Genomic DNA, 138,693 nt, shown 5'->3' with positions numbered 1-138,693 from the left:
TTCAGAAGGTGCATAAAGAGAGCTCTGTTCTTAGCCAGCTGAAGGAGGACGATGGCTCGGTGATGTCGTCTTGGCCTGACATTTTGAGGATCAGCAGATCTGTACGACGCGAAGCCCATGGACGGCACGGCCTCCGACTCGTTCCTGTCGTCTATCACGGAGGTCTTAGACGACGGCACGAGGGAGTGGCTGGACCGGCCGATATCCCTGGATGAGCTGACCACAGCCCTCAAGTCCTTGGAGAGGAATAAGACTCCTGGGAGCAACGGTTTACCGGTCGAGCTGTATTCCGCTCTGTGGGGCCTGGTCGGCCAGGACCTGCTGGAGGTGTACGATAGTGCACTTCGGGCAGGGGAAATGTGCAAGTCCATGAGGAAGGGCATCATCACCCTCATTTACAAGAGGAAGGGGGAGAGGGAAGAAATTAAGAATTAGCGTCCCATTTCACTATTGAACGTGGACTACAAAATCCTGGCCAAGGTCATAGCCAACCGGGTCAGGTCTGTCTTGGAGTCAGTGATTCACCCTGACCAAACCTTTGCAGTGCCGGGCAGGAAGGTCTCTGACAGCCTCGCGCTCATCAGGGATACAATCGCCTACGTGCAGGGCAGGAGGGTGGATACCTGCCTCGTCAGCCTGGACCAGGAGAAGGCCTTCGACAGGGTCTCTCACGCTTATATGAGGGACGTCGTCTCCAAATTGGGGTTCGGGGAGGGCATCCGCAATTGGATCCGGCTGCTCTACACCAACATCGTTAGCGCAGTCTCGATCAATGGGTGGGAATCGGACAGTTTTTCCGTCAGATCTGGAGTCAGGCAGGGCTGCCCGCTCTCTCCTGCCTTGTTCACGTGCTGTGTGGAGCCCTTCGCCGCATCCATCAGGAAGGACGTGAGCCTGAAGGGCGTGACTATCCCAGGCAGCGGAGGCCTTCAGGTCAAGACCTCCCTGTACATGGACGACGTCGCCATCTTCTGCACCGATCGTCGGTTGGTGAGTAGGCTGTTGGACTTCTGCGGCCAGTTTGAACCGGCCTCGGATGCCAAAGTCAATAGGGGTAAGAGCGAGGCCATTTTCTTCGGGAACTGGGACAACTGCTCCTTCATCCCCTTCACCATCAGGACAGGCTACCTGAAGGTGATGGGTGTTTGGTTCGGTGGAGCTGGGGCATGCACTAAGGCTTGGGAGGAGCGTATCACCAAACTGAAGCAGAAGCTGGGCAGGTGGACACTCCAGTCCCTCTCCATTGCGGGTAAGAAGCTGGTTGTCAGGTGCGAGGGGCTTTCGGTACTGTTGTATGTGGTGCAGGCCTGGCCTATTCCCTGGACCTGCGCCGCTGCGGTCACCTGGGCCATCTTCCACTTCATTTGGGGGTCGAGGATGGACCAGGTCCGCAGGGACACCATGTACAAAGGCCTGGAAAATGGGGGAAAGGTCGTACCGAACGCCACCCTCGCCCTGATGGCTACCTTTGTGTGCGGCTGCATCAAGCTGTCCGTAGATCCTCAGTACGCAAACACCAAGTGTCACTACTTACTGAGGTTCTACCTGTCCCCGGTGTTGCGAAGGATGAGCCTGGCCTTGTTGCCGCGGAACGCTCCGGGTAATTGGACCGTCCCGTACCAACTGTCCTTTGTGGAGAAATTTTTGAAGGGAAACACCTTTTGACCACAAGGCCGTCAGTCAGTGGTCAGCACGTAGTATCCTCGAGACCCTTCAGGAAAAGGAGAGGGTGGATCCCGTTGTGTGGTTCCCCACGCAGACTGCCAAAGTCATTTGGCAGAATGCCTCATCGCCAGAACTTTCAAAAAAGCACAAGGACATTGCTTGGCTGGTGGTGAGAGGGGCTCTGCCAGTGAGATCCTTTGTGCATGCCCGGAATCTCTGCGCCACCACATGCTGCCCTCAAGGCAGCTGCGGGGGGGGTACGAGACTGTCTATCACCTCCTTCTGGAGTGTGCCTATGCACAGGAGGTCTGGAGGGGGATGCAGTGGTATTTGTCGAGGTTCATCCCGAGCAGCTCCGTGACACGGGACTCCATGCTCTACGGGCTGTTTCCGGGGACTCACACTGAGACCAACATCAACTGCGCCTGGAGGACCATTCAATGCGGTGAAAAACTCTCTTTGGTCTGCCCGCAACTTGCTGGCCTGCCAGCTCAAAGAACTGACCCCGACTGAGTGTTGCAGACTGGCGCACCCCAAGGTCCAGGACTACGTGCTGAGGGACGCGCTAGAGCTTGGGGCAGCCACTGCCAAGGTGCGGTGGGGAAAGACCACCGTATGAAGCCCCACATCCAGAATAGAAAAAAGGGCCCTATCTGGTAACTGGGCCCAGCTGGCGCCTTCCCCAACTGGTCAGAGAGCCAACTGGGACTGTGCGGGGAGACGACTGCCGGGGTATTTTCTTTGCTTTGATTTTTTTCTTCTTTGTTTTTTTTTCCTTTAGTTGGTGTACATACCCCCTGGGTAACCCAGAGCGGCTTGCATGACTGGGTAGGTGTATAAATGTTTTAGTTTTTGTCCATTCTATGAATAAAGTATATTTTTTCAAATAAAAAAAAGTGACAAAACGTCTGAAAGCGAACCTTCCAGCCCAGCAAGCAAACTTACATCCAGAACCTCAACCTGAGCTACGAATTTTCTCAAAACTCGCTCGGTCATTTTTTTTGGTAAATGACTCACCTCCAGTTTTTGCAATACCATGTCCACCACTCGCAAGGCACGAGTGTCTACAAATGGCACATTCCTTCAGCGAATTTACAAAAAAATCCTGAGAATGTTGTCTTGTTGGACTTCCACTTCCTACAAAAGCATAACAAAAGATTGCTAGATGGCTTCAATCTAAAATTGAAATTGTATGTAGGGTGAGTCACTAATGTTCAAAGTTTTTTTTTGGCTTGAAAAATATTTATCAAAGCTGACATAGTTGTGGCCAGCACAATCATCAAATCTTAGCAGACTGCATTGTGAAGGTGGTTCTGGCAGCATGACCATGACATAGGCCAGAGGACATGTTGTTCTTGTTTTGAGAGCCTAGGCTGCTGATGAGTTCATAAGGTCACTCACTCAGAGGAACATTAAAGGCTAAGCTGTGCTTTCTGTTCAATTCCTGTGACTTTTCAGGCCTCATCACCCATGCATTAGGCAGAAATGCTAAAGGCAAACCAAGTGAGGTTAAAAAAAATTGAGTAGCTTGTGATATTTTGCTGCTCCACTTCTAAATGAGGGAGCATTAATCCCTGCAATGTAGCCGTGTGTAACAAACAGACATATCCAATATCAAATGACTGCGCTCGAAGTTAAAGCTCAGGCATGAATGACATTTCGGAAAGGTAACAGAACAAGTAACACTGTGGAAACAAACCCCAATGTAAATTTGTAATACTCATTCAGTGAACAGAGACCAGTGGTTATCAATCCCTTTTTGTGATTAAGGAATCCTACAAATGTATTGCAAAATTCTGTGATAGTCCAACCCTCTCTAACTCCATCATAAAACAACACGAAAACAAATTAAAACACTACTGAATATATTTTTAAAAATAGATTCCATGGGACATGGATGTTATTAGTTAGGCCAGCATTCAAGTCAGATGACCCAATAATACAGGAAGTCCGGATATGACCTCTGCAAAGCCATCAGGGAGGCCAAAAGGCAGTGCTGGGCCAAGTTAGAGGCCCAAATCTAACAAACAAACCCCCACTGCCTATGGCAAGATCTAAACAACATTATGGGATACAAAATGAAGCTGTGTAAGATAGCAGATAAAGGTACATCCCTCCCTGATGCACTCAATGCTTTCTATGCTCTGTTTGAGCAGAATGCTAGCGGCGTGGTGACACCTGCCCCCTCTGTCACTGCTGCAGACTTCAGATTGGTCTCTCCCTGGGAGTCAACTCAAGGAAAGCAACAGGCCCAGATGGCTTCCCCAGCTGAGCACTCAGATCCTTTCCATAACCAACTGGCAGAGGTATTCGCCAACATCTTCCACCTGTCCCTCCTACAAGCCGAAGCTCCCACCTGCTTCAAGAAGACCACCATCATCCCCGTACCTAAGAAAACACATGCAACGTGCCTTAATGGCTACTGCCCAGTGACTCTGACTTCAATAATTATGCTTTGAGAAGCTGGTCATGGCCCACATCAATGCCAGTCTCCCAGCCTGTCTCGATCCCTTACAATTTGCTGATATAACAGGTCAAATGCCATACAGCTGATGCCATATCCCTAGCCCTGCACTCATCTTTGGTACATCTGGACAACAAAGACAACTATGTCAAGCTCTTGCTCTTTGACTACAGCTCTTCCTTCAACATCATTATCCCCTCCAGACTGATCTCAAAATTCAGTGTCCTTGGTCTTAGCTCTTCCCTCTGCAACTGGATCCCCAGCTTTCTCACCCACAGACTGCAATCAGTGAGGATAGGTAGCTGCACCTCCTCCTCAATAACAGTCAACATTGGAGTCTCCCACAGATGTGTCCTCAGCCCCCTACAGCACTCCCTTTACATCTGCGACTGTGTTGCCAAATTCCAAATGAACACCATCTACAAGTTTGCTGATGTCACCACTGTAGAGGGACGGATATCTAACAAACTACGGAAGAGAGATAGACGGCTTGGTGATGTGGTGCAATGAGAACAACCTCTCTCTCAATGTTGGCAAAACTAAAGAACTGATCATTGACTTCAGAAAGAAAGGAGGAGAACATGCACACTGCCCCCTCCTTCCACCTCCAGTCTACAACAATGGAACTGAGCTGGAGAGGATGGAGGGCATCAAGTTCCTTGGAGTGATGACAACCAACAACCTGTCCTGGGCTTCTCAGGTAGATGCGACAATCAAGAATGCACAACAAAGCCTCTTCTTCCTCAGACGGCTCAGAAAATTTGGCATGTCCATACTGTCTGGGTGCATAACTGCCTGGTATAGCAACTAATCTGCCCAGGAGTGTGAGAAACTACAGAAGGTGGTGTGCACAGCCTAAACCATCACAGAAGACAACTTTCCATCCATGGGCTCTATTTACATGGCTGTCTGTTGCAGAAAGGCTGCCAACATCATCAAAGACCCAACGAACCCTGGTAAAGATCTCCTTCAACCTCTTTGGTCAGGTAGGAAATACAGAAGCTGGAAGACAGGCACAAGCAGGTTGAGGAACAGCTTCTTCCTGGCCATTATTAGACTGATGGACTCTCGAGCCTCAGTTAATGCAGATCTTGCTAATGTTGATCTCATCTAGTGGACACCTTGTGCAATGTAACTTGTATGCCTCTGTCTAAGTCTTCCTGATCTGTACATCCTTTGCTTACTATGATCTGCCTGTACTGCTCATAAACATTGCTGAGGGTCTAGAGTCAAACATAGGCCAGATTAGATAAGGACAGCAGATTCCTTCCCTAAAAGGCATTCATAAACCTGATGCATTTTTACAACAATTGGCTACAGTTTTATGGTCCTCTTTGGACTCTTAATTCCAGATATTTTAATGGAATTCAAATTCCACCATCTGCTATGTTAGGATTCAAATCTGGGCTCCCAGAACATTCCTTGGGACTGTGGGTAATAGTCCTGCAGTAATACCACAAGGCCATCAACTTCCCTTTATTATGTTCCTTTAGCTATAAGAATTATCTTGAAAAATTGAAAGATTTGATACATCTGCAAGGAGCAGTTATTGTTCTCACTGTAATTTAGCAGAAAAGACCAGCAGTAGTCAAAGGTAATGTTGAGTGTCAAAAACATCATCAAGTGTCTCATTTATTAGTACCATCCTGAGCATTCCTTCCCTGTTGCCTCTTGTAAAGTCTGGTATTAATGTCTACAGAGATAAATTGAACACCATCTAAAAATAAGCCCCTTTGTGATGTGGAGAAGCTTAATTAATTAGTGCTCAGCAACTGTCTTGTATTTTAAACATATTTCTCTGTATATTTGAGCAATCTGTGTGATCTATCAGAGCCACATTTATGTACTGTGTAGAAATCATTCCTTAAATACATATAGTGTTGTACACTCACTTAATGATCATGTTCATCAGCTGTAAAATATTTTTGCTTCTATGTGCCCACTAAGGTATTTTGAAACAAACTTAATTTTGTTGCATAATTGAAGCTTAATGAATATTTGGATATTGCCCTGTTAACCTTCCTGTTTTCTGACTGACTGTAATTGAACTTCCTGAAAATTGCTTATGTTTACATTGGAAAAATGAGTAAGCATGCAGAAATAGTTAAGTCGCAAGAACATCTCACAACGTTTTATTTCTCACTGATACATGGCAGAATTGACCTTAAGCACTGTTTTCAACTTTTCATAATTGCTAATTGAGATTCGTGAGCAACTTTGTTACAGTGCTGGATACCCAGAAAGATATATTGTGTTGTTAAAATGTAACAAGAACAGTAATGCCTCTCTGTCTTCTGGCAAACAGCTCGTCAAACAGATAGAACAACCTACAGCAATGAGATGAGTTTGGTGCAAATGTTTGTCTGATGTGATTTAAGATTTACTGCCTACAACAGCGAGCACTTGTAAACTTTAGTATTGAAAGGAATGGAGATTTGACAAAGGATGAAAAGCACCTTTCCTCAGATTATTGGAGGCATTGTGTTGTGAGGATGTGACAAATCTATAGCGGAAATTTTCCAACTCATGCTGTAATGGCATGCTCAATCTCTGAATTCACCCTTAATCCTCCAGTGGAGCTAATTCAAACCCTCAGGTCATGTAACGGGAGATATACTTTTCTTCACGTGCTGGCTGTGTCTCAAAATACAATTCCACAATCCTCAGGAGCACTATAAGAAAACAGAATGCTCAGCGTGTTAATATTCATTTCATTGATGGTGGATTCTAATGTTACACCGGTGTGAGGTACTACATTGGAAAATGAGCATATAACCTGGCTGACACTTGATTTGTGTTGACATCGAGGTCCCACACCCCTTACAAAGCACCAGCCAACAGCAGACCATGCTGGAAAATGCAAAGGAAATGAAATACTTGGAGCTCCCTCAAAGACAAAAAAAAGTGATTGGAATTATCCAACTTACTTTAAGAACCTGTCTGTCTCATATTACTATTTGGGTAAGTGCCAGGAACCACTTGCTTTCTCTCTTTATTATAAACAATATGATCATGGCCTGGAACTCAAAAATGTTAGTCCCAGGATAAATCCCTTGATAATTACCTCCAGGAAATGAAATGACGAAATTGAATGGTCAACAATAAACAAAAATTCCTAAATATGTCAGACAATTTTCCCAGTGTTCTCAAACCGAGAGTATTTGGTACTTGGTGTTATCAAATGGTATACAATCACTGAATAATCTTATGTCTGGAGACAACTTTTATTGGTAATTTTAACCAATGTATCATACTGTCATTTATAGCTGTGTACATCACTCAATTATTTCAAAGCTGTTTAGATGACCTGTTGAAATCACACCTCTGTACATACATACATGCAGAGGTGTGATTTCAACAGGTCATCTGAACAGCTTTAAAATAATTAAGCGATTTGCTCAGCTATAAATGAGAGCAAGATACATTGGTTATAATTACCAATAAACGTTTTCTCCAGAGGTAAGATTATTCAGTGGTGCATACCAGTTTACAACACCATGTACCAAATACTCTCAGTTTGATATCACTGAGCAATTTTTCTGAATAATTTATTCAGTTAATTGGCTGTGGTTGATTTTATTCAATTTTTATATGTTTGATATAAATATACTTTCTTTCCAGTTTAATATTATTTTCTGTAGGTAATAAAAGGTAGTTTATTTTATATATAAGATGTTATTGAAATGTCATTTTATTTTTAGGCTTAATGTTATTAGGGCCATATATAAGGTACAGAGTGAGATGACTAGAAGATTTAGAAAAGTTATTACCCAGCACATTCAGCCAGAGAGATGGTTGACTGCCAGGGAAGGTAAGAATGTTGCTCAAAAGTCTCTGGAGGCTATTCTTCTATGAAACAGATATTCAGTTTTTGGAACAGTTGAAGGGAATAGTCTCCCTGAGAAAAACAGAAGGGCCGGTCAGTTATTGGACACTTGGAATGATTCTTATGGCAGGCAGTGTTTGACAAGGTTTAATCGAATTGTTGATATCGGGGACTCTCCTGTCTGGACCATAGACAGGCAATTCTGTGGCAGTGAGTGTAAAGTTAGGATGGTTTGTTGCTTTCCTGGTGCAAGGGTTAAGGACATTTCTAAATGTTTCAAACATATTGTCAAAGGTGAGATTGAGAAGCCAGAAACTATTGTAAACATTGGTAGGAATGATATTTGTAAGGAAAAGATTAAAGCAGTACAGAGTGAATTTAAGAGTTTAGGTAGATTTTTTAAAAACCTTAAAAGTAATAATTTTGGTTTACTCTCAATGCCAAACTCAAACATGGGAAGGAACAAAAGGTTAAAGGAGATAATTAAATGGTTGAAGAGCTGGTGTATTGTTCAAGGATTCAGGTTTTTGGATAATTGGAATGTCTTTTGGGATTGAAAAGACCTGTTCAAAAAATTTGGGTCTAACCTAAACTGGAAAGGTACCAATGTCTTTGCAGGGAGATTTGCTCATTCTATTATGAGAGACTTTATACTGATAGAGAAGGCGAGTGGTAGGATTCTAAGCAGCAGTGTAAGTGGAAGGATTGATATGGGGAGGTGATGGCCCAATGTCATTATCACTGGGCTGCTAATCAAGACACCTAGATTATGTTCTAGAAACCTGGGTTTGAATCCTGCCATGGTAGATGGTAGCATGTGAATTCAGTAAATTCCTGGAATTATAACCATGAATCCATTGTCGATCAGGAAAAACCCATCTGGTTCACTAATGTCTTTTAGGGAAGGAAACTGCCATCCTTACCTGGTCAGGCCTATATGTGACTCCAGACCCACAGCAATATGGTTGACTGTGAACTGGGCAATAGGGATGGGCAATAAATGCTATCTAGCCAGAAACACCCTCATCCTGTGAATGAATAAAAAAACGATGGGGGTAGGTTCCGAATGTGGGAGAGCATGTCAATTAAAAAAGAAAGACAAGAGAGGTTCAGAGTATGTAGAACTCTGAAGAACTAAATTGCATTTATTTCAATACAAGGGGTCTTACAGGTAAGGCTGATGTTCTCAGGGCACGTTCAAAAACATGCGATTGGGATGTCATTGCTATTACAGAAACTTAGCTGAGAGATGGACAAGACTGGTACATCAACTTTCCCAATTTTAGATGCTATAGGAAGGATTGAAAAAGAGGCAGAAAGGAGGGAGAGGTGTGACATTTTTGATTAAGGAGTACATTACTGCTCTAACTGGGGAAGATATTTCTGAAAAATCGCCCAGTGAAAATGTATGGGTCAAAATTACAAATAAGAAAGGAAAGATCACAGAGCAAGTGGTGGAGGGTGGTACAATTACAACATTTAAAAGGCATCTGGATGGGTACGTGAATAGAAAGGGTTTAGAGGGATATGGACCAAATGCTGACAAAGGGACTAGATTAATTTAGGATATCTGTTCAGCATGGACAAGTTAAACTGAAGGGACTGTTTCCATGCTGTACAATTCAATGGCTTTATGACCCTATGACATCAGTCCAAATATTCATTGGCAATGCCATGCACGCATTTTTAATTGATTCATGTGAAGTGGGCATCACTGGCTAGGCCAGCAGCTATTGTCCAGTTCTAGCTGCCTTTGTGTAAGGGTGATGAGCTTCCTTCTTGAACTGCTGCAGTCTGCTTGCTGTAGGTAGACACACAACATAGTTAGTAATGGAGCTCCAGTATTTTGCCCCAATGACACTAAAAGAATGACGTTATATATCAAGATAATCAGGATGGTGAGTGGCTTGGAGGGAAATTTACAGGTGGTGTTATCACTGTATGTGTACTGCCCATGTCCCTCTAGATTGTAGTAGTTGTGAGTTTGGAAGGACATGTCTCAGGAGGCTTGCTAAATATCTGCAGTGCACTTACAGATAGTACATACTGCTGCTACTGAACGTCAGCAGTGGAGGGAATGAATGTCTGTGGGTGAGGTGCTTATCAAACAGACTACTTTTTCATAGATGATGTCAAGCTTCTTGAGTGTTCTTGGAGCTGCACCCATTCAGGCAAGTGGGGAGAATTCCATCGCACTCCTGATTTGCGCCCTGTAGATTGTGGACAGGATCTGTGGAGTCAGGAGGTGAGTTATTCGCTACAGGATTTCCAGTCTTTGATCTATTCTTGTGGCTGAATTACTTATGTGGCTAGGTAAGTTCAGTTTCTGGTCAATGATAACCCCCCAGAATGTTGATAGCGGGGGATTCAGTGATGGTAACACTGTGGAATGTCAAAGTACAGTGTCAGTTTCACTCTTGTTGGAGATAGTTATTCCCTGGCACATGTGCACTGTGAACATCAAAATTGGATTCAGGAATGCCTTGACCTCTGAGTGCAGCACTGTTGTGCTGGGCACAATGTTTAGCCTTGCATCAAGAATAATACTTTCAATTCTGAGTCAGAATTATGGTTTAAGTTCTTCTCTAGGGATCTGAACACACTAACCTAGAATAACACTTCAGTGAAAGCGAGGGAAGGCTGCAATGCTGAATGCACTATTTTTCAGATGGAGTATTGAACTGAAGTTCTGTCAGCCCCTCAGGTAGACATAAAAATGTATATTAAATTGAATAGAGTTTACGATTTCCTCCAATATTCTGACAAATATTTATCCCTCAAACAAAGTCGCTAAACCATATTTTCTGATTACTCGCATCATTGCTGTTTGTGGGGTCTTGCCATGCACGAAGTGACTGCTATACATCCTTCCATTACAGGAATCATATTTCAAATGTACTGAAATTGGCACTGAAACACATTTGAATATTTTGAGGTTATGAATATTGCTTAAGATGGCAGCGGAAAACATTGTTAACTTGAACAGTGAACAATCTAGGCACCTAGGTTTTATTTAGCTAAGTGTAACAACATGGCACATCCGATCATTCTTCTGACTTTATAGACAAACCCAGTCTAACTACTTTCATGTATCCCAGCCTATGGATTTCACACTGTCTCTTCCTGTCAGACGTTCAGCTGACACAGCTGCTAGCATTTCTTGAATTATTCCTTTAATAGTTACGATTACAGCAACAACCCCATCATTAAAACTGAGAAAATTATACAAGAATACTGATTCAATGCAACCTTATTATTAGCCACACTTAAGCACAAGCCAGCTGCGTAAACTAAGTTGCTACAATTGTCACCATGACAGCCAATTACTTGTGAAGATAAAACGGATTGGTTCTGTTGTGTTCTATAAGCTGGCTGCCCTCCTTCTATTTTCACTTATTTCTTTTGCAATGTTCTTCTTCTTTCTCCACTTTATTCTTGCCACACAGCAGCAGAACATGCTAGCTTTCCACTAATTTTTCAAGTATGAACCACAACTATGAGTTGAACACACAAGAACCGAGGTTTCTTGCCGGGGTGAGGTGCTGAAATGATGCTTCCAAAAGCCAGAATGGGGGTGGGTCACTGTTTAAAGATGAAGGTCTCCTATTGAAAATTGAGATGATTGGGGGAATTTCCTTTCTTTTGGAGAATCATGACTGAAATTCTCTTCCACCGACGGCGTTTTAATAGTGTCGATAAACTGAATCTTCAGAAAACCACTGCTGGCACCATTTTGTATGAGAAAGCTGGAGTCTTGGCCACCATAAGGTGGATTTGCTTCTACCATGATCTCTTTAGGTTGGCATCTAGTTGGCCTCTTTTGTCCAGTGTAGAAAATGAAAATCACTAGATGGTCAAATGAGATGAGATTACTGTATTGTCAGGTAAATGTTACGTCGATGTAATAAACATTATTACAAAGACTGCGAGGAGACCAAGTTTTGAGGTCTGTGTCCCTCAAAATCCAGGGTTGTTTCCTTATCCCCACCCAATTCTTGATGCTCATTTGGGTGGAACTTAATGCAGTCTTCAGTGTTAACCCTTGCAAAACCATTGCCTTGAACTGCAGATAACACTGGAGGGTGGACCACTGAATATGTTACCATAGAATTACACAGACCATTGAATCTATTAAGGTGGAGTGACAAAGATCTTTGATTGACAGGGTAATCAATGGTTATGGGCACAGGCAAGAGAGTGACAGAAAGGCCACAATTAGCCATAATGTTATTGAATGACAAAGCAAAATTCATGGGCTCCTACTCCTTTCTATTTCTCATGTGTGCTGTTTAACCTTTGAGAATTGAGCCCAATCGGTCCTCATCTCAATTCAAGTTTTTGATCAGACTCATGTATTGGAGCAGCAGAGGATCTCTGTCTAATTTATTTCCCTGGTCTATTGTTGTATCCAGCTGTTGTCATTGGAGCCATCAGCTATCTCAGCGAAAGCAGGAGGTTGGAATATTCCCAATGTTTATTCAGCAATCTGTGAACTTCTTTAAACTTAAGTTATCTATGATCATTTTGTCACGACACAGGGACTAACTTAGTTCATGTGAGATTAGCTCAGTATCTCCACTGCAAGAATCTGTTTATTTTCAAACAGATACTATGGAGAAAGTAACTCTCTTTGTCCATCATGCTATATATAAAATGGAAGCAGTAAGTTAACAAACCTGCAAAGTTCTTTCTCTTTGAGCTCTTAGTTTTCTGATGGGTCACTCGCTTCCAAGATGCCCAACAGCAACTTTGCCCTGTTTTAACCCTTGTCCCCTGAACTTTGCACTCTGCCCTTCCTTGCCATTAAGTACTTGCCCTCCCACTAGCCCCACAGCTGGTGATGGAGGAGCACTGGTGAATGCAATTAAAATCTTGAGAACAAACACATTCCACCCACTTCTGCAAAGGAGGTTGCACAGCGGAAAACGACTTGAGTGATGTACACAAAGGAAAATAAACAAGGAAGAGAAATGTAAATTACACACTTGGAAAGAAATTGTTAGCTTATTAATTAATCCTATTTCCTGTCCCATGGCTTCGGATTGTTCTGTATGGAATTCTTATTTGCATGGGAAGATTTTTTTTCAGACAGCCAAGCCATTTTGTAATTATTGTTAATTTTCTACAGTTGCCAGTTCAATGAGGTTACATTCCATGCAGCGTGCAGAACCTGACACTGCAATTTTAAACTTCATTTTGTGAAATTCTAGCTATTTCCTGGTGTGCTTATTTCACAAAAGCCTGCGAAGATGGCTAAATACAATGTACATATGTACATGGTTGGAAAATAGGAATGGATAACATTAATTCTGTGAATCAGTGACCATAATATGCTTCTATTATTCAAAATATTCCCCTAATGTTGCTACGAGAAAACTCCCTCATTCAGTCTGCTTGCTCATTTCAAAGGCTCACTGTATACAAATTTCTTAATGCTTTGTTTTTGTCGGCGATGGTTTGCCTTTGCCTTTCTCTATGAGACAATACGTACTTTTGCAAAGAGATGTGATATACGCACAGCATGTTTGGCCCATTGCTCCTTGTGCTGGTTTTTTGCAACAACTACACAGTTAGCCCCAGTCTTTCCCCATAGCCATGAAACTGTTCTTTTCAAGTATGTATCACTTTCCCTTTAGGAAGTTAGTACTGAATCTTCTCCCTTGTATGTCTTCAAGCATAATGGATACCCGTCTTTTGCTTCTTTGATTCTCCAAGTCACTGTGATATGAACAGGAACTGTTTGTATCCCAGGATGGCTCTATTCATATCCAGTAGCGGAGAAAATTTTGGATTATCTGAGGGATAAATTCCAGAATGCATCCTTAGAAAATGCACCATTATCTGCATGCCCTGCTTATGTGATTGGATGCACTCTGAAAATAGCCCCTCAATCTTGGATTGAACTGCAGCATTGTCAGTATCTGTGAATCCAGCCAAACCTAATCTGTGCCTTTCAAATAAAAGCAAAAGTGTTGGAAATCTGAAATCAAAACACAAAATACTGGAGAAACTCAGCAGGTTGGCACCAACTGTGGAGAGAGAAGCAGAGTTAACATTCCAATGTGGCCTTCTTCACAGCTCTTCCAAAGAGATTCCAGATACAAAATGTTAACTTTGTTTCTCTCTCCATGGATGTTGCCAGACCTGCTAAGTTTCTCTAACACTTCCTGTTTTTATTTCTAACCTGTGCCATGCCTACAGACCAGAAAATGTACCAAAATGTTATTCTTGCTGCATATGGCAAAGATGGTTTGTTCTGCATTGGATCAGCTGCATTTTTCATTGAGTACAAAGAATAGAGTCTCTTTCATTCAAAGTAACTATTTGGGTGGCTGTCTTACAAAACCTAGTAAATCTTGAAAAGTTATATTGTTTTAAATACAGCCAACAGCTCATTGCAGATGTTGGACAGTGTTCTGGCATACTTGACCCAGGTCAAGATTTCCTTCCTTTTTATTCCTCAGTTCAGTTGCTCTTATTAATATACTTATAGGAGGAGGAAAGAAATGCTTGCAAACTTATTTAGTGCTTTGTCAATTCGCTCAGAGAAGTCCCTGCAATGCTACTCACAAAATTAATTACTGTGATGTTCAGCCATTGCTATTGTCCAGCGTTATCCAGACTTAAATGGCAAACTAATATGGACCATTGAAAGCCTGTTGGTCATATTTGACATTACAGAAATGACCGAATTGCCAGTGAGAGCTATTGGCTTTTAATTGGATGGAATGCCAGCTTGTGTTTTATATAGACTTCAGAATATTCTATTTTTCAGATTATTATGTGACAGTGTATGCTTGAAATTTCAATTTCTAATTATCACCATCATGAAATACCAATAACAGGTGAGAGAATTGTAATGCATGATTACCTGCACCCTTGGTTTTAAAATATGTAGGCATCATGCCTTCCTGGTTCCTGTTCATTAATATGATTTCAGTGCACCGTCAATGCTAACTGCATTTTTCACATCATTAATGGGTCCGAAATCGTATCCTGCTAGCACTTCTGAATTAAATCTAGCTTTCATTGTGTAAACAGGAGAAGCATGTGCTGTACTCAGAGTTGGGCAGGAGGTAAATCTGACCTGGAAAATGATGAGGAATGGCATAAAACAGAAGAGATCCAAGATATCCTGATGCTGCACTTCAGCTCTTGGTAGACAAGGAATGAGGTCCAGTGTCATCAGGGGGCCACAAGCCCCTGTATATGGATGTGAGTTTGCTCGCTGAGCTTGAAGGTTCGTTTTCAGACGTTTCATCACCTTTTGTTTATTTGAAAAAAATATACTTCATTCATAGAATGTACAAAAATAAATATTTACACACCTACCCAGTCATGCAACCCACTCCGGGTTACCCAGGGGGTACATACACCAACTAAAGGCAATAAACAAAGAAGAAACAAAAAACAAAGCAAAGAAAATACCCTGGCAGTTGTCACCCCGCACAGTCCCCGTTGGCTCCCTGACCAGTTGGGAAAGGCGCCAGCTGGGCCCAGTTCCAGATAGGGTTCTTTTTTCTATTCTGGACGAGGGGTTTCATGTGGTGGTCTTTCCCCACCGCGCCTTGGCGGCGGCTGCCCCAAGATTTAGCGCTTCCCTCAGCACGTAGTCCTGGACCTTGGAGTGTGCCAGTCTGCAACATTCGGTCGGGGTCAGTTCTTTCAGCTGGCAGACCAGCAAGTTGCGGGCAGACCAAAGAGTGTCTTTCACCGCACTGATGGTCCTCCAGGCGCAGTTGATGTTGGTCTCTGTGTGCGTCCTGGGAAACAGCCCGTAGAGCACAGAGTCCCGCGTCACGGAGCTGCTCGGGACAAACCTAAACAAATACCACTGCATCTCCCTCCAGACCTCCTGCGCACAGGCACACTCCAGAAGGAGGTGATCGACAGTCTCGTTCCCCCCCGCAGCCGCCTCGAGGGCAGCGTGCGGTGGCGCAGAGATTCCGGGCATACATAAAGGATCTCACTGGCAGAGCCCCTCTCACCGCCAGCCAAGCGATGTCCTTGTGCTTGTTTGAAAGTTCTGGCAATGAGGCATTCTGCCAAACAACTTTGGCAGTCTGCGTGGGGAACCACACGACGGGATCCACCCTCTCCTTTTCCCGAAGGGTCTCGAGGATACTACGTGCTAACCACTGCCTGACGGCCTTGTGGTCAAAGGTGTTTCCTTTCAAAAATTTCTCCACGAAGGACAGGTGGTACGGGACGGTCCAATTACTCGGAGCATTCCGCGGCAACAAGGCCAGGCCCATCCTTCGCAACACCGGGGACAGGTAGAACCTCAGTAAGTAGTGACACTTGGTGTTTGCGTACTGAGGATCTACGCACAGCTTGATGCAGCCGCACACAAAGGTAGCCGTCAGGGCGAGGGTGGCATTCGGTACGCCCTTTCCCCCATTTTTCAGGTCTTTGTACATGGTGTCCCTGCGGACCTGGTCCATCCTTGACCCCCAAATGAAGTGGAAGATGGAGCGTGTGACCGCAGCGGCACAGCTCCTCCCAAGTCTTAGTGCACGCCCCAGCTCCACCGAACCAAACACCCAGCACTTTCAGGTAGTCTGTCCTGACGGTGAAGGGGATGAAGGAGCGGTCAACTCAGTTCCTGAAGAACATGGCCTCGCTCTTACCACTATTGACTTTGGCCCCCGAGGCCAGTTCAAACTGGCCGCAGAAGTCCAACAGCCTACTCACCGACTGAGATCGGTGCAGAAGACGGCGACATCGTCCATGTACAGGGAGGTCTTGACCTGAAGGCCTCCGCTGCCTGGGATGGTCACGCCCTTCAGGCTCACGTCCTTCCTGATGGATGCAGCGAAGGGCTCCACACAGCACACGAACAAGGCAGGAGAGAGCAGGCAGCCCTGCCTGACTCCAGATCTGACGGGAAAACTGTCCGATTCCCACCCGTTGATCGAGACTGCGCTAACGATGTTGGTGTAGAGCAGCCGGATCCAATTGCGGATGCCCTCCCCGAACCCCAATTTGGAGAGGACGTCCCTCATGTAAGCATGAGAGACCCTGTCGAAGGCCTTCTCTTGGTCCAGGCTGACGAGGCAGGTATCCACCCGCCTGTCCTGCACGTAGGCGATCGTAGTCCTGATGAGTGCGAGGCTGTCAGCGATCCTCCTGCCCGGCACAGCACAGGTTTGGTCAGGTTGAATCGCCGACTCCAGGACAGACCTGACCCAGTTGGCTATGACCTTGGCCAGGACTTTGTAGTCCACGTTCAATAGTGAAATGGGACGCCAATTCTTAATTTCTTCCCTCTCCCCCTTCCTCTTGTAAATGAGGGTGATGATGCCCTTCCTCATGGAATTGCACATTTCACCTGCCCGAAGCGCACTATCGTATACCTCTAGCAGGTCCTGGCCGACCAAGTCCCACAGAGCGGAATACAGCTCGACCAGTAAGCCGTCGCTCCCAGGAGTCTTATTCCTCTCCAAGGACTTGAGGGCTGTGGTCAGCTCATCCAGGGATATCGGCCGGTCCAGCCACTCCCTCGTGCCGTCGTCTAAGACCTCCGTGATAGTTGACAGGAATGACTCGGAGGCCGTGCTGTCCATGGGCTTCGTGTCGTACAGTCCGGCATAGAAGGATCTGCTGATCCTCAAAATGTCGGGCCGAGACGACGTCACCGAGCCGTCGTCCTCCTTCAGCCGGCTAAGCACAGAGCTCTCTTTGTGCACCTTCTGAAAGAAGAAACGCGAGCACGTCTCGTCCTGCTCCACGGAGCGGACCCTGGACCGGAAGATGATCCTGGAGGCCTCTGCGGCGAAGATCGAGGCTTGCTGACCCCTCACCTCGCGGAGGTCCTCCGTGACATCGACCCCCATCAACTGCAGAAGGAACAGGTTCTGCACCCTTTCCTGGAGTGGCGACAGCTTTCCCCGCCTCTCTCTCACCTTCCGAACACCCTTGTGGACAAAGAACCTCTTGATGTTCTCCTTCACCGTCTCCCACCAGTCGCCCGGAGACTCAAAGAGGGGTTTCACGGTTCTCCAACCAGCGTACTCCCTCTTAAGCTCGTCGACGTTCTCTGGGGTCAACAGAGTCGTGTTGAGCTTCCACGTCCCCTTGCCAGCCGGCTGGTCGTCCTGTAAGTGACAGTCGGCGAGCAGGAAGCAATGGTCAGAGAAGAACACCAGCTCGACGCCGGTGGACCTGACCGAGAATGCCCGTGACACAAACAGGAAGTCTATCCTTGAGCGCATAGACCCATCTGGCCGCGACCAGGTGTGTCTCCGCTGCACTCCGTCTGCAGGGGCGCTGAAGACGTCGAGCAGCTTGGCGTCCTTCATCGTGCCCATCAGGAATCTGGACGTGAAGTCCAGTTGACTCCCCCCACCCGCTGTCCCCACGCCGGATTTTCCATCTGCATCGATGATGCAGTTGAAGTCTCCGCCTGGGATGACCGGCTTGGACGTAGCCAGCAGGGGTGGAAGCCGCTGCAGGACGGCCAACCGCTCACTCCGTACCACTGGGGCGTACACGTTGATCAGCCTCAGGGGAGCATTCCTGTAGGTGACGTCAGCCTCTAGGAGGCGCCCCCCCACCACCTCCTGAACTTGAGAGATGGTGAAGTTGTGCCCCCGCAGCAGAATAGCCAGGCCCGAGGAGCAACAGTCGTTACCCCCCGACCAGATCGAAGGCCCACAGGTCCAGGCGCCGGACCATTTCCCGTACCTGCTGAGGTGCGGTATCCCGCACTCCTGCAGAAACAGGAGGTCCGCCTTGACGGCGGTCAGGTAGGCCAACGTGGACACACATCTTGCGGTGAACTTGATGCTGCACACATTAATGCTCGCAACTCGTACCCCCATTGTGAGCAGTGACCGCAGTACCCTCCCCGATGTCCAAGGTCCAGCCCCTCCATCTGTCCCTTCATGCCCATTGCTCGGGCTAACTGCTGGACGCTCTCCGGGCTCAGGAAACCATCCGTGCTGCCTTCCGGGTTGCATCCCCCGTTGGGGGTACGGACGTAGGAGTCTGGCTCTGGATCAGGCTGGGGACGCGCTGTTTTCTTCTTCCCGCCTGGAAGTTCCGAGGGGCCCTCCAGGGTGACTGGGTGTCGGAGGGAGCCTCAGGACGCCTCCCGTCACCTGGAAGCGGGGTGCTGCTTTCCTTCTCCCTTGAGATCTTTAGCTTCTGCTTTGGGCGGGCCGTCTCCAAATCTCCCTCTTCAGAGGAGCTCTTATAGCCCTCCTGTAGCTGCCTCTTCCCGCCTGATGGTTGCGGTTCCTGGGCCCGCCGACGCACCTTCCTCCTCGCTTTCCGGACCGTCATCCACTCCCCTGGGTCGCCTGTCGCCGCCTCCATCGACTCCGGGTTGTCGGGGGGGATCGGAGCCTGCAGGGGTGCTTTGCTGGCCTGGGGCCCATCCTGCGGGGCTGGGCCCTCCTGCACGGCCTGGCCCTCCTGCACATTAGTGGGGTCCTTGCTGGGCCCTGGTGCCTTCCTCTCCTCTGGGGGTGCTGGCCACGCATTGACCCTGTCGGCGACCTAGGCGTAGGTGGTCCCCCGCTGCGGGCATGCCCTATAGAGGTGGCCCGCTTCCCCGCAAAGGTTGCAGCTTTTCTCTTGTGAGCGATCCTTTGCAAGGTGTCCCTCCTCCCTGCATTTCCTGCAGATGGTGGCTTTGCAGTCGGCTGCCACGTGACCTGACCTACCACAGGCATGGCAGACTTTAGGTTGCCCTGCATAGATCAGGTAGCCCCTGCTCCCGCCGATCGCGAAGCTGGACGGTGGGTGTACGACATTCCCATCCGCGCCCATCCTCAGCGTCACCTTGACCTGCCTCTTACTCGTCCAGATGCCAAAGGGGTCCAGGATGTCAGTTAGGTCCCCTTCCACCTTCACGTACCTTCCGAGGAAGGTCAGGACATCAACTGCTGGTACATGCGGATTGTACATGTGTACAGTCACCATACGGCTCCTCTGCGCTGGCATCACAAACAGCGGGACAGCGGTCAATACAGAGAGGGGGCCCTCACCTCCTTTCTCCTTGAAAACCTCCAGGAAGTGCTCGCAAAGCTTGGCACTCCTGAAGGTCACGTCGTAAAAACCTTCTCCGGGGAAATCCTGCAGGCAGTAAATGTCTGCAGCAGCGAACCCACAACAGTCCAACAGGACCCTCTTCACGAAGAAGGTGCGGTCCACAGGTGCACATTCATCCACCTTCTTCACAGAAACACGGATGGTGTTCCGGACCCCCTGACCTGGGGCACGAGCACTTGCCGCAGCCATTGTTGCAGGTTGGCTGCTCCCCTGAACCAGCGTTAGGCCGAAGCCAGCATTAAGATCCACTGGTCGCAAGGGTGCACAGCCAACCCGACGTCCTCCTTTCACCTCCAAGACAGCACTCTCCTCCTCTCGGTCCACAAGAGAGTGGGTCTTTATTTTGTTCCGGATGTAAGCTGGTTCACTGAGCTGTCAGGTTTGTTCCCAGATGTTTCGTCACCATTCTAGGTAACATCAACAGTGAGCTTCCGATGAAGCACTGTTGTTATGTCCCGCTTTCTATTTATCTGTTTAGGTTTCCTTGGGTTGGTGATGTCATTTCTGCATTGGTGATGTCATTTCCTGTTCTTTTTCTCAGAGGACGGTAGATAGGCTCCAAATCAATGTGTTTGTTGATGGACTTCCGGTTGGAATGCCATGCTTCTAGGAACAACACTGAATGACAACAAACTTACAGAAGAAACCCAGCAAACCTTCAGAACAGACAGTCGCACCAACATTAAACAGGAAAAAGGAAGGAAACACGCTCAATACACAGGAAAGGAAAACACTAAAAGGACTCAAAAAAGATAAAACCATCATTATCCTACCTGCAGACAAAGGACGCTTGACAGTCATTTTAAACTGAACAGACTACATTGAGAAAGCGAATGCACTGCTTGCCAACAGGTGGCGATAGACCCGACCTCACAACTGGAGAACAGACTCACAGACTTCTGAAAAAACTTCAAAAATCTGGAGGATTAAACAAGAGAGACTTCCAAAAAATGAAACCAGATGGATCCAACACACCACGCTTCTATGGACTACCAAAAATTCACAAACCAGGAGCCCCCCCTCAGACCCATAGTCTCGCTACTGAGAACACCAACGTACAGATTAGCCAAGGAACTACACCAAAGACTAAAACACCTAGTAGAAGACTCCCACCACTCCATTCGCTCCACCCAAGAATTCCTGAACACCATCAAAGATACCAAGATAGAAGAGGATGAAATAATGGTCTCCTTTGACGTAACAGCCCTGTTCACATCCAACATCATCATCCTGGCCAAAGAAACACTGACGACACTATTAGAAGAACAGAAGACACATACACCAGGCACCACCAACCTCATCAGCAAGGAAAACATCAACAAGCTAGTGGACCTATGCCTCACCACCCACTTCACTTTCAATAACAAAACCTACACCCATGGGATCTTCGATATCAGGGTTCTTAGCAGAGGCAGTAATGCAGAGACTCGAACAAACAGCTCTGCCAATCATCCAACCCAAACTTTGGGTCCACTATGTGGATGACACCTTTGTCATCACTAAACAAAACAAACTAGAGGAAACCTTCAAGACCATCAATAATACCCTTTACTGGCATAACATTCACAAAAGAGGAGGAAAACAACAACAAACTGCCATTCCTAGATGTCACAGTAGAGCGAACAGCCAATGGGGAACTTCAAACCAGCGTCTACAGGAAAACAACACATACGGACCAAATACTGAACTACAGGAGCAACCATCCCAACACCCACAAACGAAGCTGCATGAGAACATTATTCCAACGAGCCACCACACACTGCAGCACAGAGGAACTACGCAGAGCAGAGGAAAATCACCTATACAGTGTATTCAAAAAGAATGGGTACCCTATGAACACAGTCCGCAGATTCCTCAGCAATAAACCCAAACAAACAGACAAAACAGGCTCAGAAACCATAACCACTCTCCCCTACATCAAAGATTTTTCCGAAATGACTGCCAGATGACTCGGACCACTTGGCATCAGGGTAGCCCACAAGCCCACCAACACACTAAAACAGCAGCTAATGAACTTAAAAGACCCTATACAGACAACAAATAAAACGAACGTCATCTACAAAATACCTTGCAAGAACTGTGACAAACACTACATTGGACAAACTGGCAGAAAGCTAGCCACCAGGATACATGAACATCAACGAGCCACAAAACGACATGACCCACTATCACTCGTATCCTTACATACAGATGAGGAAGGACACCACTTTGATTGGGACAACACATCCATCCTAGGACAAGCCAAACAGAGACACGCACGAGAATTCCTAGAAGCATGGCATTCCAACCGGAACTCCATCAACAAACACACTGGCTCCAAATCAATCTACCATCCCCTGAGAAAAAGAACGGGAAATGACATCACCAATGCAGGAAATGACATCACCAACCCAAGGAAACCTAAATAGATAAATAGAAAGTGGGACATAACACCAGCGCTTCACTGGAGGCTCACTGTTGATGTTACCTAGAATGGTGACAAAACATCTGGGAACAAACCTTACAGCTCAGTGAACCAGCTTACATCTCGAACACAATAAAGACCCACTCTCTTGTGGACTGAGAGGACGAGAGTGCTGTCTTGGAGGTGAAAGGAGGACGTCGGGTTGGCTGTGCACCCTTGCGACCAGTGGATCTTAATGCTGGCTTCGGCCTAACGCTGGTTCAGGGGAGCAGCCAACCTGCAACAATGGCTGCGGCAAGTGCTCGTGCCCCAGGTCAGGGGGTCCGGAACACCATCCGTGTTTCTGTAAAGAAGGTGGATGAAGGTGCACCTGTGGACCGCACCTTCTTCGTGAAGAGGGTCCTGTTGGACTGTTGTGGGTTTGCTGCTGCGGACATTTACTGCCTGCAGGATTTCCCCGGAGGAGGTTTTTACGATGTGACCTTCAGGAGTGCCAAGCTTTGCGAGCGCTTCCTGGAGGTTTTCAAGCAGAAAGGAGGTGAGGGCCCCCTCTCTGTATTGACCGCTGTCCCACTGTTTGTGATGCCAGCACAGAGGAGCCGTATGGTGACTGTACACATGTACAACCCGCATGTGCCAGCAGTTGATGTCCTGACCTTCCTCGGAAGGTATGTGAAGGTGGAAGGGGACCTAACTGACATCATGGACCCCTTTGGCATCTGGACGAGTAAGAGGCAGGTCAAGGTGACGCTGAGGATGGGCGCAGACGGGAATGTCGCACACCCACCGTCCAGCTTCGCGATCGGCGGGAGCAGGGGCTACCTGACCTATGCAGGGCAACCTAAAGTCTGCCATGCCTGTGGTAGGTCAGGTCACATGGCGGCCGACTGCAAAGCCACCATCTGCAGGAACTGCAGGGAGGAGGGACACCTGGCAAAGGATTGCCCACAAGAGAAAAGCTGCAACCTTTGCGGGGAAGCGGGCCACTTCTATAGGGCATGCCCGCGGCGGGGTACCACCTACGCCCAGGTCGCCGGCAGGGGAAATGCGGGGCCAGCCCCCCCGGACGAGAGGAAGGCACCAGGGCCCAGCAAGGACCCCACTAATGTGCAGAAGGGCCAGGCCGTGCAGGAGGGCCCAGCCCTGCAGGATGGGCCCGAGGCCAGCAAAGCACCCCTGCAGGCTCCGATCCCCCCCGACAACCCGGAGCCAATGGAGGCGGCGACAGGCGACCCAGGGGAGTGGACTACAGTCCGGAAAGCGAGGAGGAAGGTGCGTCGACGGGCCCAGGAACCGCAACAATCAGGAGGGAAGAGACAGCTACAGGGGGGCTATAAGAGCTCCTCTGACGAGGAGGATTCGGAGAGGGCCCACCCGAAGCAGAAGTTAAAGGTCTCGAGGGGGACGGAAAGCAGCACCCCGCTTCCAGGTGACGGGAGGCGTCCGGAGGCTCACTCCGACACCCAGTCAAGTGCCGCTGGAGCACTGGAGGGCCACCCCGAACTTCCAGGCGGGAAGGAGGAAACAGCACGTCCCCAGCCTGATCCGGAGCCGGACCCTCCTGCCTCCGCACGCCTGACGGGGGGATGCCACCCGGAAGGCAGCACAGACAGTTTCCTGAGCCCAGAGAGCGTCCAGCAGTTAGCCCGGGCAATGGGCATGAAGGGACAGATGGAGGGGCTGGACCTTGGACTTGGGGAGGGTACTGCGGTCACTGCCCACAATGGGGGTACGAATTGCGAGCATTAATGTGCGCAGCGTCAAGTCAACCGCGAGATGTGTGTCCACATTGGCCTACCTGACCACCATCAAGGCGGACCTCCTGTTTCTGCAGGAGTGCGGGATACCGCACCTCGGCAGGTACGGGAAATGGTCCGGCGCCTGGACCTGTGGGCCTTCGATCTGGTCGGGGGGTAACGACTGTCGCTCCTCAGGCCTGGCTATTCTGCTGCGGGGGCACAACTTCACCATCTCTCAAGTTCAGGAGGTGGTGGGGGGGCGCCTCCTAGTGGCTGATGTCACCTACAGGAACGCTCCCCTGAGGCTGATCAACGTGTATGCCCCAGCGGTACGGAGTGAGCGGTTGGCCGTCCTGCAGCGGCTTCCACCCCTGCTGGCTACGTCCAGGCCGGTCATCCTAGGCGGAGACTTCAACTGCATCATCGATGCAGATGGAAGATCCGGCGTGGGGACAGCGGGTGGGGGGATTCAACTGGACGTCACGTCCAGATTCCTGATGGGCACGGTGAAGGACGCCAAGCTGCTCGACGTCTTCAGCACCCCTGCAGACGGAGCGCAGCAGAGGTACACCTGGTCGCGGCCAGACGGGTCTATCCGCTCAAGGATAGACTTCCTGTTTGTGTCACGGACGTTCTCGGTCAGATCCACTGGTGTCGAGCCGGTGTTCTTCTCTGACCACTGCCTCCTGCTGGCCGACTGTCACTTACAGGACGACCAGCCGGCCGGCAAGGGGACGTGGAAGCTCAACACGACTCTGTTGACCCCAGAGAACGTCGAGGAGCTTAAGAGGGAGTACACCGGTTGGAGGACCGTGAAACCCCTCTTTGAGTCTCCAGGCGACTGGTGGGAGACGGTGAAGGAGAACATCAAGAGGTTCTTTGTCCTCAAGGGTGTTCGGAAGGCGAGAGAGAGGCGAGGAAAGCTGTCGCGACTCCAGAAAAGGGTGCAGAACCTGCTCCTTCTGCAGTTGATGGGGGTCGATGTCACGGAGGACCTCCGCGAGGTGAGGGGCCAGCAAGCCTCGCTCTTCGCCGCGGAGGCCTCCAGGATAATCTTCCGGTCCAGGGTCCGCTCTGTGGAGCAGGACGAGACGTGCTCGCGTTTCTTCTTTCAGAAGGTGCACAAAGAGAGCTCTGTGCTTAGCCGGCTGAAGGAGGACGACGGCTCGGTGACGTCGTCTCGGCCCGACGTTTTGAGGATCAGCAGATCCTTCTATGCCGGACTGTACGACACGAAGCCCACGGACGGCACGGCCTCCGAGCCATTCCTGTCGTCTATCATGGAGGTCTTAGATGACGGCACGAGGGAGTGGCTGGACCGGCCGATATCCCTGGACGAGCTGGCCAGAGCCCTCAAGTCCTTGCAGAGGAATAGGACTCCCGGAAGTGATGGCTTACCGGTCGAGATGTATTCTGCTCTGTGGGGCCTGGTCGGCCAGGACCTGCTGGAGGTGTACGATAGTGCGCTTCGGGCAGGGGAAATGTGCAAGTCCATGAGGAAGGGCATCATCACCCTCATTTACAAGAGGAAGGGGGAGAGGGAAGAAATTAAGAATTGGCGTCCCATTTCACTTTTGAACGTGGACTACAAAATCCTGGCCAAGGTCATTGCCAACCGGGTCAGGTCTGTCCTGGAGTCGGTGATTCACCCTGACCAAACCTGTGCTGTGCCGGGCAGGAAGATCGCTGAGAGCCTCGCGCTCATCAGGGATACGATCGCCTACGTACAGGACAGGCGGGTGGACACCTGCCTCGTCAGCCTGGACCAGGAGAAGGCCTTCGACAGGGTCTCTCATGCTTACATGAGGGACGTCCTCTCCAAATTGGGGTTCGGGGAGGGCATCCGCAATTGGATCCGGCTGCTCTACACCAACATCGTTAGCGCAGTCTCGATCAACGGGTGGGAATCAGACAGTTTTCCTGTTAGATCTGGAGTCAGGCAGGGCTGCCCACTCCCTTCTGCCTTGTTCGTGTGCTGTGTGGAGCCCTTCGCCGCCACCATCAGGAAGGATGTGAGCCTGAAGGGCGTGACTATCCCAGGCAGCGGAGGCCTTCAGGTCAAGACCTCCCTGTACATGGATGATGTCGCCGTCTTCTGCACCGATCGTCGGTCGGTGAGTAGGCTGTTGGACATCTGCGGCCAGTTTGAACTGGCCTCGGGTGCCAAAGTCAATAGGGGTAAGAGCGAGGTCATGTTCTTCGGGAACTGGGACGACCGCTCCTTCATCCCCTTCACCGTCAGGACAGACTACCTGAAGGTGCTGGGTGTTTGGTTTGGTGGAGCTGGGGCAAGCACTAAGACTTGGGAGGAGCGTATCTCCAAATTTTAGCAGAAGCTGGGCAGGTGGACGCTCCGGTCCCTCTCCATCGCGCGTAAGAACCTGGTTGTCAGGTGCGAGGGGCTTTCGGTACTGTTGTATGTGGCGCAGGCCTGGCCTATTACCTGGACCTGCGCCGCTGCGGTCACCCGGGCCATCTTCCACTTCATTTGGGGGTCGAGGATGGACCGGGTCCGCAGAGATACCATGTACAAAGACCTGGGAAATGGGGGAAAGGGCGTACCGAACGCCACCCTCGCCCTGACGGCTACCTTTGTGTGTGGCTGCATCAAGCTGTGCGTAGATCCTCAGTACGCAAACACCAAGTGTCACTACTTACTGAGGTTCTACCTGTCCCCGGTGTTGCGAAGGATGGGCCTGGCCTCGTTGCCGCGGAACGCTCCGAGTAGTTGGACCGTTCCGTACCACCTGTCCTTCGTGGAGAAATTTTTGAAAGGAAACACCTTTGACCACAAGGCCGTCAGGCAGTGGTCAGCACGTAGTATCCTCAGGACCCTTCGGGAAAAGGAGAGGGTGGATCCCGTCGTGTGGTTCCCCATGCAGACTGCCAAAGTCGTTTGGCAGAATGCCTCATCGCCAGAACTTTCAAACAAGCACAAGGACATTGCTTGGCTGGCGGTGAGAGGGGCTCTGCCAGTGAGATCCTTTATGCATGCCCGGAATCTCTGCACCACCGCACGCTGCCCTCGAGGTGGCTGCGGGGGGGAGGAGACTGTTGATCACCTCCTTCTGGAGTGTGCCTATGCGCAGGAGGTCTGGAGGGGGATGCAGTGGTATTTGTTGAGGTTCGTCCCGAGCAGCTCCGTGACGCGGGACTCCGTGCTCTACGGGCTGTTTCCGGGGACGCACACCGAGACCAACATCAACTGCGCCTGGAGGACCATCAATGCGGTGAAGGACGCTCTTTGGTCTGCCCGCAACTTGCTGGTCTGCCAGCTGAAAGAACTGACCCCGACCGAGTGTTGCAGACTGGCGCACTCCAAGGTCCAGGGCTACGTGCTGAGGGACGCGCTAAAGCTTGGGGCAGCCGCTGCCAAGGCGCGGTGGGGAAAGACCACCGTATGAGCCCCCTCGTCCAGAGAAGGGAAACGAACCCTATCTGGTAACTGGGCCCAGCTGGCGCCTTCCCCAACTGGTCAGGGGGCCAACTGGGACTGTGCGGGGTGACGACTGTCGGGGCGGTTTCTTTGCTTTGTTTTTTTTTCTCTGTTTTGTTTTTTTTTCCCTTTAGTTGGTGTACGTACCCCCGGGTAACCTGGAGTGGCTTGCATGACTGGGTAGGTGTATAAATGTTTTATTTTTTTGTACATTCTATGAATAAAGTATATTTTTTCAAATAAAAAAAAGGTGACAAAACATCTGGGAACAAACCTTACAGCTCAGTGAACCAGCTTACATCCGGAACAAAATAAAGACCCACTCTCTTGTGGACCGAGAGGAGGAGAGCGCTGTGTTGGAGGTGGAAGGAAGACGTTGGGTTGGCTGTGCACCCTTGCAACCGGTGGATCTTAATGCTGGCTTCGGCCTAACGCTGGTTCAGGGGAGCAGCCAACCTGCAACGATGGCTGCGGCAAGTGCTCGTGCCCCAGGTCAGGGGGTCCGGAACAACATCCGTGTTTCTGTGAAGAAGGTGGATGAAGGTGCACCTGTGGACCGCACCTTCTTCGTGAAGAGGGTCCTGTTGGACTGTTGTGGGTTCGCTGCTGCGGACATTTACTGCCTGCAGGATTTCCCCAGAGGAGGTTTTTACGACGTAACCTTCAGGAGTGCCAAGCTTTGCGAGCGCTTCCTGGAGATTTTCAAGGAGAAAGGAGGTGAGGGCCCCCTCTCTGTATTGACCGCTGTCCTGCTGTTCGTGATGCCAGCGCAGAGGAGCCGTATGTGACTGTACATACGTACAACCCGCATGTGCCAGCAGTTGATGTCCTGACCTTCCTCGGAAGGTACGTGAAGGTGGAAGGGGACCTAACTGACATCATGGACCCCTTTGGCATCTGGACGAGTAAGAGGCAGGTCAAGGTGTCGCTGAGGCTGGGTGCGGACGGGAATGTCGTACACCCACCGTCCAGCTTCGCGATCGGCGGGAGCAAGGGAACCTAAAGTCTGCCATGCCTGTGGTAGGTCAGGTCACGTGGTGGCTGACTGCAAAGCCACCATCTGCAGGGAGGAGGGACACCTTGCAAAGGATTGCCCACAAGAGAAAAGCTGCAACCTTTGCGGGGAAGTGAGCCACCTCTATAGGGCATGCCCGCAGCGGGGGACCACCAACGCCTTGGTCGCCGGCAGGGGCAATGCGGGGCCAGCCCCCCTGGAGGAGAGGAAGGCACCAGGGCCCAGCAAGGACCCCACTAATGTGCAGGAGGGCCAGGCCGTGCAGGAGGGCCCAGCCCCGCAGGATGGGCCCGAGGCCAGCAAAGCGCCCCTGCAGGCTCCGCTCCCCCACAATAACCCGGAGTCGATGGAGGCAGCGACAGGCGACCCAGGGGAGTGGACAACGGTCCGGAAAGCGAGGAGGAAGGTGCGCCGCCGGGCCCAGGAACCGCAACCATCAGGCAGGAAGAGGCAGCTGCAGGGGGGCTATAAGAGCGCCTCTGACGAGGGGGATTCGGACAGGGCCCGCATGAAGCAGAAGTTTAAGATCTCGAGGGAGAAGGAAAGCAGCAACACCCCGCTTCCAGGTGACGGGAGGCGTCCTGAGGCTCCCTCCGACACCCAGTCAAGTGCTGCTGGGGCACTGGAGGGCCCCCCGGAACTTCCAGGCGGGAAGGAGGAAACAGCGCGTCCCCAGCCTGACCCAGAGCCGGATCCTCCTGCCTCCGCACCCCTGACAGGGTGATGCCATGCAGAAGGCAGCACGGACGGTTTCCTGAGCCCAGAGAGCGTCCAGCAGTTAGCCCAGGCAATGAGCATGAACGGACAGATGGAGGGGCTGGACCTTGGACTTGGGGAGGGTACTGCGGTCACTACCCACAATGGGGGTACGAGTTGCGAGCATTAATGTGCGCAGTGTCAGGTCCACCGCAAGATGTGTATCCACGTTGGCCTACCTGACCACCATCGAGGCGGACCTCCTGTTTCTGCAGGAGTGCGGGATACCACACCTCGGCAGGTACGGGAAATGGTCCGGCGCCGGTGCCTGGCCTTCGATCTGGTTGGGGGGTAACGACTGTCGGTCCTCGGGCCTGGCTATTCTGTTGCGTGGGCGCGACTTCACCATCTCTCAAGTTCAGGAGGTGGTGGGGGGGCTCCTCCTAGTGGCTAACGTCCCCTGCAGGAACACTCCCCTGAGGCTGATCGTGTATGCCCCAGCGGTACGGAGTGAGCGGTTGGCAGTCCTGCAGCGGCTTCCACCCCTGCTGGCTACGTCCAGGCCGGTCATCCTAGGCGGAGACTTCAACTGCATCATCGATGCAGATGGAAGATCCGGCGTGGGGACAGCGGGTGGGGGGAGTCAACTGGATGTCACGTCCAGATTCCTGATGGGCACGGTGAAGGACGCCAAGCTGCTCGACGTCTTCAGCACCCCTGCAGACGGAGCGCAGCGGAGACACACCTGGTCGCGGCCAGACAGCTCTGTCCGCTCAAGGATAGACTTCCTGTTTGTGTCACGGGCATTCTCGGTCAGGTCCACCGGCATCGAGCCGGTGTTCTTCTCTGACCACTGCCTCCTGCTGGCCGACTGTCACTTACAGGACGACCAGCCGGCCAGCAAGTGGATGTGGAAGCTCAACACGACTCTGTTGAACCCAGAGAATGTCGAGGAACTTAAGAGGGAGTACGCCGGTTCGAGAACCGTGAAACCCCTCTTTGAGTCTCCGGGCGACTGGTGGGAGACGGTGAAGGAGAACATCAAGAGGTTCTTTGTCCTCAACGGTGTTCGGAAGGTGAGAGAGAGGCAGGGAAAGCTGTCGCGACTCCAGAAAAGGGTGCCGAACCTGCTCCTTCTGCAGTTGATGGGGGTCGATGTCACGGAGGACCTCCGCGAGGTGAGGGGTCAGCAAGCCTCGCTCTTCGCCGCGGAGGCCTCCCGGATAATCTTCCGGTCCAGGGTCCGCTCCGTGGAGCAGGACGAGACGTGCTCGCGTTTCTTCTTTCAGAAGGTGCACAAAGAGAGCTCTGTGCTTAGCCGGCTGAAGGAGGACGACGGCTCGGTGACGTCGTCTCGGCCCGACATTTTGAGGATCAGCAGATCCTTCTACGCCGGACAATACAACACGAAACCCACGGACAGCACGGCCTCCGAGTCGTTCCTGTCGTCTATCACGGAGGTCTTAGACAACGGCACGAGGGAGTGGCTGGACCGGCCGATATCCCTGGATGAGCTGACCACAGCCCTCAAGTCCTTGGAGAGAAATAAGACTTCCGGGAGCGGCGGCTTACCGGTCGAGCTGTGTTCCGCTCTGTGGGACCTGGTCGGCCAGGACCTGCTGGAGGTGTAAGATAGTGCGCTTCTGGCAGGGGAAATGTGCAAGTCCATGAGGAAGGGCATCACCCTCATTTACAAGAGGAAGGGGGAGAGGGAAGAAATTAAGAATTGGCGTCCCATTTCACTATTGAACGTGGACTACAAAATCCTGGCCAAGTTCATAGCCAACCGGGTCAGGTCTGTCCTGGAGTCAGTGATTCACCCTGACCAAACCTGTGCTGTGCCGGGCAGGAAGATCACTGAGAGCCTCGCGCTCATCAGGGATACGATCGCCTATGTACAGGACAGGCGGGTGGACACCTGCCTCGTCAGCCTGGACCAGGAGAAGGCCTTCGACAGGGTCTCTCATGCTTATATGAGGGACGTCCTCTCCAAATTGGGGTTCGGGGAGGGCATCCGCAATTGGATCCGGCTGCTCTACACCAACATCGTTAGCGCAGTCTCGATCAACGGGTGGGAATCAGACAGTTTTCCTGTTAGATCTGGAGTCAGGCAGGGCTGCCCGCTCTCTCCTGCCTTGTTCGTGTGCTGTGTGGAGCCCTTCGCCGCCTCCATCAGGAAGGACGTGAGCCTGAAGGGCGTGACTATCCCAGGCAGCGGAGGCCTTCAGGTCAAGACCTCCCTGTACATGGACGATGTCGCCGTCTTCTGCACTGATCGTCGGTCTGAGTAGGCTGTTGGACATCTGCGGCCAGTTTGAACTGGCCTCGGGGGCCAAAGTCAATAGGGGTAAGAGCGAGGTCATGTTCTTCGGGAACTGGGACGACCGCTCCTTCATCCCCTTCACCGTCAGGACAGACTACCTGAAAGTGCTGGGTGTTTGGTTTGGTGGAGCTGGGGCGTGCACTAAGACTTGGGAGGAGCGTATCGCCAAATTGAAGCAGAAGCTGGGCAGGTGGACACTCCAGTCCCTCTCCATCGCGGGGAAGAACCTGATTGTCAGGTGCGAGGGGCTTTCGGTACTGTTGTGTGTGGCGCAGGCCTGGCCTATTCCCTGGACCTGCGCCACTGCGGTCACACGGGCCATCTTCCACTTCATTTGGGGGTCGAGGATGGACCAGGTCCGCAGGGACACCATGTACAAAGGCCTGGAAAATGGGGGAAAGGGCGTACCGAACGCCACCCTCGCCCTGATGGCTACCTTTGTGTGCGGCTGCATCAAGCTGTGCGTAGATCCTCAGTACGCAAACACCAAGTGTCACTACTTACTGAGGTTCTACCTGACCCCGGTGTGGCGAAGGATGAGCCTGGTCTCGTTGCCACAGAACGCTCCGAGAAGTTGGACTGTCCTGTACCAATTGTCCTTCGTGGAGTAATTTTTGAAGGAAAACCCCTTTTGACCACAAGGCCATCAGGCAGTGGTCAGCACATAGTATCCTCGAGACCCTTCGGGAAAAGGAGAGGGTGGATCCCGTTGTGTGGTTCCCCACGCAGACTGCCAAAGTCGTTTGGCAGAATGCCTCATCGCCAGAACTTTCAAACAAGCACAAGGGCATTGCTTGGCTGGCGGTGAGAGGGGCTCTGCCAGTGAGTTCCTTTATGCATGCCCGGAATCTCTGCTCCACCGCACACTGCCCTCGAGGTAGCTGCGGGGAGTACGAGACTGCCGATCACCTCCTTCTGGAGTGTGCCTGTGCGCAGGAGGTATGGAGGGGGATGCAGTGGTATTTGTCGAGGTTTGTCCTGAGCGGCTCCGTGACGCGGGACTCCGTGCTCTACGGGCTGTTTCCCGGGACGCACACCGTGACCAACATCAATTGCGCCTGGAGGACCATCAATGCGGTGAAAGACGCTCTTTGGCCTGCCTGCAACTTGCAGGTCTGCCAGCTGAAAGAACTGACCCCGACCAAGTGTTGCAGACTGGCGCACTCCAAGGTCCAGGACTACGTGCTGAGGGACACGCTAAAGCTTGGGGCAACCACCGCCAAGGCGCAGTGGGGAAAGACCACCACATGAAACCCCTCGTCCAGAATAGAAAAAAAGGCCCTATCTGGTAACTGGGCCCAGCTGGCGCCTTCCCCAAGTGGTCAGGGGGCCAACGGGGACTGTGCCGGGAGACGACTGCCGGGGTATTTTCCTCTCTTTTTTTTCTTCTTTATTTGTCCTTTAGTTGGTGTACGTACCCCTGGGTAACCCGGAGTGGCTTGCATGACTGGGTAGGTGTGTAAATATGTTTTTTTTTGTACATCTTATGAATAAAGTATATTTTTTCAAATAAAAAAAAGGTGATGAAACGTCTGAAAACGAACCTTCTAGCTCAGCGAGCAAACTTACATCCAGAACTTCAACCTGAGCTTCAAATCTTCTCAAAATTCGCTAGCCCCTCTATATATGTGCTGGAGAGACAATGGGAACAGATAGCTATGGGGATCAATTCTAATAGTGCAGCCACAAAGACTTTAGAGGATTTGGCACTAGATGTTCAATGACATACTCGACTATTTAAGGTTAGTGAGCACGTCTTGAAATGCCGTATCTTACAAATCTCGATCAATAAGGTCTTTGGCCTAACATTCATATGGTTCACTTTACCCTCACACATTTAACATGACTGCAAGCTTCAGACTCACATCTCACTGCTTGTACATGATGCCAGGTATTTAACCATGATAGCCTGATTCCCTAAAGTGAATCAAGGCTCCCTGATGCATCATATTCTCTCTTGCAGGGCAGGGTAGCTCACACTTGAAAGTAGCAGGAGCCAACTGGACAAATGCACAAATAGATGCATGTTCTAACATCATAAGAGAACATCATGTTGGTTACTGTTGGAATGGCTGCTGTTGAGGATTTGTCGAGTAATGCCTGACCCTCTTCTTATACTCCACTTTCCCCTCAGTATCTTCTGAATTACAAGCTGTAGATGATTTCAACATGGACCTTAAATTTGCCCATCTCCTTGCCATAACATTACTCTTGCATCTTTTATCTTTCAGATACCCAAGAATGTCAAACTGACTAGCACCTGGAAGATAATGATGAAGACACATCATCATTTGATTTCATGCCCCCTACCATCAGTTCTGATCCTGGCATTGCATGAACCTGAGAGGATACACCTTGAGACAGTATCAGCACACTTTGAAACATCAGTTACACGTGTGCTGCAGCCAGCATAGAAGGCAAGCATGGCACGGGGGATAGCTGATTGGAGGCCAAGCTTGGACACAAGTTCTGCTGCCTCCCTGTTCAGCAGAGCCTTTCTTCAGTCTGTTCCCAAAGGAGCTGCCTCTTGAAGGTCCTCAGCAGATAAAGTCACCTGCTGTATGTGGTGGTCACTATCAAGTCCAATTTCATGGACAGACATTCACCATGACCATGTTCCATTGTTTGCATAATGCTTGAGAACTTAGTTAATTCAACGTGACTATATATAATCTGTGGACTTTAAAACAAAATAGTGCAGAAGACCTTTAAGTTTCATTCTGTAATTTAAGGGGAACTACATTTTGCAAAGGATTGTACTCATTTGCATGTTGAAATGATCATAATTATTTAATACATTTATTATATTGCAAATTATTTCATTTTTATTGTTTAACAGTAAGCTATTGGTATGACTATCTGTATCATTTGTATTACCATTACAATTTGACAGCTACTTCAATGACAAATTTTCAATAAGTTAATAATCTACCTGTTACAAAACCTATTTAAGGCCAAAAAACCCTCATGAATGTCAAGACGTTGTGGTAGTTATGTAACATACAAGAAAATTGCAGTGTGCTAGAACATTGGCAATGGGTTCAAGTGTGCAGAGCCTGTAGCAATTGTTTGCTCCTTTACCTGTTGGTGTGACCACCTGTCTCTTATTCAGATTGGGGAAAATAATCCATCATACAATCCTCAAATGTGTCTGTAGACAGCTTCCAGTGGTCTCATTGTTTCTGCTACAATCCATGCCAGTCAAGCTGTTAGCGGTATTGTTCATTTCAATGGAAATGTTAGCTGAGGGATCAATCTGTTTCACCAAAGGAAAAATATGGTGATTTTACAGGAGCAAATCAGATGTCATAGAAAGTAACCAAACTGTTGTAGCCCTGATGTACTAGATACTAAACAGCCCCAAGCATTCAAAAATGAGGGGAAATACGTATCTGTTTTTTCTGTTTTCTAGGAAAGTAATAAAAAAATCCCACTAAATGAATCCCCTTTTGTTAGAGGAGCAAGAGGTGACTTGCTGTGAAAGCTTAGCCAATACCAAGGTGTAACTGAGCTGCATGAGGCATGTGAAAATGCTACTTTTACTGGTCATTTCCCAGAGCACTGACCTGCTTCTCAGTATGATCTGACAGCTTTACTCAGCAACAAGCTAAACAAAGCATTTCATAGATGCATGTAAGAGCAATGAGTTGCGAAGTGATATTTATGTCCTCATGTCTCATTGCTCCCACATATATGCAGGCTATCAAGTTACACAGAAATGATGTCCCTTTCTGTCCACCTTTTCAATTACCAGTTCTGCCTTGGCCAAATAGTTGAGTGAATGGCTACAACTAGTTTAGAGCAAGTTGTCCATTTACAAGGTGAAGACCTTACATGACTTATAAATCAATAGCAATGCAGTGTCCAACATGCTAGTTTGACATTGCTAGGCTGTCAGCAAAATGCAGGGAAAGAGGCCATAGATATATGCAGTATATCATGGCTATCTAAACCTTCAACCAGTGTCTAAATCAGTACTTGTTCAAGCTCAGCAAGTTGTGCAGCAGAGTTTAGTTTCAATGATACCATGTATGTCCAAAGAGATGGTGTTGCTATGTGATCCTCACTATGCCAGTGCTCATTAATTTCTCTGTTGGGCTCCATGAGAAACATGTCTTTGATGGAATGACACCTAGCCTTCTACACTTCACATATTCCCATAAATTGGTGATATATTTTGATACATTGAATCTGTAGCTGAATATAAAAACCCCAACATCTTAGTGGGTTTCATCTTATGCTCAAATTCACATTAGAAATGGAGCAGTCAAATGAGCTCCCTTTCCCTGGTGTCTTAGTTAAGAAATTGGGCGGTCATTCTCTACTCTCATCCATCATCAATCAACACTTAGTGGCCAGGTTACATGTTGGGATTCCTGCAGTTCCATGCATTATAAGATGACCTTATAAAAAATCTTGTAAAAAGGGCCCAAGTCTGTTGTTCACTGTGCAAGTTTGATGTTGAGATGGGGGCATCAAAGCTATTCTATAGATTAACAGCTCTCCTAATCAGAACATTTCACTATATATTGGGCTTCCTCACAGAAGACCCTAAGGTCACCCACTGCTCTTGATCCTGAAAAGTGCCGAGTCCATTTCTGTTTACGCTGGAAGGGGAAGGTGTCACAACTGTTTGAGCAATGATTGAAACTAGATGTTTCATGTTGCCAGCAATGGTCACCATTAACAAGATGCTTCCACCAAGACATAAAGATGTTTTGTCTCTCACACAAATGACTAATATGGTGTATGAGTTTCAATGCCACTGTGATGCCAGGTAAGAAGGCCATACGTCCCTAAGACTAACAGATCATATCAAACAATACTTCCTTTAGGCTATTCACAAGAAACATGGCACTGATGGTTTCCAAACAGTCCACAGTTGCAAAAACTCACAATGCAATGTCAACATTAGATGTGATTCTGCAACATTTATTGGATAATGCTGAATGAAAGGTGACGTTCTCGGACAGTCAATTTAGAATTCTCAGTTGGGCTTGCAAAGCGATGTACTTATGTGTCCTGGAAGCTACTTATGTTAGTACCCGGGATCTTGTTCTTTGCAGCCAGAAAGAAGATGTAAATACACTGTGTCTATCTCAAAAGCAAAAAAAAAGGTGACAGCCATTCTCTTGTTCATTTCTCACAGCAGTTCCCTGAGCTGCCTGCTCTAAAGTTTAACAAGGACGGGCTATTAACTGCCAATCAACATTAATAAGTACATTCACCTTGGCAAGACCTCTACCAATCAGACTTCACTTTGCCACCGATCAGCACTGCCCTCATATAGAGTAGAGATATTGGTTTTCCTCTTGAATTGGTATTCTTGCGAAATGTCGTGATGAGTATGAGATGAAAAGCTACAACAAAATATGTCATCAAAATTCAAGTTCTGTAATACTAAATGACTAATTTTCTACCCTTGTTTGATTTGAAGAGGTCATTGGATTCACAAGTATCTTCCAACTCTTAATATTTTGTAAACTCAACATTACTTTTTAAAGTTGACACGTTATAGAATTGTAGCACAGAGCCCAGAAAATGAAATGTTCTTGCCCTGAAACTATCAAATTTAATTTCCTTTGTAGGTGCTGAGAGATGGATTAACATGGAGGTCAACTATTCATTCATGTGTATTAAATAGGAACAAAATTAATATTTTGCCTGTTCTAGTTCATTGGTGCAGTTAGCCAAACTAATCTGTGACCCTGCCTGATGGATTGATTGTTATCTTCATAAGTAAATTAAGTTTAACTGCAAGGATATGATTGTTCGAGCTGTTCTGCTTTAATGTTGTATTTATTATTCTGAAGCAACAACCTACTCTGGCATATATATGCCTGGCTGGTTTGATTCTGATGTTGGACTGAGTGTCCTTAACAAGGTAGTTTTAATTATGCTGGTCAACCATAGTAACTTTAATAAAAGGTGGAATGTTGATCACCAGCACAAACAAATGCATGAGGATCACTCCCTTCCCAAAAGAGAGAAAGACTGTCACACATAATAAATACTGCCACTTTTGAGGAGGACCCAAGGAGCCAGGACCAATTTTCCAATCTTCCCATTCATTTTTGCAAACAGCATAGCTTGATGTAGAGGACAAGAGTGAACAATATCCAAGAACTTTACAGCAGGGAAACGTTGAAATAGTCCCATTTTCTTCCTGAGTTGTTTTCCAGGATTCTTTTGTTCCGTTACTTTCAGATTCAGGAGGATTTTACACAGCTTGATCAGTTTGGGATTCTTGGTTCAGGGATATTCTTTTCCTTCAGGAAACTAAGTAGCCTAAAGGAGGTATCCATTACAATGCAGGCTGTAGTTGGTGTATGTTCAGTGCTGAGAAATTGAGATCATGATTTAAACTCGTATCCCAGTAAATTTAATTGTAGCATCAAGGAGCCCTAGCAAAAACTGGACTCATCGGGAATCACAAGCAGAGACACTGCTGCTGTCAGTGTCTGGGCTGGTGGCAGGCAACCTTCTTGGTGAAGCTTCCTCTAAGGCCTCAATTTTCTCATCCTCAATGGTTCAAGAGATTGGGCGAGCTAGGAGTTTCTCTGTGGAGGTATCGAATATCCCAGCTGGATCTGCAAGACAAAAGAGAGAGAGAAGGCATTACAGCTAGTGGTTAGAAACTGTGTGCAATGAATAAGGTTGACAGTAGGGTTATGGTAAGAATTGCCATGGGGTGAAGAATGGTACTTACTCAGTTGATGGGACATGGATTTCTCGACATCGTTACTGGTCACCTCATGCGAGGGCCTGGATTACGTATTTGCAGGGGCTGAAGACCCTACATTGGTGACTCCTCTACCCCTAATGCCTCACTCTTCCCTGTCATGTCTTCACCTGTAATGCGAAAAAGAGAGGAACTGAGGGAAGAGCAAGTTGGTGGCACACTGTTGCTGGTGCAGGTAGTCAAAAGGTGGTGAGGTATTCCAAGGGAGTGAGTAGGCAGCACTAAGGCCATGCAGGGTTAGTGGTGTAGAAGGTTAGGGAAAGGTAACAGGAGTGAGTGAGGGAAGATGTTGTAAGCAATAGAGAAAGTGACAGAGTATGAGCCTCTAACGGAGGTAAGTGTAGTAGCAGGTGTGAGGTCACAGAGTGTAGCGCATACCCTGGCAGAGCTGAGAATCTCAATGACATTCTTATGGCTCTGCCAGCCATTCCTGTGGGTCTTTGAGATGGCACTGGCCCATGTATTAACCTTGAGCCAGGCTCTGGTAGCATGCCCCCTACTGCTTGTCCTCTGGGGAGAGGATGGCCCTCCTTTGCGACATCTCCTCAATCAGGACCTCCAGGTCCCTGTTGGAGAATCGCCATGCCATTTTTCCCGGTTCTGACAATTTCCATCACAAACGTCTGTCAGTGAATAGGGAAGCTTTGGAATGTCAGCGCTTGTCCGGATGCACAGCAGCTTTTCCGAGATGGCACAGCAGCAGGTGGTGCTCTCTCTTGGCAGACATCTGCTGAGTGGCAGATTGCTGCTGTAAGATGGGACAGGAATCAGACATGGGAGATGTCATAGGGGAGGGGAGCTAGTTAAAGTGGCACATCTGGTAAAGATACGATGAAGGAAACAGCCAGAACTTGCATCCTCCAAACATTCCAACACAACTCGGACTTAGCCAAAAAGATGTAAGATTCAGCCATACGTTTGCACAACAATGATTGTGTAGGTTGTTCCTCCTGTTATTGAAGCTGCTGTACTGTGGCTGTTATGATAAACTGGGTACCCACTGTCTGACCCGGCGAACCAGGCAGGTAGTAAATACTTTTAAATATACTTTCAAAAGAACATCAGGGAATAGTAAAATTTACAACACTCAAGCAGGTATATGTATCATTCTTAAAAATATAGACAAAAATTTCTTAAAAAATGGAAGTGGAATAATTGGGGAGTCACTGTCAACTTTACCAAGAGGCACCAGGTGAAAGTAATGATTGCCCAGCACTTGTAGAATTTGTTCCATTGTTATTGAATCCATTGGATAAATATCTTGTAATTTTTTTAGAGAAATATGTACATCGTTAATGTACATGAAAACACTGAAATTGAAAGTTAAACCTACTATCTCTGCTGAGTTATAAGTGAGTCTGCCAATCATTGAAGTTAATAGAAGTAAAGTTGTGGCACACATCAGTCGACAGTAACTGTGCATTGCCAGTATTAGCTCCTACTGTGGCTTCCTGCTTTGTATGGTCAGCTTAAAATCTAAACACAGGAAGATATCTTTGTTAATTGTATCTTCAGGCAAAATGGAAAAGTATCTCTTATTCTAGATTAAAATGGAAGTTTTATTTTGCTTGTCTGTGCGGGTCTGGTGAGCAGAAGCCCATCACTCTGCATGAGCGTCTCCAAAACAGTTTTGCAAACATTCTCTGCCGTTTTCTAAACGTCAAGTTTCAGTATTCAATATTGGTCTAGACTAATTCAAGCTAAGCAAGTCTGAGCAATTCTTTTCTTATCTTAGGGCACAAATCTCATGGAGCTTTAACAGGATGTGACAGCAGCTTTTTTAAAAAAAAATTGCTACTGTATATTTTTCCATTTTAATATACGTGTGAATAAAATCTAGGATTGTCTGTTAAATAGGTTTTCAAAATACGACTTGTTTTTAACAAAATGGCTGTATTGGAATAAGCTATTTTGATGATGCTCCAACAAAGTATCAGATTCCTAATATTCAATATGATTTATTTTCCCGCACAACCCGTACTCCCTTTTTGATACCATTAGCCAGAAGAGAGTGCTTTATAGCTCTATGCCCGAGGGCTTTCACTGCCATTTCTAATATTGAGTTAACTACTTTTTGAAAGACTTTTTTTCCAACACATCACTTGGGTAAGATTCCTACCAGTACAGATCTCATTCAAGCATTGCCTGTTTAGGTAAAAGCTCTGAATGCAATACTATGCAAAATGATGAAAATCGATATTATTTTTGAACTTTATTGTAATGCTGTCCTTGTTGTGTTCAAAAGGTAAACACTCTCACTTTTCCATTATGCTCTTGAATAGGTTATTACCCAGTTTCTAAATACTCTGAGTAAGTTTGCTTTCAATTTTATCTTTTCTATATATCGAATTAACTTTAGCCTTTCCCTGAAAGACAGTCAGGAATTTCAAAATAGAGATAACAAAGTGTAGAGCTGAATGAACACAGCAGGCCAAGCAGCTGACGTTTTGGGCCTAGACCCTTCTTCAGAAATGAAGAAAGAAGCCCTCATGTCCTGTTATAGCTCCATGAGATTTGTGCTCTAAGATAAGAAAAGAATTGCTCAGCTTGACTTAGTCTAGACCAATATTTAATGATGAAACTTGATGTTTAAAAACCAGCAGGGAACATTTGCAAAACTGGTTTGGAGACTTTAAAGCAGAGTGATGGCTTTCTACTACCCAGACTCCCCATCTCTGTAGAAGAGCCTAAGCCCAAAACATTACCTTACCTCCTCCTGTGCTGAGGCTTGGCCTGCTGTGTTTATCCAACTCTACATCTTGTTATGTCAGATTCTCCAGCATCTGCAGTTCCTACTATCTCAGGAATTTCAAATGTTCTGCAGAAAAAAAATGTTTAATTGGCTTCATGACTGAGACTAAAACTCAGGGATACACAATCCAAAACCTTAAAACACTAGAACAAATGTATAATGTAGATTAGCTTCTGAGAAAGGCCTGCTGCAAAAATACCAATGAGTTGCTATCTCTGTCTTCCAGGTGGTGGCGCTGTCAAAGACATTGGTTTGTAATGTATGATTCCATGAGTATGAGTGCTTCTGGCTGTTGGATGATTAGTTTGTGAGACGGCTCTCTCCAATCCCCCAAATGTTGTTAAGGAGGACTTTACAGAGTCAACGGGATTGAGCTTGTCTTTGGTGCCAGGTGGTCCATTCAGTTCCATTCTTTATTTTCTGGTGATACAGCTGACCAACTTGGCTATTTCAGATGGCAGTCAGAGTTAACATGTTGCTGTGGGTCTGGAACGATATGTAGGTGGATGAGGTTGGGACAGCAGTTTTCCACTAAACCACAGTAACAAACCTGATGGTCTTTTTATGATAATCAAATTCATGATCATCATTACACTCAAAGTTCCAGTTCTTATTTAATTCCAATTCCACCATCTGGCATGGTGGGATTTTAACCCATATTTCCCCAGATTATTAGTACAACAATATTACTAGTTACCTTTACCAACATCACCTCCTCTCTTCCCCAGTTTTCCTGCTTTACTCTTGCAACTGTTTGACCTCCCTCAGGCATTTAGCTCATTTGGGTGAAATGCTTGGCTCAAGCACGCTGGGCAGAGTGAGGTTGATTTCTAGTTTTTGTTGTCTCTGTTACATTGGTAAACCTCAAAGGAACCATTTGGATTGTACTCCACAGAATCTCAGAGCCAGTTTCTCCATTTGAAAGATAATTTGTCTACTCTGTTTCACTGAGAAATGGTAAGAACTGCTGATGCTGGAGTCTGAGATAACACAGTGTGGAGCATCTTCAGAAGAAGGGTCCCGACCCAAAACGTCAGCTTTCCTGCTCCTCAGTTGCTCCATGGCCTACCGTGTTCTTCCAGCTTCACATTGTGTTACTCTGCTTTACTGGTTTTGTTTCTTTTCAGCACTCTCAGTTTCTATTTCTCACTCTCAGCAATCTCCCTTTGTTGCTCTAAAATTAATCCTACCTACCTGAATTTGACAATGTGGACTGGCTACATGACACTCATTCCATAAAGTTGTATAAGTTGCCCCAAAGAATTCACAGCATGTTTCACCATCGATTGCATCATAATCCAGTGCAAGCTTTCAATGTTTGTGAGCCGTATATCATTCATCGTTATGAAAGTACTGCCAAAACTTACTATTAGCACAATGAATGCTTTTTGTTCTGTCTAATATGCACTGAATTACTTCTCAACATTATCGCTCAACAGGCATAAAATTTTTGAATTATTCATGGTTTTAGTACCCAGAACACATATTAAAGTCTGAGCTTGTGTAAGAAGCTCCACATGTATTATGCTGAGATCTGAGCAAGAGATCCAAGTTATTTAACCCAAATTATATGGTTTTCCAGAAGTAACTGGGTCCGAGAGACTGGACAAGAGCACATTAGAATGATCAAGCCCAGAGATAACAAAAGTCTGGATAAGGGAGTATGTAATTTTATAACGAAAATGTAGAAACGTAGGAAATCGAAGCAGGAGTAGGCCATTTGGCCCATTGAACCCACATTGCCCTTCAACACAATCATGTTGGATCCTCAAAGTCAATGCCACACTCTCACTTTCTCCCTATATTCCTTGACACTGTTAACCTCTTAAACACTGATGACACCAATATTCGGGGATGCCAATCAGTACTTTCTTTCTTCTCTGGGACCACTAAGCGCCAACAGAGGGGATAGAGGGGAAATAGGATTTGGGTGCCTCCTTGTTTATTGCGTGCACATTTAAATTGCAGACAAAATCACTGCCCGAGAAAGGAAAACAAGGTCTATTGTTCGCTGTCTAAAAGAGTGCAGTTGTCTGTCTTTTCTCTCAACTGCAGGAAGTAAGTCTAAAGGAGAAAGAGAAAATCAATTAAGATGCCAAAAAAAAGTGAAAGCTTTAAACATTTGCTGAAATAATATCGAGGAGCAAGTGGCAAAGTCCACTCTAATTTATCACTTAGATAATTTAGCACTGAGACAGTGAAGACAAATTTTCACACATAGACGTTTGTCAGAGAATGGAGTGTTTTGCCACAAAGAATAGTTGAGACAGAAATTACTACATATTTTAAGGGATAATTGTACCACAAATATTTGAAAAACCTGAATCAACTGTGGGTGGTAAGACTGGTCTGACACTGATTTTGTAAAAAGCTGTCACAGAGACCAGTTCTTCCTGAGCCATTAGTTGCAAAAACATTTATGTGCTGCCTTTAATGAAATAAAATATCCCCAGGTGCCATATAGTGGAAGGCAATGACCTAGGGGCATTATTGCTGGACTGTTAATCAAGAAACCCAGATAATGTTCTGGGGGCCCAGGTTTAAATCCTGCCGTGGCAATTTGTGGAATTTGAATTCAATAAAAAAAATCTGGAATTAGGAATCTCAAGAAGACCATGAATCCATTGTTGATTGTCAGGAAAAACTCATCTGGTTCACTAATGTCCTCTAGGGAAGGAAACTGCCATCCTTACCCGGTTTGGGCTACATGTGACACCAGGCCCACAGCAACGTGGTTGACTCTTAACTGCCCTCTGGGCAATTAGGGATGGCCAATAAATGCTGCCCTAGCCAGCAACGTACTCACCCCATGAATGAATAAAGAAAAAAAACATTAATGCTTGGTTTGATTTTAGGGAGCATCATAATGGGGGAGTAAAAAGGCAGAGAGATAGAGATAGGGGATAACAGTGTGAAACTGGATGAACACAACTGGTCAGACAGCATCAGAGGAACAGGATGCTGCTTGGCCTGCTGTGTTCGTCCAGCTTCACACCATGTTATCTCAGGTTCTCCAGCATTGGCAGTTCCTACTATCTCGGTTAGAGATAAGGCCCTAGTTTAGGGCTAGGCAGATGAAGGCACAGCTGCCTAGAGAGAAATGTTGAAAAATGGGGGTCATGAGAATGGTCAAGAGGCCAGAATAACCACAGCACAGGCCTAGACTGTTCTAACAGAGCCAAGGAGGGAAATTTGAGAGGAATTTGAGAACAAAGATCAGAATTTTAAAATTGATGGATGGTTTAACCAAGAGCCAATACAAATCAGTGAGCACAGGGAAGAAGGGAGAGCCAGACTTGATGTAAGTTAGGCCATGAGCAGCAAAGGTTTGAACGATCTTAAGTCTATGATGGTAGGGGCCTGGTCAGATGTACATTGGAATAGTTAAGTCAAGAGGTAACAAAGGCATGTATGAGGGTTACAGCAACAAATGAGCTGCGGTAAGGTCCATGTTTGGTGAAAATAAACATAAACATCACAAATAATCCCCGTTAAAGGATAGCCTAGTGGTATTGTTGCTGGACCAATAATCCTGCCTTGAATCCCTCCACAGCAGATTGTAGAGTGAATTCAAAAGAAATCAGGAATTAAAAGTCATCAACGGCCATAAAACCTGAGCTGGTTCACTAATGTCTTTTAGTGAAAGTTTTCTGCCACACTTACCTGGTCAGACCTCCATGTGACTCCAGACCCACAACAAAGTGGTTGACTTGTAGCTGCCCTTTGAAATGGCTTGGCAAGTGGTTAGTTGTATCAGCTATTAAAAAGTTTTTGAAAAAAGTTTCTGTGAACCTTTTCTGTAGCTGTAACACAATATTCTGCATTCTGTTCTAGTACTCTGATTTACTTACATAAAGGTATGATTCATCTGGATTGCATGCAAAAAATACCTTCCACAAGATATAAGTACATGTGACAATAGTAAATCAAATCAAATCAAAATAAATCAAAAGTAATGAAGTGGGCAGTCCACCGGGCATTGACCCCAGTACAACTTACTGATCCTGTAAAATGTCCTAAACAACACCTGGGGGTTAGTGCCAATATTCAGACAACATTCTGACAGACTAGTCAAGGAACAGACTGACACAGTCGTACTCAGGAAGAGAAGGCTCTACGAATACCCCCATCATCAGCACCAGGGAATCCCAGCATATTAGTGCAAAAGATAAAGTTGAAGCATTTGCAACAAACGTGAACCAGAATTTTTGAGTGGGTGATCCATCTTGGCCTTCTCCAGTGGACCCTGCGTCACGGATAGCAGTCTTCACCAAATCTGATTCACTCCACATGACATCAAGAACCAGCTGGAGGTACTAGATAGCTGCAAAGACTGAGCACTGCAACAATATTCCAGTAGCAGGAGTAGTATTGAAGGCTTTGCTCTAGAACCTGCTGTGCTCCTAACCACACTCTGGAACAGCTACAATACAAACATCTGCCCAACAATGTGGAAAATTGCCCTGATATGCCCTATGTGGAGAAAGGTCAAATCCAACAGCCTACTCTAGATCTTCATTCAACAGAACTATCAGACACTACCTGCTCTGCAATATCTTGCTCACTGATGGTCAGTTGGGCTCCACCAGGGCCACTCAGCTCCTATCTTCATTTTAGCCTAGGTTCAAACATGGACAAAAGAACTGAAGTCCTGAGATGAGGTGAGAGGGAAGTGACTGCCCTTGATATCAAGACCACATTTGACTGAGTTTGACATTAAGTAGTCCTTGCAGACTGGAATCAATGCAAGCTGCAGGGAGCTTCTCCACTGGGTGAGTTACACTTAGCACAAAGGAAGACCTGAACAATACCCGGCTTTGGGCTGACATGGGACAAATAACATACATGCCTGCAACTGACAGGTAATGGCCATTCCTAACAAGCCAGAGTCTAACCCATTTCACCTTGACATTCTATGGCATTACCATCCATGAATCCAGCATTGTTAGCAACGTGGGGATAGCCATTGACCAGACACTGAACTGGATTAGGAATATAAATCACGAACAGGTGTGAGGGTTAGAATCCTGCAGTAGGTAACTTTTCATTTACCCCAAAGCCTGTTCACCATCTGCAAGGCACAAGCGAGGAGTGTCACAGAATACTCTCCATTTGCCTGGACAGGTGGAACTCCAAAAATGCTCAAGAAGCTTACATAGGTACATAGGAATTAGGAAGTGGGAGTAGACATTTCAGCCTTTGAGCCTGCTCTGCCATTTAACATGATCAATGCTGATCTTATCCTGTTCTCAACTCTATGATCCTGCCTGGCCCCTATAGCCCTTTATCATCAGAAACATATCAATTTCTTTCTTAAATCTGTTGATTGATTCTGTTCTCTGTTGCACTCTGGCAGGGAGTTCCACAGATGCACAACCCTCCGAAAGAAGTAGTTTCCCCTCACCTCAGTTTTGAACCCACCTCCTCTCACTCTATATCTATAACGTCTTGTTTGAGATGGTCTCACAAGGGGGAACATACATTCAAAGTCCACCTTATCAATCCCCTTCAGCCTTCTATGTACCTCGATCAGATCCCTCTTCCATTCTATTGGGCTCCATCAATCCCAAGCTATTCAACTGGTCTTCATGTGACAGCCCTTTCATCAATCTAGTGAACTACCTCCAGCACCACCATATCATTCCTCAAGTAAGGGAGACCAAAACTGAACATAATACTCCAGGTGTGGTTTCACCAACACCTTATATAATTATAGCAACACTTCTTTACTTTTATAATCCAGTCATTTTGCATTAAATGTCAGGATTCCATTTGCCTTTCTTATTATAAGTTGCACCTGCAAACATACTTTTTACGATTCATGTGCAAAGACACAAAGACACGCAGATCCCTCTGAACTGAAGCACTTTGAATCTGCTTACTGTTTAAATAACAATTTGCCCTTTCATTTTTCTGGCCTAAATGGACATCTTTCCTTTCATAGTTCATCTTTGTGTTCTGATTTTGTTTTTAGTAACCCTTTGCTGATATTTAAAGCTCTCCCAATCCTCCAGAGTGCCACTAGATTTTGTAGTATGGAATGCCCCAGTTTTTTGCATTTTTGTTATCCTTGCCTTCCATGTTAAGCCATAGACAGCTTTTCACTTTTTTATGATTCCTCTTTGAAATAACTCCGCAGAGGTCAGCATCCTGCCACCAAGTCACCGTCTGTTTACAAGTCACTAATCCAGCTCCTTGTGAGCCAGCTCTACGAGTGTGTGGATGTCTGACACTCCTGTTTATATCCATCAGCCAGGACTCCCTGATTGGTCCAGATTAACAGCCCTAATCAGGGAAGTCATATTCTATGCGGTCGACCTGGCTGACCTCATTACAATCAATACACTCCTCCTCTCAGGAATATACTTTATTTGAGAAGTATTTTGCATCGGCGTAAACTTTACACCATCCAGGACAAAGCAGCATGCTTGGCTGGCACCACACCCACAAACATTCCCTCCCTGCACCACTGAAGCTCAGTAGTAGCAGAGCGTACTATCTATCAGATGCACTGCAGAAATTTACCAAGGCTCCTTCCAAAGCACCTTCAAACCCAAGATCCTACCATCTAGAAGGAGGGGGCAGCGCGTACACGAGAACACTGCCAACTGCAAGTTCTCCACCAAGGTACTCACCATTCTAACTTGGAAATATATTGCCATTCCTTCACTGTTGCTGAATCAAAATCCTGGAATTTCCTCCCGGTCTACCTACAGCACATGGACTGCAACATTTCAAGAATGCAGCTCACCACCATCTTCTGAAGGGCAACTAGGGACAGACAATAAGTTCTGGCCCAGTTAGAAATACCTCTGTCCCCTGAAAGAATATGAAGAAGAAATCAGATGGAAAATTAGCTGGTTGAAGAGACTGGGATTCAAATTGATCTTTTTCATCTAGATAACTTTCTACGAATGTAATCTACACTTATAAGACAAATTGGACATGTACTACATGATTTTGAAGTGGACATTAAGTTAGTTTGAGGGCTTTTATAATTTTCTGGAAATTTGAGTGACATGATCTGACATCATTCACTGTTTGGCCTCTTTCATACTTAATTTTTACTTCAAAAAGGGAGAGAAAGTGGTTTTGGTTGCATCGATATTGGTAGATGTCAGCAATAAATATTTTTACCTAATGGTCTCTGGATTTCATTTGCTTGAGACAACACCCCAGAGGATACAATCACACCTGCAGCTCTGGTTTGAAATACAGAAATATCCATTTCATAGCACTGAATAACAAACTATGGACCAAGAGTAGATCTCCTTTGAAACATTTAAGCAGAAATTATGTCAGCTCCCTGTATCCAGAAAACCCCACTGGGCATTAAAGCCATGAATCTACTCAGGTTGGAAGAAGTGAAGAATTCTTTCACATTTAATCCCACTTTGTCAGATCACTTCCAATCTATCATAGCCCACTGAAGGGAATTGTGGAATTTTGAGAACCTGACAGGATAATCTGTTCGAGATGCTTTAGCTTCCTCAGGTCAGGAGGATGTTGTCATGGCAAAACAGGAGACCATTCGCCGCATACATCTGTGATCTTTTAGGCTGCCATTTAAGAAGTCAATTCACAGTTTCATTCTGGTCAATGAAGCTATTGGTAGCTATAAACTGACAGGAATCTTTCATTTTCACTGTTTATAACAGACTATGTAACCATTAGTTAAGCAAAATGACACAATGCACCATTGGTTGAGTCAATGATACAACATTTCATTTCAGTTCGTATCATGTAGGAGACTGTAAAATACACTACCTCTACTGACGTCTTTCCCCACAGTACAATCTCAGATTCAGAACATGTTCATGAGATTCTTACTGCTCAATATCACTACTTGTGCATGAAGCTGCTAAATCGCACAAATTAAAACATTAATTGTGAGGTCTTTTGCAGCATAGTGGATTAGAAAACACTGTGTTTAAATCCCATCTGCCCCAGAGGTGTGTCATAACACATCTGAAAGAACTGATTAAAAATATCTAAGAAACTAATTGTGGGGTTTTCTGAAACTGCTTCTAACTTCTAATTGTACTTTGCCTATGCTACCAACCTATTTAACAATCAGAGAGAGAATGGACCCAGGACTTATATTATTGCTGCTATAATTACAGTGAACCATCTTCATTAAGAATTATTTTTTCAGTATGCGATAACAGTTGACCTGTTCACCTGTTGAAGGAGCAGCTCTCCAAAAGCTGGTGATTTCAAGTAAACCTGTTGGACTATAACCTGGCATCATGTGACTTCTGGCGTTTTCCATCCAGTCTGCCACCAACATGTCCACATCGTGGCTACCATCTTGACCAAGGAAAATTTTGGGTTTAATCTCCAGCCTTTGCTGAGTTCACTAAGGTGGTAGGAGGAGTTACTATAATTGAGTCAAATTTCTCAGGAGCAAGGATTCCTGTTTTAGATCAGCCCTCTTCCGAATGCATAAAGTTAGGACATGGAAATGGGATTAATTAGATGAGTCTTTCATGTACTACAGGCACAATGGGTAAATTAGTCTCCTGTGCTGTAATATTCTTGTTAGGGTCTTGTGAGATTGAATTAAGTTGAGCTGTGATTCTGCTAATGGTTAAAGTATTCTGTTTCCACCTATTATTAAGGCATGTACATGAATGGTAAACCTGGCTGGTTATTGTTTAGACCAAATGAATAATTTGGACAGTGATATCTGTTGAACCAATCTAAACTTTATAATTTAAATGCCATTTTGAGGATTGTTTAAACAAGGCAACAGCACTGTCAAATAGAAAATGGGCTAACTCCTGGCTCATGCAATGGTCATGATTTTATATGTGGTGGATTCTTGGACAATAGTGACCCGTGCCTGGGGACATTTTGCAAAGAGTTATCCACACCCTAGACCCACCTGCAAATTACAACATATGCTCAGGGCCCAGTTATTATTGTGAAACATGTGCAGTGTTTGATTTTTTACTGGGGCTACGTTAGCTTCAAAATGGCAATAGCAGCTGCTCAAGAATAAGCAGGCATTGCTCAGGAAAGCATGTTGTTAAAGCCTTTTATCTTGCACTCATCAGGACCATTCACAAGAAAACCAACATGTATACAAGAATAAATACAGAAATCAAAGGTCAGATAACTCAAATCCTGACGTATCAAAGATCCTGGGGAATTGCATTGTGGCTTCTACAATATTCTTAGGTGTTACTTTCAAAATCCAGAAACTAGAGAAAGACATGAGCTTTGTCAAGGTAGGCAGCTTGCATGGCTACTAGACTAGAAGTTACACGACTCAGCTATTCAGATGGGCTAACCATGATTTTCTGCTTCCTACCGTATGATGTCATTGTCATACAGCAATATAGTGTGAGGTTACTTATTGAGTAGCAGTTAGCCTATTCAATACCATACTATTATTAAAAATCAGGTGTGGAAATTGCACCACAGCTCTGCACATGCACAAACTATAATTTGCAGCTCTATCAGTACACCAGTAAATTCCAACGCTACAAGTCTCTGCCTCCCTTACCTGTTCTCCCTCTCACCCATCCCTTCCTCCTACCTCAAGCCGCACCTCCATTTCCTACCTACCACCTCATCCTGCCTCCTTGACCTGTCTGTCTTCCCTGGACTGACCTATCCCCTCCCTATCTCCTCACCTATACTCTCCTCTCTACCTATCTTCCTTTCTCTCCATCTTCGGTCCGCCTCCCCCTCTCTCCCTATTTATTCCAGTTCCCTCTCCCCATCTCCCTCTCTGATGAAGGGTCTAGGCCCGAAACGTCAGCTTTTGTGCTCCTGAGATGCTGCTTGGCCTGCTGTGTTCATCCAGCTTCACGCTTTATTATCTTGAATTCTGGTTGACTTTATTTCGTCCCCATTTCTGGGAAGTGGAAACAATTGCAGTTTCCTTTCAAGGAATCAGTGTAAACAGGACTCAGAGCAGAACTTTGCTAGTCTATGTTGTCAAACATCACATCAGACATGGTAAACAGTATTAAGAATGCTGTTTGAATTCATTTTGTGCCTCAGGAAGTAATGAATAATGATGTGATTGACAATTTTCCTGGTAGAAATACATAACTCACATACAATATGGGAGCAAATACGATGGCTAATTCCTTTCCAATGTTACACCTTCCAATCAGCAGACTATGAAATGATTTCTTTATTCATGCAACCACACAATTAAAGTAGAAACACAAACAGATCTTTAGAACAACGGACTACAACCTCTTGTACCAGCGGCCTGCAGTTCCCTAGCTTCATACTCATTATTTTTCAAATTGCACACTCTCCATCTTTATTTGTTGTAGGCCATATGTATCCTATTCAGTCATCGAAAATGGGGAGTGTTGCAGTAGACTATTTTGTTTTTGTTTGCAATTGATTTCCACAGCCACACAAGTTGTAGACCCATTAATTGATTCTAATTTCAAAGTCATGTAACTGCATCACATATATCAGATAGACAACCGTTGAGTGGGGAGGAATAAATCCATCATATAGCGTCTGGACTTTATAAGCCCTTGTTTTTAAAAAGCTTGAGGATTATTTGGGTTCAGTTCAACAAGAGGGTTATACCTTGCTAAATCCCTGCAGAATGATATTTCTCTACAATGTACTTTAATAATGTTTATGAATGACACACATTCTGAGTGCTCCGTGAGACCAAATTGATTGAACCAGAAACAATTTGCCCATAACTGTAAGTCTCATTTTGCTTTCATTTGGCACAATTATAGGTTTGTTTCTATTGGCTTTGCCCTGTGTCTTTGTGAAACTCAAAGAACTCTCAGTATTTTACGAACGCTTTGAATTTAATTGCATCTGATCCAGGTAAGCTTAGGCTGGAGACATTACAGCATAAATAAGTGATTGTACTTTGCTTAGCTAAGACTACGTTCAAACAGTAAGTGATTAACATAAAATGAAACATTTTATTATGTCCCATTACAATTTTCTATGACGGGCATAGTGTTTTAAAACACTAACCCTTTATCACTGGGTTTAAAGCAAGTAAAGCACAAACCGGGGAATCAAGGATTTTTTTGTTGCATAGTGTAAGTGTAAGAAACAGCATGGGTTTCCCATTAGTTACTTGTCAACATGTTTACGCATCCATATTAGAACTCCCCAGTGATAACTGGGGGGCATTAGGTCAGTTGGCTGGATGTCTGGTTTACAGTGTACAGTAATGCCAACAGCATGGTCTCAATTTCTGTACCAGCTGATGGAAACACGAAGGCTCTGTCTTCTCAATCTCATTCCTCACCTGAGGAATGGTGACCATCAGGTTAATCTCACCAACAGTTGTAACATTCTGATGAGTGAGAAGCCTATGGTCCTTCGGAACTATGTTGACTTTCATTGTAAACTAGTACCCATTTGATGGTTTTTCTCAGATAATACAAAGGTATGCAAGAGGGAAGTGGCCATGACCCCTGTATTAAACTCCCCAATTTCTGGTTCTTCTGAGATAATGCAATCTACGCTCAGCCTACAGTTACAAAGCACTGTGCACTGGGTCAACTTTGACCACTAGTAACTATTTCTAAGTTCTCTTCCATATTACAGAATGATCACTTGGGGCAAATTTGGTACAAACTTTATATGCCAGAACTTTGGGGTTTCTTTTTGCTAATTGAGAAGCTCCTGATTTTTTACAGCAATCGTTATGTGGGAATTTACCATGTGGGAATCTGCAGACATGGGTATGTGTCCTGTAGGAATACAGGAGGTCCAATGCACCACCACAGTTTACTGTCAAGTTCAAGAGAGATTTTTGTAATTATATATAATTCAGCCAGACTTGCGTTTAAGATTACATTGCATCCTCTATTTCTAACCTCTCAGTACATTTTTGTATTTCTTGCTGATTTCTACATGCTTCTGCTACCTATTCAATAGTTTTTTGAATGGCATTTTAATCCCTGAACATTCATCATTTTTCTATGTACTTGTTATTTCAACTTGCACTGTGTGCTCTAAGTAACAAATGCGCTAATGCATTCGGAAGTAATTCCCTGCCATTTTATCAAAGGCATTAATAACTTATTTTAACAGGAGACTAGGAGAATGTTTTCCAAATTGCTTCTTTTGAATATTGCAATGTGGATCTGATTCTTCTGTTCTGCCTTTTATGTTCTTTATTAAGATATGATTCTCTGTGATCCATCACCACCTCACATTCTAGAAAGTTTGAGTTGACAGTTTAGCAGATCCACAGTGTGTTGCAGAAATCAGAAAATGCTACATGATGAAGGAAATACAAGTGCCCACATTGCTTCAGCATAGACTGGTGGTAAAACAAATCATTGGAGTGGAGTGGAGGGAACTTAATTCTATATCCAACCTGCACTGTTGGCCTGAAGAGCAGTGGGAAAATTTTGCCTCTAATCACACTTCATAAAAGAATTAAAATGTGTTGTCAAACCTTGCAGCTTTCGCACTTCAGCAAAAATTTAAATATTGCAATTTAGAACAAAAATAAATCTCTGTAACAAAAACTGAAAGAACTGAGGATGCTGTAAATCAAGAAAAAAACGAAATTGCTGGAAAAGCTCAGCAGGTCTGGCAGCATCTGTGAAGGAAAAAAGAGTTAATGTTTCAGGTCCAGTGAACCTTCCTCAGAACAATGTTAAATCTCTTTAACCCTGGCTCGCATATTTACCTTTACCTCATGAAGTCATACCAGTTTGATTAAAAGTAGTTCAAATAGATGAAGTGTTGAATCTTAATTAGGCATTTAAGCTGAGTTGAATCAATCTGTCCCGGTGTCTGGAGTTGCTGGGATAGGAACATTGGCCCTTGAGCTCCAACGTAAGGATACTATCACTGCATTAGGGATGGAGAAGATTAAGAGCTGACATCAGGTGTTTGGGGCCATTAAAAATCAAGTGCCTGCCCTGGTAACTCATCAATTGGCTTAAATGAACTGTCAAGGAGAGGACTAATTACACGTCTAGTGTATAAAAAAAGGGCATTTCTTGTTACTGGTTCACTGGCGGCCTGGGTATTTGCACATGGTGTCTTTACTGGGTCACTGCACATACAACACACACAACATGGGTGTTGTGTGGTAAAACAAGCACCTGTGCTGTGAAGTGTTGCTTGTCAATGTTTCATTAGCCACATGGACACAGTCTTGTTGGTGGGAAGTATAGAATAAAGTTTTAGCACAAGTGTCTTTTTACTGTGTTTGGTTCACACACAGCCATGGCTGATGTGGGGAAAATATAAACTCTGTTGTTGAGCCCCCTTTGGGTGTGAAAGGAAAAAGAAGAAAAAAGCTAAAAAAGAAGGGGAGCTAGTCCTCACCTTTGATGGTCCACATCGCCCTTTATGGGCTTTGCACATAACTGGATTAATTGGAAAACACAGGTGATTTACTGGAGATAGTTAATAGAAGTAAAAATTCCATGAGTGAGTTTTTGATAGAAAAAAAGTGTTCAGCTGTATTTAAGAGGTTTGTATGAGAGGAAAAAGAAAGAAAGGAGGTGTTCTTATTGGTGCAGCGGTAGTGTCCCTACTTCTGAGCCAGGAGGCCTGAGTTCCAGTCCCACTTGCTTCAGAGGTGTGCGATTACACCTCTGAACAGGTTGTTTAGGAAACTATCACTAAGAAAGGAGGGGGTGGCTCAGTTCAGCATTGGTGTCCATGCCTCTGGACTGGGAGGCTTTGATTCCAGTCCCACCTACTCCAAAGATATATAGAAACATCTCTGATCTGGTTTATGTAGAAAGGAAAACACAGTTCTTGCAGCAAAATGAAAACACATACAACAGAGGGACTACTTCTACTCAGAATCTGAGAAGTTTAAGAAGGTTAATAAACAAATCCAAAGAGTTTGAGAAGCCTGGAAGACAAACCCAGTTTGGGCTTTGTGCCATTGTCCTTATCTGAAACAGGAAAGGTTAAGCTGGGCTAATTACTGCATCATTTACAAAGTAATATTTTATTTGTGGCAAAACTTTTCATCTTGCTCCAATTTGATGGTCTTATTGTTGCCCTCTTTATCACACTCAAATTCCTTACAGTGTTTAATAACATCACTGATGTCAAAACGTGGGACCGTGGTCCATTTCCCAGCACTGATATCCCCCATTCTGTTAAGGACAAGAGCTTTCATTCAAACTGAAATATATCACATTTCCAATAGGCTTCGATGGAACACTGAGTACCATTCAGCAAGTTGTGTCAGGACAAGCTAGAAAAACTTCTCATACCACAAGTTTCCAGCATGCATGACAAAGCATTGTTTCTAATTGAAGAGCATGAGTTGTGAGCACAGGGGATTGACAGTGTCTGAACTGTATAGCACCACAGAAGGTAGCACAGAGGAGAAGATTGTGTCTGAAGGGCATAAAACCCATGGTGTGTCCTCCCCAGCAGGCTACTTGGAAGACCTGTATCTGTAAAGTTTTAGAACATTGGCAGATAAGGTGGGTGAGCCCTTCAGTGAACATCAAGCTTGAATTACTGAGGTTGGTGGACTTACATCGCAAATACATTCTCTCTCTTCAGCCAGTGAGTGTTTCCAATGTCAGGAACTTTGTTATATTACGTGCCACTAGGACAGTGTAACATCTTGTGATAAACTGTGCAGGAGTAAGGTAGGCTCAGGTAAGTGAACATTAACAGGCTTTGTTGAACATAATTATATATGAGAGATGGTAAGAGGATAACTCTAGAAAATGACAGACTCTAGATCCAGTTACGTGATGAAGCTTCACTTTGGCACAGCTACTTATGTACATACTCAGAGGAAATGAATTGAATTAGCTTCGTTGCCACATGTGCACAGTGAAATGTTTGCAAATCACCACTTACAACACCATCTTAGGTACTGAGATAGCTAGGTACAGATTTTTGAGTGCAAATTCTTTGGGAAAGAAGTTAGAAAGTTAAAGAATTAAGAAGCCTTAAAGACTTTCACAATTATAAAATCATAGTAATAAAATCAAAAAATAAAGGAATAGGAGTTCAGAAACACTAGTCCTTCTAAGGTAGTATAATTTTAAAAGAAAGAAATGTAAATAAAAGAGATATGAGTCCATTTCACTCTGGGCTCAAGACCCTCCCCACCTTCTCCCTCACCATTGGAAACCTGGGCCAAAACTCCCATGATGCCAAAGAGAAGCCGGTGCTGATAAAAACTGCCACTGAAACCTCTGAAAGCAGTCCCAGGCTGCCACTAAAAGAAGTCCCAGGCCAGTCATTGAAATCCCACAACTGGATACAGCCCATCTTTAAAGCTGCTGCCAAAGCAGCCTCATGAGGGTCTCATCTAGACACTGCCATGAGGAACAGCTGGATCCACACCACCGTCCCCACTGCAGCTGCATCTTGGAGCCTCCTTCTCAACCGAAGCCACCAAAAGAAGATAAGATGAACTTGATGTCAGAAAAACAAGTCTCAACAGAGTTTATGCTCCAACCCTGAAAGCTTACCCAACTGACAAGGATGGATCCTACACAGATCTTTGGGAACCCATCCAGGATGGTGCACCAGCTTGAGATAAAGGACATCCTGCAAACTAGAGTCATGCCCAATGCTGAATCTCACGCTGACAGCTACCTCATTCAATGAAAGCTGAACTTCCATTTCAAGTCTCAACCCAATAGGCATGAAGACAAAGAAATTTTGAATCAGCGACCAGCAAATCCCATCTCATAGAGTTAGGTGTCATGCAATTTTACAGACCAGCCTGGAATACCCCATCTCAGTGCTGATTCCACCCCAGAGGAATACTGGGAACACTCGATACTGTAATGTTGGATACTTCCAATGAGGGTTGTGCAGTGCCAAAAACAACAGACACTGTTCAATAAAAATGACAAGGAAATCAAAGATCTGCCAAGATCCAATAAACACTTTGGACGATCCGGATCTCTGTATTGAAGGAAGGCTATGGAGGGAGTGTAACAAAGGTTTACCAGACTGATTCCTGGCATGTCAGGATGGATATATGAAGAGAGATTGGATCTATTAGAATGATATTCACTGGAGTTTGGAAGAATAAGAGAGGATTTCTGTAAAATTCAAACAGGATTAAACAGGGTAAACACAAAGATGTTTCCGATGACTGGTCAGTCTGGAACTGGGATCCTTAACCAGAGCTTAAGGATACTTAAGCATGCCAGCAGGTCCTTTTTGCAGCGGAGAGTGGCGCAAGCCGGGCAGACGTGAGGTCAGGGCAGAGAGGCAGTTGGGAAGGTAAGTGAGTGCTATTTAAGTACTTACCTCGAAGCCAGCGGGTCCTTTTTGCAGTGGAGTGCTATTTAAGTAGGTGTGTTCTCACAAAGCATAAGAAATAAGGTGGATGAGCTTGAGTCTCAGTTGGAAGTTGGCAAGTATGATGTTGTGGGGATAACTGAGACGTGGCTTCAAGCGGACAGAGCCTGGGAAATGAATATTCAAGGCTATACGTGCTATCGAAAGGACAGACTGGTGGGCAGAGGGGGTGGGGTAGCCCAGTTGGTGAAGAATGATATTCAGTCCCTTGCGCGGGGGGACATAGAGTCAGGAGATGTAGAGTCAGTATGGATAGAGCTGAGAAATTCTAAGGGTAGAAAGACCCTAATGGGAGTTATCTACAGGCCCCCAAACAGTAGTCAGGAGGTAGGGTGCAGGTTGAATCAAGAGTTGAAGTTGGCCTGTCAAAAAGGTATCCCTACAGTTGGTATGGGAGATTTCAACATACCGGTAGACTGGGAGAATCAGGATGGTACTGGACCCCAAGAAAGGGAGTTTGTAGAGTGCCTCCAAGATGGATTCTTAGAACAGCTTGTACTGGAGCCTACCAGGGAGGAGGCAATTCTGGATCTGGTGTTGTGCAATGAACTGGATTTGATCAGGGACCTCAAAGTAAAGGAGCCATTAGGAGGTAGTGACCATAATATGATACGTTTTAATCTGCAGTTTGAGAGGGAGAAGGGACAATCGGAAGTGTCAGTATTGCAGTTGAATAAAGGGAACTATGGAGCTATGAGGGAGGAGCTGGCCAAAGTTCAATGGTACAATACCCTAGCAGGGATGACAGTGGAACAACAATGGCAGGTATTTCTGGATATAATGCAGAAGGTGCAGGATCAGTTCATACCAAAGAGGAAGAAAGATCCTAATGGGAAGCAGGTGCGGCCATGGCTGACGAGGGAAGTTAAGGACTGTATAAAAATAAAAGAGAAGAAGTAGAACATAGCAAAGATGATTGGGAAGCCGGAGGACTGGGAAGCTTTTAAAGAGCAACAGCGGATAACTAAAAAGGCAATACACAGAGAAAAAATGAGTTATGAAGGAAAACTGGCCAAAAATATAAAGGAGGATAGTAAAAGCTTTTTTAGGTATGTGAAAAGAAAAAAATGGTTACGACTAAAATTGGGCCCTTGAAGTCAGAAACGGGTGAATTTATTATGGGGAACAAGGAAATGGCAGATGAGTTGAATAGGTACTTTGGATCGGTCTTCTCTAGGGAAGACACAAGCAATCTCCCAGATGCAGCAGTGGCTGAAGGACCGAGGGTAATGGATGAACTGGAGGGTATTTATATTCGGCAGGAAATGGTGTTGGATAGGCTGTTAGGTCTGAAGGCTGATAAGTCCCCGGGACCTGATGGTCTGCATCCCAGGGTACTTAAGGAGGTGGCTCTAGAAATTGTGGACGCGTTGGTAATTATTTTCCAAGGTTCTATAGATTCAGGGTCAGTTCCTGCGGATTGGACGCTGGCAAATGTTGTCCCACTTTTCAAGAAAGGAGGGAGAGAGAAAACCGGAAATTACAGACCGGTTAGCCTGACGTCAGTGGTGGGTAAGATGCTGGAGTCAATTATAAAAGATGAAATTATGACTCATTTGGATAGCAGTAACAGAATAGGTCAGAGTCAGCATGGATTTAGGAAGGGGAAATCGTGCTTGACTAATCCTCTGGAATTTTTTGAGGATGTATCTATGAAGATGGATAAGGGAGAGCCAGAGGACATAGTGTACCTGGACTTTCAGAAAGCCTTTGATAAAGTCCCGCATAGGAGATTGGTGAGCAAAATTAGGGCACATGGTATTGGGGGCAAAATACTGAGTTGGATTGAAAATTGGCTGGCTGACAGGAAGCAAAGAGTAGTGATAAACGGGTCCCTTTCGGAATGGCAAGCAGTGACCAGTGGGGTACCACAAGGTTCGGTGCTGGGCCCGCAGCTGTTTACGATATATATTAATGATATAGACGAAGGCATTAGAAGTAATATTAGCAAATTTGCTGATGACACAAAGTTGGGTGGCAGTGTGAAATGTGAGGAGGATGTTATTAGAATACAGGGTGACTTGGACAGGCTAGGTGAGTGGACGGATGCATGGCAGATGCAGTGTAATGTGGATAAATGTGTGGTTATACACTTTGGTGGCAAGAACAGGAAGGCAGATTACTATCTCAATGGAGTCAAGTTAGGTAAAGGGGAAGCACAACGAGATCTAGGTGTTCTTGTACATCAGTCAATGAAAGCAAGCATGCAGGTACAGCAGGTAGTGAAGAAAGCTAATCGCATGCTGGCCTTCATCACAAGACGAATTGAGTATAGGAGCAAAGAGGTCCTTCTGCAGCTGTACAGGGCCCTGGTGAGACCGCACCTGGAGTATTGTGTGCAGTTTTGGTCTCCCAATTTGAAGAAGGACATTCTTGCTATTGAGGGAGTGCAGCGTAGGTTCACAAGGTCAATTCCCGGAATGGCGGGACTATCATATGTTGAAAGATTGGAGCGACTGGGCCTGTATACTCTTGAGTTTAGAAGGATGAGAGGGGATCTGATTGAGACGTTTAAGATTATTAAGGGATTGGACACTGTGGAGGCACGAAGCATGTTTCCGCTGATGGGTGAGTCCAGGGCCAGAGGACACAGTTTAAAAATAAGGGGTAGGCCATTTAGAACAGAGTTTAAAAACTTCTTCACCCAGAGAGTGGTGGATATATGGAATGCTCTGCCCCAGAAGGCAGTGGAGGCCAACTCTCTGGATGCTTTCAAGAAAGAGATAGACAGAGCTCTTAAAGATAGTGGAATCAAGGGTTATGGGGATAAGGCGGGAACAAGATACTGATTGTGGATGATCAGCCATGATCATAATGAATGGTGGTGCTGGCTCGAAGGGCCGAATGGCCTATTCCAGCACCTATTGTCTATTGTCTATTGCCACTTACATGGGAACATAGAAACATAGGAAAAGGAGTAGGACATTGAACACCTCGGGTCTATTCCGCTATTCAAGAAGATCTTGGGTGATCTGTAGCCTAACTTTATATTCCTGCCTTTGGCCCATATTAATTAGGATTAATTAAAAATAATGTAGGATTAGGATGAGGAGAAAATTCTTCACACAGAGAACAGTAAGTCTGTGGAATTCTCTAACACAAAAAGTGGTTGAGGCCAAAACATTGAATGGTTTCAAAGAGTTAAATGCAGTTCTTAGGGTGAAATAAGTTAAAGGATATAAGGAGAAAACAGGAACAGAGATGCATGATCAGACATGGTCATATTGAATGGCAAAGCAGACTCAGAGGGCCGAATGGCTTAATGCCGCTCCCATTTTCTGTGTTCCAAATCCCACTTGGCATACTGCGGTCAATTACTTATCATGTTTCTGAAGAAAGATCCTGAACTGAAATGTCAGCTTCCCTGCTCCTGTAATGCTGCCCGACCTGTTGTGTTCCTCCAGCTCCACACTGTATTATCTCTACTTATCAGGCTTGTGTGATTTATATACTTCTTAGAAGAAACTAAAAAATACTTGGAAATACATAATGATTTATTTTTTAAAGTCTAACGTGCAACGTGATTTAAATTTTTTTATATCCTAGTTTGCCTTTCCTATTTTTCCAGTGAGTGTTGTACTGTATCCCAGACACTGCATTTATTAATTTAGGCCAGTTCAGTAACCATTCCTGATTTTCATTGCTCCATCAGTGGTGGCTATTCCACTAGTTACCTAAAGCCTAAACTCTTGATTTCCCTCCCTAGATCTCTCAATCCCACCTCCCTCCTTTAAAACACTCCTTAAAGTTCATCCATTTGACGAAGCTTTTGGTCACCTGATCTAATTTCTTAACTTTTTTTTGTTTTATCATACTCCTGTGAAAACCTTTGGAAATTGTTATTACTTTAGAATCATAGAATCACAGAGATATACAGCACGGAAAGAGACCCTTCTGTTCAACTAGTCCATGCTGACCAGATATCCTATATGAATCTAATCCCATTTGTCAGCATTTGGCCCATACCCCATATAGGAAGGGTTTGGCGGAGACGGGTCAAATGCCTTTTAAATGTTGTAACCATACCAGCCTCCATCACTTCCTCTGGAAGCTCATTCCCTATATGCACCACTCTCTGTCTGAAAAAGTTGACCCTTAGGTCTGTTTTATGTCCTTCCCCTCTCATCTCAAACCACTTTACAAATATATGTTGTTGTTGTTAATTATTAAGCAGCCTTCTTAATATACTAAGTAATGGAATTCTGCTTCAACACAATTCCATGATCTTATTAGGTGATATCTTTGGTGACTTTGGTTTCTTTGAATGGTTCCCAGCAGCTTTATATATAATTTTCTGTGCCTTGTGATGTAAGATTATGATGTTGTGTCTGAAAGCACCATCCTTAAAATAAGTGACAAAGATAATGACTGATTATGGTGCCACTTGGTGCAGAGAATATGTTTATTAAATAGATATTTTCCAGTTTTATATTTTGCAATAAAAACATTTATTGAACTTACGACACTTCACATTTTCTCGGTCCAGTCCTTATTGTCAGTTATAATTTTGCTAATTTAACCTGTCTTGTTTCAGATGTACGGGTAGTCCCCGAGTTGTGTTTGGGTTGCATTCTGGGGTCCGCTCACAAGTTGATTTGTACACAAGTCAATGCAGGACAACGTAAAGTAGTGGTTCATGAGAACAGGAAATGTTCACACGTAAGACCTTTAAAATTAGCACCCCCCCCCCCCCCCCCCCCAATGGGATCTCTGCATAAGCACAAGCATTTGTAAGTCAGATGTTCACAAATCAGAGACTTCCATAATTGTCCTGTGTTGGGGGTTGGTTATCCCAGTTGGCTGGGCAGTTGGTTTGTAGTGCAGAGAGACAGTAGCAGTGCAGGTTCAATTCCAGCACTAGCTGAGGTTAAAATGAAGAACTCTCCATCTCAATTTCTCCTCTTGCGTAGGGTGTGGTAACCCTTAGGTTAAACTTTCCTCTATAATGAAAGGCTAGGCCTATGGCAACTTTACTTTGTGAGTTGTTCTGTAAAACAAAAAAAAAGCTTTTTCGCAGTTCAGCAAACAGTTGGCTGACTTTTTTGGATGAACATGCTTATTATGAAAAATAAAATATTAGAGTACATAGCAGTGGTATTTTTAATTTCACCCAGGATTACTGATATTTCTTTGATTCCTGTAAACACCAGATATATTATTCGTTGTTAAGCGCATATTCTGAGAAGGAACCAAATAGTTCAACATAGAGTCAAGCCAGTTGGCAGAGATGACATAAAAATAAAAGCAGCTGAAATTGACTCCATGCCACACCCTTAGAAGAGGCAAACAAATGCTTAGCATGAAGATTGCCAAGAAAGGATTCAAATTCCAATTATTAGGTGAGGTTTTGTGATAGTTACAGCTCTGTGGATAGCCTGTTTCCAAAACTGTGCATTACTCATTGGTTTTCCTTTCCAAATAACAGAATAACTCCATTTATATTGTCCTCTGTCATTTTTGGTTGTCAGGGTCAAAACGTGCTTCCCAGGTTTTAGTCATCCTTCAACGGCTTGGCTCAGAATGACTGAAAATAATTGGTGCAATGATTCAAATCTTCTCTAGACAGTAAGGGTTCAGTCATTGAATAGCTCCTGAATGTGTCTTGTGTTAGTTCAAGAAACATGGCGAGCTTCTAATCTTGTCTAACTTTCAGGAGGAAGAACAGAATGAAAGGCCAGACCAGACAATTCTTTGTCAAGGAGAAAATAAAAGAAAGGAAACTATCTTGAACCATCTACCATCCAACCCTAGAAATACAAAAACAGAGAGCATTTAAGGATGGGTGGCTACCTATGTTACTTATCTCCAAGAAGATTTACAAGGATCTTGGTGGGAATGGAGGGTTTGAGTTATAGGGAGAGGCTGAATATGCTGGGTCTCTTTTCCTGGTGTGTCAGAGGCTGAGGGGTGACCTTATAGAGGTTTATAAAACCATGAGGGGCATGGATAGGGTGAATGGTCAAGGCTTTATTTTCCTGGAGTAACAGAGTCCAAAACTAGACAGCATAGGTTTAAAATGAGAGGGGAAACATATAAAAGGGACCTGAGGGGTAACTTTTGCACACTGAGGATGGTGCATGTGTGCCAGAGGAAGTGTTGGAGGTTGGTAGAATTACAACATTTAAAAGGCATCTGGATAGGTACATGAATAGAAAGGGTATGGAGAGACATGGGCCAAATGCTGGCAAATGGGATTAGGTCAGACTGGGATGTCTGGTCGGCATGGACAATTTGGATGGAAGGGTCTGTTTCCATGTTGTATAACTCTATCACTCTAAGAGCATAGATTACTGAAATACTGAAAGAGGAAGAAATAAATCTAAATTAAGTAAGATAGTAGGGAAAAAATAAGTTTTAAAGAAGCTGCCTTCCAACAGTGGAACAAAATAGGCTTCAATAAAACACAAGAAAAACACTGATTATAGTCAGATTTGGCTATGCAAATTATAGCATTGAATGGTCATTTATACAGCGTACATGAGAAGGGCTTCTCGCCTGCAAAATGTTTGTGCAAAAGCCAAGTACAATTTGAGTATTTAAAACTCAATTGCTACTATTTTTATTTCATGACAAATGTAATTGCTTCGGTGATTTGAAATCACTGGAAGCTTTTGTTACATTCTATCACAGCTTATGATTAAAGAGATATTTTTGTTGGTTAATCTTCAGCTGTAATTTTACAGTGGCAGAAATGTTTTGTGGAAGAAAGCTGTGTTTGTATTTCATAAAACTTGATACTTCACAGTTTCATTCTCAAATTACCGAAGGAGAAAATTAAATTGTAAGACCATTTTAAAGTTGGCTGTTTAGAAATGTCTGAATTATATTATTGTCATTTAAATGCATGACTTTTATTTAAACGTTGCTCAAACCATTTTATATTAATTTCTGCTGATTGTTATTATTTACATCATCAGGAATGTGGCCTTCCTAATAGGTCTGTGCTTGTACCTACCCCACATGGACAGCTGCAGTTCAAAAAGTGCCCAACATATCTTCTCAGGGGCAATTAGGAATTGCTAACAAATGTTGGCCGAGCCTGTGATGCTCAGACCCTGTGAAGGAATATATTTTTAAACATGTCTCAATTTAGGATGATTAGATTTCTAACATTTCCGAACAGGTTACACCATTAGAATTTGCCCAGATCCGGATCATGTTATAGACTTCCAAATGATATGTTAACTTCATGCCTTGGGAGATTAAAAACGGACGCTTTTTAGTAATTCCAAAGTAGGTAGCTTGGAATATGGAGTCCAATGTCCAATTATGTCCTTTCATCCAGCTCATGTTGTAGATCTTCCCCACCCAGATGATATGTATTGGGAGTTCCTGAAACAGGGATGTTTACGTGTATTTTCATGCAAGTGTTGGATGATGCAAAACCACACAGTTATTGGACTACTAAGTTTCTCAATTTCACATGCCGCTACTTATAAATTACTTCTGCTTTGTGGATTTTTTAACTTATTTTTTATTTTGCTTTCTGTCCCATTTAGAAAAGAATGATATAACAACAGATGGTACTCTGTTAATAAAAATATAAAGTGCTGAAGAAACTCTGCAGATCTGCCTGTATCTGTAGAGAGAGACACAGTTAACATTTCAAGTCCAATATGACTCTTCTCATACTCGATGTTGTTCAGTTCTCATTTCCACTCTGGCGCAATGTAAGATTAAGGCTTTTTGTGAAGTTCATGTCCTATGCAAAGTTTCTTATCAGGGAATCACACTCAAATATTAATTAAATAACTCCAATCTTTGTGTGTTTTATTATTTTGAAACAGGTGGTATAAATGTAATTATTTGCGATGCTTAAATGCTAAGTCACCCTCACTTCTGAGTAAATAGTTTGGTGCCAGACTGACATGGTCAGAAATATCTGAAACACACTTTGATCAACTGGATTCTTTCTGGTGCATGCCTCCGTAACTGGAAGCATTAATTGATCACCCTAGATTATTGTAGTTATCAATTCTGTAAGATCAATATTCTGTTAATTGGAAGCATGAAAAATAACAAATGATCAGATAATGGAAAAGGAGAAATAAAAGCAACCCAAATTATAATATCTGAACTACTAGGTATCTGAATTCTAATTGAGTCTTCTTGTTTTGACGACATCTCAGCACTTGTTTAAATTATAGGTTTAAATTATTTATGCAGAGAGTTCATTTGCCCACCCACAACACCTTCCCCCATCCATCTCCACATCAAAAAATAGTCACGGATAGACCGGAACTCATCAGATCCTGATGAGAGGACATATTAATACACCTTGCAATTTAATCTCTGTGTAGGAAAAGGACACAGCTTCCTTCTATCTCAAATGCACCCCATGCCCAAAGTGAATAGACAATGTTGTCACCCACAGGCTTAGACATTCCTCAGATTGTAAACCACAATGTTTGGGTGAACTGATGGAAGTTTTGGGAATCTTTAAAAAAACTACAGTATCACAAAACCATGACCTTAAGTCCATCATAAATGATGAACATTCAAAAGGTGAAAATAGAGATATCGACCTGGATATTGGCAGAGTGAGTTCCAAGGGTCAAATTGGTGAGGTCCTGAATGGAAAGACTAACAGTCCATGTTTCCCTCAATGCTGTAGAGTTTCTATCTCGTGTCCATGACCGGTTTACTACTTGGAAGTCTCTCTGATTGACAGGCTTGGTGTCTAATGAGGCAGTGTGGACTTCAGTTTTGGTCACAGGTAGGTAACCCTGGGAGTGGAGTGGTCCAATCACTGATATGGATCGGGAGGCTGATGTGTGAGGGGAAATGTGGGTTCTGATCCTCGCCTCAGCAATTCTTGTACATTGAGAGTGGTGACATCCAATGAGATAGTCCTTTAGAGTTGTGGTTAGGGCAAGTCCACGAACAGTGTTGTAATTAGAAATACCTTCTCGGTAGAGATGTACCCATTGCCCTAAGGCCCCCAGTTTTGTGAGACCTGGAGAATGCATATGCTAAACCTGCAGAGCAATTTAAATCCTAGGTGTCAACACCAATAGAATATCTAAATTATGAATCACCTCCAGGGAATGAGTCCACTGCACACACTTGTTCCGAATTCACTGATCCCAGAAGCTCACAGATTGGGAGCCGAGTTTCAAAATTTTAGCATCTGACTTAACCACAACCCATCTGTTTAACACCCCATTTCTACTTACTCAGGCTAGATGTTAATTTACAGATGAAATTGTTCAAAGTATATATTTCCTCCTGGTACCTACAGTAAACTAATTTGGTTAATCTAATTAATTTGATAAATTATACCAATAAAATTTCGGCTAATTTTTTTTTAACCTAGCGACAATATCAATGTCATTTCCATATTCAAGAACTTAATTCAAACACTTTCAGCCTGGGGACCCTACAGCCCTCTGGACTCAATACTGAGTTCAATAATTTTAGGGGCTAAACTCTCCCATGTCCCAGACCCCCACACCACACACCAGGCCTTGTTACCACATAGCCTGCCATTACACACCCCCTGTTGTTAGTCACTAACAGTCCCCATTAACAACTATTCACCCTCCCAGCCTGATCGCTAGCAACTCCTTTGTCTGTCCAACTGTCTTTCTCTCTCCTCGGGCTCTATCCTATCATTTACTCCCTACCCCACCCAAATCCCTATTTTCTGCATATAAACTGACATTTTCCCAACCACGATCAATTCTGAGGAAGGGTCACTGTTCCAAATTTACAGAATTCACAAGGGCATATTGTATGGATCATTCTGTCAGTTACATAAATCATTATTAGCTTATTTGATTGTTTATTGTACAAACACCATAGCTGACAATTGTGTGCATTTTGATAAAGAATTAAGATTTCATTATATATGATGAAGAAATAACCACTTGCTGCTGACCTCATAAATTCTGTGCACAAAAAAATTAGAGACCTCTGTATCTTAGATTTCCCCCTGCCCTGATTTAAATTTGAAATTGTTGGTAAGCAAGGCCATCCAATAAATATAATGCCAAACATTGAAACATTCTCACAAATATGAAAATGGCAAATAAAATACACTAATTGTCCTTCACATTTAATTAAAATCACAAATGAACAACATAAATGAATGAAATATAATCATAGAATTAATATAGAAGCTGAAATATCAATAAATTGTTTACGAAGCTATTTGAAATACATGGAATCTACTATCATAATGGGTACTTTTGATATTCCACAAATATGAAATTAGTTTTCAGAGCCAGGGAAACTGCTCTTAAGTAATTTAAGACTTACTATATTAATTATTTCTAATAAACTAAGATTGCACCATAAACAATGGCTTGTAAACTTTTCAGTGTACACATGTGAGTATGTGCCAATAAACCTAATTCAATTAATTCAGTTCTAATTCAATTAATACCTCATCCATCAAGGTGCTATTTTTCAAGTGTTCTTGTGGTGAGCCTAATTGTAAAAGGACTAACTCACATCAGTTCAGTGCTGTCTAATTTTTTGCAACCTGTACCTGCGTAGACATTGCACACACAATGGTAAAGTGTAGAATTACCGATAGCAACTTCTAGATACCCATATTTAACTGTGCAAACAGTGCATGACTCCAGGTGTTGATGTCAGCTCCAGAACAGTAATGGCAGTGAACATTGATGGTTTTATTGTCATCACTAGTACCAATATCATTTAGCATATTAATTTATTATTATACTTCAATGTGTAACCATTATACATTCCTACAATTCTGGTGGACCTAAACCTGATCATAATCTGAAATGCACTAATCAATTTTATGTGTCACATATGAGTATTCCACTCAAACAAAGTTTGGAAAGTCTGAACTATGAAGAGGTTGCATTTCTGAAATATGTGATTGCTTCACACATCAGAGTTACTCGTTCAGCTCTCGAGCACTGGAGATGTGACGGGAAGATTAAAGGGTTGAAGGGATGTGCAAGAAGTGCGGGTAAGTGTGATTACAAATACTTCATGAAAGAAGAGCAAATGCCAATAGAAACTTGCTGGGCTAAACGGACTTTTCTTGTGTTGAGAGCATTGTGTTCAGCTGCAGCAGAGATATAATTTGGCTGCGTCAAAATCATGATGTCCATCAAACAACAACTTGAAAGGCTCAAGTGATAATGTTGTCTGTGTATATGTAGATTGGTCCTTGCCATATTTCTCTGAAACCCAAAAAAAATTGTTCTACATGAAATGATTTTTCAAGGTCTTTCAGAAGTCTTGGATAATCACAGTTGATACAGCTGAAAAAGTTTACCACTGACAGGAAAAAAATTACATTTTTAATAGCAATTTTTATGGCCACCAGAGATCTCAAAGTGTTGACAAGTAATTAAACATATTTGAAGTGTACTGTTGTTGTAGTAATATAGGAAGTGAGTGAATCATACCCTCTTAGCTTTAAAGGAAAAGAAACTTTATTATTATGCCTTTAAGAAACACATCAAAGTTCTTTGCATATCATAAGTTACTTTGAAGTTTGGTAATAGTTATGTATTTCTTTATACTAAAAGGGATCCAGTTTAACACAATTATTATGTGATCTCATTATATATTAATTAGTTCCATTATTAGCAAGAAGTTTGGGCCTCAGCACAGCAGAACTGTGTTGCCTACAAGACATATTTATTTAAATTATAAGTACATCGAAAAATGCTAAAGTCTTCTAAGACATAAACTGCTACTAAAAATTGCACTGTGTAGGTGCTGTAGACTCTTCTCTTGGATGTACTATGAAGCAGTGTGGGTTCTAACTATTGCTATGCTTCTAGTCATACTGCAGATGCAAATTTTTCATGTTTTCACCTCTTCCTGGACCAGTTGGTATCTGTTAAACAAACAAGAAAAGGCTAAACTTTGATGCAATTTCAATTCTTGGCAAATATAATATTTTAACAAATACGTGTTTTTACATACTTCTGCTATCAGATTTACAATAGGACTTGACAAAATGAGTGTGAGCGGAGGCAGTCCTGAGTTTTACTCTATTGCCCTGAAACTGCATCAGGATCAAGTTCTGACTGACATATAAATTTACTTCAATTGAAAACCATGCTAATCTAAGTTTAATCTTGAGTTATATTCCAGGACACAGTTCCCATTCATTCCATTGTAAGGGAATCTCAATTGGTGCAAATGGGCACTACAACTGACTCATTTTGAAAAGAAATATTTAAAAAGCAGTCAGCCTCATGTTTACGCATTCAAAACCCCAGCACCTGGTTTAGATTCAGTTCAAAATGCTTAGAAGAGGGTCCTGAGCATTTAGCAGTTGGATTTGGCTTGTGCACAGACCTCAACTGCTACCTTGGCAGGACTTGGGCTTAAAAAAATGGTCACAACACAATTGTGTATTTGCCGATTTGTTGTATATTTTATATTATGTCCAAACAATACCAAGATGTCACTTGATTTTGAGTGTGAAACAATTTTAATTGACAGCACTTTCAAAATATCTCTGCATTCACGTGTCTGTGCCCTTGCTTACAGCTTCTAGCCCTTTCTGTTTGCTTTAGCTTTGAGTCTACACCTAGGTTCAACCAATCAAGTAGAGTGAGCATGGATCAGCTACCAAATCTGCGTAATTATACTGGGGGAACAATACAAACTGGGCAATTATCCTTGGTGCTGCAGTGAAATATAACCTCGATAACAGAAACAAAAGATAGATTGCTTGTTTTTGGAAGTTTTCTGTGTTCAATTGTTGTATGTTTTGTTCAATTGGTTCTCTGTTTACTTGAATCTGTTTACTATTACTTGATTAGTTGAGGCTAGATAGGGACTCGGGGAAGACTGAACATAAGGTAAATGTTGCTGAAAGCAAAGAGCTGTAATGTCGATTAAACATTTTAAAGCATTGTGCTTTAAACTTGTAACACCAGTGTAAAATGGTGTTCAATACACAAACTGGTTGCTGTTTCTTTTAGGTGAGCACAGAAATGACATTTCAAAAGTAATTCACCAGCTGTAAAGTAGTTTACAATATCAAGCTCTATGGGGGGAATTTTCCCAGCTACTGAATGATACGGCCATGGTGAGAAAATTGGGAATAGCAGGGCAAAAGTCCAATGAGGATCCTTCTCAATTCTGAGACCAAAAGCCTCACTTTCCAACCAAGTATTGGATGGTGAGGTGAGATTCTCACTAAAGAGTAGTGAGAGGTCTATTTGCACAGATTATTGCTCATTATCATCCCCATCACTGCCTAATCTCACCTCATTAGTGGACTGTAACATTGGACACTTTATTTCTTTATTTTTCTGCCTTTGTACTCTGTTTTGATTTATTTTTCTGTGTCTTAAAATGACACTGGAGAGTGAATGACACCAGGCAACACTTTACACTTATTTTGTATCAAAATACATGTGACAATAAATAAATGAAATCAAAATAAAAACTTCTCATTCTCCCACCCACTGGATTGAAACCAGAAGCTGAGAATTCTTGACATGAAGGTCAGAGCAGGGAACTGGCGATTCCAGCTCACTGCCTGCTCCTTTGGACTTCAGTCTCGGATACCAGGCACCAAAATCTCCTGGCACACTTGAAGGACAGCGACTGCACAGATCCTGCACCCACAGACACATACTGACCTCACAGAACATGCTTGATGCACTCGCAGCAACTTTGGAGAGCACCAGCACCTCTCAGTGGACAGTGGCTGTAAGGACGCTTTGCAACAGGGAAAGCCTGGATGAGTGCAGCCCCAACAACACTCAAGAAGCTTGACACCCATCCAGGGCAAAACAGCCCGCTTGATTGGCACTGAATCCACAAGCATCCATTCCCTCACCACCGAAACCAGTGTGTACTCTCTACGAGTTGCAGACAGGGCCTTCCGACCCATGACCACTTCCATCTAGAAGGAGAAGGATAGCTGGTATATGAGAGCTCCACCACTTTCAAGTTCCCCTACAAGCCACTGACCATGCTGACTTGGAAACATATCACTGTCCCCTCACTGTCACTGGTCAAAATCCTGGGTGGGGGGTGGCGGTTCTCTCCCAAACAGCATTGTGGGTCTGTCTACAGCACATGGAATGCAACGGTTCAAGAAGACAGCTCACCACCACTTTCTCAAGAGCAAACAGGGATGGGCAATAATTATTGGTCCAGTTAGTGATGCCCATGAATACATGTTTAAAAAAAGGCACCCAGCTCATGGATTGGAGCAGACTGCAGCTCAGGGCTCCTCGCTTGCCCACTCAGTTCTCACTCACTTTGTGTCCATATTGATATTCCCAGAATCCTTGCCTATTAAACTTTGCAATCTTAGCCAGAGTGAACAGGCTCAAGTACTTCCCTGATAACAAAGTGTGGAGCTGGATGAACACAGCAGGCCAAGCAGCATCTCAGGAGCACAAAAGCTGACGTTTCGGGCCTAGACCCTTCATCAGAGCATCCTCTGATGAAGGGTCTAGGCCCAAAACGTCTGCTTTTGTGCTCCTGAGATGCTGCTTGGCCTGCTGTGTTCATCCAGCTCCACACTTTGTTATCTTGGATTCTCCACCATCTGCAGTTCCCATTATCACTGATACAATTTTAAGTACTTTCCTGTTGCCTTTTGGCGCAGACACAAAGCCAGCCAGCTTGTCATGGCTGTCAGCACCAGTGCTCTCTTTAAATTTCTTCCCAGCTGTACAGTTCTCCAAGGGCTCATATGCAGCAGCAACATCTGTAAGCAATGCTGCGATCGGTGTGCTAATATTGATCACCACGCGCGGAGTACTGAAATGGTTGCACATGCTTACAGCTGCACAACTTAGAGGGGATGCTGTCATCAGTTAGGGGGATGGACTTGTTGCTGTACAGCACTGTGTACCATTAATCTCGCGCCTAGAGGAAGTGCCAGTCACATATGCACTAAATACATGGAACGTGCTTCAAATGAACATTTAGGCAGAGTAGCTTTCAGTCCATACAGGAAATTGGTTAGGCCACTTTTGGAATACTGAGTTCAATTTGAGTCTCTCTGCTATAGGAAAGATGCTGTTAAATTTGGAAGGCTGCAGAAAAGATTTACAAGGATGTTGCCAGGACCAGAGGGTTTGAGCTGTAGAGAGAGGCTGAATAGGCTGGGACTATTATCCCTGGAGTGTCGGAGGCTGAAGGGTGACCTTATAGAGGTTTATAAAATCATGATGGACATGGATAGCATGAATAGCCAGGGTAAGTGAATCCAACACTAGAGGGCATAGTGTTGAGGTGAGAAAGGAAACACATGGAAGGGACCTAAGGGATAACATTTTCACACAGAGGGTGGTGTGTGTGTGGAATGAGCTGCCAGAGCAAGTGGTGGAAGTTGGTACAATTACAATATTTAAAAGGCATCTGGATAGGTACATGAATAGGAAGGGATAGGGGCCAAATACTGGCAAATGGAACGAGATTAATTTAGAATATCTAATCGGCGTGGACAAATTGGACCGAAGGGTGTGTTTCCGTGTGGTATAACTCTATGACTGCAATACATTTGAAGCCACCCTTCCTGGAGAGTAAGTCAGTGGTCTTGGTCAGTCAGTCATTTGGGGCAGTCACAGTCCCCTCATAGAGGGTCAGGAGCTGAATGTCAGAGACTCCACCTTTCTGCATGACTTTCTGCCCTCTATTGAAGTCTGTTTTCTGCTGGGATGAGACAAAGGGAAGGATTGAGTAGGATGTGTAGCCATTAATGCTGGTGCAAGGGGAGGAGAGCTGGTGAGATGTCTCGAGTGAGGAGGAGGCACAAGGGCCTTGCAGGGTTAATAGATTGCAGTGAGTGGAGGGGATCAAGTGGATGAGAGATTTTATCTGTCATGCCCAGGGCATATGGCACAAATCTCGCAGAGCTGTTACAGACTGCCAGTATTTGACGAGGTGCAGAATGGCCTTTTATAAAAGACACTGTTGCCACATAGCTCTGGAATACCTCGTGGTGGTGAATATGCCCGCCTATGGTGAGTGGCAGAATTAGGTTAGTATCAGACAAGCAGGGCACTATAGGTATGTGGGACCTCATTAATGTTGGTGCTGACAGCATGAGAAAACCTACTGGGCCTTGCAGAGAGAAAGCCTCCAATGAAATTTAACCAACAATTGGGAAGATTCATCTCTACGAAAGTACAAGTATTACTTTATTCCACATAAAGGCTTGAAACAGCCTGCCCAAGGGCCAATGATCAAGGAGGCGACATATCTCCAGGAAATGGTGTCATCAGCTGCAATCAATTCTCTGCACCGCACACAATAATACAGGCAGAAACAGGTAGATCAGCAGCTGTACAAGCAATTATCAGCTTGATTTGCTGCATTCATGTGTGAGTGTGAATAGAGTTAAGTAGAAAGAGAAAAGCAAGAGATGCTCAGACATCTTGCTCTTGGAGCCTCCCTGTCCTCAACATGGGTTTCTGCTGAGTGTTCCAGTTTCTTCCCAGAGTCCAAGGACGTGCAGGTTGGGTGGATTGGCAATGCTCAATTGCCTCATAGTATCCAGCTATCTGCAGTAGAGGTGTGTTGGCCATGGTTAATACAGAGTTACAGGGATGGAGCGGGTTGTTCTTCAGCGGATTGGTGCAGACTTGATGGGCCAACTGGCCTGCACTGTAGGGATTCTAAAATCCAACCTAATCTTCTAATTATTAGTTTCAATTGGATGTTTGCTTCAGCTCCAAGAATGACAGTGAATGATTGTGTATTGAAAAGACTTGATGTGCAAGGAAGTTGAATATACGTCCTGAGATGGGGTGGCTGGATGTAATGATGTAGTTGTGAGGGAGTGATAGAGAGTGACTCTGTGAGCAGGGACTGTTTGGTGATGGCCCATTACTAGCAGAAGAGCAGGGTGATTACTTTGGAAATGAGAAGACGAGAGGAATAATGATGCTAAGGTCAGAGTTGGCTGGTGCGGTGGGGGGGGGGGGGGGGGGGTAGTGATAGAAATACAAAAGGAGTATTTTTTTGCTAGCTTTGGAGAGGTTGCGAAATTTCTTTCAACGCTACAGTCTAGCCCACAGGAAAGCATTGTCGAAATTGACCTGCACGGCTGCTTCTCTCCACTGCTATTGGTTACATTGCGAGGACACCTGCCATCTATCAGGGAGAAATTAGATCTCCTTCCAACAACTCCATGAATATATCAGAGAATTGTGGAACGGATTAGTACAACATTGTGTTACCACGTGTTCTGGTGTTATGCTTTCCACTGCCTGCCTTTGGAAAATGAGCATGCCCTTTGAAGGCCACACTCCCTTTTAAGTTGTCACCAGATCGTCTGTTGCCTGAATTGGTGAGCTGCCTGCCGAGAATTCTGGCAGCCAATATATTGCAGTCAGAGGTGGACCAGCCGTAAAACCTGACACTTGGAGCAAGACATCCAATCTGGCTGGAACAGGCCAAAGGAGTTGAATGGCCTATTCCTGTTCCTATGACCCCAATATATACCCAATATATCAAAATCGCTCCCTATGTTGACTCGTTGGGGAAGAGAAAGCAGAGACAACAAACATAAGGAATTCTGCCCCACATGACTTGTGTCAGTAATCAAAGCAAATTCTCCAGCACTTGACCGACCAAATTTTCGAAGGGGTTGTCTTTAAATAACGTTGGAAACAGAGGCCATGTTTGTTATAAGGTGGATGGAAATGATCCTTTCTTGAAGAGCAGGTGAGTTATCCCTTATGTCACAGCCAATATTTATCCTTCACTATCACAAATGAACAAATTATCTAATCACTGTCACACTTCTATATGCACACTTGTTGTGTAAAAGAAACTGCTGCATTTCTTGTTTCACAACAATGGCTACACTTCACAAATATGTTATTTGTTGCAATGAACATTAATTGAAATGAGCGGTGCTTGTGAAAGATGCTATCAATGAATCACAGAATTGTTACAGCGCTACTTGGCCCATCATGTCTGCACTAGTTTTCTGAACGAGCAATTGCTTTGTGCCATTTTCCTGCTTTTTTCTTGTAACCCTGCGTGTCATTCTGTTTCCTTTCAAAGGAAAAGAAGCTGAGGTTTTGGCATTGAAGAGCTGTGGCAGTAACCATGGACATATTTTTATAAAAGAGTGAAAAGTTCTTTTCCAACCGTAGTTAATATATTTTGTTTGTCATGAGTTACAGATAGATAACTTTATAAATATATCTGTCCAACTACCCATCTATTGTCCATTTACATCCTGTAATTGGGGGAACCTATTTAGCAATTGGATTTTAAAAAAATGAACAAAATTCAAATTGTAAAGAGTTTTAAAATAATTTAATAAATATTTATGATTCAATGAATATCAGAGCAAACATATATTACTTTAAGATACAGACATTATTGCCACCAGTTGTTCACCTTATGCATTGCAGGATGAGGAATAAGATCCATTTTTGAATCTATTTTGGTCTGTTTAGATTAAACCAAACTATAGATATCACATATCTATTCAAATTAAAGGCTATATAATTTCAAGATCAAAATTTAATGGTATCAAAGCTTCAAGATAGCATCCTTCTGTCATCAAACTCAAGCTTAATAATGAACACTGGCATCATATTGTTGACAATGCTATCATGTGAAGCACAGAACCCCAGGTCCCCATTTTACAACAACACATTTTGAAAATGCATGTCATTTGTTGCAAAATATTTTGGAACATCCTGGCATTGTGAAAGGCACTACATAAATGTAGAGTCCTTGGTTCAAATTATTGCTAAGAATCACTTCTCTGAAAGAGAAGCATCGAGCCCCTGTTCATGTCTTTCCTGTAAGGAATTGTTGTGTACAAAATGATCCACATAGTAACATCCCGAAACAATTCATTTCAATGCGCTTTATTCCAGAAGGTGTAATTTATACACTATTTAATGGAAGTCCTTCGAAATAATATCAGTATGTTTATTTAAAGTAGGAAAGCTCATCCAAAACCATTTCAGTGTTGTGTGTCCCTTCAACAGAATATAAGAAAGCTGAATGTCAGCATGCAGGTACAGCAGGTGAAGACAGTGAATGGTCTTCATTGTGAGGGGATGAAGAAGGCACTAGTGACGCATCTTCTTGAATTGCTGCAATCTCTCTGGTGTAGATAACATACATTGCTGCTGGGAAGGAAGTTCCAGGATTTTGACCAGAAGCAGTGGAGTTACAGAAATGGATTCAAGTCAAGAGTATGTGTCTTGAAGGAAACTTGCAGGTGTGTTCTCATATTCTACTGGCCTTGGACTTCTGGGTGGCAGAGGTCACACGTTTAGATGATGTATTGGTGAATTGCTACAGTGCATCACCAACAAACGGAGTGAATATCAAAGATCGTGGTGAATAGGTGAAGATCAAATGAGCTGCATTTGTCCTAAATGCTGTCATGCTTCTTGAGTGTTGTTGGAGCCGCACTCATCCAGCAAGGTGGAGATTATTCCATCACAAGCCTGGCGTGTGCCTTGTCGGGCTTTGAGGAGAGACAGGTGAGTTACTTGCTGAAGAACATCCAGTTTCAGACATGCTCTTGTAGTCATAGTAGTACATCCCAATGTGAAGTCGCTACAATCTTACCAGATCATGGGGCTGCTCTCCCATGGGGTGGGGAGAGAGATTGATGGTAGTTTTAACACAGCCACCACATCTCAGACAAGTGGAGGGGTGAGAGGGAGACTCCTTCGTGGTAACCTCATCCCAACATGTTGATAATGGATTAAAAGAAAGCTCTTAAGAAAGGAAGGAAATAATTAGTCAGCTCACTTCTGTGACTATATAGCTTAATTTGCATCAAACACAAACCTGTAAATGAAAGTCCTATATCCCAATACTGGAGATTGAGCAGTGATTAAAATTAACACTCTGGTCTCACTCTGGCTTCAGGATTCACTCGGGTGTAAATCCTCTCTTAGGAGGCCCATGAAAAATGTTGATATTCATATGAAATTGTTCTGATTGATATATATGATTTTTGTCATATTAAAACAAATAGCAATGGGTAATGTAATATGTTATTGACCTTTGTATACTTAATATTGGTTCTCATCTCCCAGCGCTTGCACATTCTTTTTCTTCAAGGCACTCTCCTCTTAAAACCAGGGCAAATAACCTGTTGGTGGCATGTGAATTTTTTTGGCTTGTGATTTAAAGCTACAATGCTCGTTTGCATATTTTCATTTAATTCATTAATTTCTCTCTCCAGACTCTTCTCAACATTTTTACAGACAGGCATCTCTACTGCTGTTTTTGTTTCTTTACATTGTGGCATTTATGCAGGACTACTGGGAGAAAGCCTAGGGAGTGGCATTAGGTAAAATACTCCACCAGTGAGTCAGCATAGAATAATGGGCCAAATGGCCTCCAGCTCGGTGATGAGTTTTTCCATCCAGTGACATTCTGTTTAAATGTGTTTGGAACTTTTAAAACTTGTTATAGTGTTTCAATATGTATAACAGAATGCAATATGAAAGTAATTTGAAGATAGGGTTGCTGTAGACCTTTTGGGTTGCGTTCTAAATATCTTTAGAAATGCATTATAATTAGTGAAATAGAAAAGGAAGAATGCACTCCATTTTCAAAAGCAATGGATGAATTTTGAATTATGTATAATGCCATACTGGGGTGAAACTCATCAGTAAAAGTGGGGAAAAAAAAACTAATGACAACTTCTTCAGAACTCAAAACTATCAATGTACTTTCAGGACAGAAAGTACTTTGAATACTGACACCAATCTTGTATTTGCTGTATTTGCATATTCTTATCACTTGAGACAAAAATACCTACATCCACAATATTTAGTTGGAGGCAGTGCTGCACTTAGAAAACCATTCATCCCCTGCATTTTTAAAAATAATCTATTTGCTCCATCTGGTGGTAATTTTAGAAAATGCAACAGACCCTGTTCCATTGATGCATCCCAACTCACATTTTATTTGCCTTCCTTGCATTTCAGTGATAAATACAAGGTGGTTTTTGAAACAATTCTGTTCCATTTATTCAGTGCCCCGAGAGCTGTCAACACTTCTTACGTAAGAAAAGTAGTTGGTATTTACAGTTATGTTGTTCGATCAGGGTGCAAAATGTCATAATGTTTCAGTGAATGGTGGTGTTTTCGTAGCTCTAGCATACAATAGAGAAAGTACCTATTTGGACACAACATCTCAAATAAGAATAACAGGCCAACGTTGACAGGAAGTTAATGAGACTACAAAGAAGCCTTCATCTCCTGGTCTAAAAAACTGCTACTATTTTCAGAAAGAGATTCTCCAGCATTTGCAGTTCCTATTGAGATAACAAGGTGTAGAGCTGGGTGAACACAGCAGGCCAAGCAGCGTCAGAGGAGCAGGAAAGCTGAGGTTTCGGGTCAAGACCCTTCTTCAGAAATGGGGGAGGGGAAGAGCATTCTGAGATAAATAGGGGGAGACGGATAGAAGATGGATAGAGGAGAAGATAGGTGGATAGGAGACTGACAAAGCAGGGATGGAGCCAGTAAAGGTGAGTGTAGGTGGGGGAGTTAGGGTGAAGATAGATCTGTCTAGTGAGGATGGACAGGTCAAGGGGGGCACGGGATGAGGTTAGTAGATAGGAAGTGGAGGGGATAGGTGGAAGGACAGGTTAAAGAGGCAGGGACGAGCTGGGCTGGTTTTGGGATGGGGTGGGTGAGGGGCGATTTTGAAGCTTGTGAAGTCCACATTGATACCATTGGGCTGCAGGGTTCCCAAGCGGAATATGAGTTGCTGTTCCTGCAACCTTCGGGTGGCATCATTGTGGCACTGCAGGAGGCCCATGATGGACATGTTGTCTGAGGAATGGGAGGGGGAATTGAAATGGTTTGCAACTGGGAGGTGCAGTTGTTTAGTGTGAACAGAGCGTAGGTGTTCTGCAAAGCAGTTCCTAGGCCTCCGCTTGGTTTCCCTGATGTAGCGGAGGCCACAACAGAAACAGCAGATGTGCTGTTAAAAGTCTTCTTGGAGCCTGGGATGGGGTTGGGGGGGGGGGGGGGGGGGGTGGTGAGGTGTGGGGCAGGTGTAGCACTTCCTGTAGTTGCAGGGAAAAGTGCCAGGTGTGGTAGGGTTGGAGGAAGTGTGGAGTGGACAAGAGAGTCACAGAGAAAGTGGTCCCTCCGGAAAGCAGATAAGGATGGGTATGGAAAAATGTCTTTGGTAGTGGGGTCAGATTGCAGAAGCGTCAGAGGATGATGTGTTGTCTCCGGAGGTTGGTGGGGTGGTACGTGAGGACAAAGGGGATTCTGTTTCGGTTGTTATTGCGGGGAGGGGGGTGTCAGGGATGAGTTGTGGAAAATGCAGGAGACACGGTTGAGGGCGTTCTCGACGGGATGGCGGGGGGGGGGGGGGGGCGGATGGTGGTGGAGTTGTGGACCTTCAAAAATGAGATCGTCTGAGATGTAAGCGAGTGGAATGCCTCATCCTGGGAGCAGATGCAGCAGAGGCGAAGGAATCAGGAACATGGGATGGCATTTTTGCAGGAAGGTGGATGGGAGGTGGTATATTCTAGATAGCTGTGGGAGTTGGTGGGCTTGAAATGGATAATCGGTTTCCAGGTGGGTTGCCAGAGATGGAGACAGAGGTCCAGGAAGGAGGCAGATGTATTAGATGGTCCAGGTGAACTTAAAAGGTTGGGGTGGAAGGTGTTGGTGAAGTGGATGCACTGTTCGAGCTCCTCATGGGAGCACTAGGCAGCACCGATACAGTTAATGTAATAAAAGGATGAGGTAGGGTTTAGGGCCAGTGTAGCTACAGAACAGAGATTGTTGCACATAACCTACAAAGAGGCAGGCATAGCGTGGACCCATGTAGGAAGTGGGAGGAATTGAAAGCGAAGTTGTTGAGGGTGAGGACGAGTTTGGCTAAGGGGATGAGGGTCTTAGTGGATGGGGGCTGGTCGGGCCTGCGGGACAGGAAGAGGTAGAGGGTCTTTATTTCACTTCAACTGTATTGGAAGGGACAGAGCAACACTTGTAACACAAAAATCAATGTATTCCATTTGACAGCTGGTATTCAAATCTCAGAAGTAGTCATTGTCTAATCCTCACCAACCAGTTTGTCCAGTTAATTTGGATGGAGAATTTATAGTAAAGTTGCTTTCCATTGCAGAGGGCAGGAGCGGGTAACATGACACCTTCCTTTAAAAGGAACATTCCCAGTTGGTTAGTCCTGAATGTGGGATGTATTGCAACATAGGTCAAATTGATTTCCCAGGTATAGAGTAACCCACAATATCCATTTTCAGAATGACTGGCGGACATTTTGCACTGACAAGTGATTGTTTCACAGGGTGGTTTAGCTGGCTCTCTAAGACAGTCCACCATCTACATGCACAAGTAGTTAGAATACTCGTGTTAGAATACTCCCCACTTGTCAGGACTGCAGCTTCAATTACACTTGAGAAACATGGCATTATCTAAGGCAAGGAACCCACTTAATTGTCACCCCAACTACCACCTTTAAAACACAACAGCATCGAAAATTACATTGCAGTGAGCTACCACAGCTCCTGACAGCATCTTTTACATCCATGGCCTCTCCCATCTGGAAGGACAAGGACAGCAGGTGCACATGGTGGTGTTCCCAAGCAAGTTCCCCATCAAGCTATATACTACCCTGACTTCTTTTTTAAATTCAATTATGGAATAAGACTGTTGCTGGCTAGGCAGCATTCATTACCCATCCCTAATTGCCCAGAGGGCAGTTAAGCAATAACCACACTGCTGGGGGTCTGAAGTCATGCCAGCTAAGGATTCCAGTTTCCTTCCCTAGAGGGCATTAGTGAACCGGATGGGTTTTTCCCCAATATCAGCAATGGATTCAATGAGATTAGACTGTTAATTCAAGATGTTGGTGATTATTTAATTCAAATTCCTTCCTCTTCTTTGGCATGATTCAAACCCAGGTCCCCCAAACATTATCTGGGTCGCTGGGTTAACAGTCTAGTGATAATACTGCTTTGGCCATTGCCTCCCTATATTGCCATTCCTTCACTGTTAAGAGTCAAAAACCTGAATCTTGCACCACAACAGCATTAAGGGTTTATGTACACCAAACGGACTACAGTGGTTCAAGAAGGCAGCTCGTCGATACCTTTACATGGATAGACAATGTATTTGATCCAGTTCACAAAGCCCACATTCCCTGAATGAATTTTTAAAAAGTACGCAGGTAAAATTTGGTAGCTAAATTCATAAGATTTTATTTCATATGACCTCAATCGAACAGGAACTTGCAGGTTACAAACAGAAATTTACTTGTGTTCTGGAGTTTGCACTCTTAAGTACCAAGGTGTTAGTGTAGTGAGAATGTCACTGGACTAGCAATCCAAATACCCAGGCTAGAGCTCTGGGGCCGTACCTTCAAATCCCGGAGGTGAAATTTGAATCCAATTAAAAATACTGGCATGGAAGTGACCATGTAACCACATTTATCTTAAAATTGTATCTGATTCAAATACGCTGTCCGCACCTGGTCTGGACAGTGTGAGACTCCAGAACCATGGCAATGTGGGTGACTCAACCTCTCTCTGGGCAATAAATGCTTGCCTAATCAGAGATGCTGAAAGATGTTAGTATACATTGCCAAGGACACTGGAGCAATTTTAGCAGCATCACAAAATGTGTGAATACCAGTAAAATTACTTGGCATTTATGTAGTGCCTTTAACTTGGGGAAACGTCCCATGATGCTTCATAGGAACGTGAAGCAAAATTTGAGAAAACCAACGTCTAATGCCTTTCAGCCATATTACACAAAGGAGCTGGAAACTCTTGGAACCCCTTGGGTGATAAGGCTGACACCAAATGCTCATTAAATTTCAGTATTCTGCAGATTGATTGGAGTTACCTCAGCATGGAACACGCTGTGTGGAGAAAAGTTAAAATTGCACTTCTGTAATTTTCAGATAAAGTGTTTTTTATGTATCACTTACAAATTTTATGAAGTATGTTTTTGAAAGCAAATATTCAACAAGTCACACAAGGAGGTATTAGGACAGATGGCTAAATACCTGATCATTTGCACATGCCCCTTCACCGCTGAAAGTATTTATTACCCCCTTGCTCCCGTTTCACCTGTCTGCACCAGGTTATTTAGAAGGGCATACTGTATACATAAGAATGTCGAACTTTGTACGCTCCAATAAACTTAAAAGATAAAGGGCTGTTTTATTCAACACTTTTAGATCTCGTTATCTTAATGCCATTTATAGCCACATGCCCATTTCCCTCCCCCAACATTAGTTTAATTTATAACAAGCTCTATTTGCATAGTTTGATTTTTTTTTTAAATGCTAGACATCTTGTGACCCAGAAATAGGACAACTTGAATAACAAAGGAAAAACATCTGTTTCTACGGATTCTACGAATTATTAAATTCTCTGCAACTTTTAAAAGAGTTCGTATGTAGGTTGTGCTAATACAATTAGCTAGAAGATGTTAAATTACAGACAATGAACATCTCTACTTGCATCATCTATAATTAGATGTCTTACATTTAACACCAAGAGTCACATATGCAATTATTACACTGCCATCAAGCAGTTTCAATACCACTGATATAAAAACAAAATCACTTGTTGAACAACGGGACAATAGAAAGGCAGGTGACCAAAACGACAGTAGATAGTACACTACTAAAAAAGTCAGAAAATAATTCAATGGCCATGAACATTTTTACATTTCACTGTTTTTATTCTATGTTTAAATATACATTGACATTATGCACAAGCTTCAATCAGATTGAAATTGTTTCTAAATAATCACATAAAGTGACTAAAGAACTTAGATTCAAATGGGCACACAATCACAAGCTGTAAACAGTCAAAACATGTAAACAAAAATCACAACAGCAAACAAGTATTAACAGACAGGTAGAATTCATCAGTTGTGGCTCAGCCATTCTGAAAGTACATACACAAAATTAGTGTAACATGCTGGCACAATGTTTGATATATTGATAGTTTGCTGTCAGGAGTTGCAGTCAGCTTATATTACAATATACATCAACCAGTACAATTCAAATATTCAGACACATGTGGATTGGTCAGTTGGCTGAAGGGCAGAATAATCTGCAAGATAGTCATGCCTTTATGCCCAAATCAGAATAGTACAAATAAGTACAAAGGGCGACTTTTCCTGACAAAAATTGCTATACACAAGCTTAACTACAATATTATTTAATGCTGTTTCGATCCCTTCTTCTACACCATAATGACATGAAACATGATCATTGTGCAACAGGTCAAAGGGGGTCCCAAAAACAAATACCTTTCTTTTTAAAAAGAAGTGGGCTTCTTCATACATTGTATTCAGGAGTATATCAGAAACTACAGTAGTATCTAATTCTAAAACCAAATATTGCAGCAAAGCAAGAAAATGAAATAAAGATTATAATGGTTCAAATGTTTCAAAGATATGCAAATATTTTGAGTGCAAATCATTTGATTAAATCAACGAGGACAAGTTTAATTTGGCCGTTGAATTTTGTACACAACACAGAGAAACACCATGCAAGTTACAATGGCAACACCATTATTAGAAGAGGAGAATTCCCAATGTTCAACATCTGTATCACGCCAAAACCAAATTTCATTACATGAAGTAAATGCCAAAGACAAAGATAATAAGGAGAAACATGTATTAACATTCAGTTAAATTAATAGTCGCTATGACAATGCAAAATTATGATCCAAGCAGAAAGACAAATCTGGATTAACTGACCATTAATGCTTAAGAGGAGATGTTTGATTTACAAAACCTTGAGAAGACACAATTCATTCAAATAAAATCAAGAAGATTGGTCATAAAACAATGCAGAGGCCAACCCAAAAATGGTGCCAATGGGCTTGTGGGTGGAACTGGTAGGGAAATGATATTTTAATCCTTTTAATATTCAAATACAAGTTAGCGTGACTGCCACACTGTACATCCCAGATGTACATTTGAGGAGTTTTCAACCTGTATGACTCTTAACTAAAGTACTCCATTAATTTGGTCATTCCAAAAATATAAAAACAAAACTTAACAGAGGGTGTTATAATTTCACAGAAATAACCCATAGCCCAGCAACCGCCAATAACTGCCATGACAGGCTTATTCAATTGATGCATTAAAAACTGTTCCACTTCTCTGCAGATGCTGCTGGGTTAATCATTATAGAAATCAAAACCATATCATTACGGATTTTTGGACTGGATATACTGTGTTCGAGTGGTCAATGCACAATAAATGAAAAATTCAGTATGAAGATTTCAACTTGATAATATTTTCTTGGGAATCTGGAGAGACAAAAAAGTGGCTCTGGGCTCATACCAACACCAAGAGTAACAACTATTCATTGATGGAATTCAGCTCATCTGCCCAATGTAAGGGTTGGGGGTAACTAATTTCCTGCAAACTGTATGAGTGTCTTAAAAAATTCCATGATAGAAGTTTAAAACTGAACCAGATAGAAGATGTTCTTTATTTTTAGATCTCCAAGAATTACCAGGGTCTCTAAGGCAGCTGACATGAATGGCTTTACAATTTTATCCGAGTCAACAAAATGTGTCACTCTCTCCCCACAGTACTCCAAATGTTCCCTTTAAACCTAGGTGAAACAAAGTTGAAACCTTAACTATAGGAGAAAAGTGAATGTGGCCAGAATTAAAAGTAAGTCACTTGGGTTGTGGGGAAGATATGGGATGTTTGTTCAGTCCAGTAACTGAGATACTGGTCTAAAGCATACAGTTCAAAGTGATTAACATTTCCCATCGAACCAGAGAGGGGGAAAAAACAAAACAATGTGAAACTGCGCAGCAAGCAGAACAATGCTCCTTCTAGTGCAATGCTGCAAAGTACTTTAAATGTCGTTTTAGAATTCCCTTACATTGCAAGATGATTAACTCTGGTTGCTAAGGTGGGCATCATGAATGCAATTCCTGAAAATCTTCTCTGGAGTAAGTTTAGCAACAACCGAAGTCACTTAGTCAAAATTAATACATTTCTATACATAATTGTGCTTTGTGCACTGAACCTTCACCCTACCCGATAGTGCCCACACATGGTCAAGTTTCCTATAACTGAATCGTAAGTTATATGTATCATAGTGTTTTTAATAAGTGGTGGTCAAGAATACCATCCCAATGTTGCATTCTAGTGCTCACCTATCTTTTCCCTGAAGACCAACATCTTGCCCTTCACGTCCCACAAAGTTAAATAAATAAATTTGTAGCTAGCTACAAGTCTTATCCTGCATTGTGTAAAATTACTAGGAGGTATAATACTGCAATACTGTCAGCTTAGTCCCAGCCTTTCCAAGACACAAAAAGTGAACAGCTTATCTATATGAACATGTTTACCGAAAAGAGGCAATTATACTCAAGAAACCATTAAGTGAACATCGAGTGGGACAAATTCAATTCAATGCAACAGTCATACTTCATAACTGCATTGATTCACACAAGGAAAACATTTGGTTTCAGTGCATGCAGAAAAGTATCAAAATCTGCTACAACTTTGCATTATGTTATAAAGGGCATAAATTACATGATCTATATGCACATCACAAACCACACATTTACAAACCACAAAGCAGACAGATCTTGAAACTTAATACATCTTCAGTTTTACTCTTCAAACTTTCCTTCGAGAATGCTTTCAAAGGAAAAGGGAACAAATTTGTAACCAGAGCCAGAGTAGAATTTATTTTGGAACTCAACCCTGTGAAGTCAAAAAGATATTCGTTAAATATCTCATAGATGGTAATGTTATGACTGAAAAAAAATTTAGATATCAACTTTCAATTATGACTGGCCAGAGAGCACTGCTTTATTATACTATTATGTTGTGCCAGACATGTAGCACAAAACAGACAGATGACCACATATTCAAATACAACAGACATAACTGTGCTGTGGGAGATCAAATATGCAAGTTTAAGAAGTTAATCTGAAATTCTGGCTGATGCCTCAGTTGAAACAGCGATGGAACATCAGGTGAAAATGAAAAACCATTAGAGAATGTAATTTAGAGGCAACTGACCAGAGCTGTTGTATAATTACACAGCGAAATGAAAAGTAAAATAATGCTAGGGGTCTCACACATTACCCGTAGGCCAATGAGAAACAGATTGCTGTCCAATTTCTCAGACTACGAATGGCTTGCTTTGAATATAGGGGCCCGAACTGATTCAACAACCAGGTTAGAAACCAGCTGGTGAAAAACAGGTTTTATTTCTGCTGATATCTCCAATATTGTGCAAAAACAAAAAACAATTTTTTTCTGGAAAGTTGACCCTGTCCATATGAACACTACAAATGAAGGGAAAAGTATTTGATCACAAAAGGATGGTTTCTTACATTATTGCAGAAAGAAATATTGATGTCATATTTCCAAACCACAAAAAAGCAAGACAATGTTAATGTTAATTAAAGGAAAGTAGAATCTGTTCCATAAAACAAATTTATTGATGGATCAACATGAAGGAGTGCAAATTCAATAAACATTCTTCCAATCAAAGATGATTCTCAACAACATGAAGGAAATTACAATACAGCAATTCACCTTGCAAAAAATGTTTCTGCAAGTATCAAGATACGCGTTTAATTAACCTAACGTACAAATCAGATTATTTTTATATAAATTAGTATCTACATAGATGACATCAGCTCATCCTCCGAGTCAGAAACATAACAGGAATGAGTATCACTAAATGAACTAATTACATCACCAAATGACAAAAAAGTCATCCCATAGACCTTTCTAGGAATTCAACTGGCAAAGGCATGGCTGCTTGAAGAAATGTTTTGGGTCTGGTGAAACACAAGCATTGCTCCAATAGCCAGTCACTCTAATTTCTACAAAAATTCCTGCAAATATGCAATGTAATCAATCCCTATTTTAGGAACAGGCTTGAACTCAAATAGTTACTTTACTATGCTTTTTTTAAAACAGTCATTCCAAAAGTGAATCAAGACCACTGTTTTAAAGTATCAAATGGAAGGTGCACTTTAGGCTTCACTGTAACTAAACTTTCATACGTGCAGGTAAAATAGAAAATGTTTCACTGATATTACAAACTCTGGAGACAACAGATAATTTACAATGCAGCCAGCAGACATTATGGTTAAAAATAAATCCCAGCTACTGTAAAAGCATTAATATGATTAACACAATTACTTTTGGACAGTTCATACTAATTATGCTTTATTATTCATGACTAACCAAACTTGTCCAACATGCATAAATGCACAAGATCTGCAAATTGATTGATAGTACAAGAAAAATCAAGCAACATGGGTTAATAGGTGGTACATTAGTAGAGCAAAATGTTCTTTTTTCTGACAACTGAAAGGATATTGAGCAAAATTGATTCAGAACTTCCCCAGATTAGTTCCCAGTTGGTTATATACACAGTAAGAAGTTTTCTGTCAAGATTTTAAAACAGAAGTTCTGGGTTTTCCAGTGAACCCTAACCCAATATATCCTCTACATATTGTAGGGGTTTGTAGGTTTATTTTTTAAAAAAAAAGCAGGCAAGGTCATAACAGATAAGGAATTTGTAGCCTTATTAAATGAATATCCCCAATTGTTGAGTGGTGCATGAAAAAGAAATCAATGGTAGAAGAGTAAATCCATGGGAGAAACTTATATTAAATCTGCCAAGATGGAAAACAAATGGTCTCAGAAAACAGTGCCAATGAAGATAGAAGCCTTTATGTCCTGGAGATTGGTCTATCTGCATGGTTTGAAATAAGCTGTAGAGAAGATAGTTAAGGTTGAACATGGCTATTTCAACCATCAAACTGCGAGGGCAACAGGTGTCAACAAATCGTTGTGAAATGTTTACTGAGATTTGTGAACGTTTAAAACTCGATTGATGTATTTTATAACTGCTCAGCATTATTCCGTGCAAAAGGTCACCAGTTAAAAGCTCACTGAAATAAGGCAAAAAATTAACAGAAAATGAAAGTTAAGTTATGCTGTACTTTTAGTTAATTACAGAAATCAGATCAGGAAAAAAAAAGTTTTTTATTTCACATATGAGAACTAAAAAAATGGTCATCTTATGAAGCCCCAGTTGTATCATTAATCAGCAAGGTTAGTGTTTAATTTGGAAGCCGGAAAATTGACAACGTAGTCTGTTCCAAAATGCTGAAGCAAATAGGCTGCTATAGCATAACAGACCGGAACAAGTTCATGAGATGGTATATCAGACAATTTTTTTTAAAAAAAGTAAAATTCAAATAGGATGGCAATACTAAAAATGATAGCTGACATTTTAGTGCTTTTTTAAAAAAAATCTATTCAGTCAAAGCTTCTATGACCAAGAGGACAGATGTAAATCATGTTACTGATTAGCTTAAAAGGGTGATTCGCTATAGTTCTTAATATTCTTGTAACATTTTAGTTGCTTGCTTTAATGGATACAGTCAGTCAATCATTAGTCTCAGAGAACATGGCCACAGATTGTAACTGCTTCAAGCAGACTGAACTGAGTTACTGAAGCAGCAAACAAGATGTACGGGAATAACTAAACACACTTCATTGAATGAGTTACCTGTATAATCACCGTTAACAACCAAAATGGTTACTCTAATTACACAATACTGATAAAAACAACAATGCTGCTGAAATGTTCTACCCAGAAGGTTAACTAGGCCTATGAAAATATGTCCAAGGATAACTCCATTTAGGTTATGGTCTAAAATAATTGAGATTCAGCTCAACTATAACTTCCAATATAACATCGGTTGTTGGGAAGTTTAAAACAAGAGCTATTTTAAAAATAACAAGGTGTAGAGCTGGATGAACATAGCAGGCCAAGCAGCATCAGGGGAGAAGGAAAGCTGACGTTTCGGGTCTACAGCCTTTTCTGGAGGAGGGCTGGCCAGAGAGAGCTCATTATCAGCCTCAGGAACCATGTGAAGAAAGCAGTTTAATTGACAAAGTTTATTTTGAAGGGCCTTAAATTCAGAAAAAATTGCTTGTCGTAGACATCAAACATAAGGATTATCAAGGCATTCAGCACAAAATTAAGAAATACAAAACAAGTACCCACGTTCCAAGATAAGATGTAGAATTGGAAGAACACAGCAAGCTAAGCAGCATCAGAAGTGCAGGAAGGCTGACTTTTCAAGCCTAGACCCTTCTTCAGAAATCGGGTCTAGGCCCAAAAAGTCAGCTTTCTTGCTTGGCCTGTGTTCATGCAGCTCTACATCTTGTTATCTCAGATTATCCAGTATCTGCAGTTTCTACTATCTCTATCCATGTTCCAATTCTGTCCTGTGCTAAACCATCAGATTCCTATCTGGGTGATAGCAGATCTGTTGAATCTGGCTATAACTAAACAGAGGAAAATGGTGATGAAAAAGAAAGTGGTCAGCATTTCCACTCATTCTAACAGCCAGTAAGTTCCTTCACGGAGATGTTCAGAATTTTATGGTACAATGATGATAACGTGACTCTTTGCATTTGCTTTACGAGAGCTAACCACTTAATCCAAAAACTGAATTAAAAGTTACTTATTCTAATATATGACAAGTTTACATTTGAAAAATAATAATGACTCTGTTCTATCTATAAAAAAATATTGATTTGTACAAAATGGTAGCCTCCTCCAAAGCCACGATTCTCATCTACGGACATACAGTGATATGAGGTTCAGCTCTCCCATGGGTCAATCCTGCAGTTGGTTCCATCTAGGCTCCTGCAGAAAAGAATCACATACAGTCCCCGTTGCTATCTGGAAAAGAGAATTCCAGGGACTAACAACCCTCAGAAGAAATTCCTTCTCATTGTCATCATTAAATGTAGACTTCTACTGTTGAGACTTTGCTCTGTTGTTCTAGATTCCCCCAGAGTGGGGGAACATCCTCTCAGTATTTATCTTGTCAGTGTACAAAATTCTGTATATTTCAATTAGATCACTTGGCATTTTCTGAACCATACTGCATTTAGGCCTATCCTGCGGAGCATAAGACAATTCTTTCATCCATTGAATCAGCTAAGTCTCGAAATTATATCCAATACAACTATACTCTTCCTTAAAGAAGGAGTCTAAACAGTCTACACAGTACTTCAGGTGCAATCTCAGTCAGGTCCTGTAAAGTCATGGAAATACACGCATGTTTTAAACTTCATTCTCCTTGCAATAAAGGGCCGAAGCCTAACATTTTATTTGCCTTCCATTTGGTTATTGTACCCTCCATATGATTAAGTGTTTATCCTCCCAAGCATTTACATTTATTAAGATGGCTAAATTTCCAACCAACATTGATGGTGATGGAACTCTGTTGGTAGGACAACGAAAGATCAAAGGGATGCCTTTTCATTTTGCAAAAGGGACAATCTGACACTATGAACATTAACCCCTCTTGCTAGCCTAAATCGGAGTGTCAAGATTCTGTGGTTGGCTAGTAAAGCGAACAGAACACTCATCATAAAGCAGAAGTTAACGTCATCAGCTAATGCACTCATTTAGGTACAAATCAGAATTGGATTAAGTATTAGAGATAGTAGGAACTACTGATGCTGGAGATTTGAGATAACAAGGTGTAGAGCTGGATGAACACAGCAGACCATGCAGCCAAGGGCGGGCCAGACCCAAAACACCAGCTTTCCTGCTCCTCTGATTCTGCTTGGCCTGCTGCATTCATCCAGCTCTACACCTTGTTGTTATCTGGAAAAAGTATGAGATCCCTTTGTAAAATTAATGATTAAAAGGTGTATTAAACTGCAGTTTTGGATGAACCAATTCCATCATATTTGATTTTTGAGGTTTAATCTAGTGTATAAGACTAGACTGTTTGGTAAACCTGCCAATACCAGTGTTCAATACTGCAGTTGGGCCTCTTCCTAGTTTTTCTCATCCAACACTAACATTATCCTCACATTTTCTCTTGTCTTGCACATCCTGATAGTTGTGGATGCAACTAAAAGAAAACAATCACTTCAAATCTTTCTCTGTCATTGCAAGTTTCACATTCTTACCACTCCTTCGGCGAAGTTTCTTCTGAATTTTCTTTCAGATTTCTCAATGACTGTTTACTATTCATTGCCTTGAGTTATGCCCTTCCACGTAAGAAACATTCTTTATTCATTCTATCAAAAACGTTTGTAATTTTGAAGACTTCTATTAAGTCATCTCTCTGCTTTCTTTCCACAAAAGATTTTAGCAAGGTTTTAAGAACCAAATAAGTTATAAAAGCAAATCAAAATCTCTGGCCAGACTTGGGTTTGGTACCTCAACTGAAATCAAAGGCGATCTTCTAATGTTGGCCTGTGTTCAAGACTTCCCATTTATATATTTCTCTTTTGATAATAGGATTATCGACCCGCAAGTGCAAGCAGCTTGCCAGTGAATTTACCTGTAACCCCAGAATAGCTTCAGAAATCTGATTATGTATGTTTGGAAGCAACAAAACCAAGCAGGATTCAATCTTTAACATATATAAATGGACTTTCCACTTAGGACTGTTCTAAGATTGTCTGTATTGGGTTAATTACACATCCAAACCGCTTTTCAATTTAAAATAATGTGCACTGTATGAAGGAAAGTTGTTGTTTAATGCAAAATGATTTCCAGCTGTTCTTTTTTCCAGCCTATGAATGGAAACCAAATGGAACATCTTCTATTTTCCTGCCCAACTTATATTAATTCCACATAAAACAAAGGATGAGCCGAGAACCACCTTAATGTTGATAGTATGAGATCTACCATTCATTATATTTTGTCAGCTGTTCTAACAGGTGAAAAACTTTTTTTGTTTTATAAAAAGGCTTTACCGAACATGACAACTCCCATCAGATGGAGAAAACATTGGGAAGTAAGCTCTTACCAGTGCAAACGAAGAGCATGCAGAAATGCAGAAAGACCCTCCATGATGAGGAGAATTGCCACTGTCAGCACAGCAAAAGCAGCAAATATGAAGAACAGGAGGAAAGATCCACCAAAGCTGTTTATTGACAGTCCAATGTGCATAACCATGGTCCACAAAACTTCAGAGAGCTCTGAAACAGGTAACATTTGATGAATTTTAATCAGCTTTAACAGATTTGTCTCAAGTAAAAACCATTAGGCTAGCTACAAATAACAGCTACAAACTACTGACTTTAAAAAAAGTGTAACCAAGGAAACACAATCTTGTATATTTTTTGTATGGATTAATTTAAAATCTCCAATCTTAACTTAAAATTCAACTTTAAATAATTTACCAGACATAAAAAAGTTGCACTGCTCCAGATAAGACAGAATATTTGGAATATTTGTTTTTCTAAAGTCAAGATTTCAGCCCATCTACTTTTGCACAGGGTCATGGATCTATCAGTACATTTTGTCCTTCACACTCAAAACAGATTAACTGCACTCCCTATCTATGGATTCAGCTCATGCCAACATTTATACTTGCTCTGCATGAACTGCCATCAGGTTTAAATTATGGCTGACTTCCATTCCCCTTAAAGGATTCATTGGCACTAATATTCAGGTTGAACAAAATGCTCGCTGCAGAAAGTCATGGAGCCAAGCATTCTCCCCACTGGACTCTAGCAGGTGTCACATTGTCCACTGTGTTGCATTTTGCAATTATCCCTTCCTTGGAAAAGTACCTCAATTTGAACAGCAACTGAGTTACAACAAAAGCCAATTCTGTCAACATTTCAAATTGGTAACAATCCACAGGGTGACGATACCACTGGTAAGAACTACCCTACAAACAGAAATTCCTTTTCTGTTGAAGCCAACTGTTGACGATCTTTTAATCAAATTGCCTGCCAATTCATTCCCTTTAAAAATAAAGAAACAAGCAATTAAATTCTGAACAAGCATTGGCAGTCCTAGTGTCATTGACAAAATTCAGTAATAGCAATATCAATATTTAATCACAACCATATGAAAACAACTCAGCTTTTTCAACATTTCCTGCCTGCCAAGCTAAAAACAAATTCACTGATAGCACATTTGACATTTCATACACTTGATCCTCAAAGTTACATCTCAGTCAGAATGTTGGGGGTTCAGGCCATTCCTGGATTAAAGTGCAAATAAAATGAACATTCCAATGCAATAGGAAAGAGATCTGCCCTGTTGGATTTGCCACAAGAGACAAATAACTGGCTAAAGCAGTTATTAAGAACTGAGGGAATAACTCAGTCACCACTAACAGATAAATTTGGAATTAATGCAATTGTGTTTCATGCCTCTGGATTAGGGCAATAGAGCAGAAAACTGAAATATATGAACATCACTCGCTCAGAAATCCATCTCATCCAGTTTGAAACAAGTGGTACTTACATATAAAATGTGCAGCTATGTTGTACTTACGTGCATGAGCCAGACTCAGCGCCCACAACCGCAAGTAGGAGGCAGTATTAGAAACACATCCCAAGCAGTACTCAATGGTATGGATGGCCTGATGTACAGCAACATCACCAAAGTTAAACTATGAGTAATAGATTAAAAGAGAGGTCTCAGTGTAAAGTAACAGTAGGATTTAATACTGTTCATATGCAAAACAGTATTAATTCTGATGTTCCAAAACATTACTAGAAAACTGAACAATTGAATATGGAAAGTGCAAATATCCAAAACTTTATTTTCAGCTGAAGCCTGACTTTTCTTTTTAAAATACTACTAGTTGGGAGTGTGGGGAAACAGTGATGAAATTGGAAATGCTTTCTGATAATCGGCATTTAAGTCAAATAAATTAAATGACTTATGAAACGTCCAATGGACTTCAATTCAACCTCAGGAAAACACTGCAACTGCACACGTTTCCTGCACAGCATTCTCTGGGTCAGTTGTATTGAAATGGCAACTTATGCAGGATTGTGTGTCTTGGGCCCACACACATTTTATATGGAGACTGCCTAAAACTTAACTTCCATCAAGATTATAACCAATAGAAAATTACCGTTGGATTCAAACATGATCCTGCAGTGCACAAAAAAATACAATGACAACTTCACAAAGCAGCTTCATGTAGGCTTGTGTTAGGGAATAACAGTATAAAAATTACACATTCAAACAGCTTGACATTCCTAAAGCGACACAGAGCTGGGAGAAGTGGACAGAAAATAGACAACATTAGCTGGTCTTGTTAGGAGTAATGTTGAGACAGAAGTGCCTAAATCACCTTGTAGTTTAAATGTAGAATTTTCATGACTGATATTCAAAGTTTGTCATATTCCAAAGCATTTTGTACAATTAAAAAAAGTTACTGACTGAGCCAAGTAAATGGGCAATGAAATCAACAAGAGTGTCTAGACAAACACTCAAAAGTAGGCATTAAGTGCAGCCTTACCAATTCTTCCACAGTGGGCTTGCAAAAGAAGTTACATGTTTAGTGCCGTTAAATGCAATAAGAACATGAATGCATAGTTAGCAATTATTAATATTCATGTACAAGGAAAAAGCACATCCATTTTTATTGAAAAATCACCAAAATTGAATCTCTCAAACAGCACCAGTGATTTAAAAACAATCTGTGCATTTTCTGTAACATTAGGGTCAAAACGTTCCTGGGTTTTAGGTTAAAACCAAAAAAAGGGAGGCAGAAATGGAAAAAAAAAAGAGGAGCTTTATCCACTAGAATTAAAATAAAGATTTCACAGAATTGACAGAATCACTAATTCTTACAAGTGACACTAAACCTTCAATACAAGTGGAATACAAAATAAAAAAATAAGAACATAAAGGTCAAAGTTCCATTCGATGATAAAGCCTAAAAAAGGAAGACTTCACAGCATTTTCAAAGTAACTGCAAATCCAAACATTCTTTAAAATTATTTAAACAAATAATAAAACAAAATTGCACTGAAATTAAAAACACAGGTTTCATACAAATAAACACTTAAAGAATCATGATGCTCACATATTTTAGCAAGTTAAATAACTTTTTTGAATTTAGAACCAGATTAAGATTCACAAACATGTTATGAACAATTGCAGTATCGCACTAATGCTGGGCAACAATGCTCAGATTTACAAGGCTTATCCAGGCTTTTCAACTCAGTAAGGTAATTAATGGCTGGCATTACCCTGCCCCAAAAAACAGCCATGAGACAAAAAACAAATTCATTTGCCAGGCAAAATGGAGAACAGTTAAAATATTGGATCACCTCAAAAATTTTAAAAACGTCATTAATGAACTATATACAACAATACATGTCTTCAGGTACCTGTTATTCTTCAATATGTACTGACAATTCAACGAATTCTTCTGCAGATTATAAGCTACAGGAACACCATAAAGCTAAAGACCAACTTCCTTGTGAGGAAACCTAATTCTGCGGAAAAAAAAACAAGGTCTAGTTAATGCATCATGTTATACTTACTTCCTCTCCATCCTCCGAATGGGTATCAAGCTGATCATGTTGGATTATCTCAGCATCCTCCTCGGTTGGTCCATTCCCAACTCTTATTCCTCCAAAGTTGTGTGTCCCCTATGAAACAGGAAAACAAATTTGAGATGTGGCAAAAATTCAAATCAAACTTCTAGTCACCAACCAATCTTTCTATAGTGCACTAAAATGCTAACAGACATAATTCGTTTTTCCTTTAATACAGCCAGCACTTATAACTAATTTGCTCTGTTAAATTTATCTGTCACTCAGAATCACAGAATCCCTACACAGTGTGGAAGCAGGCCATTCAACCCATCAAGCCCACACACTCACTCAAAGGCTTTGCCCCCAAACCCACCCCCCTATTCCATCCCTGCATTTCCCACCCTCAATACAATGAGCAATTTAGCATAGCTAATCCATCTGACCTGGACATCTTTGGACTATGGGAGGAAACACTAGAGCACCAGGAGGTAACCCACGCAGACACAGGGAGGTTGTTTGTGTGGAGTTTGCACAGTCACCCAAGGCAGGGATCAGACCCAGGTCCCTGTCACAGCTGTGCTAACCAGTGAACCATCGTGCCACCTCTTCTTCAAACTTCCTCTGTTTTACTGTTCTGTTTGCTTTCAAAACATAACCTGAATCTTGTTGCAACCTGAATAGTCTTCTCCAGCACCCAACTCAATTCTCATAGTGACCTACTGATATCTTTTCAAACTTTCTTATTTATTTTCTCTATTTCCTAGAGTCTTTTTCAGAATTGAGCTAATGATGACAGTACAAGGAAGAGGACGGGACCCTAGACTGATATCTACACTCCAGACTTGGACCAGTGCACATTCTTTGCCCCACAGATCTGTTTCAAAGCATTTAAAAGTATTTTAAGTTGCTTCATGAAAATCAACAATTCCCAGGAACCACTGACATGGTGAGAGTGATATAGAATTAACATAGCCATACTAATAATATGTGGTCCAGGTTAGTGACCATCTCCAACAGTAAAGGATCCAACCACTTTGCATTGAAATTCAATTACTTTGAATCACTGAATACTTATCTAGACTCAGGGTTATCATTGATCATAAAAATTGAACCAGACCAGCTACACAAGTATTATGGCCACAAAAACAGATCAGAGACTGTAATTCCACAGCGAATAACCCACCTCCTGATTTCTTAAAGTCCACCATTTATAAGGCTCAAGTCAGTCACGAATGTAACATAATACCCCTTTACTTGCCCGGATGAGTGCAGCTCCAATATCAATCAAGGCGGCCAACATCACCCACAGCGAAGCAGCCCACTTGACTGGCATCAGGTTTACAAATTCTCACTCCACTGCTCAAGCACAGTGGCAGCAATGTGCACTATCTACTCTTTATTTTGCTTTCTTTCTCCCAGTCAAACCAAAATGAATCACTTCATGCTGCTGTTTGTTGAACTTCATCTGCCATTTGTCTGCACAATCTGCATCCTTTTTAAGTTTGCCACGATCCCCTCACCACGACATCGTATCATCTGAAAATTTTGAATTTGTGCCCTACAAAGTAAGGTTTCACTTAATATTCACCAAGAAGTGCATGGATTTCCCAACACCAATTCCCAGCAAACACCAGTACAATCTGTTCTCTATATGAAAAGCATCCACAAAACCGTCACTCAGCCAATTTCATTCTTAGGTTGTCATAAAAGCCCTACAGTGTGGAAGCAGGGCTTTTGGCCCACCAAATCCACACCAACCCTTAGAATAGCATCCATCCAGACCCACCACTCCATCCTAAAATCCTGCATTTCCTATTGCTAATCCACCTAGTCTGCACATCCCTGGAGACAATGGGCAAATTAGCATGCCCAATCTACCTATTCTGCACATATTTAGACTGTGGGAGAAAATTCACACCGATACAAAAGAGAACATGCAAACTCCACAGAGTGTCAGCCTAGACTAGAATAAAACCTGGGTCCCTGGCACTGACAGGCAACAGTGCTAACCACCATGCCACCTTCTACACAATGAACTATAACTGCTCAAACCTGTTGCATGTGATGTAATCAAATGCTTTCTGGAAATCTACATAAACCACGTCAACAGCATTTTCTTCATCAAAACACTCCAGCAATATAGTTAAAGGCAATTTGTCATTTTGTATTTTACTGAACCATGCAGTTTCTGCCATCTGCAGAACTAGAAGATAAACACAGAAATGTACATGTGAATTTAGAAACATGTATTAAAAACCTTACCAAATGTTTTCTCCGCAAATGTTGATGGCGCAGTACCAGTGGTTTCACCACAAGCATGCATGGAACACACAGCAAAGCTACAATCACCAAGAAGGACTGGAGACCTCGCTGTTAAAACAGAAGACCTAATGTATTACTACACTTTGGTGAAAAGCTAATAGTTACAGCCAGCATATATTAGGCCGAGAGGAGATGAAATTTTATTTCAATGATTCAGGATAACCTATCTACTGGTATACAGAAAAGACAAGCCCAGGTTGCTTTAAAGTATCATTTGCAGACTTTTTGAAATGGGATTTCAATTAATAGCTGGCAGCAAATTAATCAAATCTGTTTATGTGTTCTTAATCCTTGTACAGAACCTAAATTTTCAAGTAGTTACGTACCTGTCCTTTATACAGATACTTCATGGTTTTATCATTGTAACTGAATAGGAACATATTGATGAAGTGGATGAGAAGACTGGGAGCATCTTTCGACGTGCTAGCATCATAAGCAGTCCACTTGTAAAAGATGAGGATGACAAGATAGCCAAACAAACACAACATAAAAATTATTTCGGGAATAAAGCTAAAATAGATGTTCAGTGGCTTTTTGAAATATCTATGAATAAAAAGAAGAAAAAAAACCGTTAGAATTGGAATTGAACAATTTAGCACTTCAACAATGTCTATTCTTGCATGCAATTGACAAGTACCCCATAAACTGTTTATCTCATTCAATGTGCCTAACAATTAATTTAGTTAATACCCCAGCAGGTTAAAACATTATAGTGGACCAAGAGATAGCTACGTACAAGACCATAAAACATATAGAGTAGAGACCTACCAAGTCTACTTCACCATTCAGTGAGATCATGGCTGATCTGATATTCCTCAACTCCACCTTCATGTCTTTTCCCTACAAGTGTCAATTTACTCACTGATTAAAATCTGTCCATCTCAGCCTTTAATATACTTAGTGTATGTGTGACAAGGGAAAGCATTCTATGGTACGACAATAATAGTATCAGGTTGTAGCATTGTTGGTCAAATCTGAATTTGAACTTCAGGCATCTAAAGAAACAAAATTAACCTTTGTTTCTGATCTCCAAAGTTACTTATTTTTAATATACACAACATACCACAAGTGAAAGTTTTGTTTTATATCTTGTGCCTTTCTCAACGCTAACTGAAACTTTGTAAAGAGCCTTCAACTGCCAAAATCTTTCCCACATTAACATTGTAGCGACTGAAAAAGTGTGTCAGTAACAGCTTAAAAGTGTAGCTCACTGGCCCATAGTTTCATCTAGCCTTCAGATTGTGCTAACTGCAGCATATTCAGACATCAGATCTCAGATCCAGGAAATTTACCTCAAAGAAGGTAAAAATTCATGTAACATTAGATAACAGTTGCTTTTCCATACTTTAGAAACTTAAACTTGCCTTAAAAAGTACTCACATGTGATTCAGGAGGCTGAGAGACACTCCAAAGACCATATGAACAACACCCAATATCACTGACATCTTCATTTTAAAGGAGTTAAGAAACGTAAGTTTGTTTGTAGCAATATTCCATATCTGAGGGGAGTTCATAACATACAGGAATATTAACCTGGCAGCTACACTCATCCCTTAAAATATCACTTTTCAATCAAGCCATTCAACTAATCTACAATTTTTAGAAGTTAAAGTTTGGAAATACATATCAGGAAGCAATTTTCTTTTAGCTTTCAAAAACAAGGATGTGGTTTACTGGAATATTAGCTTTCACAATCTTCATACACTAAACTATGATGTGCACAAATTGAATTCTGTAATAAGCCAAGACTTCTATTTAAGCAAGATAATAAAATGTGAGGCTGGATGAACACAGCAGGCCAAGCAGCATCTCAGGAGCACAAAAGCTGACGTTTCGGGCCTAGACCCTTAGGCCCGAAACGTCAGCTTTTGTGCTCCTGAGATGCTGCTTGGCCTGCTGTGTTCATCCAGCCTCACATTTTATTATCTTGGATTCTCCAGCATCTGCAGTTCCCATTATCTCTGACTTCTATTTAAGCACATGGGATGACCAAATCAAACAGAACCATTAACACATTATAATCCTTTTTCCATCTGACCACAATCAAAACATACATTTGAAGTCAAAAGGTAAGTAATACAAAAATAATTAAACACTAATTCAATCGGATGCCTAACTAGGTATTTAAGCATTCTAGCCCTATACTTCTAAATGTACGAACAGTTAAAAATAGTGGCAGGATAATCTGTTTTTTTTTGAACTGTGAAAATTCAAAAACCAAGCAAAGAATTAACTTACGGGATCTATTCCAAAGGGGTATGGCCCATTAAAGACGTTAGGCTGAGCAGGGTCCAGCTGAAGATGTTGATTACCTTGAAGGGTTTTGTCCCTGTGAACAGAATGTTATTAAAATATTATTAAATCTAAACCAGCATTGATGTAATTTCTAACTGATCAATGCTGAAGCCAGAGAGATAAGAATTCCCAGAACAGGCACACATAATAACAAACAAAAATAGACAAGAACCAAGGATGCAGGAAATCTGAGCCAAAATCAAATTGCTGGAGAAACTCAGCAGCTCTGGCAGCATTCGTTGAGGGGAAGTAGAGTTAAAATTTCAGGTCCAGTTACTCTTCTTCAGAACAACTTTCCATCTTGAACATATTCAATTTCACAGCTTTCTAGGGTGCAACATTCCAAAAATTAACTCAGCCGAGTGAATCTTCCTCATCTTAGCTCTAAGTGGCTTGCACCATATTGAAACTCTCTCTGCTGGTTCTAAAACCCGTAGTCAAAGTGTTATCGTATATCTATCCTGTATGGCTTTACACTTATTCACATTGTATTCCATCTGCTACATCTTTGCCTACTCACTGTGTCTATCCAAACCTCCTTGAAGCCTCTTTGCATCCTGCTCACAATGCAAATGCCCAACTAAGTTTGTGCTTTCTGCAAGTTTGAGTGTGTTGCATGAAATCCATAGAGTCAATGTACTTGATTTTCGCATCATATTTCAGCAATGCATTGTTTCCTAGCATAAATATACTTCATTGTATCAAAGAATTCATATGAAAGGAATTCGAAAATCAACACAGCAATGTTATCTTGGTTATACAAAAACTTACGTCCAGTTTCCTACTGGCTGAAACATCGGTCTAACACTCCATGACGAACCAAACATGTTGAGCGTCTTTGCGAAGCAGTCATTGTATATTAGGCCAGTATACACAGAGAAAATCCCCATCAGTAAAATAATGTAGCGACCACTGAAGACAGTGCTGAAAATCTATTAACAATAAATTTAAAATAAGTTGCCACACTGTTGCACCAATAACAGACAGTGAATTCCTTTAACATATTAGCAATTGTGTTCACTTAGTGGATTAAATGAAGCTATTTCAAGACTGAAGGTGCTAAAAAAAACCTTACCCATTCACCACATCACTAGTGTCTCCCTAACTCCTTAGGTAGATTACACACAAGACTGACCATCTGTCCAGTACACCTCAAAATTGAAAATACTCCAAGATTAGAAATCTGCATTCCTTTCTGGGCCTAGTCTATGTACAAAATATATCCAGCCTCAGACCTTCTTCTTATCATTGATATTACACACATGGGTTCCGGTCACTTTTTGCTCACCTCATTCCTGCAGTACTACGATCTTTAACTGGCAAATTTTAACACTAAAATTGAAACACTTGTCAGTCCTCAGCTGGAGTGTTGTGTACAGTTCTGGGCACATTATAGAATTATATTATTAATGGATGCAGGCAGAGTGCAAAGAGTGGTCTCCAAGAATGGTTCCTGGAACGAGAAACCTCAATTAAGGATAGATAAAGAAGCTGAGACTACTGTCCATGGAACGAAGGCAAAGGAAAGTAAGAATGCAAGCAAGCAAGAAAAAGAGAAAATCTGATACAGGTTTTCATAATCACAGGCCAGCCGGAAAGGGTAGCTAAGGAAAAACTTTTCCGCTAACAAGAACAAAACAGCATAGATTTCAAATTATTTGCAAACGCAGCAAGGGGAAAATGAGGAATATTACATTCAGCAAATAGGGTGTTGGAATGCACTACCTAGACCGTGGAGGAGGCAAGTTCAATTCAGTCATTCAAGAGGGCATTGGATATGTAATAATACACAAGGATATGGGGAAAAAAGCAGGATGTTGGCACTAGGTAATGACACACATTGAATGAGCCAATAGCTCTTTCTTCTGCACCGTAATGCTCAAATTAAATCCAGAGAAATTGGAGTTTCTGCTGTTAATGTAGAAATCAGAGATGATCCAATAAAGTAGGAAGCAATATGAAAGCAGAACAAGGTATCAGAATTGAAGACAGGAGGCAGAACCCCACTTAAAAATCAGAGAATCAAAACAGCAGGGTTATAGCAGATCGACTTCCATTTATATAGTGCTTGCTGTGTATTCAATATCACAAGATGGTACACACCAGCATGATCCCAAAAAGTGAATGCTGAGCAATAAGTAAATATTAGAGTATGTGAGCAAAAGCTTTGTCAAAGGAGTTGCGTATTAAAGGCTTATGTTGCATAAAGCAGCAAAGTTTAGAGGAAGGATTTCAGAACTTAGAATGAATCGTGAATGCAGTGAAACACACCTTTTGTGTCACTGCAATAAATTTATTTTACATGAAGAGCCTGTCAAGTATGATTTAAAACAAAAGCACATTAAAAAAAAGCTGTTATTTCTGAGTAGTTCTAACTTCCCAATGCCTTTTTAAAGGAAGGGTACAGAATGATAAAACACTAGTAATTATCCAGTTGCTACAAGACATGAATCCTTAAAAATTTGTTAATACTCCCGGCCAATAGTTGGAATGTAGTCCAGGGTACTTTGGGGTAACATCTAACACGAGGAAATTGCTATCATGTTTTAAAAGGCATAAAAATCCCCAACCAAATTGCCCGCTACTTAAAAAAAAAATACCTCATTTTCACTTTTCTGCGACAATATGCGGCTCTCTCTCAACACCATCCACACAGCGAAAGCAGTCATCAAGACGCCATGGCCAAAATCCCCAAACATAACAGCAAAGAGAAAAGGGAAGGTAATAATTGTGTATGGAGCTGTAGAAAACAAACATAATTAGAACATTAACCAGTTTATCCTTAAAATAAATCAGAAAGTCAAGATTACAGAAAAACGGATGTTTTGACATGAAACATGTCTGTCCAATGTGACTTCTTACCAGGATTAATTTCTCTATAGGTGCCAATTCCATACGCATCCACAATGTTTTGAAAGCCGTAAGTAAATTTGTTGGTTTTGTTGTAAGTTGGAGGAGTTTGGTTCGTTTGCATCCTGTTCAAGATAGATGGGACTGTTGATCCACTGCGTTCCTGAAAGTAGAAACTTCAGTACAGAAGCCGACTAAATATTTTTACACGAACTGAAGCTAAATTAGAGTGGAGAAGTTGGGGGAGCTATTGGGTATCTCAAATGACTACCATGCTTAAAGGGCTAACTATACATTTTTGCAATACTATAGCAGATTAACTTCCATTTATTGTGCTTGTTGCGTATTCACTATCCCAAGATGGTTCACATGAACATTATCCCAAAAAGTGAACACTAAACAATACACGTAAATATAGAAAGGTTAAACTTTCCTACCATTTTCATGACAGGAAATGGACACTTTCTCTCCATTAAGTTCCGTGAATGAAAATAGTAGCACCAAACAGATTCAAGCTTGTGAATAAAAATCAGGGTTTAAAAACGCCCAGACCTTGCCTCATCTTTTCGTTCCTTTTAGAATCTGAGATTTTTCATGGAATTTATAATCACTTGGATTTGTCACTTACTTGGAGTGTTACCTGAGATATAGGAGTCAAGGCGATGTAATACAAAACAAAAAAGGGCAGGAAATGCATGGATCATCAACTGCAAGTTCTCCTCCACGTACCATCTTGACTTAGAGCTATAACCACTGTTCGTTCACTGCCACTAGATCAAAACCCTGGAACTCTGTCCCTAACAGCACTTTGTGTACCTGCATCACATGGATGGTAGCGATTCAAGGAGGTGGCTCACCATCTCATTCTGAAGCGTAATTAGAATGGACAACAAATGCTGGTCTAGCCAACAACTACCACATCCTGTGAAAAGAAAAAGGACTTCTGAATTTCAGAGTTCACTTACCGTACCCCTGCGGAGGGCAAACTGAATTGAATCCAAGTCAGTAACTGGACACCAGACTTCAGCAATTAGGCATTTTTGAGTTACGTCAATATTACAGAGGTTAAGGGTATGATAGATGGCCTTCATTTTTCGTACTTTAATAAACCATACACGAATAGTCTTTGCAGCTGCCTGCAGAACCCTCTGACGATGATCCTCAGTCTGATTTAAGACCTGGAGAGGACAAGTATGTTTATGAAGGAGGTTCACATTTACAGAATTTCTGTATCATACTTCAGTAATGGCCATGTGTTTTCTCCATGCAATAAGTTAGAGCTTGTGGTACACATGGACAGGGTAAGTGAACAAAGAAACCAAAAATCAATTAAAAAAGGAGAAAAAAAAAATTGAACATAACCTAACATTTATATTTCACATATCTCCAACAATCCACTCCAAGTTGATTTTTCAAAATAGCAAAGGGTATTGCTAGGTAAACCTTTCCCTTGGTAAAACAACACATTTGTATATACTGGCCGATACAAAAGCAAAATGCCACAGATCGTAAATAAAAATAAGCACTGCTAGAGAAACGCAGCAAATGTGGCAGCAACTGACAGGAACACAGTTAACATTTCAAGTCCAATAACTCTTTTTAAGTTTCAAAGAAATGTCTTAGGACTTGGAATATTAACTTTGTTTCTATCTACACACACTCACACTGCCACAACCTGTTGAGCTTCTCCAGCCTTTCCTGTTTTATTTCTGGCCATAAAACGAACAAACTTTATACTTTAAAAACACAGAAATCGCCTTGTTCTTCTCAAATTTCTTCTAATCTGGTTATTGAGACAGAATTCACAATAGAACAGAAGTTATCTAAAACTTGCAAAATTGACAACAGAAATATGTTAAATTTACACTAACATTTAATGCTTGAATGACTGGGTTTGACAGTAACATGATGACGACGCACACAGACATGCAGTATAGTTTCCAAATAAACTTTCAATTGGCAAACAGCCTAAATTAGGGGCTGAATGTCATCTGAAATGCATTGGTTGAAAATTCCCATACACAGAGCTGGTGAATTAATTCTTAAAGCACACAAATATCTCACCAATGGGCTGAATAATGGGATGGAATAAAGAAGAATTAGGTATTAATTTTAGCACTGCTTTTTCAAATATTCTGAGTAATACCAAAAAAGATAAATGTAAGATAGTTCAAAATCATAACTTGAAACAGCTTGTAACTGGCCAGAAAGCAGGTTATATTAGACTTCATACTGTATAGTATCATAGAATTAATTAATCATGTTGTTGGCAAGACCACATCTTGAATAGCGTGTTCAGTTTTGGTCTCCTTAAAAGGTTGTAAGTGTATTGGAGGCAGTTAATAGAATGTTTATTAGACTGATATTGAGAGTTATCTTATAAAGAATCAGCAAGTCAGGCTGTACTTGTTTCTGCTGGAGTTTAGAATAGTGAGGGGTAATAAGTATTTATAAAGGATAACGTGGCATTGATGGCTCTAAGTGTCAAAGATCCTGACGAGTCTTCATAAAGGTTAATGTGGAAAGTGTGTTTCCACTTGTTCACCAGGCACTGCTTTAAAATTAGGGGTCACTTTCTCAGGACAGGGACGAACAGGACGTTCTTCTCTCAGACAGTTGCACAATTTTGTAACTCTCCTCCTCAAAGTCATGGAAGCAGGGTCATTAAATACTTCAAAAACAGAGGTGAATAGATTCTTGATAGGCCAGGGAATCAAAAATTATCAAAGGTCTTTTGAATTGGACATTCACACCAAAAGATCAGATGCACTCTTATTGAATTTCGGAGCAGGTTTGAAGGACTGAACGACATACTTCTGTTTCTATTTCGTATGCACGAATATTTAACCTTAAAAGGGAAATGCAAATACCACTTGCATTAATATCTTGGAAAACTTTATATAAAAATTGCAAAGCAATTATGAAGTACAAAAGTACTGACAAATACCATACCATTTGAAGATCATCAATTCGTGTGTTGACACCAGCCAACATTTCTTTCCTTTCGTTAGGAGTTTCTGGGCAGGGATAGAGGGAGGCTCGAAACCTGTAAGAATGTGGTTCTCAGTAAATTGTTATTGCCAGTGTTTTTAAGTACCTCATTCTTCTTCCTGCACACCAGTAATGTCTGCAGATTACCAGAAAATCCTAGATCACTTTTGAACTTCAAACTCAGCTTATCTTATTTTGAAACCTAGCTAAAGTAAATAAGAAAATGTATAATATTCACAAATAAATAATCATATCTATCAAGTAAAATGATCAGTTCTTCCTAAACAGCATAATGGTAAAGTCATGGGATTAATAATCTAGTAGCTCACACGAATGCTTCAACACTGACGTGATGGATAAAGGGTTAACTGTTCAGTCAATGGAAATCATTGCATATAAAAACAGGAAAAAAAAATTAGTCTCACCCTTCACAAATTTTCTTCACTCGATTTTTCAACTGGTCACCTTGAAAAAAGATGATGAAGACAGATTTGTCTACTTGACCTCCCTGAAAAGAAAACAAATATTAATCTCAACTCCCAGTTTTACCAGGACAGCAAAACTGTTAAAAATTAAGCCATGCTAAGATTTGCAAACATTTTTGAGACCCTGCCATTGTGAAAGGTCAAACAAGAGGAAAGTTGCCTGTTCTGCTGTATCAGAAGACAGTCATTATCTGTAGCAGTTGATGGTATCAACAGTTTTTTAAAAAAACTTGTGGACAATACTGACAAATGTTGGTGCTTAACCCTGGCTGTTAAAAATTACAATGTGATTAACACCACAAATTTCATCCAAACTATTGGGCATGAAAGGTAATTCAACTTTTATCATTAGCATCATTTTCAATTGACTATATTGCTTCATAGTGTGCAGCTATTTAAATCGCTGCCAGGAGCATTATTACTTTTAGCATCCAAAACAAAAATCCAAGAAATGTCATTAGCAGCAATAATTTGGTTTATTATTATGCTGACCATGGCTCTACCCTGACTAATGCTTCTCCTGGCATTTGCTTGTGTACTTAAAAGATTAAAAACAGCCAAATGTAACTCAACCAGTATCCAAATATCTGTATGCCTTCCACTGTCATCACTGTGTACACCTTGGGCACTTAACAGTCTACATCTCAAATATTTGCAAACCTACTATATAAAACAGTCATGTGCTTAATATATAGTCTCTTAAAATCTGTATTACTTGAGTGAAGTCAATGGCAAAAACAATTAACTATCGCACATGTTTAACAGGATCAGTAGATTCAACCTAACATTCAAGCAGAATAGATTAAAAACTGCAGAATTTTGACAGCCAATACAAATTTGTTCTTAAACTCAAAAGAAACCATATAGCTAGATCCAAGAAGAACTGCCCATTTTGACTCCTGGCTATACATACTACATTTGCATATATTCTCCCAGTCAAAAGATAACAAAGTTCAATATTTCCAGAGGTACCAACCTCACGAGAAACTAAAATTGCAAGCGCAATTATTCAAAGTTTACATTCATACTGCCACATTCTATAGACCTGGTAGTAGGGTGACAACTTCCGATAAGTGCCTGCAATGGTCTTACACTGGTTCACCCCTGTAAAACTGAGAGTTTGAAATCACTGGATTTCAAAATTATTCTATAATCAGCAACGTAAAAGAATTAAACCACAGGAGTACAGGCTTTTTTTTGCTGTTATGGATTGATTCTTGAGTTATTTATTTATTAGAATTTCACCCAGGGAACTCACAGCTACAGGATCCTCCAAGGGGTTTTCAATTTCAGCTTGGCGTAGAAAGACATTTCCTCTGCACACACGCCACAACATCCGTTCAAAGGTAGGGATCCTCTCTCGGTTTATCACTCCAGCCACAAAGCTGTAGATAAAAATATGTGCAGTCATAAACCTGTTTATCTGCACAAGCAAAATACAAGGTGCATTCCAGTGTCATGCAAAGACTATGAAACAGGTCAAACAGACCAATGTTTTGATATTTTTAAAAATTTCTCCAATTCACACAATTAGAATTATTCAGTTTGATTTAATTTTGAACAAATTCTGACAAGGTTTTCTGCATAAAATACTCAGTTGGACAAAACAAATTTGTGAAATTTATCTTTAAACATACTGTTCTTATGAATTTCAGAAATGCAAGCTTATTGCTTAGTTTCACTTTATTTGAGAAGGTCTTTCAAGTCACCCCCTTCTTAAAAAGCACATGCTATAGCATTACCCATGGGGACAAATCAGCCTCAGAAACTGAATTATTTTCAAGCACACCAAAACCACAGAAAAACAAAGTTTTAAAAAGACTCAAGTGACCTAAACAGCAGTTTTCAAAACAGCAAAATACTTACATAGCTTTGTAAATTGAACAAGAGTTGGAGCTTTTTAAAACATATTTCTGATATTAAATACAATAAATACTGTTTCATTTTCTTTAATTTGGCAAGAAAACCCATCTGGATTTTTTTTTAAAAAAGTCGTCCCAACATGCATGACAGCTGAAAACACACTGAATCAGGAAGCAAATTCTTAAAGCACCAATTACAGTCAGACAGGTGAACTGAAGACTCACTATCAATGATCACCTGGCCATAACATCAAGCAAGCTATTTCAGGTGTCTTATGATAGATGCATTAGAAACACGCAGGTAACTTTCCCAAGTCAAAGCCTCCCAAGCAACTGAAAATTAAAGACAGGCTGAGGAAACATAGGCAAATAGGGTTTGCATGGTTTTCTCTCCCTATATCCAATCAAATGGAAAGTATATATTTGGGAGGCAATGGCCTGGTGGTATTATCACTGGACTGTTAATCCAGAGACGCAGATAACGTTCTGGGGAACCAGGTTCGAGTCCCGTCACAGCAGATGGTGGAATTTGAATTCAATAAATTATCTGAAATTAAGAACCTAATGATGGCCATGAATCCATTGTCGACTGTTGGGAAAAAAATCCAAATGGCTCACTAATGTCCTTTAGGGAAGGAAACTGCCATCCTTACCTACTCTGGCCTACATATGACTCTAGACCGACAGCAATGTGATTGACTCTAAACTGCCCACTGGGCAACTAGGGGTGGGCAATAAACATCCCCTGGTCAGTGACATCCTCATCCCACGAATGAATATAGAAAACAACATAAAAATTAATCACAAAGAAACTGCTTTAAAATGTTTGAGTCTACTTTCAAAATCAAAAAGGTTGTCCCTAATTTCCAAAGTCATCTGAACTCATCTCGTTGGCCTGAAGTGCAGGCATACAATCAGAGCATCACAAAGTGAGCAATTTTAGCAGAGGAAATTACATTTCAGCTTCCACAGGAAGTAAATTATAGATTAATACTAATTAACAAATTAAGTTACCCAAGTCTCAAGGGGGCACCGCGTCCCAGCTCACTTGGCTCCAGCAGGGAAGACGATTCCTCCAATAGGTCTGGATCAGACATCTGCTGATGATGCAATTCAGCCTGAATTCACAAATCAATTAACACACTATTTAAACCAGTTAGTGGCATGCAGGGGTACCAGGAGCCAGGAGAAAAGATAAAACCATAACTGCAAAGTAAGTGGCCACACAAAAAGAAAGAAAAAAAAACCCACAGTCAACATTGAAAACAATGGACTTTGAATACAGAAATGCAAGCAAGGATGTGTAGGAAAATTAAAAATGACTAATAGAATCATTCGAGCTGGTTCTTGGCTATGGCTGAAAGACTCGGGTGAGAAGATCAGAAAATTGATATGAAGTTGCCAAAACATACATGCCACTGACAAGATAATCACAGAAGAGAAAATTCACTAAGTAAATCAGTAGAATACTGACATAGTGCCAACAAGCTAATTTCTTTGGCACTTTTTTGCTGAATTTTGGAGAAACTATTCTTATAAAATACTTGCTTCTGCAAACTGGTGGAGAGAAAGGAGGTCTGTTAGTTGGAACCCAGGTCACGAAGCAAAAGATTTATTACAAGAGTTGCACCTTTTACTAGAAATTTCCATTCACCTACAACTAGTATAGTTCAAATATGTAGCATTAAGGAGTGCTCTACGATCTTATTCCTCTGAAATCTTGAAGATCAGTCACAATGCTCAAGGGATATTTGATCACAAAAAGAGGTTATAATAAATATTTTTACTTCAACAAATTTTAAAATGAGTCCCACTTCTGCATACCTTTTTCCAGAAAAAGGGAAATTACTCCACAACATGTGTTTCGTTGAAAAATCAGCACCTCTAGTACAAATTGTGATCATTTGAAATTTGACATTGTTTTTGATCTGATAACTGCAAAACAAAAAAGCTTTCACTACATGTCTCTCTTTTCAGCAATATTCAAATTAGAAATGCATTTTCTATCATAGATGTGCTGGAAGATTAATATGTTTTGCATTAAATGTTTTCTGTAAGCAATACCAGTCAAATCTGCCACATACAAATATAGTGCAAAGTTATCCTTACTCTTTTCAACTGCATTCTTTAATGTTCACCCGTAAATATTCTAACTTACATTAAAATGCCTTTTATTTAAATCACATCAATATAAAGCAAATGTAGAATTAACAGGTTTGTTCTAAGAACTTGCATCTAATGTCGGGATGGTCCAAAACACTGGCTGTTAGGCATATAATCTTATGCCCAATTTCAACATGCAAATTAAAGTCAGAAATACTTTATATACTAGATTTTACAGAAATTGGAACACATTTTAATTGCTATTAAGGCCATCTTTAAGCCTGTCAAGATATCTCTTGAATCAGAAAAAAATGGTCTTTGCCAAAGTGTTGCTATAAATTTGATGTTTGCACTATCAAAGCAGTACTGAATCATTAGAAAAGCTTGTCAAATAGAAATCATAATTTACAAATCCTGAAACAGTGAGGATTACTCACCAATCTTTAATACCTACTTTCAAAAAGACTGATGGATTAATATAAAATTTGAAGAATTGCAAGAAGGTGCGCATGGTTTTTTTTGGGTGGGGAATGCAATGCATACATTTTAACAATATGACAACACCGTTAGGATAACGTTCAGTGCTAGAATAAAGTGTGTATCCTCGATATATTGGAGTCAGTCATATTAGCAAGTTACATCAAGGATTCCCTGATGAATTAAACACAGACATAAGGCATGAGAAAGTGCCAAAGTAGAATACTGAGAATTGAGAAACTCATTTCCGATCAGATTTCTTTCATAAAATGTGTGCATAGAAATAGCAAGATTTTCCTCTTCGCTCAAAGTCTTCTGGCCTGAACTTTCAGGCCAGTACCAAACCTCTGCTTCAATTTGTCAAGGGATTGAACAAATACTTCTTTTTCTAAATTTCCACTAATGTTTTTAAAAAAGAAAACAAAAAAAAGTGTGACAAAAATTCAGATATAGGATAAAAATTATTTGGAGAGAATAATTTAGAAGTTGGCTGCCATTCTGTGTTTACTAAATGCACATCTTTAAATGCTGTTGCTCTTTATTAAATGATAACTATCACCTGCCAAATATAATGGGAAAGACTACTATTCATATTATTTTGCCAAAAACTTACAATAAAACAAGTTCAAAAAGCTGAATCAGCTAGTTAAATGAAGAACGTCCAAGTTCAGACAAGCCATTTTGCTGGATGTTAGACAGCAGGCAAAAACGTTCTCCAACGGTGGCTACTCTTAACATTTGAATAAGCAGAACACTAGCTTAAGAAAAAGTGCTTTCCTCAGTTCTCCCAGTGGCCTACGTGCCACCAAATGTCCATTCCCACTTGTGGAAGAAATGAAGTAGAAGAAAACATAAGCCATTCAAAGCAGAGGCAACAGTTTTGAGATTTATACTTATTTTTAGGTCAATTATCATTCAAAAAATATAATATAATGATGCATATTCTATAATTCGTTACATTAGTTAGCACAATCCTAAACAAAGTTACTACTTCATCACTGATGTTTTAGATGAGAAGGAACGAAATCCTAGCCAAGTTTTACTAATTTATAGGAATGGAGCATTATAATAAGAACAAGTTCACAAAGCATCCAAAGATGTGCAGCTTAGGTAGATTGGCCATGCTAAATTGCCCATAGTGTCCAGACTAGGTGAATATGCCTTGAGAAATTCAGGGTTACAGGGACAAGGTTGGGGAGTAGGTCTGGGTGGGATGTTCAGAGGGTCAGTGTGGAGTCTATGGGCTGAATGGTCTGCTTTCACACTGTGGGAATTCTACTTCATGATATAGCACCTGTCACATTTATGCAGCGAGTAAGACCCAACCATATCAATAAAATATCCCGTCTGACTAGTTGGTAAATAACTTCAGCCTCAAAGATTTGAGGCAAGATAAGACTGGTGCCATTATATACCCTGAGATGGAACAACATGTCAACATTTCATAGTTTGAATGTACTTACTGAAATTCGTCAATTCATTTTGGAGATTGATAATTTTCCCATATGTAGGTTTGACTATTTCATTGCCTGTAGCCTTCTAAAAGTATCTTTTAACTTAGAATATAATTATGTATTTGCATTGTTAAATCAGTTTGATTGGGAAAGAATACTCTCAGCTCTCATTTGGTAAAATTAATATCATTTTGCATTTTAAAAAAAAGTTCTACGTTATGAACAAAGTATGTTAACAGATTTAAACAACATTAGCCATTTCTCCAAAAGTAAACAATACGCAAGACATATTTTGAATTGACTTTGAAGTTGGATACTAACTAGAGTCATCTCGCCTCCAGAGTTAGAAAATGCACCAGGTTAGTGCAAAACTTTCTAGTTTCCACGTGCAGTCAAATCTGGAACTAGAGTCCTCATGGTGTAAAATCAATCATGCTTCTGTTCACATATTTATATTGATCCCTTGCAGCTGAAGGAAGGTGACCAGTTCTAGCTGGATGAAAACCCAGGTTCTTAAGCTAGTAAGGCTGATTACTAACTGCAGTTTTTATGGAAAATCGAAATTGGGTACAAATAAAATTCAGGAAACAATGTGGAGTTTGGAATTCAACGTCTATTAAATTTTGTGTACTAGCTATTCAAGTAACATAAAAGATATAAAAGATATAATTCCAGATGTGCCATCATATCACAAACATGTAACATGCTTAAAAATGAAGACATGGCATGCAACTTCTAAATTTACAGTTTAAAAACCTTCAAAGCAAATCTGTTGTGACCAAAAAACGGGCTTGTCTTGCAAACTGATATCAGTTATGTTACAAAATTAAACAAAGCAAACTCGACATTAGAGCAAGCCTCTAATGTAAACATGCCATTTCTGTAAGTGAAGTAGTTTAGATTGGAATCTATTTATCTACAAATATTGCCTGTAGTGAATCTATATGACGGTCATTATAAATCTATTTGTCTTTCCGATTTTGAAGAATACCAAATTTCAGTACTCAATCATCTAGGTTTATGTATTGTCCCACAGTACCACAAGAGGCCAAGGCACAAGAGAGGGGCAGTTTTCACTGTATGTGCAAATGCCAACTCTTTGGTCTTTTCCAATGTGCCTAATGAACAGCATATTCTTATGAATGCATGCCATTTAAAGTAAATCCAGAATGTAAAAATAGGTATTGAGTTGCCGTGGTGAATCAATTGCTTTGTGATACAAGCATGCATGCATAGCACTTCCACATCTGCTCAATAAGCAGCACCTACATCCCAAAAGCAACAGTGCAGTAACATAAAGGTGCTTCCATGTGGGTATAAATTCTCAGTGTTTCAGAGCTATTAACACTTGTGCACTGGTATTGAACTAATTTGTTTCATTCATCCTTCTTATGGGGCTAAATAGTCTTTATAGAACTAGGTCTTTTCAAACAAAAAATTTGGAATAAATATATTTATATATCTGAGCAGTCTAGAAATAGGAAAATCAATTTTAGCTGCAGTGCTTCACAGGCACAGCTTTTGCAGTCAGCAGCAAAATAGCAGTCCATTGCCCCAGCGCTGAGGAAAGCGGAATTTAAAACAATATCTAGTGATTGCTGCAACACATCTCATTTTTCCCACACCAACTACAGAAGATCACCAACGCTCAAAACAGCACTCTTGCTGTTTGAACAGGCTAAGCAGTAATAAGAAGAATTCACAGACAGGACACTAGAACCAAAATGCACCAGGAGTGTCAAAGTTGGGCAGTATTTGCAAACAGCGCGTACAAACTGTGATTTTGCACTCAACTGCATCATTTTGCAAGCACATTTGCCATACAAGTCAAGGAATCATCTGTAAAATCTAATGTGAAACTGAAATTCAGCCTGAACATTTTGTACTTCATGAAGATGTGAACTTGAGTTTTGCTCTTTGAGATCATCTAGACGGTCTTGATTCAATTGCGGCTGTAAAACTAAAAATCAATACTAGATTGAATACCTGACATCGGAACTATATAGGCTGAATATTGGAGGCTGTTAGACCTGTACAACAAGAATTTTAGTCCTGTGTCAAGAAGAAATGTAGGGAAAAAATATCTGGGATCCACATAAGGAAATTTGGTTTAGTGAATAATTACAGTTCGAAATTTAAAAAAATATACATTTTCCAAAAAGAATGTAGTCAAAGTATTTCCTAAAAAATTTTCCTAGGCTGGTAAAGGGATCAGGTCCTATAAGCAGTCAAATTAAATGACACAGTAATTATTCCACAAAGAGCAGAGAGTACATCACAAGCCCCATCCTGAGTAAAGGCTGATTTCCACTTTGAAGCCACAAGCTCTTATTCCAATATATATCAAAACATGTTGCAATCAGTGAATACTTGTTTTTTTTCCCCCTGGAGAATTTTAAATATAAATGTGGAATAACAGAAAAATTTGACTCAAATTTGCGTAATGAATAAGAAATATTCAACATGTGGCTCTTTATTGGAAACCAAAACACAAAATTACATCTGAACTTTTCAAAGGTAGTCCAGAAAAAAAAAATCAGATTTGCAATGCTTTACTCAAAATGATAAGCAAATGAGAAAAAAACAAAAACATTCACAAGAAACCAGAAGGGGTGGAAGGGAGGGGGGGATGGAGGAGTTCTGCATGCCATTAACTGTTACTTTTCCAGTCTTCATTAGATTCCTGCACTTATGGTTGCTTACGCTGAAAGATTCAAAACTTATTTCTCTTGTTATTGTTCTGCCTATGTTTAAAAAACAGAAGACTGGGAAAAGGAGAAACATGATTAACATTCTTGATCCTTCAGCTGCCAGCTAAAATGGCTTCAATTTGTTACAATCCCATTGTTTTGCTGAAGGAAGTATTAAAATAAATAAATACAGCTGATATAAATGCATTAGATTTTCATGATCAGTGACAGCATTTTTAACAGGTATTTTTCCTTGTGATTGTCTAAGGCAGCTCAAATTTGCTTCTAGTTTTAAACAGGTGAGGACTACTTTACTGGACTGCCTATTTCACAAGATTATGACTGGAAACTGAATATCAAGTTACAAGGAAGGGTCACTGCACCCAAAACATGAATTCTGATTTCTCTTCACAGATGCTGCCAATCTGGTTGAGCTTTGAGCAATTTCTGTTTTTGTTTCTGATTTACAGAATCTGCACTTCTTTCAATTTTTTGTTCTCATCAAATCTAAAGTTACAATAAATTACAGTGGGTCTCTTCTGTAAGAGTATTCAAACATTGACTGTATGTTGTGGCATAAAAGTCAATACATACAAAGGACCATTAAAGTTCTTATGGAGCAAATCAATTTTAGGTGTTGGTAAGGTTGAGAATTGATAGCATTTTTTATTTTAATGTAAATTCTGCATTAAAAGTGAATGTTTTCAAGGGCTCTTTTATTCATACAATATGAAAACATCAAAAGTGTGCCTGGTACATGTGGTTACTGAAGTTTAAACAATGATAGACTGTAACACAAGAGAATGGTTCCAAGCAAAGTTAAGAAAGGTGATGGCGTGGTAATATTGTCATTTGACTTTTAATCCAGAGAGCCAGCTCATGTTCTGGGAGCACAGACTTGAACACCACCGCAGATAGTGGAATGTGAATTCAGTAAAAATGTAAAGAGTCAAATGATGACCTCAAATCAATTGTTGGGATTAAACCTATCTGGTTCACTAATGTTCTTTACAGGAAGGAAACTGCCATCCTTACTTGACTGGCCTACGTGTGTCTTCAGACACATAGCAATGTGGTTAGCTTTAAAAACTTTCCTCTTATACAATTCGGGATGGATAATAAATGCCTGCCTACTCAGTGAGACCCTCATCCTGCAAATGAATAAAGAAAAACGGCTTTCCTTGGAGAGGTGAAGGCTAGGAGATTAGATACAAGTTTTTGAAATCATGAGGGATCTGGACAAAGTGGATAGGGAGAAATGGTTCCCAATCAAATAGATTAAGAAGAGAGCACAGTTTTAAAGTATTTTGCAGAAGAAGCAAATGCATGGCAAGAAATATCTGTTTCACACAATGAGGGTGTGGAATGCATTGCCTGGAAGTGAGACTGAAACAGGTTAAACTGAGGCATTCAAGAGGGCACTGAATGATTATTTAAATAGAAACAATGTACATAGCTATGAGTAAAAGCAGGAGACTGGGACCAAGTTAAAATGCTTAGTGCCAGCGCAGACACAATAGGCTGAAGAGCATTCTTCTGCACTGTAAAAATTCTGGTTCTTGATACATTATATAGAATTGTAGCATCCTCTGTCTGGGAGCAGGCCATTCAGCCCATGGAAGCCACACCAACCCACCAAAGAGCATCCAAAACACCCCATTTCCCATAGCTAATTCACCTAGCCTGCACATCCCTGGACACTATGGGCAATTTAGCACAACCAATCACCTAATCTTTACATCTTTGGATTGTTGGAGGATACCCATGCAAACGCGGGGTGGATTTGCAAACTCCACAGAGACACCCAAGGCTAGAATCAAACCTATGTCCATGGTGCTGGAAGTCACCAGTGCTTATCAGGGAGCCACAGTGCCAGCTTTAATATCTATAATAAAATTAAACTTGGTGTCCAGAAACTAACAAATCTACAGCAACAAGTGCAGCTTATAAAAATTGGTAATTAAATTTGGCTTGGAAGAATACTAGGCTCTATTACTTCTTGGACAGAGTAGGAGTGTTTATTTCCCTTCAACTGAAATAGGTGATGAACTACTTCTACGCACAGGGCTATACAATGTGAAATAATCAACCCTGGTCGAGATTCATATTCAGCTATCCTGACTTGTCCAATCAGTTTGGAATCAGACACATTAAATGGAGTGCTGCATAATGCAACTTAATTTTCTTGTAATCATTCTACTCTCAAGAACAGATAATTTAGTCAAATCCAACAACATCCACAGGCAGAAATAAACACTGGGAAGCTGCTGTTCAAATGGCTTCTGATTGCTGAGTATGTGATAATCTCCAAAATCTGAATCCAAACGGATAACACATGCATGGAGGAAAAATACCTGTTTTTCTGGGCAATTTCATAGTTTAAATTTTTGAAGTGTTATTGATTTGTAATCCAAGTTTAGATGTTCCAATTAATACCAGTGTTGACCCATTTACAAATATTAACCATTTTAAACGTAGCAGCTGCAAGTTACTGTGCATATCTATGTCAGTATTTACATTAGTCTTAGATGTAGACCACCTTTGATAAAGGAGGATAGAGGTTAAACTCTTCAAATGTACATGTCAACCTTCTCAGTGATTCTATCAAATCAAATAAAAATGACAAAGATCAAGAGCAATGTCCAAGATACCAAAGCTGAGTGGGAGACCAAGTGTAGATTTTTTATAAGGAAAACCTATACTATGGATTATTCACAAATAGTATGCAAATGCTAGTTCCCTTCATACTTTATTTGAATTTCTCACATTAACATGCCGCATCATGCAAACTGGCTGCAACCTTATTCACATGCTTACTGTACATAATTTAAAATATGGCTCTGTATTTTTGAATACAAAGTATTGCCTTTGCACCTGGGAAAAATGACTAATTAAGGACATGCAATAAATACTGACCAAACCAGCACCTCCATGTCCCCTCAAAAGAAAGTCAGGAGATCAGTGGTATAAAAGGCACCATTTTTTCCAAAAAATAATTTCAATAATTTAGCTAATTCTGACTGTAAGTATCCTCCTCCTCTAAAGTTTTAGGCTTTATCCATGAATTTCTGAGTGTGAGTTATAAAGGAGAGGCTAGACAGGTTGGGACCTTTTACACTGCAGCATAGCAGGTTGAAGGGTGGCCTTATAGAGCTTTTTAAAATCAGGGGAACATAGTTAGAGTGAATAGCAAAAGGTCTTTTCCCTAGGTCTTGGGAATTCAAAACTGGAGGGCATAAGATGAGAGGAGGAAGATTTAAAAAGGACACACGGGACAACTTTTTCACACAGGGTGGTTCGTATGGGAAATGCAGGTACAGTTAAAACATTCAAAAGACATTTGGACAGGTTATGAATAGGAAAGATTTAAGGGGGCATGGACCAAATGCAGGGAAATGGGACTAGTTTTAGTTTAGTTTGGGAAACCTGGACCAATTAAACTGAAGTCTGGTTCTGTGCTGTATGATTCTATGGCCCTAAATAAATCACCATTTGTAATTTGTTCCTCTAGTTAGTCAAAGAATTGCTTTATGTTAGAATGTTAAGTTATAAGTTAGAATGCTCTTGGACAACATAAGCGTTGACCATAATTTATAATCAAGTGAGCATATTTAAACCCTCACTCAAGATAATACAGAAGAATAGTATCAATTACCATCATTCAGTTCCCGTGACATTTTCTTTCCACAAGATTTTACACAAGAGTATTCAGTATAAATTTACACCAAATTTTCTAGGAAGCCAAGAATTATACACTTGTCCATTCAGCATCAGTGTCCAAATTTAACAACATTTAACACTTGAAGAGCTTGTAAACAGTATAGACTCAATTCAATTTTCTAGAGACATCACACCAATCACAGTTGTAATTACAAAGCACCCTTGATTATTATTAAAGTAGAAAAGCAAATAAGCAAAAAATTTAAAATCATGCAGTTTATCACAAGTGCAACTGAATTATCAGACAAATGAGCTTTAGAAAATATTTGATGCAACTATTATGAAATATTACATCTTCTTGCAATGCACGATCACAAACTGAGCTGGCAAACCAGAAACATGGGCATAACTGCCAGTGATGCACACATGCATTGCAAGCTTCAACTAATCCTCAGTGTTAAAATGAATTCAAAATTAAAAATTTACAGTAATCCGACCTCATCAAAGAATTGTTGGGTTCTCCGTAGAATATATTTCAGCTCAGTCAGCTCCAAGAAATTACGTTTTAACGCCTCCTGGTTAGTATTGATTTCCTTCAGTTCATTTTCAAGTTTCTCAAAGGTTGCCTGAAAAAAAAGCATTATTTTAGTTAAAATTCAGTATGGAACTGGAAACTTTTATTTCCACTGTATCTATTGTAGATGGTATTTTATACTGGATTATGATGTATCTCATCCAAGATACTCAAGTCATCAACTGCTCAAGTTAAGCTTCACAGCTGCTGCTAATGTCACCTGAATCCCAAAAAATATTCTTGCTGTTAAATGCAAGATTAAAGTGAGGGAGGATGGTCATTCCACTAACTGCAATAAGAAACTGTATATAATGATCAGATTCTTCAAGTTGCCCATCATGTTAATGTATAAAATGATAACATCATTATTCCAGAATCATCAGCTGCTTTAACAAGACCTTCAATTTAGAAAGGTATATGGAAGGGGTGAACACATTGATGAAACAAAGATGTAAATATTGCCTCATGCAATACAGAAAAGAAACCTCTCATTGCGCTCAATGAGCTAGAAACAAAAAGATGATTACAAAGAGTTCTCATCTCAATAATTTCTCAGGTTCTGCTCTGGAAGACAAAGTTCACCTGGTGAAGCACACACCTGAACTACTGTACTCCAGAGAAAGACAAAGGAATGTCTGACAAAAGTAAAAGCATTACTCAAACTAAATTAGTGTAAATTAAAAACACTCATGTAACCAATTCACATTAAAAGCAGAGGCTAATGTTCTTGTAGCCACATTATCATTCAGTTTATCTAGCTAGATAGCAAATCTCAGACAGAAATGAGACTTGAATGGTCATTGCTATTTTCCGCCCCCCCATTCTCTAGCATGCAAGTATATAACTAAGCTACAGTAATCCCAATCATGCTTGATTTAAGATCAGTTAACTGAGCAAAGGTCACATAACATTGAAACAAAGTTCATGCTTGTGGTATACATGGTCATGGTAATGTTATGAATCCACCATATTTATAGAATGATTGCCCTTGAAGAGAAAGTTTTAAAGCCAACTTTATAATTCTAAAGCTTACCTCCAAGTCAATCATGTCTCGAGGAAAAGGGACTTCAGGATTCTCTCCAGTGTCCAAAATGACAAGGTTTGCTTTTCGGATTTCCTTTTCAACAAATCCTGAAAACAATCAAATAATAGTTCATAAAAGCCATCTGATGAAGGACTTTAAACCATTACATATTTCAAGTAAATTTGTATTCAACCCAGAAACTGCACTATTCACCACAAAAGAAATACTTGTCTTAATCCTTCTTTTAAAAGTCCACCTCTGGCTGTTAAAATTTAGTACTGCAAACTTTTTCTTAACTGACACTTACAGGACCAGAAGTGTGCCAGAACATCAAGTATTCCAGATGATCATCACCTCATAATCAATGTAAAAACACACACTAAGGTGGTAGAAACATAATGCTATGCACATCATTGTTATACTTTATTTACAGCACTAATCACTTAAATAAAAAAAATGCTACTTTTCCTTAAACAAAACTCACCAGCAGAGAGCTGTGTAACTGGACCCTCACCTGACTACTCAGACGTCATGGTTGATCTTGGTACTTGAGGAAAAATTGGCTCGAAATTGAAACTACTGATGAGAGTTTGTGTGGCCATGCAATTGAATAAGTTTATTTACACTGAGGTAAATAATAAATTAAAAACTATAGTAACTGTGCAGAATCATACATTAAACTTCACAGTATTTGAGGTGCATAATTTTTTCCAGTTTATAAGGAGGCAGTTAAAGCAAAGTTTGCTGCATTTCCAGTTAAGAGGAAATGCTGTTAATTTATTTCTTCACACCTGTGCTATCGCTTGTTTTTTTAAAGATCTTGTTAAATATTATTCTTTAAATAGGAGGCAATTGAAACAGTGTGTAAAGTATTCAACAGGACAGAGTTTTACTTTGTTCTATCATTTGCAGAGAGTATCGTTTCAACTGGAGGGGAAAAAAAGACAAGAGAAACTGCTTTAAAAAGAATTGCGTGCAGCTTCCCTAATATTAATCCTGACATATCAAAACTTTGTGTCACGTACAAACGTGACACAGATATTAGCTAGGCTTACATAATACTTACGTAGCTTACGATCCATTTCTTCACAACGCCGAACCTCATTTACAAATTTGCGCTGAAATACATTCACATCTGGATTTAACTGCACAGAAGAGGATGAAATTGAGTAAATGCAACTAAAAAAGGGTCGAATTTCTGTGATGTTTAATTAAAATATAATATTAATTGCAGTAAAATGTTAGTTACAGGCCTTTGGACCAATAAAGTCCAGAATAGGAATGAATCCTGTATTTTGAAGAAATAAAAGTAGATGGTGCACGCATGGTGATACAACTAGCCTATCAAAATGTGGACAAAAATCAACTTGTAGTAAATTCAATAATACTTTGTGGTTGGTTGGCTCGCCAAGCTGGTTGGTTTCTCCCGCTGACGTTTCATTACCTGAGAGTAAAATCATCAGTGCAGCCTCCAATGAAGCGTCATTGTTTTCCCACCTGTCATTTGACCTTTGGAGTTCGTTGGGTTGGATTACCTTGCTTCCGGTTTTCCTTTGTAGTGGAGCGTGCATGGGGTCATGGTATTGCCGAGCAGTGTGAAATACAAACCCCCCATTGACAAAAAGAATTTTTAAAAAGACCACATATACACTCCACTGCGAGGGAAAACTGGAAGCGAGGTAATCCAGCTCAATGGACTCCAGAGTCCAAATAACTGGCGGAAAAACACAATGGCACTACATTGGAGGCTGCACTGATGATGTAGCCAGCAGGGTACCGAAACATCTGCAGAAAACAAAACAACGAATCAGCTCGGCGAGCCAAACAACCACAACATCTACAACCCGAGCTACAAATCTACTCAAGCCTTGGAATTTAATAATTCATAAATCCCCTTGGCAGCAGTATCCAATTCAGCCATTAGGGCAGACACACAAAGCAAAGTTCTAAATACCCCTAATTAGAAATTTGTGTGAAGGTAAAGTGAATTTATTGCAAATTCATTATAAACGCCCAGCCTAAAGTAATTGTTTGGATAGTATCCAGCTACGGGACACACCCTCTCAGTGGAGAGATACCATGCCATACTTTGGCATTTAACTGCAAATGAATATGAGGAATTTACTATTGCTCAGTTGAAGCAGACACAGTATATGAGACTAATGATAAAACCGCTAAGGCAGACACGTTCACAACTTAAACATGAGATACCGTCAGCACGGTGGACTGATCAAGATTCCAGGAATCCTTGTAGGTAAATATGGTATGTCAAAATAGATTGGTAGAAAAGTGAATAAGAGTGAACCACCAGGGAACTCAAGTAGTGGTGTTGTTTCTGTTGAACAGCAAAGAATGCAGGGAGCTAAGGATGAGGGACTGAGCAATTCTATCACATAAATCATCTTGGCCCACACAGGACAATGCCACACACTGGAGGGAGGGGGGACGGGTAACTTCTGCCAATGATACAGACGCCTTAGCATTATATTTAGCATGCCTCTGCTATCAACAGATTACAATGCAACTTTAACATCATGTTCCCCCAGCCACATCTACAATGTCCAGTTATTGAAACACAAGCAAGGCAGCTAAAGTTTTGGAAACAGCCACCCATTCACTTAGTTTAAAACTTAACACGTTGCTGTTTGTGAAACCACAAGCCTGTGGGTAAACAGGACAAGATCATGAATCAGCAGCAGTTAAGACACTGTTGTCTTAATGTGTTAATTTTGCAAAATTGCGCAAATCAGCAAAAAACATCAACTTACATCTCGAAATTGGACCATCCCGAGCTCTCCAAGTTCACTGACGCAACAGTAAGCAGCTTCTGACTGTAAGAAAAGCTGTGCAAGTGTCATCTCCTCACTCCTGAATAGTTCCCCCATAATGAATCACTGGAGTGATATCAACAGTTTTCACGAAGTAATGTTTCTTTTGATCTATAAACAATGAAGGGAAAAAGAATTACAATGTACAAAAAACAAAATTTCTGTTTCAATGTTACGATAAGAACGGTCTGCCAAAATTCAAAAGATTATCAAGAATGTTTAATTCCAAATTATTTGATTATGAAGGAGAGAACCATTACAAGTTCATAAATTTGCAAAGTGCCAATTTATATAGTTATAAGTGATCAATCACTTCTCTCAAAGAAAAAAACTGATAAGCACTGAAGGTAGAGGAAGTGGAAGAGGTGGATGGGCAGGAAAACATGCAAATAAGATCAACCAAACAATAGGGAGGCAGCAGAGCTGAGGAACATAACAGTGCTTATTGTGCAATGTTGCATCTAAAGAAACATTTTCCTGGACTGCTACTTGCAAAGGAATAATTTGCCACTTGATATCTATTCAGTTTATATCTACTGCACAATTTAATGAAACACCAAAATTCCTTTAAAAAAGCAGACATATTGCATGTAAGATACGACATACGTAAAAAAAGTACACCAAACAATTCAGTCTCTTGAAAAAGAAAGCTGCAGTCTCCCAGGAGTTTACAGAGACTTTCCAAAGAGTCGGAAACACAGGACCAGAGTCCCAAGGGTGGGTGTAGTGGTCAACAGTAAGCAGCAGCTGATGGCATGCTCTATGTTCCCAAAGTTCCTGCTTGCCACCTCCTCTCTCCAAATCCCTGCTCAGGATCAAAACTGTTAGCCACAAAAGGCAGCAGACTGCGAGAAATTACTATTACTACTACTACTAGAAATACCTGTCTTCTTATACTCATAAGATCTTTAACAAAGTATCCCAGGAAAATTCACAAAGTGTAAAACAAAATATGACCATCATTTATTGAGATATTAAACCAGATGACCGAAAGCATTGTCAAACACTTAGATTTTAAATAAAGTCTTGAAAGACAAAAGAAATAAAGGAGTAGGAAGATGTATGGAGGATCTTCCACAGTTTTGGACTTTGGCAGCTGAAGGTACAACTATCAAATGGGAAATTGATTAAAGTTGGGGAATGGTGAAATGGCCAGAATTGAAGGTAGTACGGATACATCGAAGAGTTGTAAGGCTAGTTGAGATTACAAAAATAGGAAGGGGTCAGGCAAACAGGAGTTTACTAGAAAGAATAAAAGTTTTATAATCCAAGCATCATTGAACTAGAAGCCAATACAAGTCAGCAAACATGGATTTAAAAAGTGAACGGGGCCTGGATATTCATTAAGATTTGGATGATAATATTGCACAGGGTAGATTGTGAAAAATCAGCCAAACGTGGATTTAAAAATAGTAAAGCATAGAGGTAATAAAAGACACAAAGGAAGGTTTCAGCTAAAAAGCACTAAACAAATACCAGCTTTACAGTACCAGTACGGTTATATTTATTTAGATGGGAGGGGGTGTTATCAATCCATTTAAAAAAGGGGCCCTTCAACCAAAATATGTTTGAGGAGGACGGCCCCCAATTATCTGACTGTTTTAATTTTATGCTTAGTAATGCAAATTCTACCACTAAGCATAGTCAGGAAATAATTGACAGATTTGGAAACAGATACAATAAATAGATCTTCACCAATTTGTGACAATCATTTCCCCTGCTATCAGTCTTAGCTAACAAAGAAGAGTCACTTTTTAAGATCTTTATTATGGAGGCTTCAAGGTCCCCAGTAAAGACACTGTAGAGTTCTCCTATGTCCATGAAATCTACGCATACAATGCATATATAGCAGTGGTTTTACTTTCAGAATCAATTACCATAACAGAATAATGATATTCATAGATTTCAAACAATACCACCGTTGTACACAATTTTCATTTGAGACTTAATCTAATAACCAGCAATAATGTGCATTTGTCATCTGTTTCTTAGAATACGTACACAAATAAGAAATGTTTGGAAAGATATATGCCAGGCGCAGGCAGGTGGGGCTAGTTTAGTTGGGATTATGGTCATCATGGACTGGTGGAACTGAAGGATCTGTTTCCATGCTGTATGACTCTTATAAACAGGAGTTCAGTATGCTGTAATATTGAAAGATTGTGCATTTTCTAGCCATGACTGTTATGATCTTTATAATATAAATTCAATACCTTTGCTCCACATTTTAAAATTATTTTTTCCTCAACAAGGTTTCTGGTTTATCCTGAAGTTATATAAAGTAATGTGTTTTAAAATTTTCCAGTGTCCTTTTGTTTTAACCATGAATACTTCTGTAATTATAGTTTATGAAACAATCTCTCGAAACTACAACAATAGATCTTCTCCATATCCAAGTAACATGTTCCGGATTGCATCCAAAGGACGGTATTAATAATTTGGCAATACTTTCACCCATTATAGAAGAATTAATATATTTGACATCAAGATTGTAGATGTGAATACAATTAGAAGGATATGAAACTGTTCAACACAAGTTAAAGCCTCTTCCAATTCAACATCATTCATCGCAATGTAGGAAATAACTTGTATATAAACTAGAACCCTTTATGTATTAAAACAGCCCAAGGTGGTTTGGAGATGCATTATTAAGCAAGCAATCAAGCCATAAGGCGATCTTGGTCAAAGGGGATTGTTTTATGGACCATCTTGAAGGAAGAAAGAAAGGAACAGAGTGGTAATTCCACACCACAAAGTTGTGGCAATTGACGATATTGCTGTCAATGGTGGTATGATCAAAAACAAACAGGCAGGTCAGTACAACAGAAGTGAACGGGTTTTAGAGTTGTAACAGATTACAGAAAAAAAAGGAGCAACAAGGAGAAGGACAGACTGAAAATGACTGTTTTAAAAATAAAACCAAGGTGTTGCTGCTGATGGTCAGTAATAAGTCAGGGAGCACAGTGATGGATGAAGTAGGATCTGGTGCAAGTTAGGTCACAGGCACAGAGGCCTGAACTAGTTAAGTTGCTGTAGGGTTTTAAAAAAAAAGCAAACCAACTGAAGTCATAAAGCCCAGTCAGAACAAATACATGGAGGATTTCTACAGTTGAGCTGAAACAGGAGTCAGTAACATTATAGTGCTGAAAAGAGGCAGATTTAGTGATAGAACAGATTCTGGTCTAAAAGAACAGAAGTTACAAACCAAACTACAAAAATTTTGACTTATTCTGTGAAAATGTATTTTTAAAGTAATACTAAATACATTTACAATGCTTAAGAATCTTATAGTGTCAACCGCTATTCATCCAATCTAATAAAAACGCCCATTCAATTCATTAATTTTCAAAATTATTCGCTTTTGAGGTTTTTTTATAGCACATACACCAGATTACATATTGGATGTTTACGGCTGTATGTCAGGGTCAAATTAGATTTCTAAAGAAAAACAGAGCAGCTCCGGTTTAACATTATCGTGTCGACAATACCCGGATCAGCAGCGCATCTATATTACAGGTATTACACAGAGGGAAGGCTTTAAAAGTAAAATCCTCCCAACCACTTAAGCAAATTTTAAACCCCTCCCTTCCCGTCCATTTCACCACCTCAATTTAAAAGGCATCTTGAAAACCTCTCTCGTCGAATTATACAGGTGACTCGGCATTATGCAATCAGGAAGGAGGAATGCAAGGGTAGAATACCAAGCAGAATTACATCCGAAGCCCGAACGGGAGAGACCGTTCAGGTCGAGGTCAGCCCTCACCAGCCTGTATAGGCCAGAGACCCTCCATGTCCCCGTCCATCACCACCGCACCCCAAATCCCCCACTCGGGCCAACGTCAACCGGTCGAAGGTATCCCACTGCGCCGCAATCAGGCAATCAATGCTAGCAACTACTGTCTTCCTCCCAACCATCGTTCCCAATCGATTCGAAGACACAGCACACACATTTTCAACAGAGAGAGAGATCATTTACCCCTAATCTCTACCTCCCACCGCATCAGTCAGCGTTTCCCCCTGCTCCGTGACAGCGACGCAATCACGTGATATTGCCTGCCCACCTGCGCAGAGCGCTCGCGCGTGCGCCTCCTTGACCCGCTGGGGAAGCTGCGCGCATCTGTTCCACCCCACAACAAAGTGGGAGACGTGCGCATGCGCTTTCGTCGGGACCCGTCAGCAGGACGCATGCGTGTCTCAATGCAGCTCTACTGCCCATTAATAATTGGGAGTGATTATGCCCCAAAGTGCTCACTAATGACGCAGAAAGAGGAATTGCTGGAAAAACTCTGCAGGTTTGGCAGCATCTATGCAGAGTTAACGTTTCGGATCCAGTAGTTCTTCTTCAGGATTGAGTGTAGCTATGAAAAGCTTGGTACATATATTCTGAAGAAGGGGTTGAGGAATGGGGAAAGAATAAACGATAGTTGGAGCTGGGGCCCAGAGAGAGAAAAAAAGTATTTGGACAGACAAAGGAATGAGTAAAGGTCAGGCTGGGAGAGTCAGTAGCAGCTAATAGGGGTCATTAGTGGCTGTCAATGGTTGTGGTAGCAACCCATGTAATGACAAAGCCTGATGTTTGGGGTTTGGTGTAAGAACCTTGAAGAAGGTACATGGGCCATAAAATTATTGAACTTGATATTGATTTGATAAGGGAAAGGTGATGGCCTAGTGGTATTATCACTGGACTGTTAATACAGAGACCCAGCTAATATCCTGTGTTTGAATCCCACCTTGGCAGATGGTGGAATTTGAATTCAGTAAAATATCTGGATTTAAGAATCTAATGATGACAGTGAGTCCATTGTTGATTGTTGGGGAAAACCCCATCTGGTTCACTAAAGACCTTTAGGGGAAGCATTTCTACCCTTACATGGTCTGGCCTACAAGTGACTCCAGACCCACAACAATGTGGGTGACTCAACTCTCCTCTGGGGAATTAGGGAAGGGCAATAAATGCTGGCCTAGCCAGCAGCACCCTAAACCTGTAAGCAAATAAAGACAAGGTTGCAAGGTCCCTAAATGGAAAATGAGATATTTTTGCAGCTTGTGCTGAGCTTTGCTGAAACATTGCAGCAAGCCTGAGATAGAGATTTTTGACCAGGGAACATGGTGATATGTTGAACTGATAGGTAACAGGATGTTTGGGGTAATGTTTTGCAATTATTCTTTTGTTCAGTGCTTATTATTGATCTTTTCCTGCCATTCCACAAAGAACTGTAAAGTTAAATAAAATTCTAAGATGTTTGAAGCGTACAAATTTTTCAGCCAACACACATGCCAACCTGCAAAATGCTCAGTAAAGAACTCGGGTAAAACTAACAAAAGCTTGCACCCTCATGGGGAAAAATCAGCTTGTCAAATAATAAGTGGTTGTAACGCAGCCCTTAAGATGCTCAAAAATTAAGGTGGCAAGGCAAGTGAATAAGTTAAAGCTTTTATTGGATTTCAGAATTTATATCAGCATCTTGGATCCATGTCTCAGCTTGTTTGTGAAAACTGAAACCCAATGACCTGACATGTAAGAATTAATTATAGTGCAGTGGGCGTGGACCTCAGCTATAGTTAAACTTGAACTACGCAGATCCATGATAAGGAGTAAAACGTGCAATATCTATGACTATATACATTTTGAAGAGGAAATCAGTTCTAATTGTGCAAAACTTGCTTTCTAAGGAAAGGATGTAGCCCAAGGAAATTTTCATTGATGGATTTGCAATATGAAGTGTTGCATACAGTAATGGAAAGAGCATAGAAAATAGAAACAGAAGGGGCCCTTTGAGTCTGCTATGCTATTCAGTAGGATCATGGCTGAACTGATGGTCCTCCTCAACTTAAAGTTGTGCCCTTGTTTCTGAGACAATGTTCATTGGCCCTAACTCTCACAGAAGGGGAAGCAACCTCTCAGCATTTACCTTGTCAAGCCCCCTTAAGAATCCTGTATGTCTGAATGAGATCACTTCTCATTCATCTAAATTCTAATGAGTACAATCCAAATCTGTTCAGCATTGCTAATAAGACAATCCCTTGTGAGCCTTTTTTGAACTGTCCCAAATTGCTCACAGTAGTTCAGAGGTAGTCACACCAACTTGTATAGTGGCAGCAAGACCTCCCTATTCTTCAATAAGGTTGGAGCTCCATTCAATCTGATGATGCTCTACAGTCAAACAAGAGAGTAGCTTTGGATATGAAAGGCAACTTATGTGTCATAAATGTCTCCCAATGAAGAATGATGTCGAACCACAATTTTAAAATTCGCTAGTGGTTGTTCCTCTACCACCGTAAACCAAATAGATGAAGCAAGGAAAGGGAACCAGTGGCAGCATTATTCTTCCCATAAGTACCACATGAAGTGTTTCACTTCTCTGCCTGCTTCTATTCTGCTGCCTCTTTGCTGTATACATTTCTCTTTGCTATCCAGATCCAAAACTCTCAAAAAAATCTGGGGTCATCCTTCTAACATTAACTACTCTATCATTTGTGGCTCAGATGCCAAGACTGAAACGTTATGAAATAGCTCCCTTAGTCACTCTATGGTAGTTTTTTTTTACCTCCAGGCCCTTCTAAAACACCACACTTTTGAGCAAACCTTTGGTCATTGGTTCCAAGACCTTCTTCTGAGTAATATAGTTCAGAGACAAATATTTTTTGATAATATTTCTCTGAATTGCATTCGGATGCTCTATTAAACACACTGTATAAAGGCAAGTCCTTGTTCCAGTTAAAATTAGGTTTAAGAATAGTTCTTGAAATAGAGTTAACATTTAAAGTATGACACTTAGAGTCAAAGTGTTGACTCTGATTCTCTCCACTGCTGCTACCAGACCAGCATTTACTGTTCTCATTTCAGACTTGCAGCATCCTCAATATTTTGCTGTTATAAGAATGCGTGTTTCTGTCTTTCATTTTAATTAAACTCCCAATTCTCAGCAGATGGATACAAAATATTGAATGGCTGGTTTTCAATACAGAGGCAGTACTAGCCTTGGAAGCAACAATGTTATTTTGTATGGTTCAAGGAATTGGTTGAATGTTCTCTGCAAAGACTTAACAGCTAAGCAGAAGTTCACAGCTCTTCAGTCCCAAAAGCACCACCAGCACTGGGCTGCAGCAAACCATGGAACTGGATCAGTGATGGAGACTTCTAGCACATGGAGGCAGGCTCTGGTAAGAGGCAGTGTTCATGGAGTTGATCGAGTGGAAGCAGTCCTATCTACTGGAGAGAATCCCGTCCTGGGGCACAAGGTACGTGGACAAGAGGGTCACCCACCTCCTGAGCTCTCAGTCAGGCCAGCAGAGTAGACTTGGCCACCTCACCACAATCTATCGCTGATGAAATATCAGCAACTGTGGGGGAAAAGCCCTTAAGGCCATTTATTGAACATTGAAGGGTCTGAACTGATCTAAGGGCAGACTGACACCTGACATTGTCCCATTTGTGATAGGACCAATTGATGACTCTTTTGGTTTCTGGTAGTATCCCTATCTTTAAGCTAGAAGTATTGGAGTCCCATCTGCTCCAGTGGTGTGCCATAACATGTCTGAACAAGTTGATTCAAAATATCTAAGACCCCAGTGGAGGCAGGTAGGCAATGGGCATTGTGACTTAACTCCAGCCATTCCACCCAGCTTTGCAACCCTCTCCACGATATCTGCTAGCCTGTTCTCAGTGGGGGAGTGGCTTAAAGTCCTGTCCCATGTCCCTATTTAGAGGAAGAGGGCAAGCTTCCAGTAGTCATCTTATATTATTCCTTTGATAATGTAACAAACAATGAGCTCTCTAAGATAACAAAGTGTGGAGCTGGATGAACACAGCAGGCCAAGCAGCATCTTGGGAGCACAAAAGCTGACGTTTCAGGCCTAGACCCTTCATCAGAAAAGTGGGATAAGGAGAGGATTCTGAAATAAATAGGGAGAGAGGGGGAGGCAGACCGAAGATGGATAGAGGACAGGAGAGTATGGTTGGGGAGGTAGGGAGGGGATAGGTCAGTCCGGGGAGGACAGACAGGTCAAGGGGGCGGGATGAGGTTAGTAGGTTGGAAATGGAGGTGCGGCTTGAGGGGGGAGGAGGGGATAGGTGAGAGGAAGAACAGGTTAGGTAGGCGGGTACAAGCTGGACTGGTTTTGGGATGCAGTGGGGGGAGGGGAGATTTTGAAATTGGTGAAATCCACATTGATACCATTGGGCTGCAGGGTTCCCAAGTAGAATATGAGTTGCTATTCCTGCAATCTCTCTAAGTTTTTATTGTTATGAGTGACCTTTTCATTTCAATATGAAATATCTTTGCATTTTTTAAAAATTTGGAATCTGAAAAGACACAGCTTTCAAAGATCTGCACAGTGGCTTCATGATTACCACTTGGCTGTGTGAGCATACACCTCAGAGATCCCATTATTTATAAAAGTTTAGAAGTAACTCATTGGCTTTAAAGCATTTGGGATGTTGCAAAAAAGACAAAGTGTGTTTTATAAATGCAAACAACGACTAGAAATTTCATTGCTCTCATACGACAGGCAGGTGGGGAGTATGTATGAATGGTTGGGATGGCCTAGAAGAGAGTGGGTGGTATCTACCTCCTTATGTTCCAATTTAATCAGTAACAGAGCTTATAATAGCACCACGTACTCATCCACAGGCTGCTCTGCACAATTTCTTGTTTGAACAAGACTCAGTCCTTCCTGTGGACAATCTCCTGGTGCTCACCACACCTTTTGATGTTGGGTGATCAGGTCAAAGAATGGATAGCTGAGCATTTCGTAAGGCTAAACTAGGCAATCCCGAAATGCTCTGCAAGAGGACTGACACAGAACGCTGAGAAGAAATCACTGATCAATCGCAAGAGTAACAGGACTAATCTACCAATTGTTACGTGGGAATTCCTTTTAAATCAGATGGTATTGGAATAAGATACAGAAAGTAGTGGATCCTGAACCCTAGGTTCATTGAGCTGCTGGATATTGCTGATTTTGGTGGGTGGGGGGGGGGGGGGGGGGGTGGGGGGGGAGTGGTGGAACCAGGGCTCACCTATGTTGTTGAACCAATAGCTGGGAGGTAATCTCAGAAAATGGGTCAGGGCAGGGTTTTGCTTGAAGCCAGGAAACTGGTGGATGATGTGGAGACATGCAACTTACTCTGCAGAACCTGAAGTGACAGTGTGTAATGGCTAAACTGAAGTGCAGTCAGTGAGTGACGCAGAAGCCAGAAGTGATAAATATTTTGTGAATCCAGAGGCCACATTCTGTGCAGGGAGGCCTATCTCACCCCAGAAAACATTGCTGGGGGAACTGCTGGAAGGGAGAACGTGAAGCAATACATTTTGCTGATCATATGACTCCTGGAGCTCAGATTGACATAGACCCCAACATGGTGGTTCCACCAGAGAGCTTGGATCTATAGCTAGGTATCCATACAGGTAGGAGCTGAGAAGTCCTTGATCAAATGCTGGATTCCACCCCTGTATCATTTGCCTGATTGGTCTTTCAAGAATAGAACATTGCTATTAATATGGACTCAAATAATTGAATCAGATAATCATGCAGCAGTTTAGCATGCAATCATTGCATGCTATGTGTAATTGCTGGGATGCCAATTCTAAAACAAGGAAATGCTATTTGGGACATCCTAGTTTCGGTGGCAAAGGTGATGGAAGGGTCTGAGTAAAGGAACTGAGCAGATCTCTAGGATCTCCACTAGCAGATGGCGACTGTTGAACTGACCCTAGGTGGAAAGAAAGGTGTCTTTGACGGGGAAAAGGTGATGAAAAAGGAGCAGTCAGACAAAGGAATTTCTCAGTCCAATATATTCCACACAGTTTTTCCATGTACAGAGTGTAAATTATTCCGCATTTATCCTTAATTTCATTTCCTATTTGTAAAAATCTGGTGCCAGTGAAATGAAGAATCCTTGCTATCATAGAGTACCTCCAGTGTGGAAACAGGCCATTCAGCCCAACAAGTCCACACCCGCCCTCCAAAGAGAAAATCCACACAGATACAGGGAGAACATGCAAACTCCCCATGGATGGTCATCCAAGGCTGGGGTTGAACGTGGGTCCCTGACACAGTGAGGCAGCAGTACTAACCATGGCAACAAAATGTGAGGCTGGATGAACACAGCAGGCCAAGCAGCATCTCAGGAGCACAAAAGCTGACGTTTCGGGCCTAGACCCTTCATCAGAGAGGGGGATGGGGTGAGGGTTCTGGAATAAATAGGGAGAGAGGGGGAGGCGGACCGAAGATGGAGGGAAAAGAAGATAGGTGGAGACAAGAGAGTTGCAATGGGAGAGAGATTCCCTGAGGTTGGTCCGGAGGGTAACTTCTTCAGGTTAGGCATCCCTGGAAGATTTCGTGCAGTTGCAGGGGAAGGTGCCGGGTGTGGTGGGGTTGGAGGGCAGTGTGGAGCGAACAAGGGAGTCACGGAGAGAGTGGTCTCTCCGGAAATCAGACAGGGATGGGGATGCAAAATGTCTTGGGTGGTGGGGTCGGATTGTAGATGGCGGAAGTGTCGGAGGATGATGCGTTGTATCCGGAGGTTGGTGGAGTGGTGTGTGAGAACGAGGGGGATCCTCTTTGGGCAGTTGTGGCGGGGGCGGGGTGTGAGGGACATGTTGCGGGAAATACGGGAGACGCGGTCGAGGGCGTTCTCAATCACTGTGGGAGGAAAGTTGCGGTCCTGGAAGAACTTGAACATCTGGGATGTGCGGGAGTGGAATGTCTTATCGTGGGACCAGATGCGGCGGAGGCAGAGGAATTGGGAATAGGGGATGGAATTTTTGCAAGAGGGTGGGTGGGAGGAGGTGTACTCTAGGTAGCTGTGGGAGTCGTTGGGCTTGAAATGGACATCAGTTACAAGCTGGTTGCCTGAGATGGAGACTGAGAGGTCCAGGAAGGTGAGGGATGTGCTGGAGATGGCCCAGGTGAACTGAAGGTTGGGATGGAAGGTGTTGGTGAAGTGGATGAACTGTTCGAGCTCCTCTGGGGAGCAAGAGGCGGCGCCGATACAGTCATCAATGTACCGGAGGAAGAAGTGGGGTTTGGGGCCTGTGTAGGTGCAGAAGAGGGACTGTTCCGGAGAGACCACTCTCTCCGTGACTCCCTTGTTCGCTCCACACTGCCCTCCAACCCCACCACACCCGGCACCTTCCCCTGCAACCGCAGGAAATGCTACACTTGCCCCCACACCTCCTCCCTCACCCCTATCCCAGGCCCTAAGATGACATTCCACATTAAGCAGAGGTTCACCTGCACATCTGCCAACGTGGTATACTGCATCCACTCTACCTGGTGTGGCTTCCTCTACATTGGGGAAACCAAGCGGAGGCTTGGAGACCGCTTTGCAGAACACCTCCGCTCAGTTCGCAACAAACTACTGCACCTCCCAGTCGCAAACCATTTCCACTCCCCCTCCCATTCTTTAGATGACATGTCCATCATTGGCCTCCTGCAGTGCCACAATGATGCCCCCCGAAGGTTGCAGGAACAGCAACTCATATTCCGCCTGGGAACCCTGCAGCCTAATGGTATCAATGTGGACTTCACCAGTTTCAAAATCTCCACTTCCCCAACTGCATCCCTAAACCAGCCCAGTTCGTCCCCTCCCCCCACTGCACCACACAACCAGCCCAGCTCTTCCCCTCCACCTACTGCATCCCAAAACCAGTCCAACCTGTCTCTGCCTCCCTAACCGGTTCTTCCTCTCACCCATCCCTTCCTCCCACCCCAAGCCACACCCCCATCTACCTACTAACCTCATCCCACCTCCTTGACCTGTCCGTCTTCCCTGGACTGACCTATCCCCTCCTACCTCCCCACCTATACTCCCTCCACCTATCTTCTTTTCTCTCCATCTTCGGTCCGCCTCCCCCTCTCTCCCTATTTATTCCAGAACCCTCACCCCATCCCCCTCTCTGATGAAGGGTCTAGGCCCAAAACGTCAGCTTTTGTGCTCCTGAGATGCCGCTTGGCCTGCTGTATTCATCCAGCCTCACATTTTGTTGTTTTGGATTCTCCAGCATCTGCAGTTCCCATTATCTCTAGTACTAACCATGAAGTCACTGCGCTGAACACTGCGTATTTCATCTCATATTACAGATAATTTAAAGAAATGTGATTTTAAGTGCAGAGCCTCCACATAATCAGTTGAGCCTGTCAAATCAGATCTAAGCCTGTTGGTGAAATGTGTAAGGCACCATTTCAGCGTGAATAGAATTCATTGAATACTCACACTGACAATTCATTGCATAACCAGTACTACCTGTACTCCCCTTTTTTTCTAATAAACATATTTCAGACATGTTATGGTACATTTCTGGGATAGATGGGATTTGAACTTGCTGACCTAGAGGTAGCAGCACTATCCCTGTGCCACAAACGCCCCTGTTACTGCTTTATATTTATTCAATCACTTAAATAACCAATTAACCCCAGTCAGCAGCTGAACTCTTGCCATACTGACAAGCCCACACTCTCATGCCAGTGAACAGAATGATGGATACAGTGAAGGGTGGTGGAATCAAAAATTCACTTACAGTTTTTTGATGAAGGAATTATATATTGAACTGGACACTTGTTGGTAGATTTCCATGTTCTTAAAAGATCATGGTTCATTGTCGGTTTGTTCTCAGGGTTCATCATTTTTTTGCAGAACTGAATACCACTTCCAAAGGAAGTGTCTTTGTTATTGGTGTTCCTGTGTTACTCCCTGTTTCAGGATGTTTCTTTTCTGTAGCAAAAAAAAATACACTTTATATACACTCAGGAGTTGTTTCCGATGTGTCGAAACAGGGCTGTTGGCTCACAACAGGAATAATTCATTTTCTTACGAAGAGTTTTGATTGTCCATTGTTAGAGATTACCTGTTATCTTTCGATATAGATAGATAGAGGGGTTTCTGTCTTCACTTTGGCACAAAGATTTCAGTTTTAAGTATCCTGTTCCATCAATACATGCAGTCAAGAAGTCTAGTCCCAGAGTAATAAGGTTTCAGTGTGAGCTATGTATTCCAGATGATGAATTTTAATGTCCAGGTAATTACCCCAGGGCAAGCTTTTCCCTGTGTCGTAATCAGTCCTAGCCATTAAGCATTTCTTTGTATATTCCTTTGAGTTTGGCTGCTTTCAGGTTCTATGACTTTGGAGGGCTCTTATGATGTGGTAGTGTCCCTGCCTCTGGGCTAGAAAGCCCAGGTTCAAGTGCTACCTGCTCCAGGACCGCAACCTTCCCCCCACAGTGGTCGAGAACGCCCTTGGCTGCCTCTCCCACATTTCCCACCACACATCCCTCAAACTCTTCCCCCGCCACAACCACCCCAAGAGGATCCCCCTTGTTCTCACATACCACCCCACCAACCTCTGGATACAACGCATCATCCTCTGACAGTTCCGCCATATACAATCTGACCCCACCACCCAAGACATTTTTCCCCCACCCTTGTCTGCCTTCCGGAGAGACCACTCTCTCCATGACTCCCTTGTCTGCTCCACACTTCCCTCCAACCCCACCAAACGTGGCACCTTCCCCTGCAACTGCAGGAAATGCTACACTTGCCCCCATACCTCCTCCCTCACCCCCATCCCAGGTCCCTAGATGACCTTCCACATTAAGCAGAGGTTCACCTGCACATCTGCCAATGAGGTATACTGTATCCATTGTACCCGGTGTGGCATCCTCTACATTGGGGAAACCAAGCGGAGGCTTGGGGACCGCTTTGCAGAACACCTCTGCTTGGTTTGCAAGAAACAACTGCACCTCCCAGTCGCAAACCATTTTAACTCCCCCTCCCATTCCTCAGATGACATGTCCATCATGGGCCTCCTGCAGTGCCACAATGATGCCACCCGAAGGTTGCAAGAACAGCAACTCATATTCCGCTTGGGAACCCTGCAGCCCAATGGAATCAATGTGGACTTCACCAACTTCAAAATCTCCCCTTCCCCCACTGCATCCCAAAACCAGCCCATTTCGTCCCCTCCCCCCACTGCACCACACAACCAGCCCAGCCTGTCTCCGCTTCCCTAACCTGTTCTTCCTCTCACCCATCCCTTCCTCCCACCCCAAGCCGCACCTCTATTTCCTACCTGCTACCTCATCCCGCCTCCTTGACCTGTCTGTCTTCCCCGGACTGACCTATCCCCTCCCTACCTCCCCACCTATACTCTCCTCTCCACCTATCTTCTTTTCTCTCCATCTTCGGTCCTCCCCGTCTCCCCATCCCCCTCTCTGATGAAGGGTCTAGGCCCACCCTGCGATTGCAGGGGAAGGTCCCTTTTGTGCTCCTGAGATGCTGCTTGGCCTGCTGTGTTCATCCAGCTTCACACTTTGTTATCTTGGATTCTCCAGCATCTGCAGTTCCCATTATCACATGCCTCATATCATGTTCAAACTCATTTGTTAAAATACCTAGATGACTTCGGTGGTCATTTTAGAGTTTCCCTAGCTGACTTTTTAACTGTTTTCTCTCAACCCCACAGTCCAAGGCTTTAGTTGAGGAGTACTTAACACCAAATAACCTGTATTTTATACCATTGTAATATTGGCTAAGATATATTACTATATCCTAATTTTTTTTCATTTTTGCCTTTGCCCATACTATGGCTAAATACTCATTCATGAAAATATTTAATCAAACAATCCATTGCTGTATGATTAAAAAGATACTTTTGGACTCAGATCAGTATACTGGCCAGGATAGCTTTAAAACATGCATGGATAGCTTTCAAAGATGCATCTAGCTGATTGTGAATAATAATAGCTTTCTTGCTCCTAAGATGCTGCTTGACCTGCTGTATTCATCCAGCTTCACACCTTGTTATCTTGGATTCTCCAGCATCTGCAGTTCCTACTGTCTTTGATACACCTTTAAACACTGTTGACCTTGTAAAAATTTGATATTTAGACTGGCCCTATCTTAACCTACAGGGCCAAAAATGATTCGTTTTGTTTCTGAGCCAACACATTTTTTTGCAAGTTTCCTCAGTGGCTTGGTGTGGCTTTGTTGGGATCGTGTGAAGCCCTAAGATAACCTAATGCCTTTTGCAACTTGAAACTCCAGCACATCACGGTAAACACACTAGACCTGAAATGATCATTCAAAACATGTCAATCTTACCTTCTCTATGAAAAGTGGCATTAAAAAAAAACGCTGTTAAATGTAAGGGGTGAAGAGGTGAAAATTCTTGAAGGTTGTGAAGCTCATCCTCTAAACCTTTCAACTTTGCAAGATACACATGCATTAGCTGTACAGCCTTATCTCTTTCTGCCTGCTGCTACATTCTGAGTAGCACTTTTACAAACTCAGTCATGTCATCTCAGTAACCACAGGCTGTAATTTTAGTAAGACCATATACATGGTCAAATCGAGAGACACACTGTGAAAAGCACTCAACCCCGGCAATCAGGCAATTACAATTCAAGCTCTGAAAGGAG

At 42.2% G+C, this 138,693-nt stretch overlaps 1 protein-coding gene across 10 annotated transcripts; it reads right to left on the bottom strand.

Annotated features, from left to right (window-relative positions):
* Positions 1 to 83,017: 83,017 nt before the first annotated feature.
* On the bottom strand, positions 83,018 to 135,819 carry LOC125466310 (V-type proton ATPase 116 kDa subunit a 1). Of its 10 annotated transcripts, none has more exons than XM_059638724.1 (22): positions 135,798 to 135,819; positions 123,214 to 123,384; positions 121,512 to 121,590; positions 120,455 to 120,552; positions 119,345 to 119,473; positions 109,478 to 109,581; positions 107,860 to 107,986; positions 106,542 to 106,624; positions 106,078 to 106,171; positions 104,091 to 104,303; positions 103,138 to 103,288; positions 102,876 to 103,015; positions 101,047 to 101,207; positions 100,219 to 100,309; positions 99,361 to 99,479; positions 98,307 to 98,523; positions 97,921 to 98,028; positions 95,665 to 95,772; positions 94,632 to 94,649; positions 93,653 to 93,770; positions 92,169 to 92,340; positions 83,018 to 86,049 (listed from the first exon to the last, which is right to left on the bottom strand). In XM_059638724.1, the coding sequence occupies exons 2-22, from the start codon at positions 123,328 to 123,330 to the stop codon at positions 85,956 to 85,958; spliced, it is 2,541 nt and encodes an 846-aa protein (XP_059494707.1). In that variant the 5' UTR covers positions 123,331 to 123,384; positions 135,798 to 135,819; the 3' UTR covers positions 83,018 to 85,955. The 10 variants fall into 10 exon arrangements, 9 of the variants coding, with proteins under 9 accessions (XP_059494707.1, XP_048416606.1, XP_059494708.1 ...); XM_048560649.2 differs by lacking the exon at positions 135,798 to 135,819 and adding an exon at positions 127,250 to 127,365; XM_059638725.1 differs by lacking the exon at positions 135,798 to 135,819 and adding an exon at positions 127,335 to 127,358.
* Positions 135,820 to 138,693: the final 2,874 nt, after the last annotated feature.

The sequence above is a fragment of the Stegostoma tigrinum genome, chromosome 31 (genome assembly GCF_030684315.1).
Source record: "Stegostoma tigrinum isolate sSteTig4 chromosome 31, sSteTig4.hap1, whole genome shotgun sequence".
NCBI lineage: Eukaryota > Metazoa > Chordata > Chondrichthyes > Orectolobiformes > Stegostomatidae > Stegostoma > Stegostoma tigrinum.
Note: the sequence above shows the minus strand (reverse complement) of the source record. Positions and strands in the feature narration are given on the sequence as shown.

Bases quoted from the DNA above. Each gene is read 5' to 3' on its own strand.
- LOC125466310 (XM_059638724.1), bottom strand. From the start codon at position 123,330: ATGGGGGAACTATTCAGGAGTGAGGAGATGACACTTGCACAGCTTTTC. The intron at 106,625-107,859 runs GTGAGTTCCCTG...TTTTCTTTTCAG, and splicing joins CCTTGGAGGATCCTGTAGCT to GGAGGTCAAGTAGACAAATC. The intron at 92,341-93,652 runs GTAAGTACAACA...TACCTGTTTCAG, and splicing joins GCTGAGTCTGGCTCATGCAC to AGCTCTCTGAAGTTTTGTGG.